Below are 140,677 nucleotides of genomic sequence, written 5' to 3' on the forward strand. Positions count from 1 at the left end.
ACACACTGGAAATAGTTAAGAACAACCAGGAACTGCGTGGCCAGAAAATGTGACATGGGAAAAGCAAATTGGGAAGGACAGAGGGTGCAGAGTGCAGGTAGAAGGCAACTGCCTTTTTGTTGCCTTCTCTGGAAAAAATACATGTTAGGAAGGCATCAGAGCTGAGCACCCACCTTATCCCAATGCCACTATAGTGGCAAGAGTAGAAACTTCCAAGAGTAGAAACTCTTGAAGCTTCGCTGATTTCAAAAGTGCCTAACAAATCAGACAATAATAGTAAGCAATATTACTACCTAAGATACTCCCTTGAGTTGGTGAGTTTAAGGGGAGTAACATCAACACCCAGAAATTCCATTTTAAGAAATAAAACCAGGTGAGGTGACTGTAAAAAGCTGTTCTCTAAGTGAAGAAGATTGAAGTGTCACACAACTCTTCTAGCAGCTTTTCCTAGAGAACAGAACTTGGCAACTACTAAACATCTACTAAACCAAATTGTCTCAAATTCACTCTGGTGGCCATATAAATAGATTTTAAGGTCTCCTCAAAGTCAGAGGATGATGCTAACACAGATTTACCCTGGCTCAGTACCAATATCAGACACTTGGCTTTCAGCATTTCATTATGCTCGGAGCACTGCTAGCAGGAAATGAAGAGTCAGATGTAAAAGTAAAGGCAGTTCTGTTTATTTTCCAGCAACATCCCACGCAAAAGCAGTAGAAACACGAACTGCTCTCAGCAGAAAATCTGTACAGTTGGTAACATTTACAACAGTTTTACATTTAAAACCAGAAAACTGAAAGAATCAAGCACTTTCCCTAGACATTGTTTTCTTGACTGCATTAATAAATGACTGATGACTATTTACAAATTTCAAGTTAAGGCTACTACTTCTAAAAAAACCCCAACATTATTGCATAGACTTTGCCATGTTGACTTTCAATTTCTTGATGGTATTAAACTTCCAATTGTTTCTGAAAAATTTTTGCAAAAAAAGTGGTTTTTTAAGGTAAGGTAGTTAAACTTACAGTGACTGCAGTAGATGGGCTTACTAGTACTAATCAGCCACATGCACAGCACCACGTGCCATACTCCAGGTCAGGTCAGGTGTGTTACAAGAGCCATTTGTAAAAACAAGGAAGCATTAAAAAAAAATCCCCCAAATTGGCTCTTGATCCGCAGGTGGACAACTAAAATCATGTTCAGAGTAGGGGAGGGAGTGGGGGAAATTGGTAAGATCTTGCTGTGCTATTTATAATTACTAGAGGATAGCACTGCCATTGGCTAGTTTTACTATTGAGAAGTTTTATAAAAAAATCTGATATACATAAATTAAAAGTTAACAAGAAGTCACACAACTTAATTGCAATTTTACATAAGTTTGGTCTGGAGAATACCTAGACCAATCACAGCTTTGAGAACAGTCTTCAACTTTGCTTAAGCTTTCTTACTATGAACAGGTTATGGATCAAGCTAACCTCTCAAATTTAAAAGAAACTCTCTCTAAAACAGGTTGCACAGGACTATTTAACTCACAGTATCAAATTCTTTCAGTGGCTCACTCAAACACACTTCCAAGTCAAATTCTCCTTCTGCTTGATAGTCAACATGTCTAACTTTGGTGGGAGTGCCAGAACAGGTATCCTGGAAGGGAAAGGCAATTCATAATTACTAGTTAAGCAGAGGTTATTAGTACAGGTAATTCAATTAGCTTCTGTAATTCATTTAGACCACCCTAAAACAAAGGCTTACAAATGCTTTAAAGGCCACAAAAACTCAATGCTAGTCTTAATATTAAAGAAATGTAGGCTTCTGCCCATCCAACCACATTTGGAGATATCTTGCAAGTGTTCCATACATGCAAACATTAAAACATTATACAGATTTAATATTTGAAAAATAAATCCAGTAAGAAAAGCATTCCTAGATCTTTAATGCTCAGCTGTACCAAGTGCTTTCTGGACATAAAAGAAGCCTACTTCTGTGTGACAAGGAAATTCCACCCTATTTTAATACTAGATATTGCAATCTAAAGTAGTATTTCAATTGTACATTACAGTTCATAACTGATTTGCTTTCAACAAATTAATTTTCTTTTGAAGGCTATGAAACAATGAGATATTTTTAATTTGAGATTATTAAAGTTCTAATTCTCTAAACCCAAGACTACAGACAGATAATGGCTATAGCTGGAAAATACCTGAGTTTCAAAATTGCTCAGCTTTATAAACAGTCCCTAAACAAAGCAGGTGATGGGATCTGTGAGGTATCAGGCTGCTCTGGATTTAATTCTAAGCAATGAACCAATTATTAAGGAATAGTTATGCAAATGACAGATATGCTTACATCATTATCTTGACAGCTCGTTTGAGATTCAGTAGAATTGCTTCCAACAGATTCTGTCTCCATCTCACCAAGGTCAACAGGACAACTGTAAAATCATTTAGAAGAATACAGCATAATTGATTTTTTAGTGTTAAGATGAACTTTGTTGTGCAGTTCTGAAAAAAAAAATGACCAGAGGAGAGCAAAGAGACCTACAGAGATCACAGGGACAGTGGTGGCAAACTGCGAAGACAAACAGAACTGCAGGACAGCTCAGTACTGCCAAAATGGCCAAGGACTGAATTAAGTCTTGAGACTGAATACTGCAACTTGTCAAAGACAAAAACCCAGTGCTCAAGAAATGCCCCAATGCAAATGTTACAGGAGAGGAATGAATTTTTTTTTCAGTTCTGTAAAGATTTAATATCCATTATACACAGCATCTGAAGGTAGCATTTCAACACCAAAGCACACAGCAGGGTTCTGGCTGAAGGACCAATGCCCCTCATGCTGATAGAAAGTAAAAGGAAGCTAAAAGGAAGCTTTTCTTCTAGATCCTGTTGCTCTGCAGTAGTTTTAAAGTCAGCATTCCATTAAGGAAAAACACTACTTTATTAACACAAAGCTGCCTGCTGAGGAATTAAGTTCCATCTTTGTCCCTTGCATTCGCTACTGCCAGTTTTATGTCATGATGCTGATCAGCTGTATTGCTTTCTACAGAGGAAAATAACTGTGGCATCACTCTGCATCTTCTAGAGAGAGCTTGGGCTGTGAACGCTTGTGGCCATGCTTTGAGCTTGGGATGAATTGACAATTCTCCCTCTCTGGAGAAGAAACGTTTTATACCACTGTTCTTGAACTAGCAAGTGAGAAGAGTGAGGCAGGTTCCTGTACACTAGATTTTTCCAAGCTCAATATTCACACCTGCCATTAGTGAGAACTCTCCAGCACTGCCCCTACCAGATCATCTGAAGACTGCTCTGAAAGAATTGGCTCCTGTTGATGGTGTGAGTATTTTACAGAGCAGTGCAGAACTGGCTCTGCTTTCACCATTAAAAATTGAGAGATATATGTATATGCACTGGGCAAGGACCAGAAAGCTGTTGGATATTTTGACTGAGAAGGAACTGAACACCACTAAGTGTGGATAAATAATTAAGAAAAACATTCAGCACTCACTGACTTGTCTCAAAAATAACTATGATGGGAGTGGTGTTTACTTCTTAAACAGGAGACTTCACGTCATAATTTCTATAACAGCATCCTGAACACTCTGTGTACATACATTTCCTGCAGATCACACCCTCCTTCAGTTGGAGGATCCCAGGAATGCAGTGCAACCTTCCACAGTTTGATCTGCTGGTCCCACGACCTACGGCTGTACTTCTTAAATTTGTTTGGAGTTCTGGGATGAACTCCTGGGATACGATGGCATCTGTTCAGATATCAGACATGAAAAATTATCAGTGCTTTATTCACACATACATAACATACCTTTAAATGTTAGCTGATTTATTATTTATGAGAAAAGACCAATGTGCAATTCCAGCACTCAAGCAAAGGTTTGCCAGCTCCATGCAAGCTTCTTAGTTTTTCTGACTCCAAGTCAAATGAAATAATAATAATAAAGAATTATCATTCATAGGTTTGAAAAATTAATTTCAAACTCAACAGCAACTGTAGCCCATTTTGTCTTGTAGTTAACTCATGAGGAAACTGACTGCAAAAAAGCAGTTTCACTTCCTCTCATTGACAAGCACATCCAAAAGAACTTTCATTTCCATTTCAGCAGCATGAGGTATTTCTTATATACCGACTCATTAAAATCAAACCTTAAACCACACCTCAGTTAACTGTTAGTGTGATCTAACAGTTCAAAAATGTCTTAAAAGTTTAATTTGTAGATGCCTTCTATTTAAATGTGTATTGGATACCAAGTTTAGTACATTAATGTGCTTATAAAGAACAGGTATGACTTGCAGGTGGACATTTAGTTTCCAGAAAGTCAAGCAGCTTACCTAGGAACTTCTTTAATGTATCTATCATATGCAATTGTGTTTTTTCCATAGTTTATCTGTTTTTGTCTTCTCATCAAAACCACCTCATCTGTCTCGAGTTCTACTGCCACCATGGACTCCTTTGAATCAGAACTGAAGAAAAAAACATTGCAGGTTTGGGACTGCTAGAAAACCAGTGACACTCAAACAAACCCACTTGTAAAAGATTATAAATAAACATGTTAAAACTTCCCAAACAAATGCTCAGAGTGTTACTAAACCATGGTGTTGGAACAGACTTGGTATGAACTATTTTAAACTGTTTTAAGAAACAACACTGTACAATCAAAATTCTGTTTTCAAGATTTTCCTCAGTGAAGCCAGAAGTTTAACCTACCTTCCTGAGGAGGACTTCCTTTCTCTTGAAAATTCATTTATCAGGAGTTTTCTTCTGTGTCTGTAAGAATTCAAATAATTTAAAAGAAATTATATACACAAAAAGGAACATGAAGGCTGCACTGTCACAGCTCACAGTTGAACTAACTTTTCAGAAAAGCAGCTCTGCAAAGACCTTTCTGTTATGAAATGGATATTTCAGTTTTCCCTTAAAAACCAATAAAAATACAAGGACTTTCTTTTCCTGACTATTTTTCCCTAAAGCAACTTCTTATAGCAATGATACAAAAAACCCCAGTGATTAGTGAGAGGGTATTTGAAGTATTTTAATCTAAGAGATTCAGGAAAAGCTTCCAAAAGGGAGATATTTAGGGATACACATCCAATCTCCAAGAGTATCCCATGACATTCCTGCAGGACTGAACCCAAAGCTGATTTAAAAGCAGCAGACAAGAGGCTAAGGTTGGCCTGATTTTACTACAATGGTGAAGTTAAAAATACAAGCCGAAACAGATTCTACAAGATAACTTCCATTTCTCTTCCTTTTACCACTTCATCTGAGACACCCAGGGGTACCTTGCAATTTCTTTGTGAACATTGGTCCTCATTTCATCTTCTTCCACTGCAGTTCCCCAGTCTAAACACCTGGGAAGGGGTCCAGGACCTTCTGGTGTTGTAAAACTAGAAAGAAAAAAAAAAAATTAAGGCTCTGTGTTAAAAGTTTGGGTTATTGTATTTTCCACTCACAGCTTGATCCCTTAAACAGGATTAATTACAATACTCAAAATGGCTGTGAAAACCTGGTGCTTTATTTAAATTTTACCACTGTAAAATTAAGCATCAGTTCTGACTTCCACCTTGAGGTTGTGTGGTTTGTGTTGGGTTTTCTTCAAATTGATGTAGGTGTCTATAGAAACATATCACTGTAACCTGATAACCCATGCTTTCAGTAACTTCCAGATCGTGCTCTTCAGAAAATGGCACATGAAATACCAACTTTATTCATTTACTCACTTGGTTTCACTCCACTAAATGACTCAGCAATTATTTATACTTTGATGACTGCAGACTCATTAGCTTTATAAGAGATAAAACTGGAGCGCAGAATTAAGTTGCAAAGCTAATTAATTAAAATTACATGATAGCACCAGGAGTTGCTCCATGTAAGTATATGCCTGGTAGAGATGGCAAAGGCACAAAACCATCCTATTTTAGCTAGGAAAGGGAGATTTGCTGAGACTTTGCAAACTTGTTTAACACCTTTATTGCACCATTAGCATCACAAGCAGGTTCAGACTCCTGTGGGGAATAAGCCCATATCCCTTCCCAACCATCTACTGCTGCCTGCACTCAGATTATTCAGTGTTTCCCCTGCCTGTCTTCCTGATGACTAATTTTCCCCAAGTAAAACTCAAAACTGTATCCTACAGAGCAGAGCTTTTTCAGCAGATCTGGAAATGCTCTGGAGATTTTCCAGGGTTTTGTGCAAATGTCCCCTGGAATCAGGGAATCAGATCCATCTGCACTAAAACCAGTTCAAACTCCCTCCTTGCTCCTAAATTGGTTTGCACAACTTTGAGCGGTTTGTTAAATTCAAACTAAAAGTTATTTTTTGATGAAATCCAGTTACCAACTTGGCAAAATTAAAAATCCATAGAAAACAGTACAGGTCCCTCTGCAAAGATCTGTTCAAGCTCCAAAGATTGTTAACTTTTGCTTATATCAATTTCTAGATTTGCAGAGAATACAGACCACGTTCAGTTATTGCTCTCCTGTGGTAGAGAACAAACAGCAGAATCCCAGTTGGTCCCAATTGAGTTTTTTCCTCAACACTGTGCTGTGATACCTTTTTATATTTTTTTGATTCTGTACCTGTGCCGTGATTACCAAGATGACCAAGCCTCCCCCCAATCCTCTTTACTTTTGAGGATTTTAATTTGACATGGTTGGATTGGCATAAACAAAAAGTAGTTTTGGCAGAGAGGAAGAGAACAATTTCAGAGCTCAATCCAAACTGAAACCAGGAAGTTTGTGTGCACAATTCAATACTGAGAGACACGCAGAAGTGTTGCTTATTTACCTTGAAACTGTCTGTAAAGTTTCATCCTTGTACTGCTGTTCAACTATGCTTCCTGGATTTAGTTTAAGGTACTCTGGATAATGTAAGTTGAGCCACTGACCAACGTGTTCCTGCTTATTGTCAGCGAAGGAAAATGGGTGGGCACAACCTACCCCTGTTCAAGAAACCTTGATTCAATCAACTGGGATGAGGGGACAACTCCCATCCACAGATCACAGAGATTAAAGAGACCGTGGCATGAATAGCTCAGACTGAAAATGTAGTATAAAATAAGATACTCAAGTCTGACAAACATGGAAGGCAGAGTTATGGGGTGATCTCAAAACTGGATCCCCCCACAAATGTGCTGAAATAGAACAAAACTTCTCTGTACTCCCTTCAGAAACAGACAATAGATGATTTCTAAAACCAAATTTTTGTCATTTACTTCAATTTTACCACAATTGTTTCTACAGCCTGTATTTACAAACATAATGAGCCTGTACAGTATTAGTCCTCGATAAATAATCAAGGACATATTTCAAGAGATAAGAATGAAAAACGCTGACTCTTAAGAACTGACTCCAAGATAAGAGCACTGCACTCGATCCTTTTCCCTCCTTTAGGACCAGCTATTTGTGGCTGATGAGCAGGCAGGGCTAGGAAAGCTGAGCAGAAGGGTCAGTGTAACAGCTCCGGTCGAACAAAAGAGCAGGAAGCCGCTGCCATTGCCGCCATGCTCACCTGTCCAGCCGGCTGTCCTCAGGCCTGGCCTTGTTCTCCTCAAACACGGAGGACTCGGGCTCGTTCTGCCTCCGCCGCTTCCCATCGGCGCCGCGTTTCCGCGCCTGGGCCCAGCGCGGGGGGTGCTGCGGGCTGGGGACAGACACAGCGACACACGAGAGCCCGGCTGGGCGTCAGGGCTTCAACCTCCTTCGGACACCGCGCTTATTCACCCGTTCCACTCCCACCGAACGCAGGGAGGCGACGCCACTCGCTGCGGGCACCCTGAGGGGGCTCTGCCCCCCCCACCCCCTCAGAGAGCTCCGTCGCGGGACGGCGGGAGCGAGGGCCGGGGAGCGCGGGGGAACGAGGGCCGGGGAGCATAGGGGGAACGAGGGCCGGGGAGCGAGGCCCGGAGAGCACAGGGGGAGCGAAGCCCGGCGCCGCCACACCCGCCTCAGCCCGGCGGCCCTACCTGCTCTTGGTGCTGCCGTGCGGGCTCCTGTGGCGGAAAGACATGGCGCAGGGAATCCCCGGGAGAGAGGGCTGGAGGCAGAGCTGGGCGCGGAGAGCTGAGGAGGCCGGAGGAGGAAGGAGAGCCGGACGGTGAGGCAGAGCCGAGGGAGCGCTGCCGCCTTCCCGCTCAGCCCCTTCACATCTCCCGCCGGCGCTGAGCGACAGGCCCGCTCCGCCTCCCCGCGGGGCGCCTCCACGGGGACAGATGCGGGGGGGGAGAGTAAAAACGGGAAGGCGCAGCGGGCGCCCCGCACCCTCAGATGTTCACACACATCCCCCACCCCCCCGCGAGGGTAATGGCTCAGCCCGCTCCGCCCGGCTCCGCCCCCGGGGCGTGTTGGCGGGAGAATCGAGCGCGGCGCGCGCGGTTTTGGCGCGCTGGTGCGGCGGGACTCCCGTGAAACAACAGGGAAAAACCCAGCCCAAACAAAAAGGAAAATAGAAGTTCCCGCGATTTAAATATGAAGGATGACGGTCCGCGGTGTGAAAAATGCGTATTTTATGACTGGCTTTTCGCAAATATAAAAATGAATATTATGTGTGTGATGTTACAAAGTTATGTTGTACTAATTTTCTTAAGTAGTGTGTTAAATATAGTTTTACGTTATAACATAATGTTAAAATAGAAACTATGCTATGTAAGATACTTTTTTTAAAGAGAGGACTCAGAGATAGCAGGCTCAGGACACCTGAATCTTTCAGAGAAAAAGAATTTATTGCTCACTAATCAGCAAAAACGAACTTCTTCCTGCCTCGCTAAGCTGAAGACGCCGTCAGGATTAAGAGGAAGAAGCTGACACTGACCAGACAGAATCCTTTGTTTGAATTAAATTTATGCAGCATGTATGAGGTGTATGAATATACAACAGGTTATTGTTTTTAAGGGTTAATCCTCTGTTAACGTGGGTTCTTTTTCGGGCTTACTTTGCCCAGGCCGTTTGTAACTCTTTGTTTTTACTGTCTCGTATTGTCCTAAATCCTTATTGTCCAAATTCAGTTATCAATAGTGAAGAAGGTTGGGTAACAACATGAGATGGTTGGTTCGTGGACCTTTCAGGGGTTTTTACTTGCACAGTGAGATCCCATTGGTCCTGCTATTGGGCATACACTCACAGTTTAGAACAGTAATTTAGAAACGACCTGGAGGACTCCAGCAGAACACAAGCAGCTTTACACAATAATACATTTACAGCCTGAAGACTGGTGGGACACTTCAGAGAGATGGTTTTCTTCTGGCCTCACAATGGCATGATTATGAAGGCTGAAAAAGCCTTACAGTAACAGTTTCATAAAGGTTGGAAGAGCCCTCTAAGATGACCAAGTACAACCATTATTAACAAGGCACTGCTAAGTCCGTTGCTAAACCAAGTCCCCAAGTACTACATCTGGTAAAACAGATGGCAGAAGCAGCAAACAAAAATTTGTTTGGTGGGTTTTCTAATCAGCTTAAAACACTAAAGCAACTATCAAAGTGCAGCAATGGTTTTGGAGAAACTTTCTGAGCACACAATAACAGGTGGTGTTTGGTTTTGATTTTGATTTTTTTTAAATAAACTTCAGCCTTGCTATGCATGAAGATATTTACTTTGAAAATTCCATTCCTGTTGCCTGGCCTTACTATAGTAAATTTTGTACAAACTCACAGATCTGTGGGGCATCTTCACTGAACGTCCACATTCCTGCAGAAAAGTCTGCTCTGCTGGCACCCCTCCTTTCCCACAGACTACAATGGAAAACAGAACTGTGTTCTTGCACCAAGGTCATGCTTGAAGTACAGCAGAGGGTCAAAACATGCACAAACAAACTCCCCTCCCTTCAGCCTGGCTCTGACAAAAGCTAGACCAGCAAGTTTACCTGAACACACCCAAGCAAGGCAGACAGAGGACAGCTACAGCCTGGAAGCCACACTGTACTTTTAGCACAACACAATCTACAAATTAAATTCAGTTTATCCAGCAGAACTATCTGCTGGGACACAGCTCTGGGATTACAGCTGCACTGCATCTTTCTGTCCTTGTCAGCAACAAAAATCCTTCAAAAAAGCAGTTTCACACCACGGTGGGAATTTAAGGGGAGGAGATAGCAGGAGATATCCTCAGCTGTGACCTCAAAGGAGTTTTAGATACAAAGTAAAGTACACACAACCCGTGGCATTTCAGAACTGGCAGTGAAGGATGGTTTCCACCGACACAGATAATGTATCATCTATAAGGAGATTCTCCCAGTGGAAGCATGCCAACAGAAGATACTTGTCACTGCTAGGGAGAAATTGAAACCTGTCTGTTGAAGTTCAGAGTATATTTTGGTTCAATTATAAACTGAGCACAGATTTATGCAGGGGAGATTTAATTAAGTTGGGTAAAATTAAAGGAAAAACTGGGGGTGGAGTGCCAGACTTCTGCTTCACTTACCTCAGTTGCAAGCTCTGTGTCAGAGCCTTGGGTAGGTAAACAAGTGCATGGCCAGGCTGCATTCCAGTTTTGAGTGCTCTATTTAAACTAATGAGGTTACTAATTAGAACACAGGATGATTCTACATCCACTGGCAGCACTGCATGAAATGACTTTAGCAGACCTCAAACTTCATCTGCTGTTTCATTCCTTCCCTTGTGCTACCACAGCTTGTTCAAGCACACAGAATCTGGGTGAAGGAATAAATCTGCCCAAAATTTAACTGCCATAGGCAGACTGGTTATGTTATGTCTAGTCTAATATCTTCAACCAAGAAATACAAAAATCTTTTAAGGACTGCTGAATTGCAAAATCCTATGGATGTGTCCCTAAACCCACTGCAGGCCCTGTCCATCACAGGCAAAAGCTTAAGGGCTCTTAATACTCATAAAATACTTCAGATGAGTTTAAGTATTTCTTAACAGCCCATTACTCTCACCTAGCAGTTCCATCTTCTCCAGCACCCCTTTCCATGGCAGAATGGTGCTGGGACTTCAGCTGCTCCCACACACTAAGTTAAACGCCTTAAAACTGAGGGGCTGGACAAAACCAGAATTGTAAACTGCCTTCAAGAGTCTGATTTTAATCTCTGAAAACTCCTCTTTTCCACTTTTAGCAAGGACTAAAAATCCAAAATCACTACCCAAACCAAGTAAACACCCTAAAACAAACAAGAAAGGACTACTGAATCCACATATTCCTTTTATAATCAAACTGACAACACAACTGCAAAAGCAGACTAACAACAATGTTTGAAGTTCAAGTCTTTAATTCTTCTGCATAAAAGCAAATTGCCAAAAATGTAACACATTCCCTTATTTACAATCATCATAAATCACAAGGAAACATGCACACTGGAACAACAAGGTTCTAAGTATTACCTCTTAGAAAAGTGCTGTACAGATGTGTCCCTTGTACACACACATGCTCTGTGGTGTGTGACTGATACACCTTTGTGTTGGGAGAAATGCCTGAGCATGCCTGGAAATTACATTTTGGGAGTGAGAGTAGTTTCTGAGGAAGCAGCTTACTTCCAAATCAGCAGCACAATGGGCTCTTGGCTCTGGGTACTGCCAGCCCCATAGCAAGGGAAAGCAAACCCAAACTCCTGCAGAGAAACAACCCCCAGCTCTAGCAGCCATTGGTGTCCCAGTACATGCTACACAAGGACTGTGGAACTCTTGTAACTCTTGTGGCTTTAGTCCAAACCACTGTAGCCACAGCTCTCACTTCAAACTTCTGCACACAGTGCTAGCAGAATAGAAAAAGGAGAGTCTATCCCAACACCATCACAACCCTTAGCCTGGACAAGAGCAGCTCCACACCTGCAAATACTGCTATTTATCCCCAATAGTTGTGTGAACAACAGGCACTGAATGCATCCTCTCCTACTTTTTAACTGTAGACTGGCTCTTTGGGTCAGGCTGCAACATACATAAAAGCAAAATCCAGGTATTTATGCTGTGCTGCTGTTCTAACAGTCACTCAGCCCCTTCAAGAAACAGATCTGATTTTGATAAACCATCCACCTTTCCTTTCTCTTCTCTCACCTGATTTAGGCAAATGCCACCTTAATACATCTCAGAGAACAATACATAGGCCAAATGGGTGATCACCCAATCCAAAAGTTTTGAACAGCTTGTCTTTAGTGGCTGGAGAAGACTGAAATGATCTACATTCTTTTGAAGCAGTTCTTCAGGCTGGATGTCCAGTGCTGGTCCAGGGGAGCAGAGGAGGTTCCTTGGTTGGAGGGGTTGGATTTCAGTCTGACTTAACACTGGACCAATTCTCTGGTGAAGCATCAGCACACTCTGAGGAACAAGACCTCCAGAGGGAATGGCAGGATCCTTCACCTGAAGCAGCCTTTGAAATCTAATGCACATTATATTATGTGTCACCTGCCAGTGCAGGCACAGCAGGAATGTTCTCACAAAAGCTTTAAGGAACATCCATTGTCATTGCAGCACAGGTTTCATGAAATCTGGAGTTTTACACCTGAGGCACAGCTTGCAGAAAACAATCTATCCTTATAAAGGTCTGGAGAAACCTAAACAAAAAAGCAGGTAACAGCATTTTATAAACATGCTATATCCAGGCATTAAAAACAAAATATTCTCTTCTTTTCCTCGTTTAAGCTGTAGTGTTACAGTGGCAGTAAATGGAAGAGAGCATATGGTTGAGCTTATAGCACAGTATAAAGGAGAAACCCATACTGTCCATACTAAATAAAGTGTTAGAACTAGTATGAACATTTTGAGAACATAAATTACTGAAAAAATACTATACTAGGTTCTCTACATTCCTGAAGTATTTGACAGAGAGAAAAGGAAGCGGCTGAGCCTATTCTTCCCAACCCCCTGCAACATTTTTGTCTAAATGTCATTATTAATTTATAAAACAAACTTTTATCTCAATTCTAATAAACAAATTTCTTTGTTTAAGTGTTTCTTTGTTTAAGTTTGCCATAGTTTAAGTGTCCTATGGACTAAGGTTTCTTCCCTAGAAATCAACCAGATATATTCACATTTATTCCTGTTTAAGACAGAAATTTTCTTTTAGCAAAAGGGAAGGTAGTGTGGAATTCTACCATGTAAACACCACTATCTGGTTTTCAAGCAAGATTAAACTTCCACAGATAAAGTTCCTGACACTTGAGAGTTAGAGCTCATCACAACTTAACCCCAAGGGTAAAGGCAATGCTGCTCTAAATACTGATCTTTCCATCCCAGAACATTAATGTGTTGTTCTACAGAGAAGGCATTCACATTCTACAATAACAGAGCCTTTTTTTCAATTAGAACAAGTGATTACAAACCCACTGCATAGATACACTCCTTAATACAGCCTTATTTACAACAAAAACCACTGTAAAAATGCTAAGTATCAACTATGTGGAAACCAGACAGGCCCTTAACTGTGACCCAGAGATGCTTCTTTTACCTGAATAATTTCACCTTATGTTGATTGCACTTATGCTGACTGCAAATCTCTTCCTCTTTCAGTGCAGATCTTACATGACAGCAGCAGTTTGCCAAGACTTGATCTGCTGATCTCAGACTACATCTCTATTCTTCAAGTCATTCTGTCACAGGAGAAATTCCTTCTTCAATACTTCTATATACAAAGAGAGACTAAATATTTCCAAATATTGAATTAGCACTTTAAAAAAGTGAAAGCATGTTAAATCTTATTAATGTTCAAAGAGTTTAAATTAAAAATCAATAGTCAAAAGAAAAATGTCATCAGCATAATTGTTTAAAAGCTCTAGCTGCCTTTTCCTCACATTGCTATAATCCAAACTCTAAATGTAAAACTAATTTTGGCCATATTCTTAATGAGTTTTATAAGGTAAAATTTTCAAAGATCACTGATTAACAGACATTTATATCCTCGTCCATGTTTCAGAGCCTGCATCAAATGCAGATCAAAGACAATCTAATTACACAAAAGACTTCTTGCTAATAAAATCTGTTTAACCCAGATTACCACCCATCTTACTAATGCACCACAGGAATCTACAGTGCAAGAGAAATTTTTTACTAAAATCTACTGCTGCAAATGCCAAGTTGTTACTTCATCACAAAAATATTAAGAGAGAGAAAAGGTGCTATTGAAATGCTTAAAAACATTGACACTTTTCATTTGAGAGATAAAAACACATTTTCTGGCTGACAGGTAACATTTTCAACTTACCAAGTCTGAAGCATTGGATCTTTTAATGAAAGGTGATGTATTAAGTGCAAGAGGATGGGATAAAACACTAATAAAATGAAATAAACTGATCTGCCTGAACTGAAGAGTTGCATTCTGCAGAATGAAACTGAAACATTCTGCAACTGAAACAGATCAAGTAAGCAGTCAGCACAAACTCACCTTGGTATTTAGATTTTTTTCCTCAGTATTGTATCTTCAACATTTGCACTTTCCCATCCTCTGTCAGGGTATTCTGACTGATGTCTATCCAATAAACTGCTACAAAGTTTAAGCCTACAAATGAAAAAAAAAAGCAAAGACTAAGTGGCATTATCATGGTAACTTCTGAACACTAAATACAGCTACAAACCATTTACATTAAAAAAGACTATAACATGAAAACATAGAGACAGAATTTTACCACACAACATATAAATACTGATCAACATATCCCTAAGACAAATAGTAAAAAATAGCTAAACAAAAATTAAAAATCATATGTTTATAATAAATGCTTGGATTGAATTACAGGAAGAAAGCAATTAAGCTACTAAAATAATAGGCAAAAATACCCCTGAAACCCCAGCTGATGAGCTGCCTTTGATACCTCTCCAGCCTGAAGTTTGCATCTCTGCAAGTCTTGCTGTCAGGCAGAAAGAAGCTGGGTTTCTTCTGTTTAGGATTGCTCCATACCGCAGAACAACTGGCTGGAATCAAGTCACTGCATAAAAATGAACAACTATCATTGCTGTCACTAAAAAACAACTTAATCTTTAGGGAGACAGAGAGGAAACTTCCAGCTCTTAGGCTGAGGAAGTGAGAGGCAAACTTTCCTGTTCACAACACAGAGTTCGAAAGGGGCTCATCATTTTCCAGCATCACTTGGGATGGCAGAGGCAGCAGAAATGAAAAGATGGAGAGTCAGACTGGAAATGCCAAGTAAACTCAAAGAACAGAAATAACAACCAAACATACCACGTGCTGGAGGAAAGGTAGAAAAGAAGGAAAAAAGAAAGATAGATGGAAAAGATGAAAAAGGAAAGGACAGGACACCTTTACAGCATCAGCAACAAAAACAACAAAATCACTGGGGTATTTACCTTGTTATTTCCATACTTTGTTGCACTGCCATGACTTCATCTTTTTCACCAAAGGCTTCCCACTCTGAGCACTTGGAAAAAGCATCCTGATGTCCTGAGGCAGTAAGGCTGGAAAGAAAGTGACAATGTCTGAATCCATGCACTGTGGTAACACAGTTCCTCTTAATTTTTCTGAAGGGGGCTAAGCAGAAAGAAGAAACCATACCTGCAGGAACATTTTCACTAAGGTTAGTATGAAATGACTACTAAACTGCCCAAATCCTTAGTGTTGCCTAAATCTACACACAAAACACAACCTGTGCTGTGTCTACTGACACTTTGCAACAGAGCACTGTAAATGTCTGCTATCACACAGCACAATTACTCTGACATGATCTCCCTTCCTCATTACATTGCACACATTTAGACACAACTAAAGCTATTAACAAAGGGCGGGGGGAAATACCAGCCATGTTCCAAATGTCAGTTCATGGTATCAATGACTTCCCACATGGAGAATCATTTCATACCTTTCCAGTGCAGTGTGGTACATCTGCAGATAATGGTTTTTGCTCTCTGAAACCTCAGAGGACTCAGAATTGTTTCTTCTTCTGCGTTTCCATACTGGAGAAGAATTGGGAGAACAGGAACTACAAAAACAGATTTTACACACGTAACACTTTTGATCTATGTTTAGATGTTTATCACTGTTCTGCTAAGTAACAGCCTATGATGCTGAGGAAGTTTTCTTTTGAGGTAGGATTCCTCAGTCACACAGAGGAACACTGAACACATCTCTCACAGTTTAGATGCAAAACCATTTTGAGCTTCACACACATCCCCCCAGGACAAGATATTTCAGTAAAGAGGGAAATGCATTTCACATTCAGCCTCCCTGCTGTGCTGCAGAAAGGCACAACTGTATGAAGGATGGGGATTCCTGCTCCTGAAAAAGCTCCTCTACTTTCAGAACATACCAGCAATGGTTAAAGAAACCTCAGTACCCGGCTGTATAAACTGAGAAGCTGAAAAAACACTGCATTTCCTCCTGTTAAATCATGTAATTCAGCATTGTTGGTATCTTCTTCATATTTATTCCTCTGTACCTCTGATGGATTGCAAAAGTGTCAAACCCCAAAGCTGAGTATTAACTGCCCTTCCACACTGAACATTTCCTACCACAACCTGACAGCACTGACCTGTACAAGAATTATTTCCCTAAGTGAAGCACAGAAGTTTGCTCTCATACCTCTCAGGTGAGTGGGCAGTCTGTCTGCATTCATCTTCACACTCATTTCTCGCCTGCTTTTCCTCAAATACAAAGGAGCCACGAACATCCTCATCTTTGCAGAACCATTCCTGGGAACTACCTGAAGGTTCTGTACTGCTAAACAGAGCGGGAAGAAATAAAATCTTTTAAAAACTATCCATCTGGCTTACTGCTCCTAACAGAAAACAGTTCAGCAGCACTAAGAACTAACAGTTAATTTCATGACACCCAAATAGTATAAAAACTGCAATTTCTACCCCAGATCAATTCCAACACAGGTAAAACTATTTACACAGTGCAGTAACACAGCTAAGAGAATTCCATTCACTCTTCTCCTCCCAATTTACTAGTCCTAATCTTGAAAGCAGGAGGTGGCATTAAGTAGCAGAACCAGCCTTGATACAGAAATTCAAAGCTGTGAAAAGATAAAACTATTTCCTTCTCGAACACTATTGCCACCGTCCCACAGAGAGCACAGAATTCTCTCTTTCATTTTCTTAAACATCTCAAATCCTCTCACATATTGTCAGCATAGGAGACATGTGTTCCCACAGACTTCAGGAAAAGGAATGATGGAAAGTTATCAAAGTCAAGGAACAGTAATTGCCAAGTTTCTGATCGTGTCTGTTGCTCTCCAGAAAAGTTACAGTACCTTGTGCCCAGCAGTGCAAATACAAAGGGGAAGGGAATGTGCTACTGCAGCACACCAAATGCCTTTCCCTGAATAACACCTGACTGCAGATTAACTCAGACTAAACAACTGCAATATCTTGAAGACTAACAGAATTCTAACGGAAAACAAAGCATTCAAGCAGACTCCCATTGTTGAGTCTGATCTTTTTTCTCCCAGTCAGGAATGCTCTAAAGGAACCACAGAGCCCACCTCACATTCCTTAAGCCCTGACTTGATTCACCCACAGAACATACACGGGCTGCAGATCCCAGGTTTCCTCAGCAGGAGGATCCCAGGCATGCAGTGCTATCTTCCACAGCTTGATCTGCCGGTCCCAGGACCTGCGGCTGTACTTCTTGAACTTGTTGGGAGTTGTAGGGTGAACCCCTGGAAGTCGCTGGCTCCTGCAAACACACAGTGACATTTGTCATTTCAGAGCAGAAGGAGTGCTCTCCTTCAAAAGAATCCTTAGTCCATCAGCTCACACAAGCATCACTGGTCTAATAAATAAAATGTTTGTTTTTTAATCACTTCACTGAAATGTTTATATTATAAGACGTTACCAAAAATAAATCCCAAAACCAACAACAAACCATAATGTGCTGAGTCAGACTGGAGGCTCATCCAGCCCAGCACTCTGACAGCTGCCAGAAGCAGAGCCCCAGTGCCCATGAACAAAGATGAAACAGAAGCATAACATACTGATTCAATATTATCCTAACCTCCAGCTCCTCGTGCTTTACTTTTCCTGAGTCAAGTGCAGCTTCTTTTATTTAGTATTGTACTCAGTCTCTCAAGGATGGAGTTACCTTCCTCCCCAGCAGCCCCGCTAGTGCTGTGTTTTGCATTAATCACTACAACAGTGCTGATAAACACACTGAGTTTTGGGCATGACTGAACAGGGCTTGCACAGCTTCAAGGCCTTCTCCTCTCCCCACCCCACAGACACTAAGGTGAGGGTGAACACCAAGTTGAGAGGGAAGAGTGCTGGGACAGCTGACTCAAATTACCCAGAGATATCACACACCATATAATGTCACACTCAGCAGTAAAAACCACAGGAAGAATTTCAAGAGAACTAAGGCTGTGAGCTATTCTACGCACACAAACACCCACCAGGAACAACTAAGGGTTCATTCGGAAACGAACAACGCTGGGCAACTTACTTTGGAACTTCTTTAATGTATCTGTCATATGCCAGGGTATTCTTGCCAAAATTGATCTGCTTTTGTCTTCTCCTCAGGACCACCTCATCAGTTTCCCTTTCTGCTGGGTTGGCAGAGTTGCTTGAAAGAGAATTTGAAAATAAAAATAAGGTTGAAAAGAATCTTAATAGCATTATAGGAAGTTTAATAAACACATATTCTAGAACTGCCCTGTATTCTTAATGACAGACAGTGAGCACAACCCTTACCTCACTAGGTCACACAAGTGAAAGCTGTGCTAATCAAATCTGAATCTCAAATAATCACAGAAGCAGCTTTTGAGCTAAAACCTCTCAGTGCTACTCCCTCCCTAAGGCATCCTTCAGGCTTGATACGAAACACCCTGTCTGTGGTTTCAGATATTCATCAATGCCTGTGAACAAATCAAAGATCATCAGATGGCTTTTGCTAAAACCAATGTAACAACAAGCAGCAATAGCTCAATACCTACTTTGACAATTTTTTATTTGATGTCCTCATTGTTTTGCCTTCTTCAGGTCTACCTTCCCAGCTGGGGCCACTGGAAAGTGGCCTGGAATTTTCTGATGTCGTAGAGCTAGAAAATAATGGGAATTCAACATGAATGTTTGCTGCTTGTAACACATTCAATCAACAGGAACTTCAGTAATGGACAAAACCAGCCCCACAACTGTAAAACCACGGGCACGTTCCTTCTCTATTTCAGTCCTAAGTCACCTTCAGCCTCTCCTCTTCTGCCAATTTTAAGGCCTCAACATTTAACAAGTCATGTAAGTAATACAGAAGCAGATTTAGCTGACAGTCTTACTTTCCCTAAATGGTTTCACATCAACAGATGAAATTGCCATGCAAGCTGACAATGTCACTTTAACATAGGACAAAGATTCCACACTGAAAAGGAGCAGATCCACTCAGCAAAAGAGAAACACAAAACACTGCTGGCACGTTCACTTCAGGCTCACACTCCTGCCATACTCTCAGTATTTTTTATGAGCACATCAAAGACACACTCCTGAATACAAGGCCTTTCCTAATCTCTTCAAAACATTCATTCCTTAACAAAGCAATATTAAACATGCCATCCAAAATTAAAATCACCTTCATACAGTGGAATACTCAGAAATGTATGAATTACATAAAAAAAACTATTTTCATGTACCCTTAGTAAAACTTTTCCTCTTATAATGTGTTCAGTTTGCTGCACATATCTGAGCACTCACCACTTTGCACCCTTGCTATCACACAATAAGATACCAGTCCCAACCATTTCCTCCACCTTGGGTCTTTAGTCTAGAATATCCAAAAGCCAAGCAAAATATTCATAGAATTACCTATGTATAGAGTTCTATCTCATCTCAAAATGTCCTCTGGAGTAGACTACAGGAAAAAAAAGGTGCTCACTAAAAACTGCAGTACAGCTCAATATACCAAGTGGACTGTGAAGAGACAAAGATGGTTGCCCACTTTTACACAGAAAGATGCATGAGCAAAGTCTAAGAATTACGGCAAACGCCTTCATTGGGAGTTTTATACTAATATTGAAGACATCAGCAATAAAGGGCTTAAACTACTGCTTCAGCTCAGAGCCCTTCTCCCTTTCACTTTGGACACTTGCTAATACTGGGGCATGTATTTCCATGAGACACACTCGATGGTCTGCTTTAGGCATGATGCAGGTATCATCTCCTAACTCTGTGGCACTCCATTACAAGAGAACACTCCACCTAAACATGTCCATGCTTTTCTTGGGAGTCCTAAAAAGAGTGCAGCAAAGTAGAGATTTAGAAAAAATGTACACTTATTCCTTACCTCTCCAGCCAGAGGTCTAAATGGGCACATTGATATTCCTCCAACACCAGAGAATCTGAATCATTGCAGCTTCTATGTTCCTGCTCTTGATGCCAGCAGTGTGGATGTTGCACAGAACTAGAAAAGAAGAATTTTCATCTGAAATCAAGTCACTGAACATGGCCTATAAACATCAAAGATGGACAATTTGATTTGGCATACAGATACGTGATTCATATCCACTTACTCAGGCAACACATACTTAACAACGGTGTTGGTGCAACTGCTCAGAAAATATCTTGGACTAATGCAATTAAGACATCAAAATTTTCAAACAAACACTTCATATTTTGGTAACAGAAAATAGACTCTTTTTACAAACAAATTGGTGGGGAAGAAAAACCTAATTGAGGACTGCAACCAGTGTTTATGGACTTGTGGACATGTCCACCCTCTGTCAGCAGTGCATGACTTGACATTTATTACTGCCCCATCCGGTAGTAAACTCCCACAAAAGACAAGTCCAGAAACTACATTTTAATATAATGGCTAGGGAGAAGTAGGTCAAATGTCTATGCGGAAACACTTTTGCACAGGAAATTCTGGAGCCCTCACAAGGAAGCCAGGGACAGGGAGCAGCCCGTAGTGCTCACAACACACTGGCAGGTCAGCCAGGGATTGCTTAAGGCTTGAGCTCTCTACATTCTTCTCCTTGGTTCTGGAGGCTTTGACACCTTAAATGACAGCTTACTGAACAAAACACAACCGTAGCATCTCTCAACACCAGAGCTGGCTTCTGGGCTAAGGATGGCAGCTGCAGATCCACCCCACACCTGCCCGAGAGAAGGATCTGGCACGGCAGCCTCTGCACTGTAAATCCACCGTGTTTCTGTGTGTGTGTGTTCTAAATAATACATGTAGTTATTGGCTTTCACAGTTATGTGTTAACTTTTGTTTTGCATGTTATCAATGATCAGAAAAATCCTGCTATAGTACAACTTGTTATTACTGCTTTTGATATAGTATAATCTCTCAGTTTATATACGCACTGTATAGCTTTTATAAATAGTAGTGTAATATATAATATTTTAGACCACAGTATAACAGAGACTGTGAAATGTTGAAGTGATTTTTCATGTAACTAATTCAGAAAATGGTGTAAAATGATTAGGTGGTTTCCCACAAGTGGGGACTATCTTATCTAAAAGGCAAGATAACTGAAATAGAAACCAGAGGACCAAAAAAATGAAGAATCTTTTAAATCTCATTATCAGGGAATGAAAATACAGCAGGATGGAACCATGAGAAGAAATAAAACACATTAGTTTAAGCTACAAGATGGCATGAAGATAGGTCAAAAGTTAAAACCAAGCAAAAGAATACCTAAATTCAAAACAATGTTTGAATATGTATAACCTCATGAATATGCATGTACCACCTCTAATGAAACAGAATATAATAAAAAAAGAAAAATTTTTAAATAAATATTTTAATCACTATCATTACTTAGGGTTTTATTCCTGGTGTTTCTTTCCTTAGTTTTTTTGTTTATTAGTTTGTTGTCACAACAAAACAACTTAATCTTTAGGGAGATAGACAGAGGAAGCTTCCAGCTCTTAGGCTGAGGAAGTGAGAGGCAAACTTTCCTGTTCACAACACAGAGTTCGAAAGGGGCTCATCATTTTCCAGCATCACTTGGGATGGCAGAGGCAGCAGAAATGAAAAGATGGAGAGTCAGACTGGAAATGCCAAGTAAACTCAAAGAACAGAAATAACAACCAAACATACCACGTGCTGGAGGAAAGGTAAAAAAGAAGGAAAAAAGAAAGATAGATGGAAAAGATGAAAAAGGAAAGGACAGGACACCTTTACAGCATCAGCAACAAAAACAACAAAATCACTGGGGTATTTACCTTGTTATTTCCATACTTTGTTGCACTGCCATGACTTCATCTTTTTCACCAAAGGCTTCCCACTCTGAGCACTTGGAAAAAGCATCCTGATGTCCTGAGGCAGTAAGGCTGGAAAGAAAGTGACAATGTCTGAATCCATGCACTGTGGTAACACAGTTCCTCTTAATTTTTCTGAAGGGGGCTAAGCAGAAAGAAGAAACCATACCTGCAGGAACATTTTCACTAAGGTTAGTATGAAATGACTACTAAACTGCCCAAATCCTTAGTGTTGCCTAAATCTACACACAAAACACAACCTGTGCTGTGTCTACTGACACTTTGCAACAGAGCACTGTAAATGTCTGCTATCACACAGCACAATTACTCTGACATGATCTCCCTTCCTCATTACATTGCACACATTTAGACACAACTAAAGCTATTAACAAAGGGCGGGGGGAAATACCAGCCATGTTCCAAATGTCAGTTCATGGTATCAATGACTTCCCACATGGAGAATCATTTCATACCTTTCCAGTGCAGTGTGGTACATCTGCAGATAATGGTTTTTGCTCTCTGAAACCTCAGAGGACTCAGAATTGTTTCTTCTTCTGCGTTTCCATACTGGAGAAGAATTGGGAGAACAGGAACTACAAAAACAGATTTTACACACGTAACACTTTTGATCTATGTTTAGATGTTTATCACTGTTCTGCTAAGTAACAGCCTATGATGCTGAGGAAGTTTTCTTTTGAGGTAGGATTCCTCAGTCACACAGAGGAACACTGAACACATCTCTCACAGTTTAGATGCAAAACCATTTTGAGCTTCACACACATCCCCCCAGGACAAGATATTTCAGTAAAGAGGGAAATGCATTTCACATTCAGCCTCCCTGCTGTGCTGCAGAAAGGCACAACTGTATGAAGGATGGGGATTCCTGCTCCTGAAAAAGCTCCTCTACTTTCAGAACATACCAGCAATGGTTAAAGAAACCTCAGTACCCGGCTGTATAAACTGAGAAGCTGAAAAAACACTGCATTTCCTCCTGTTAAATCATGTAATTCAGCATTGTTGGTATCTTCTTCATATTTATTCCTCTGTACCTCTGATGGATTGCAAAAGTGTCAAACCCCAAAGCTGAGTATTAACTGCCCTTCCACACTGAACATTTCCTACCACAACCTGACAGCACTGACCTGTACAAGAATTATTTCCCTAAGTGAAGCACAGAAGTTTGCTCTCATACCTCTCAGGTGAGTGGGCAGTCTGTCTGCATTCATCTTCACACTCATTTCTCGCCTGCTTTTCCTCAAATACAAAGGAGCCACGAACATCCTCATCTTTGCAGAACCATTCCTGGGAACTACCTGAAGGTTCTGTACTGCTAAACAGAGCGGGAAGAAATAAAATCTTTTAAAAACTATCCATCTGGCTTACTGCTCCTAACAGAAAACAGTTCAGCAGCACTAAGAACTAACAGTTAATTTCATGACACCCAAATAGTATAAAAACTGCAATTTCTACCCCAGATCAATTCCAACACAGGTAAAACTATTTACACAGTGCAGTAACACAGCTAAGAGAATTCCATTCACTCTTCTCCTCCCAATTTACTAGTCCTAATCTTGAAAGCAGGAGGTGGCATTAAGTAGCAGAACCAGCCTTGATACAGAAATTCAAAGCTGTGAAAAGATAAAACTATTTCCTTCTCGAACACTATTGCCACCGTCCCACAGAGAGCACAGAATTCTCTCTTTCATTTTCTTAAACATCTCAAATCCTCTCACATATTGTCAGCATAGGAGACATGTGTTCCCACGGACTTCAGGAAAAGGAATGATGGAAAGTTATCAAAGTCAAGGAACAGTAATTGCCAAGTTTCTGATCGTGTCTGTTGCTCTCCAGAAAAGTTACAGTACCTTGTGCCCAGCAGTGCAAATACAAAGGGGAAGGGAATGTGCTACTGCAGCACACCAAATGCCTTTCCCTGAATAACACCTGACTGCAGATTAACTCAGACTAAACAACTGCAATATCTTGAAGACTAACAGAATTCTAACGGAAAACAAAGCATTCAAGCAGACTCCCATTGTTGAGTCTGATCTTTTTTCTCCCAGTCAGGAATGCTCTAAAGGAACCACAGAGCCCACCTCACATTCCTTAAGCCCTGACTTGATTCACCCACAGAACATACACGGGCTGCAGATCCCAGGTTTCCTCAGCAGGAGGATCCCAGGCATGCAGTGCTATCTTCCACAGCTTGATCTGCCGGTCCCAGGACCTGCGGCTGTACTTCTTGAACTTGTTGGGAGTTGTAGGGTGAACCCCTGGAAGTCGCTGGCTCCTGCAAACACACAGTGACATTTGTCATTTCAGAGCAGAAGGAGTGCTCTCCTTCAAAAGAATCCTTAGTCCATCAGCTCACACAAGCATCACTGGTCTAATAAATAAAATGTTTGTTTTTTAATCACTTCACTGAAATGTTTATATTATAAGACGTTACCAAAAATAAATCCCAAAACCAACAACAAACCATAATGTGCTGAGTCAGACTGGAGGCTCATCCAGCCCAGCACTCTGACAGCTGCCAGAAGCAGAGCCCCAGTGCCCATGAACAAAGATGAAACAGAAGCATAACATACTGATTCAATATTATCCTAACCTCCAGCTCCTCGTGCTTTACTTTTCCTGAGTCAAGTGCAGCTTCTTTTATTTAGTATTGTACTCAGTCTCTCAAGGATGGAGTTACCTTCCTCCCCAGCAGCCCCGCTAGTGCTGTGTTTTGCATTAATCACTACAACAGTGCTGATAAACACACTGAGTTTTGGGCATGACTGAACAGGGCTTGCACAGCTTCAAGGCCTTCTCCTCTCCCCACCCCACAGACACTAAGGTGAGGGTGAACACCAAGTTGAGAGGGAAGAGTGCTGGGACAGCTGACTCAAATTACCCAGAGATATCACACACCATATAATGTCACACTCAGCAGTAAAAACCACAGGAAGAATTTCAAGAGAACTAAGGCTGTGAGCTATTCTACGCACACAAACACCCACCAGGAACAACTAAGGGTTCATTCGGAAACGAACAACGCTGGGCAACTTACTTTGGAACTTCTTTAATGTATCTGTCATATGCCAGGGTATTCTTGCCAAAATTGATCTGCTTTTGTCTTCTCCTCAGGACCACCTCATCAGTTTCCCTTTCTGCTGGGTTGGCAGAGTTGCTTGAAAGAGAATTTGAAAATAAAAATAAGGTTGAAAAGAATCTTAATAGCATTATAGGAAGTTTAATAAACACATATTCTAGAACTGCCCTGTATTCTTAATGACAGACAGTGAGCACAACCCTTACCTCACTAGGTCACACAAGTGAAAGCTGTGCTAATCAAATCTGAATCTCAAATAATCACAGAAGCAGCTTTTGAGCTAAAACCTCTCAGTGCTACTCCCTCCCTAAGGCATCCTTCAGGCTTGATACGAAACACCCTGTCTGTGGTTTCAGATATTCATCAATGCCTGTGAACAAATCAAAGATCATCAGATGGCTTTTGCTAAAACCAATGTAACAACAAGCAGCAATAGCTCAATACCTACTTTGACAATTTTTTATTTGATGTCCTCATTGTTTTGCCTTCTTCAGGTCTACCTTCCCAGCTGGGGCCACTGGAAAGTGGCCTGGAATTTTCTGATGTCGTAGAGCTAGAAAATAATGGGAATTCAACATGAATGTTTGCTGCTTGTAACACATTCAATCAACAGGAACTTCAGTAATGGACAAAACCAGCCCCACAACTGTAAAACCACGGGCACGTTCCTTCTCTATTTCAGTCCTAAGTCACCTTCAGCCTCTCCTCTTCTGCCAATTTTAAGGCCTCAACATTTAACAAGTCATGTAAGTAATACAGAAGCAGATTTAGCTGACAGTCTTACTTTCCCTAAATGGTTTCACATCAACAGATGAAATTGCCATGCAAGCTGACAATGTCACTTTAACATAGGACAAAGATTCCACACTGAAAAGGAGCAGATCCACTCAGCAAAAGAGAAACACAAAACACTGCTGGCACGTTCACTTCAGGCTCACACTCCTGCCATACTCTCAGTATTTTTTATGAGCACATCAAAGACACACTCCTGAATACAAGGCCTTTCCTAATCTCTTCAAAACATTCATTCCTTAACAAAGCAATATTAAACATGCCATCCAAAATTAAAATCACCTTCATACAGTGGAATACTCAGAAATGTATGAATTACATAAAAAAAACTATTTTCATGTACCCTTAGTAAAACTTTTCCTCTTATAATGTGTTCAGTTTGCTGCACATATCTGAGCACTCACCACTTTGCACCCTTGCTATCACACAATAAGATACCAGTCCCAACCATTTCCTCCACCTTGGGTCTTTAGTCTAGAATATCCAAAAGCCAAGCAAAATATTCATAGAATTACCTATGTATAGAGTTCTATCTCATCTCAAAATGTCCTCTGGAGTAGACTACAGGAAAAAAAAGGTGCTCACTAAAAACTGCAGTACAGCTCAATATACCAAGTGGACTGTGAAGAGACAAAGATGGTTGCCCACTTTTACACAGAAAGATGCATGAGCAAAGTCTAAGAATTACGGCAAACGCCTTCATTGGGAGTTTTATACTAATATTGAAGACATCAGCAATAAAGGGCTTAAACTACTGCTTCAGCTCAGAGCCCTTCTCCCTTTCACTTTGGACACTTGCTAATACTGGGGCATGTATTTCCATGAGACACACTCGATGGTCTGCTTTAGGCATGATGCAGGTATCATCTCCTAACTCTGTGGCACTCCATTACAAGAGAACACTCCACCTAAACATGTCCATGCTTTTCTTGGGAGTCCTAAAAAGAGTGCAGCAAAGTAGAGATTTAGAAAAAATGTACACTTATTCCTTACCTCTCCAGCCAGAGGTCTAAATGGGCACATTGATATTCCTCCAACACCAGAGAATCTGAATCATTGCAGCTTCTATGTTCCTGCTCTTGATGCCAGCAGTGTGGATGTTGCACAGAACTAGAAAAGAAGAATTTTCATCTGAAATCAAGTCACTGAACATGGCCTATAAACATCAAAGATGGACAATTTGATTTGGCATACAGATACGTGATTCATATCCACTTACTCAGGCAACACATACTTAACAACGGTGTTGGTGCAACTGCTCAGAAAATATCTTGGACTAATGCAATTAAGACATCAAAATTTTCAAACAAACACTTCATATTTTGGTAACAGAAAATAGACTCTTTTTACAAACAAATTGGTGGGGAAGAAAAACCTAATTGAGGACTGCAACCAGTGTTTATGGACTTGTGGGCATGTCCACCCTCTGTCAGCAGTGCATGACTTGACATTTATTACTGCCCCATCCGGTAGTAAACTCCCACAAAAGACAAGTCCAGAAACTACATTTTAATATAATGGCTAGGGAGAAGCAGGTCAAATGTCTATGCGGAAACACTTTTGCACAGGAAATTCTGGAGCCCTCACAAGGAAGCCAGGGACAGGGAGCAGCCCGTAGTGCTCACAACACACTGGCAGGTCAGCCAGGGATTGCTTAAGGCTTGAGCTCTCTACATTCTTCTCCTTGGTTCTGGAGGCTTTGACACCTTAAATGACAGCTTACTGAACAAAACACAACCGTAGCATCTCTCAACACCAGAGCTGGCTTCTGGGCTAAGGATGGCAGCTGCAGATCCACCCCACACCTGCCCGAGAGAAGGATCTGGCACGGCAGCCTGTTCCATGTTTTTGTATGTGTGACTAACATCAAACATACTGTACGGGCCAGGTCTCTGCCCTTAGCTCAGCAAGGGAGAAGAAAGGATTTCTCATGTTTTACTCCCTTGTTAACCACCCATGTTTTCTTTCCCGTGCTCCTCCACCCTGCTGGCTTTGGGAGTTTCCTGCTTCCCAGAGGGCTCAAGTTACTCACCACACGGCACGAACAGCACAATCAGCTTCCCCAAAATCACAGACCAGGCAAAGGGTCCCCTTTCCAACCCACTCCGTTTTCGCCAAGGCAATAAACGATTACAACCCTTCCCTAACCACCTTCAACAACTACTCGCTTTAACGACTTAAAGAAAACAATTTTTAAACCAGCTTAGGTACACTACAACACATGTCGTAAGTACGACACTGTTTAAAAGGGGAAATGATGACCGAAAATTATGTCTTTTAGAAACATTCCCCTATTTGCTTTGCACTGCGCGGCCACTCCAGCCTGACACCAACCCCAGCGCTCCCAGCCGGGCTGGGGCGTCTCGCCGAGCCCACACGCCCTGCCCCGGGCTGCTGGTCCCTCACTCGCCACCGACACGGAGGAGCCCTCGCACGGGGGGCGAGGCCGCAGGAGAAGGGGCCGTGTGCCGGAGGAGCACGGGCTGCACACCGGCACTGGCTCCGGAGCCGCCCCGGACGGGCAGCGCCGCACCCCCGCCCGCCCAGCGCTGCCCGCCCCGCTCCGCTCCCGCTCCCGTTCCCCCGCGGCCGCTCCCACCTGCGCAGCCCGCCCGGCTCCCCTGCTCCCGGGCGGCGCGGCCGGCCGGACATGGCTGGGGCGGGCGGCGGCCCGGCCCGGCCCGGCCCGACCCGACACGGCCCCGGCCCGGCCCGGCCCGGCCCGGCCCAACGGGGCCCCCGGCACGGCCCGGCTGCGGCGGCAGCGCAGGCGCGGCCCGTCCTCCCGCGGGGAGCGCAGGCGCGGCCAGGATAGCCCAGGACGGCGGTGGTGCTGAGGGAACGCTGCTCGGTCGGGAGGAGAGAAAAGCGACCTGCGCCACTGTGAGGGCCCGGGCGCAGCTTCCCTCACACCAGGGACAGCATTGTCCTCACACCCTCTCCCTCCCTCCGGCTGCATCCCCGTCCCACTCTCCCCGCAAATGCCTGGAAAACCCACATCACGGCGTTACCTCACGCAATAGCCAAGGGTTCGTTTTGGGACAAATAATTTTTCTCCTAGACGTCGTGAGGGCTTAGTGGCCATCACAGTGTACACGCTACAGGAATGTGTCCCACATTTCATACCATTAATGGAATCATAGAACAGTTTGGCTTGAAAAGGACTCTAAAGATAACTTGCTCAAATATTTATATCTCAATTCCCTAAATAGCTCAAAGTCAACAAACATTTCTTAAGAAAAGCACTCTGAACTTTAGTCTTACTGAGGTTATCCTGACTGGAATGGTACTTAGCTGCAGGCTAGCTAGTTTCACAAAATCACAGAATGGTTTGGGTTGGAAGGGACACTGAAGACCATATCCCTATAACTCCCCTGCTATGGGCAGGGACACCTTCCCCCGGAGCAGGATGCTCAGAGCCCCATCCAGCCTGGCCATGAACAGGATCCCTTCCAGGGATGGGGCAGCCACAGCTTCTCTGGTCACCTCTGCCAGTGCCTCCTCTCCCTCACAGTAAAGAATTTCTTCCCCTGTGTCTAATCTGAACCTAATACCTTTCAGTTTTAAACCCATTCCCTCTTGTCCTATCTTGCCATGGCCTTGTCAAAGTCCCTCTCCAGCCCTTTATGTAGTGGAAGGTGCTCCAAGGTCTCCCTGGAGCTTTCTCTCCTCCAGGCCTGGTGAAGAGAATGCAGCAGGCTGAATGCCTCCTGCTCTCTCAGCCTGTCTCCATAGCAGAGCTGCTCCGGCCCTCTGAACACCTTCATGGTTCTCCTCTGGATACACTCCAATAGGTCCACTACCACAGGAATGTGATACAGGAATGTGATAGATTCTTTATTGCTGGTGCTTGGTAATAAATCTGAGCAAGGTCACAATGAAATAAGTATTTTATCTAGGACACACCATTGCTGCAATGCCAGCGCTTCCTTGAAAAGACAAATTTTTAGTCACTGCCCCTGCTGATTTCGTGACATCCAGTGTCACCCCTTCCCATCTGGTAGTTGTGAAAAGTATTTGGAGGCTTTTTTCCCCCTGAGGTTCTTATAGAGATTTCATACACACCTTCTTCCATTCATCCAACCCTCTGCATTCAGGCTGTAGTAGGAAAATCCATCCAAGGAGGACTTACCATGAACACCTTCAGGGGAATTTAAGCCCTATTTGTATCTATTCCCATGCTCTCAGGTAAGACACTGCATACAGATAAGCCAGACTGATTTCCACCAATATAAAGTTTAACCTGATAAACATAACTTCTAAATTAAAACCAGAAGTCTTACAAAGAACTGACTGTATTTTTATTGAGCTCTTCAGAGGGTTTTAAGATTAACTGCGTGTATTCATTAAGCATTTTCCCTAAGGGCTATCCAAACAATACTGTTCATTTGAAACAGACAAGCTATCAAGCAAAAAAATCCCACCAACCCCAAAAACCACAAATGAGAAATCCTGCAGGATGTCTTCGGAAGAAAATGTCTTGTAATCCATGTAAGAGCTTGAGTATTTATATCTCAACTCCTTAAACAGCTCAAAGTCCACAAACATTTAAAATTTAAAAATTTAAAAATGGCACTGAGAACCTCAGTCTTACTGAGGTTTGTCCTGACGGGAATGGTGCTTAGCTGCAGTCTAGCAAGTTTTATATTATCAGAGAAAGGTCTGAGTTGGAAGGGACCTTAAAGAAATGCTTTTGTGGCTCTTTGGATGAAGCTATCACACTAACAAATGCCTATTTTTGTACTCGATTATTTTCATCTTCATATGGATTTTTAACAAGTTTTTTCTTTAACACAGCTTTTAAGAAGCTCACAAATGTCAGAGGCATGCCAGATTACTTTGAGAACTTAAACTTAGGGAAAATGACTTGTTTTAAGGAATATAAATCAGGTACTATCATTAACATAAATCATAATTTTGTTTTGGTAATTACTAAGTTTTCTAAGAGGCACTTCTGTGCATTAAAAGATGCAAAGATATGAAACATTTATGACTGTTACTCTGTTGTACTTTTATATTGAGGAAAGAGGTAGGATGAACAAAAGCAAAATTCCACTGAAGTGAAAACTTCGAGTCAACTCAGAATAGATTCCACTATAATAGAAATTAGGCATTTAAAGCTTTTATTACATGAGATACTATTGACAACTGACCTGGCTTTAGTCTATAAAAACATCTGCAACTACCAGCATCTGAGATTCTCAAGGCCTTTTATGATTTTAGCCTCACATTCTTTACAATGAACATTTTTATTCTGAACAGACGAAGTGCTGTGGGAACTGAATGGGGGGTGGCAAAACTACATCTCCAAAATCCTACCCTCTCTTCTGCAACAATTTCAAGGGCCAATCCCTTGTATCAGTGCCACATTATGTAAACTTTTCAGAAGCAAATGTTACAAAATGCTTATTTGTGAAGGCTGCTGTGTAGTGATAGGTGCATGTGAGACAACACCACCCTGCCCTGCAAGACCCTTCCAAAGGTTAAAAAATCCTGCAGAGACCATTTTAAATCTGGAAATAACTTTCCCACAGAAGTACTAAGAAAATATTTTGAATTCAATTGCTAATTGACTCCTACATTTTTTTATTATTTTTCATATTTACCAACAGATCTGTCTGAAACTCTAGAACTCCATTTAATTCTATTCAGATGAAGAGCGACATGCCACTGAAGATCTCTTCGGGAAAGAGAGATAAATCCACACAACCTGTCTCAGTGTCAAATTTTCACTCTGTACATCCATACAATCCAAAACAGCAGGTAATGGAAAACAGAAGCCACTATTATTAACAGGTAATTTACTTAATTGCATAGTAGATGTTGTATATAAAGCAACTGAGATATGCTGAAGCAATGAATGTTCTTTAGCTCAACCAGTTTGGATTTTTACAAATGAATATTATTTAAAAATCCCAAAGTTAAAATCCAACAATTAAATGTTAGTTTTCAAGCAATGCTGTCAGATCTGTCTTCAGTTCTTTACCCCTCTATGAATTCTTGCTTGCAGCCACATCTGTAACCATTTCCTGGCTGGTTGCAAGTGCAGGTAGGTGCATTCACCACCTGTAGCTCAGCTGAGACTCGTGAAATGTTTCATGGTTGTGATTCCAATACTTGTACCATTTTTACATCCTGCCACCTGTTCCTGCTCAAACCGGTTGCCTGTCATGGTAATCAAGAGGTTGTCAGGTAATCACTAGCATGCCACCTCTGCCCATGATTTACTGGTAAGATCCTTGTGATTATTCAGGTAAGAGGTATTAAGAGGTTTTATTCTTGTAGACCAAAGCTTTAAAGTACTCCTTTCTCTGTTTGACCCATCTGTGATAATTATTTACAAATTAGAGCTCAGATGTTTGCTGCACTCCCTTCAAATGTATGTAAAAAAAGTCCCATCACCTAAAGAACACTGAAACCCTAAGCAATGTAGCTCCTGGAAACCAATAGATTTTAACCATGTATTAGCAGTGTAGGTAAATGGGTTGACAAATCCTTTCTGTTTGAAATAAAGTCATCCATCAAAAGGTATGCTAGAGGCAAATTAATGGAATAAAAGGTCCATACAGGACTTGTAAATCTTCAGGGATTACATTTCTCAGCCTACTGCAACCCTTTGTGGTAGATGTAGTGGAAATACCTCCTTCCAGCTGAAGGAACACAACTGGTGCACTTGTTTGAAAAACAACTGCAAAGATTAATAATAATTTTACAACTGGATTAAAGAATAACAAAAGTAGCAATGAAGTCTAACCAAAGCAATTTTCTCAGTTAGCCCTTTATTAAAGAATCAAAACCCAAGTTAAATTTAAAAATATAAAGAATTAAAAAATATAAAGAATTTAACCTACGTTAAAACCTGAAAAAACAACAGTACTGCAAATATAGAAGGATAACCTTATTCCATCCAAAATGTAAGAAAGGAAAACAGGGGTTTAAAGAAAATTAAAATCCAGAAGCTGACGTCACGTGAGTAAAATCCACAGATAAGGTAAAAGTGGAAAGGAACTGAAAAGATTTACATCTGTTTTCAACACTGTAAAAGAAACCTTTAGAGTTTGTACCCTGGTCAAACATGAAGTCTCAGAAACTGATCTAGCAGGCCTTAAACCAAAGCCACTATGAAACACAGTCAAATTAAAAAAGTTAAAACATACTCAGTTCACTACTCATCGTATTAGGCAAACATCTAGGATGCAAAATTTGGCTCGGCAAGTCGGGCAAGGCACTTGGCTGGACAGCCAGGTCTCGGGGTGCTGCTGGTCCTGCCTGCTGGCAAACCACTTGCCCATGCAGGTGAGGCACCACATGGGCCGGCAGTAGCACTGCTGGCATTCCCCCTCGTTGGGCTCCTGGCAGTTCTTGATGAGCTTGATGTTGGCAATAGTCTGCATACAGCCTATGCAGGGCTCCAGCTCCTGAGGGAGGAGAAACACCATCAAAGTTGGGAACTGCACAGAACGGTTCCTGTTACTGCTTTTTCAAAGGCTTTTAGAAAATCATCTGTGGCAGGACTGCCCCATCAGAGAGTATCAAATGGTTTTACTAAAACACTCTCTAACAAATGACAGCAAAACTTTTCTCTGAACAGAAAACCCAGAACTGCTGCATGACACTAATGATTAAGCATAAATGACTGAAAGACAAATGTTCTTTCACACTCTGAAGAGCTTCCAGCAGCCACAGCAAGGTAAGCAAGCAGTCAGCTTTGTCATTCAAACTATTTTTCAAAAAAATGGACCAGTATAAAGTAAGGAAAACAAACACTTAAACAGCAAATGGCTGTTCCTATCTTCCATCTTTCTAATTAAGAGACATAAATGAAGAAACCAGGGCTGTACTGAACACAAGGACATACAACCTGAAGGTCCAGAAATTTACTTAATTTCTCTTGGATAAAATTGGAATAACTGATTTTGCCCACAGTTAATTACGCCACATGAACTTGCAGTTGCACATGGGGACAATATCCTGTTGTGAAGTGTACTACAAATAATAAACAGTAATTAGCATTTCCCACATCTACCTGTCCAAGAACTTGATAGCTCAAAAGACAGCACACTGAATAGGCACAGAGACCTGAATCTGTTCAAAATACTCCTGGTGGAACAAAAATCAGCTCCCTATGTGGTCTCTATTTCCCATCTCCAGTGACTCTTCCCTTGTCAGCTCAAGTGTCTGCTCAGCTGCCCTGTCAGCTGGGCTGTGGAGCAGATCCACATGAACACAAGCTACTGAGCTTTAACTTGTGAAGTTAGGCCTTAGCTTTTAAGCAGGAAAAATTCTAGCATAGAAAGATTAACAAATTTTTTCAACATATTAATGGAGCTTCAGAATAGGGAAAGATTCAATGTAGTATTTTTAACATCCTTATCATCTGTGATGTAATTTATCACCCAATGTCAAACCCAAGTTCAGTAGCTCAGCTGCCACTTAAATGTGTCACAAATTAAATGCTCTGCAAGAAAGCAGCTTTAATATCTTCTCTTTACTGTGACCATCTCTCTTTGCTGGCAGAGCAATCACACACACAACATAATGCGCAGACACACCTGATGCAGTTTTATTTTAGCTAGTTCACAAACCATATAAGCTGCACAACACTGGCAAAGATACCAACCCCTCACTCCATCAGCTGAACCAGTGGGCACAGACTCCCTGCAGGGTCACCAGTACTGGTTTAACTGGTTCCCTCTGATGCACTGGACAGTGCTGCAGTCACACTTCCAGCTGCTGCACAAGTATAATAATGACCAGGTCTCTGTGACTATTACTGGAAGTAGGACTCTGTGCTGTTATAATTAAAACCATATAATAATAGCCATAATAATTATAACCAAAACAAACCCCAGTTAAGAATCATTAGTTGATTTCAGAGTAGATCCAGAAGAACCTGGCTGTCTAGAAAAGCAAGCTGTATTGGAGCAAACTGCCTAAAGAACAGCAACAGCAGCTGTGGCTCTGGCTCCTCATAAATGATGACCCTGCATTTCTGCAAGTGCAAGGTCATCATTTCCAAATGTGTCCATGTAACATTTTAATAGCAATTATTACAGGGGGACTTTATGTCTCAAAACCATCATGCTCACAGTACAGTTTGCTCCCTGTAGAGCAGGAACAGAAGCAGCAGCCAGAGTTAAGGTTTGTGATGAATTTACTGACACAGCAGGTGAGCATTTGTGAAGGAAGCATCACCCTGACTGAGCAAAGAGCACTTGGGCTCCTGGCATCACTGACCAGGAGGCCTGACTGGAGCCAGCCTTGGCTGTGCAGACCCTAAAAAAATTGTGCTTGGCTGTATCTTCTCAGGAAGTTAAGGAATCTAGGCCATGTCTTATCAGGGGCTTATCAGTATCACAAGATGAAACTGTAAGTCCTACAGCTGTACACCCCCACCAAGGGGCACTTTAACCACCAGTCAGACTCTAAGTGAGTGACTGCAGCCCCCAAGCCCACGGAGCTCTCCTGTAGAGCGGCCTCAGGTAGGTAGGAGACCTCTCAAGGGATCAAGAGATCCCTTACTTGGTATCTGTTATCTACAGAAAGGTAAGTAACAGTTTATATTAGATCTCAAACATATTGTATGCAAGCTAGATGAATTATTAGAAATGAGGAGAGTAGCATGGTGTTCAACTGCTGTTCAATTACCATTTAATTACTGGCTGAATATTGCTTGATTATTAAATGAGGATTATTAAGCGGTAATCACATGATAAATATAATTTAATCATAATTTGTCATTTAATCCATATTTTAAAAAAACCTTTTTGTTAACCTCACAACAATGAATTCTCTTAATAATTCACTGGAGATAGCCCTAGGTAAACATTTATCATTTACACAGTAATCACAGGCTCATCCATATTGAAAGTATAATTGTTAGTCTCACATGAATAGAAAGTTTCACCTGAGTGCTTGGAACGTGGTATGTCTGGTTTATTTCCACCAGAGATGTAAAGGTTTCTAAAAATAAATCACTAAGGCTTTGATGGATGACAACATTAGCTGCATTGATGATAGGAGCACGGAGCTTCTCCCGGAGCTCCCCATACTCTGTGGAGTTCAACCTGAAGAAGAGAAGATGGAGCAAAATGTTACCATGATTATCCACCCAAATACCTTGCAGAGGTTAACATCTGAAGTGAATCCACAGAAAAGCTGGCATTTATTCATCAGAATAAGTACACAGAATTGTGTATTCTTGTTTTCTTCTGCTATTTAGTTATTGGTTTTGGCACAACTTGGTCAACAGAACATGCTGTCCTCATTCATACCTATGTAAGATTGCCAGCAGGGTATGTCAGAGATCAGCTAAAACATCATACAAAAATAAAGGATTTTGAAGTAATCAGCATGAAGAAAAGCCATGTAGGTATGTAAATCATGCATTAACTGCAAAGTGCTGTTTGCACCATTTCTGCCACCTTTTTAATGCCTCTTTACTTAGACAATTTCTAAATTCTCAATTATAAACTCCTGGAGAAATTAATTAGGAGAAATTAGTTGTATCATGCAGCAGACATCACAAGGTGATACAGTTCTACACAAGCAGCAGAGGAAAGTCAATCTATCAGGTTCTGTGATTTTATGATACAATCTAAATCACAGAAATTTCACAAAGGTCACAAACCACTGCTGATTTAAGGCTGCAGCAAGCTGTGTTTCACACCAGCTGCTTCTGTAAATTAAAGTGATGTCCACAGCACTCAAGTGGCACCTGAGACCTCACACAGGATCCTACAGTGATATATTCCTGTTGTCATCCCTTTTTAAGAATTCTGAACTATAGTGTCAAAACTCTCCAACTGAATGCTTCCACTCATTAAACAGCTTTCATGGAGAAGTCCCTGGAAGACTGCCCTCATTTTCCTACCACTCTCTGAATTCCCAGAGCCCAGCACAATGCAAGGCTGGCTTAGTTTTTACTGCTACAGGATAATGTCATTTAACAGATGCTGTCCATGCAAACCAGAGACATTTATAACCAGAGGAACAGTTCACACCGAACATGCAGAGAAATGTGGCCCACCTGCACAAAAGCATTGTTCTTCCAGAAACATCTCACTGTATTTGATTCTGGATATATACAATGACCCTGTATGATTCTGCTACATTCTAGCAGAGATTTACTATCACTGACATCTTATTAGAACAGCTTTTAAACACTGTTCTTGATGCTATTCTGTTTAGTCACAAAATACAGTTTGGGCTTAGGACTTTTTTTCCATAAAAGGAATTGTCAAACAAGTCATGTTTTTCTCAGCTGTGGTGTACTCTGGCACTGAAGTGCTTGCAGAAGAAAATCATTAGTTGTTTAATACTAATTTGGTCATCACTGTCACAGGTCTATAAAAGTCTCTTTTCTTTGCATTGTCATGCTTACCTTAACCACCCTCTTGTCCTGAGTTCTGTTCACCTAGATCTCTACCATAATCACCTCTTTGCCTTCCTTGTGCTTGCCCCATTTGCACACCTACAAGTCTGGTGATCTGCATGCTTTTAATTACCTAATAAATGCTCCTGACATACAAATTTACAGCAAAAAGATACCTTTTCAAATATAATTTTAGGAGAACTAAGATGGTTTTTAACAACACAACAACAAAGACTTTAGCACGCAGAGGTTTCTGCTGAACTTGTACTTTAGCCTGGTTACACAGAGACCAATGAGATAAACAGCATGGGCCCTTGCAAAACAAGCCCTAACAGTTCACAATTATTATGATTTACTCCTATGAGAACACATAAGTCAGAAAGGGAACCAAAGTTTCTTCCTTGTTTTAGGGGCAGTTGGTTTGCAATAGCTCAGTGAGAGCTCTTCTGAGCAGTGATGAAATTGTGTGCCTTAAACACAAAGAAAAATCCAAAGTCGTGGATGAACAACAGACAGTTTTAGACAAAATAGCTATTTCTCCTCACCCAAAATTTAAAAGACTAAAAATTCTACCTTTCATTCCTGCTGTCCATCTCTCACCTAATTTTATCCAGTTACTTTTTTCTGCATCCAGCACAATCCTCTCCCTAAGAATGGATCAAAGAGGCCAATCCCTTTGTTTATCCGTTGTGTATTCAGTGTTGCACTAAACAACCTTCCCTACACTGCACAGCAGAAGTGCACACAGAGCAGCACTGAACACCAGGCAGGGACCAGAAAGGAAGGGATGAGTCTCCAGATTGGTCACAGAAGTGCTCCCTCAGCACCATCAAACAGCACACACGTAAGAGAACGGGTTCAGCAGTTGTTTTACCGGATATCGAACGCCTTGACGTAGGGATTAACGCTGGCAACGCGGATGGTCAGGAACTGCACGGGCACGTTGGAGTCTGGGGTGAGCTCGTGCTGTCTGGAGTCTGTCACCGTCAAGTGAATGTCCTGCTGCTGGGCAACATGTAAACAGTAGGTGGTCACTTTAATCACCCACGTGTCCGTGACAATCACCCTGGCTCCTGGCGCTCCCGTAGCGAATTTGTCGATTCTCCTGAATTCTGTGTTGATGGAAGAAGCCACTGCCCTCCAGCCTGACTGTGGGAGGGCATGAACAGCGAGTGTCCGGGCTAGTGGATGATTATTCCAACCTTTCCGTGACCAGTAATATGCCAGGGCACTGGTGATTGCTGGCAGGAGAACGGCAAAGAAGAAGAAAGTTTTCCACTCTTTTGAAGCCAGGTAGAAAAAACAAAGATGTTTTTCAGGTGCAGCAATGCACATACCAAGGTAATAACCTGAAAAGGAAAAAAAACCCCTTACTTTCAGAAAACAATTAAGCACCTGCAAAAGCAGATACCCCATAACCATATGGCTATCTAACCAGTGAGCTCACCTCCAAGAGAGGTATTGTATTTCTGGATGACTTCAAATTCAAGCCTCTTGTCTCAAGCAAGCTGAGATAAATTCTTAGGCATCAGTGATTTTTATCAGAATTACATACCTAAAGGAAAGTGATCTGAATTCGGTTGTTGAATAAAATTACCTGCAAGATGCTACTGAGTTTTAGGAGAATTATATGGCTAAAGGAAGCCAATTTGTATTCCTTGGTTAATCACAGAATCACAGAAGATGATGCACTGGAAGGAACTCACAAGGGCCATCAAGTCCAACACTGAGCCCTGCACAGGACACCCCAGAGTCACCCCCTGTGCCCCAGAGCATTGTCCAAACCCCCTGAGCTCTGCCAGGCTGGTGCTGTGCCCACGGCCCTGGGGAGCCTGGGCAGGGCCCAGCCACCCTCTGGGGCAGAACCTTTTCCTGATATCGCACACAAACCTCCCCTGGCACGGCTTCAGGCCGTTCCCTCAGTGCTGGCACTGTCACCACAGAGCAGGGATCAGCGTCTGTCCCTCCCGTTCCCCTCAGGAGGAATTTGTGACTGCACTGAGGTCTCCTCTCTGTCCCTCCAGGCTGAACAGCCCCAGTGCCCTCAGCCTCTCCTCACACGGCTTCCCCTCAGGGCCCTGCACCCTCCCCGTGCCCTCCTTTGGGCACTCTCTGACAGTTTGATGTTTTTGTTACCTTGTGGCACCCAGAGCTGCCCCAGCACTGGAGGTGAGGCCGCCCCAGCCCCAGCAGAGCGGGACAATCCCTGCCTTGCCCGGCCGGCCATGCTGGGCCTGATGTCCCCAGCACAGGGATGTCCCTCCTGGCTGCAAGGGCCCTGCTGGCTCACCTTCAGCTTTCCCCTGCCCAGAGCCCCAGGTCCCTTTCCCTGGCACTGCCCTCCAGCCCCGCACTCCCCAGTCCGTACTCAAACCCCAATTCCTTTGTGAATGCATGTGCAGCGGTGCAGCCCGCTGGTTACAAAGCTCGGACCGCTCACTCCAGGGGAGCCGGGGCACACTCACCGAGGGGCAGCAGGGAGTGCGCCAGCAGCGTGCCGGTGCTGCGCCGCAGGTGGTACTGCACGAAGGCCGCGTCCTCGCTGCCCAGCCAGGCGGACAGCAGGCTCTGCACCGTCAGCCCCGCCGAGCGCACCTCGTCGGGCGGGAACACGAAGCACACGGCGAACACCAGGTAGGCCAGCGTGAAGGTCACCGCGGGGCTCTCCATGCTGCGCCCCGTGGGGCGCCGGGGTCCCCGGGAGCGGTGGTTCCCGCCGCAGCCCCGGATGCTCCAGCGGGGAGCGGTGCTTCCCGCCGCTGCAGCGGCAGCTCCCCCCGCAACCCCGGATGCTCCAGCGGTGGTTCCCCGGCAGCCCCGGATGCTCCAGCGGTGGTTCCCCCGCAGCCCCGGATGCTCCAGCGTCAGCTCCCCCCGCTCCAGCGGCAGTTCCCGCCGCACCCCCGGATGCGCGGCGCGGGCGCTGCCGGGCCGGCAGGGCCGCCGGGGCGGGACCCGCCTCTCCTCGCACGGATGGTCCCCGCCCCTCCCTCCGTCTCCTCCCGCCCCTCCGCGCCTGCCCGGCCGCCAGCCCCGAGCCACGTCCCCGTTCCGGCCGGGGCCGGGCTGAGCCCGCACCCCGCGCCCGCCCAGCCCAGCACGGCCCGGCCCGGCCGGGACGCGCAGCCCCTGCCCGTGGCCCCAAGCACTGTCCGTGCTCGAGGTCATGCTCCACAGGCCTGGCAGAGGGAACTGATTCCAGTTCTTTATTAATGTAAAAGAGCTCTGCTGGATGAGGGCAGCGTCTTTCTGAAGCAGGGAAACGACCTGTTTTATTTAAGCGTCGGGAAAAGCTTCTCTTTGCTTTTCCTTGTGTATTTTATGTAATGTTTTCTAATATTTTCTAATAAGACAGGGATGTAGCATCTTAAAATGCCTTAAAGGGAGGTGTGTTTCAAGGTATCTTCGTACACCCCCACACAGTAAAGGGAGAAGCCTGACAGGAATCTCTTGTTACTATTGCAATAAAAACAATAGCCAATAACCACAAGATTTGCTGTTTCTTACAGAATGTAGGAAGCGCCCTGCACACACCCTGTTATAACCACAAACTTCCATATTTCTCTCTTTTAGAGAAAGAGGAGATTGTATAACTGGAAAAGCACAGCACTGAAAACAGCATGTGATGTTACATGCTACTAATGATGGAAAACCAAGTCAATAGTAAATGCCACCCATGGAGTGTGACATTCTAATGCTGGCAGATGGCTGATGTGCTACTGCTGTGATGGAGATCGGGAATTCATGGTGGTTTAGTGACTCTTGAGGATGGTTACATCAGTAAAATCATGCTTGGATCCTGTGCATCTTACTTCATTCTAAAAGACATCCTTGTTAACAACTTTATTGTTCTAACAATCACTTAGTTGTTGCTGTCTGATGACTCAACAGTAAGGACTGTTTTAATGTGCTAAATAGACTGTAAAGTCCAGTAATAAAAAACGGCTTGTTGAAGCAGCAAGCTTTCTTTCTGTGATTTCATGCAAAAGAATGAAGCACAACAGCTGAGACTGCAGAATCATAGAAACGTTTGTGTTGGAAGGAACCTTAAAACTTATCTCATTCCTACCCCCCATCATGGGCAGGGACACTTTCAACTAGCCCAAGTTGCTCAGCGCCCCATCCAGCGCGGCCCTGAACGCTGCCGGGGGTAGGGCAGCCTCCGGTGCGGGTCTGTCCGTGGGGACACGGGGACGACACGGTTCAGCCAGCGGGACTTATCCCGGGCGGAGCCGCTCTGCCCGCACCGCCTCGCTCTGCCCCGCGCGGGGGCGGGCTCGGACTCGGGGGGACGCAACGGTCTCGCGTGGCGCTGGCCCCGCCCCCTCCCACAGGACGCTCTTCTGATTGGCGGGCGCGCCCCCAACGCCGCTCCCTCATTGGCGGGCCGGGGCTTCCGTTGGGTTTGAAATCGTGAGGCGGCGGCGGAGGGGCTGCAGTTGGTGTTGCTTGCTCTCTCAGCTGGGCGTCCTCAGGGCTCGTCCCGGGATCTGCTGGCAGGTACGGGGGGCTTGAGGACCCCGCTGTGAGGTGGTGTGAGGCTGGGGCGAAGTGTTGAGTTTCCCTTTGTGAGATTGGGCGCTGCAATGTCGGTGAGCCCTCTGTGAGGGAGGGGGAGGGACAGGCCCGGGGAAGTTCGGGCTCTGTAAGCGCTTTGGAGCTGGGAGGGGCTGTGTCGGGACTTCTTTGTGAGATTGGAGGGCTCGGGGACCGCTCTGGGAGCTTGGGGTGTTATAGGGGTGAGCTGTGGGGCCCCTTTGGGAGCTTGGGGTTGGGGGAGGGTTCAGGGGCCTTTCTGTGACCCTGCAGTGCCGGGGTTGTTCTGTGAGTTTGGAGGAAGGCTTGGTGACCCCTCTGATGTTGGGATGGTTTGAATTTTTGGGGGGGCTGGTTGAGGGCCCCTCAGTGAGCTTGAGGTGTTTGGGGAGTTTAGCGACTCCTTTGTGAAATTCACGCTTGAGTGCTGTGGGACCGGGGCTATCCCCTTTTCTAGGGGTGTCTGGGGCAGCTCTGAGAGCTTCAGATTAAGATATTTGAGGGTTATTTCTGTCAATTTAAGGATGAAGTCAGGAACTTGGGGGTAATGGGTGGAGCTCAGGTGCTCTGCCCCACTGAAGTGAGGGGCGAGGTGAGGATTTTGGGAGCATCTCTGTGTGTTTGCAGGATTGATGGGGAGCCCGGGTTGAGTCAGGAATAAAGAGGGACCGAGGCAGGGTTGGGTTTGGGTTTTTTTTTTTGAGTTTGTTGTTTTGATTTAAAACATGTCTTGGTGCCATGATGGGCAGGGATGGACTTGCTGCTCCTCCCCTGCAGTCAGGAGAAGGTGATTATGAGAGAGTTGCTTCTCAGGAGAGTGTTTATTTGTTCTGAAGTGAGATATTTGCACTGAAATAAATACATATATATATAGCAGTCAGCTATGTGTCAGTTTGTGTGGAAATGTTCACAGCACGTACCAATTTGCATTGCCTTCAGCGAGTGCTTTGCACATCGGCTGCTGGAGGAGTTCAGAAGGATAATTAAGTAGAAAAATTCCATCTCTGCCCTGCATGTTCAGTGGCTTTTCAGGCATTTGAGACCACGTTGGTGTTTTGGATATTGTGTCCTGGAATTTGTTAAACAACAGGTTAGGCTGAAGCACTTTACAAATGATGGTTAACTGAGGATTAATTACCTGATGTCATGTCACTAAGTTCATGTCAATTCTTAACTGTAGAATGGCAGGTTCCTGCATGTGCCCACAACAATATCCTTCTAAAATAAGGAGCATTTCCATTTTTGTGAACTTTGATAGATCCATGGAAAAGTTTGGGTTGAAAGGGACCTTGAATATCATCTAGGTCCAACCTCCCTCACAGGGACATGGATGCTTTCCAATAGGCCAGGCTGCTCCCAGCCCCATGCAGCCTGGCCTTGAGCTCTGTTTTGCAATAGTGGGAAAACTTTCTGCTTTTCATAATACTTCTGTGCCTTGGACGCTGATTACTTCAGACAAAGATATCAGTAAGGCCACCCTTTCACTTTATCACAGCTGCTAGCTAATGAACTTGTGAAATATTATTTGGATCAAAATTTGACTGCAAACTTTTAAAGTAAAATTATTAATTACTTTTTAGTCTTTTAATTCTAGAAAGAAATTTGATTTTTAGACTTAATATTTAAAGTGGTATATGTATATGGTGTCAATTTATTTGTTTTAGCAATGGTGCACAAGTAGCTCAATGACAAAGCTGAAAAAGTCTCCAAACAAACCTCCCCTGTTTATGGAGCTTGTTTTAGAAGGTGTTGACAACTTTACCACATCCTAGGCTTGCTTCTAAAGTAATTACAGTAAAAAATACAGTTTGTAAAGATTTACTTCATCTGTTGTCTCAATTTTAGGTTGGAATAACGAAAGCAATGACGTTCACTTCAAGTTCTACAAGTGGTTAATGTAAAAATACTTAATCCAAAAACCAAACGGAACTGAAGCATCAATATGATGAATAAAGGAATGAAGGAATAGCTAATACTGGCGTGCTTTGCATGCCTTTGCTTCTGCAGCTATTGTTTGCATTCCATTGCTCATTGAAAGTGCTGCTGTCAGGCTTGCAGACAAAGCAGCTGAGTTCTGTGGAGAGTAGGAAGCAATTTTTCCCATAAGGATTAATGCCTACATTAATGTGCAGAAATCTTTGGAGGCTTCTGTACAGAAATTTAAATGCAGAGGGGTACGGAGATTGAAAACATGACTTAAAATTTTCAGTCCAAGTGTTCTTGTTACCACTTTGACACTAAAAACAAATGTACGTATAGATTAATCCTAAATATATGATGGAAAAAGGGGCTAAGGATGACATGTTTGGTCAAATCAAGCATTTGAGATCCCTTAGAATGGTTACACATTGCAGAAACCCAGGGTCTCTTCCACTTGATACTGGCTATCTTGCACAGGTGACAAAAGATAATACATCAGCTCATATGAAATAAATTGCTTTGATAGCAGTTTTCCAGATGAATAACTGCACTTCTCAGGTGTCATCCTTCATGGACAGTGCTTATGTTTAGATCTTCCTTGCCTTCTGTCTAGCTCTTTTTTCAAAAGCAGCTGTGCATCCCTGAGTGTTATTGTTAAACCTTTAAAACAGCAATGGCTCCAATGGGAATAAAAAGCAGGTAGAGTTCAAGTGTCTTGAACTACATAGTGTCTTGCCTGGTGTGTTTTAAATGTGCTTTTTCTCTATTTCTAAGTTATTTTCATCCTTACTCTTGGTAGCAGCCCAGGCTTTAGTGTCAAGTCCTTCACACTAATACAGGTAGATCAGTATTTAGCAATCTACTAAAGCTTGTGCATGTCCAGTGTAAGAAGAATATTTCAGAAATACCTTTCTAATGTTGACTTTTATCATTTGCATACCAATAATGTCTCTTCTGCAAAGGATTCCTAAGTACTCTGTGCTTTACAAGAGCAGCATATGCTTAGACAGTGCAGGAAAAGGCTGGTTTGATCCAGGACTCTGATCCCAAACACACCCTAACTAACCACACTCGTTTCTGCTGTTAGCTGGTGTGCAATGTAGTCATGAGGCCATGGGAGTGAACAGGTGACTGTCATCTGTCTCATGTGGCCCTTGCAGGAGCAGTTGTGTTGCTCAGCCGGGTGCCCTGTTCCGGGAGACACGGCTGAACGCCACTGCTGAAGGGGCTGGGAGGGAGGAAACGCTGCAGGTGACAGAGCTGCCTTTAGAGGACAGGCAGGCTAGAGTGTGAGCTGGGGAAGGCACAATTCGCTTCTCAAGCCCCTACCAAAAGCAGAGGGGCTGTGCACTGCTGCTTTCAGATCCTTCAGAGTCTCCTGAGATAGACCTTTCCCTGCTTTCAGATCCTTCAGAGTCTCCTGAGATAGACCTTTCCCTGTGAAGCCTTTCCATGCTTCCAACTTTCCCTTTGAAGCTGTTAGTCCTGGCTAGCCAGTGCCAGGCTGCCAACTTCTTCCATTATCTCAAAGTGCATCTGGCTGACCACACCCTCTCATTCATGCTGCGCTGCTGTGTGTGTTGATGTTCTAGAATGAGTCTGCAGATTTTAAATGCAGAAAATGGAGAAAATGGAGGAAGCCTTAAGGACGATTTAACAGCGGAAGACTGCGACTTTTTCTTTGCGCCGCCGGAACCCACAGGGAGACCTTCTATTCTCCGCCTGTCCCAGAAAGAAAACTTGCCGCCAAAAAGTGGGGGAAAAGCGATGAAGGTAAACTTCTGGTTCTGTATTATTTCTATTCTTTCTCTTTCTATGATAGTTGCCACTGAATGCATGTGCTATTTGGTGCTTGAGAAGTAATGCGCTCATGTTTTTCCTTTTTCTTTCCCCCCCACCCCTTTCTTAAAGGTAACCTTTCAAACTCCTCAAAGAGATCCTCACACTAGAAAAATCCTGAGTCCTGCTATGACAGACAAACTTCAGACTGCTTTTGCACTTGACGACTGCCGTGAAGATGTGGCAGATGATGTTTTATTTGCACCCTCAGATGCTGAGTGAGTAGTGTGTTACCCTTATGGGGCATGCTCGAGTTAACTTTCCCTAATGTAATCCTGTATAGTTAAAGTATAATATTCTATAACAAGATGTAAACTATTCAAGAGGAGCAAAATTAATATTGGCAAATGGATGAACTTTTCCAAAGATAACTGTCATTACTTTTAAGAAAATTTTATCTTGAGTGTAATATTAATTATTGAACTTTATTCCTAACTCCTCTGTAACTGATTTCATTAAGGTAACTAATGGTATGGATAAATAGCTTGAGAAGAGATACTGTATGAAACAGTTTTGTATTCTCAACTTGATGTAAGGTTTCTGTGTGAGAATAGAACTATTCTGAAGCTAAGCCTTAAAATATCTTATCTTGTATGTGAAGTACTGTTGTATCTTGAGGACTAAAATCTAAAGAGATAAATCTTCTGAAGGGTTAGATTGATTTGACACCTTGAGCCAGGGAATATTAAGATTTTCTTTAATCTAGCAGCACAAAGTGAATATACCATCAGTCACAAGTGTAAACATGTTTATGTGCCTTTATAGTCTAGCAGCCTGAGTCTCAAAGTGGCTCATAGTAGCTGTTTGTAGAAGAGCATAAAATCTGTAAATGTTTCAATTTGGGGGTGTCATGACAATATTAAATGCAAATTTTGTTACTGCCTTTTAGCCTCCCTTTAAACTAGTATACACATGTGTAATTCTCACCAGCAAGAAGTTTCAGGTCTTAATTTTGCCTTCTCCAAGCAAATACACCTTTTTATTTGTTTTTAACTACCCAGCACTTTTGTTTGATCCCTGTTTTTGTTGTTGGAAGGGGGAGAAAGGCAAAAAGGTGGCAACACTTAAATGTTTAAGTGTGTTTGCTTCAACTGTTTATTTCCATGTACAGTCTAGTTCAGAAGGCTATTTCTGAACTAATCACCACAACTAAATAATGCTATGGTATTTATGCCCCAAATTCATTGCTTGCACAAATAAGCAAAGACTTAGTACTTATGAAGTTCAAGTGAGTTTAAAAGATCAGCACTGAATTGTTTTAGTTGGGGCACGATTGTATGAATGCACTGCTTGTGCTGAACGTGTCCTCTCTAGTTTTAAAATGTGGGGATTTGTTTGTAACAAATCGGTGAAAAGGCTCCGTGTTGCTGAACGGGGGTCACTTTGGACTGGTCACAAGCGACTGACGTTCCGAGCAGGTGTCTCGCTCCTGCCTGGCATTTATTAGGTTAAACGCTGAAGGAAAGTGGGAGGGACCTGAGTAGTCGCAGCCTGGGGCTGAGCTATTGCCGGGAAGAGGTGCTCAAACCGGGTGAGAACAACTTCTTCAGCTCTTATCTCCCGCCTCTGCTTTCGAGTTTAGCAAAGTGGAGTTTCTAGTAAGTGCCTTTTAATCATGTTCTGTTCTGCAGCAGATAAGGATGACATATAGAAATAATAACTTTATGGAGGGACAAAACAATGGGAGGAAATCCTCTTTCAGGAAGTAATGGCTTAACTCTCTGTAGTCTGAGGCTAAGCTTTCAGAAGTTGTGTGGAGTTTGGGGAAATAAAGTGGGCAGCAGTAACTGGTAGAATATTCAGCAATAGTGAGTACATAAACACTGTAACCTGTATCTTGCACTAGAAAATCTTGCACGGTCTCTTACCGGAGAAGTGTTTTCTTGTGTATTGCTCTGCTCTTCACATCTGCTGTTGTACAGAATTTAGAGTGCCTGAAGTTCAGGGTCTGGTTTTGTATGTAGGTCCTCCAAAATCAAATGGTGGTGCATGTTTTCGGGGGGGGAAATAGTTCCCAGAATGTCCAGACAGAGTAATGACTAGTGTGGGAGGACCTGAATCATGACTTTGTTTGGTCCCAGACTTGAGTCTGTCATGACTCAGATGAATCTGCATGAAGATGGTACCACAAGTTGTGTTTGAGCTGCTGACTGTCAATAACTCCTCCTAAGCAGTGAGTATTTCACTGCCTAGTGAAAGGGCAGTGTCCAAATGGCAATGTCCAAATGCTGTGCTGAGTACAGCAGTGTCCAGGGATGACTGGCATAAGGTATCAAGGCTGTGTAGAGCAGGTAGCTTAAGAGCACTGGTTAACTTCAGGGGTTGATCTCCCTATGTTTCATAAGTACCAGAGCTCTTAAGCCTTGGATGTTAAGGTGACAACTGAATTTTTGCTGTTTTATTTTGCTGTCAGCTGTCATATTGCAAAAAAAAAAGAAGAAGAAAAAACAAAACTGATTACTCTGACCATGCAAATCTACTTGTGTAAATTTTTCTAATTTCAAACTATGCCTGCAAAGTAACTGTCTTTTTTTTTTTTTTTAATGCAGCACATGTCAACAAAAGCCTGAAGCTGAAACAAGCAATACACAAATGCCAGAGAAGGTCAGCGTAGTTGCTTACCCAGATGATGAGATGCCAGTGAAGAGTCGAGGTTCCTACAATCTTGATTTTGATAACTTAAACGACATCAATCCTTTTCAAAGTTCAGTACAGTTGCCTCATTCTCCTGGAAATCTGCAAAAGTCTCCTGTAAAAGTATCCAACAGCCCTGAGAAAACCATTGAAAAAAGTAATGATTCTCTTCTGCGGGATGATGCAGCTCCTTTTGCTTCAACCACGGCAAGTACAGAGTGTTTAAGTGAAGACAAAGCTCTCATCTCTGAAAAAGAATCTGCACTGAGTGAGCTGGAGTCTAACAAATGCAAGGTGTCACCTAAGCAAGCAGTTGGTGACTCTGAGCAGGGTGTGAAGTCTGCTTCCACAGATGCAAGCCAAGCTGATAATTCAGTGGTATTAGCAGAGGTACCTACACCTCCTGTGCAGTCACCTGGCAGCTTAGGGCCCAGTAGTTCTGATGTGAGCAACTCTCTTAAAACTGGGGAATCAAAACTTCAGAATGTTTCAGTAGCAGAACAAGCCTCTGCACAAGAGTCAAAGCCTGATGAAGAGCTGAGTGTCTCCAAAGAGAAACCTGCAGAAAAGCCTGATGTCACAAAGGCTGGACCAGTAAAACTGGAATTTGACTTTGATAATGCCACTGCTAGAAAACCACCTCCTAAGAAACTAGGTAAAAGACCTGGAATTAAGCCACCTTCCAAAAAAATTCCTATTACCAAAACAAAACCAGAGAATATTGAAGAGCAAAATAAAAGTAGTGTGGAGGATGAAATCCCTATTCCTAAAGCATCTTATCAGTTTGACTGGGACAAGCTTGATGATCCAAACTTTAATCCATTTGGAGGAGGCTCTAAAATTTCCACCTCACCCAAGCGTTCTAAACCCAGCCCTCAGAAAGTTCACCTGCTGGAGGAACAGGAGAGTGCCTCACCAAGAAGGGAACCTCTTCCAGTGGAGCAGGATAACAGGCCAAGTACCTGTGAGACTCCTGAGAAAGAAGAACCCAAAAATCTGTAAGTGAATCTGTGGCTGAATGCAGGAGCACCTTGAATTCATGTGAGCAAAGTTAGATAGTATCTAAAATGAGTCCATTCCTGCTTCTTAGACAGTATCCCTCCCAGGCTGGCACAGTCTGTTGTAATCTGTAACACAATTAATGTTGCAACAGGAAAGATCATAACTGGGGAAGGGAACTCCTGAGATGACTATCTTTAGGCAAAAGGTGTTCTTAAGTCTGGAGAATGGGAGAGAACAGGCTTAGGTGGAAAGAGCATTGTTCAAGAAGTGCTTTCCCCACTTCTCCAAGATTAAAGTGTGGAGAATCAGACTGCTACTGTCCTTAAAACAGGGAAGTAAGCAGCAGTGCTGTGCATGGTGCAGCATGGGAAGGGATCAGGCAGTTTTGTTCTCTGCTGAACTCTGCTGTTTCTTCCCTGCATGTTCTTTGTATCTAAATACTATCTCTAGTAAAAAGACTTGGCTCTGAAGCTGCATTTTTCTTGGCAGCACAGACTTTTTACTTGGTGATGGAATATGTTGTTACCTTTCCTAGAAAGTCTAGTTATTAATGTTGCTATAGACGGTCAGGTGCTTGCCAAAACTAGACTGGCACAAATTGTTCATTTGACAGAAGTGTTTGCACTCTTGCTCCCTGTGTAACGTGGTCAGTTAGTGTTTACCAAGGTGAAAAGTGTACTTACTGCTGACAGCACAAGTGGAGCATTGGACTTCCCTAATGAAGTTCAAACCAATAATCACACCTTTGCCATGGAGAGGGGAGAAGGCTGCTTGTAATTCTGTTCTTAATTAAACAAAGAGCCTATCTTTAACTTAAAAAAAGCAATGAGCCTAACAAATGAAAATAAGAGAGCAGTGTTAAGTGAATAGAAATAAATGATGGTGCTGTGACTTTCTGCTTCCCAGGAGACATTACTTCTCATGGTGGGAGAGCTTTCTGTCACCTAAGTTGTCACCAGGCAAGACACTAAATTTACATCCCCACCATCTTTAAAGTTTCCTGTGCTGTTGCAGTAGAATCTCTCAAAGAAGCTGCCTTTGTTCAGTTCATCTGATAATACAGAATTTGAACTGTGTGATGTAAATATTGATATTTTTATTTTGTTTGTTTGTTTTCTTTAGGGAAATTGTTGAGCGGGGTGTGGTAGAAGATGTGCCAAAAGTTCAAGAAGAGAAGCCAGGAGGTCAAGCAGAAACTGAATTTCCAGGAAAAAGAGAAGTGGTAAGGTATAGGAAAGACAGACAGATCTTACAAAGTTGTTCCATGAAACAGAGTTCTCTGGCTTAAAACAATCTTGTGAAACCTATTTCTGATATTTTGTCTAAGAATTAGTGGGTTTTTGCATCTTTAGCAGCTCTAGAAGGAATGTCAGCTGTGCAGACCTGTGTTTTGAAGGTAACATCAGAGACAGCCAAATTGGTGCCTTGGTGTTTAGTATCTTTTTTGATCAGCAATTGCATGTAAGGAAAACATAAAGGTGTGGCTTCTAGAAAAGTGGCTTCTGAGCTGTGCTCACTGTTGGTAGTTTAATTTTTATGCCTGTGAATTCTTGTTTTATTATACTGGCTACCCAGTTAGTTTATGACAAACCAATTTGATCATTAAAATGATTCTCATTGCATTTAAAAATAATTATTTTAACAATTAAAAGGATTTTGTTTTTCTTACCAGGAGAAGCAAATGAGCCCATCTAAAAGATCTCCAGCTAAGGTTGCTTCCTCTCAAGATAATTTGGTCTCTACTGACAGTGGAAAAAAGTCAATGTCTGCAGAAGAAATTAAACCTAGTTCCCCTGGAATTGAAGGCACAGCAGATGAGACAGATGGTGCTGTACCTGAAGAGCTCTTCAGACCATCATCAGAAGGTAAGGGCGTTTCTTTTAGACAGACTGAAAATGTGTTGTTTGAGTGTATAGATAATTTTCTACCTAAGTTCTATTATGGATAGTTTTTTCTCTCATTTTGCCCTTCTGAAAGGACTCCAGACCCCACAAAGACTAGCAGTGCTGGGAAATGTATCTAAGCCTAAGTTGAGAAAGCTGGCTATTAGAATTCAGTGGTCTGTGGGGATTGATTTTAGGCTGGTACAAAAGCTGTCTTTTTATCAGTGGCAGTTTCTGGGCTGAAAAATGGCTCCCTTAAAATAATTTCTGGTGTTAAGGGCTTTGTAAACTGAGAGCTTGAGAGCTGTACACCTGTGTTTGTTAGACTTGTAGGTTACTGCAGGCCTTACACCATAATATGAAACCAGTAGTGCTGAGTGATCTTCCTGACAAGGATGCTTGTCTTGAGAGCTTCCTTACATGGCTGTGATTTAACTATTTGGAAGGGCTATTCCTGGTAGGAGTGTTGTGTGGAAGGATGAGCAAATGGTTTGGCTGCAGTGCAGTCTGTCATTTAACCTTCACACTGGAGTGGAATCACTGTTTTGGGAAATGGTTATAATTTATCCTTCAAATACGAGCTGTGTGCTAATTTTAGTGGTGAGATTCACAATCTTGCTCTTTCACGGGGTCTTGTGTGTAACAGAATATCGGAGTTGTTGCTTTAGCCATAGAACAACAGTCCTTCAACTGTGTGTTAAACCCTATGTGTTCCTACAAGTACTTGGGAACAAATGGAAGTTATAAGTTTGCATAGCTTAGAGATCTTTGCTTTTTTCAGGTCTGGATAGAAAGACATTTTAACCAATGAAGAGCTAGAAGTTGAGACTGAGAGCAGGGATTTATTTGTTTTATGCACATGTGTTTGTTTCTGTCTGTGGTAGAACAATTTGGCAGTATTGCATTTTCATTGTATTGTTTCTTCATTTTCCAGTTTTTGGAATGGGCATAGACTATCTGGAACAGTTTGGGTCTTCATCAGTAAGTATGATGTTAAATATTTTGCTTACCTTCCTGTCAGTGTGGTGAGGAAAGCAAAGATGAAAGTGTCAAGCCTTAAATGTTTTAATGAATTAACTTCTCTTTGAATTGTCCACAGAAATTGTCAGGTATTCCAAAGGAATGTGATGACAAGGCTGGGGAAGGGGTGATGGTGCAAGGAAATGTAGTTATAAGCAATTTAACTAAAAATCAAAGGTCTCTGGCTGTCAGTGTGCTGAGGTGTTATTTTTCTTTAATAGCACTGAAACTGAGGTGAATGATGTTTCACTTCTGGCCCAAACTGCTAGAAGATGATGCTTTAAAAGTGCAGGATCATTGTTTTAGAGAGTTTTTCTAAGCTCTTTTGCTTTACAGCCAGTTTGAGAAAATCTGTCTCTAAGTGAGGCTTGTCATGTTTTAATTAGTTTAGTTATTCTTACTATTATTCTGGATCCAAGCAGGAGAATATCTGAGCAGTGAATGCACTGAATTGAAATTGTTTTAGTCATGCTGTGTTTGTCCATATGATTTTATAAGTGAAGAGAAAATGGCATACACTGTTTTTTCAGCTTATAATACTATTTCCCTGTGTCTTCTGGTTGGGAATAGTTCATTAATGTTTGCTCTTTTGATTCAGTCTGTGAGCAGATTGAGCTCTCTTCATATTACATAAGGACTTAAGCATGTGGGCATGGAGTTCTCTTATGTAATTTTCCTCCTGAGAACAGTGCTCTGGCCACTGAAGAATAGGCTCACCCACTCTTCAGAGGATTATTTGTGTGTGGGTGGGATGTGTGTGTTGAGCTCTGAAGCAGATCTGTCAGTTTATGCCTCTTTCCCCCCTTCAGTTCAAAGAATCAGCCTTGAGGAAACAGTCGCTGTATTTGAAGTTTGACCCTCTGTTGAGAGACAGTCCAAGAAAACCAGTTTATGGTACTATTGAATTAAGTGAGAGTATCATCACAGCTCCATCTCAGCCTGGGTAGGTATTGACTTTACATAAAATCAGAGTTGTTTAGCTTGGAAAAGATTTTTCAGATTGTCAAGTCCAACAGTTAACCCAGCATTGTGAAGTTCCCCACTGAGCCATGTCCCTAAGTGCAACATACACACATCTTTTAAATAACTGCAGGTCTGGTGACTTGCCTGTTCCAATGCTTGATCACCCTTTCAGTGAAGAATTTCCCCTAATATCCCATCTAAACCTCCCCTGGTGCAATTTGAGGCTGTTTGTTTCATCCAGACTTGTTCCTTGGGAGACTGACCCTCATGTCACTACAAACTCCCCTCAGGTTGTAGAGAGTGAGAAAGTTCCCCTGAGCCTCCTTTTCTCCAGGCTGAGCCCTGTCAGTTGCCCCTCATCAGATTTTGCTCCAGACCCTTCCCCAGCTCTGTGCCCTCCTCTAGACATGCTCCAGCACCTCTTGACCTTATAGTGAGAGGCCTGAAAGTGAACACAGGATTCAAGGTGTGGCTTCACCAGTGCTGGGTACAGGGAGACAATCACTGGCCAGCCTCTGGACTGACTGCTGCTGGTACAGGAGCTTTGCAAAGAAAGACAGCACTTGAATTTAATGGTGTTATGTTTGTTCATTTTTAGGCCTGTTGTTGATTTAAGTACAGTGCCTGAGGAAGCTGGAAAGCCTCTAGTGAGTCTTGAGAGTGAAGAAAAACCAAAAGGACTAGATCTTCTGGGGACTTTTACAACTTCTGTAAGGGTATCTGGAATGCTATCAGGCTTCATGTTGATAGTTTAGGAAGGGGATAGACTAGGTTCTGAATTTAAGACTTAGGCAGGTATTTTAGGGATTGCAGAATCTGATAAATGTTTACTTAAATGGTTGTTTTAAATCAGGTTGGATACTCATTTATATTGAAGTTGAACTTTGTGATGAACATTTTCTTAAGTATTAAAAGTATTTTTTGTGGAAGCTGATGCCTTTTACACGGTCTAAGGGAATTTGAGCTGTTTTTAAGAATGCTCTAGTCAAGCAATCTTTTTAAATGCAAGTCAAGCTTCAAAAGGCAAGCTATATTTTGTAATTTCATTGGTGGTATGAAAAGCACTTAGGTTAAGCTGGATGCTCTTGCAGCTATGGTTTACAGTTTGAACAGATCTGCCTGTAGCAGCTCATCCTGAAATGATCTCTTGCTTGTGAGGAACTGCATGACGTCATCTGCTTTGCTTCTGATAGATGTAATTGGTGGATAGCGGTTTTGGTTCTACCTCTTAGGTATTTCTTAGAGCTAAGTGGTCAGCTTCAAGGTAAGAAAGTTTTATGCTAACAAAGTTGTGCAGGTATCTGGTGTGTTTAAGTGAGATACACTGACTTCAAATAACATGCATGCACCTTATCAGTAGTATGACAGTAAGAATCTGTTTAAACTTTGCATTTTTCTTTTCTTTACAGGCTGATCCCCTAATTCCAGACTCCCTGAGTAGTGATGTTCCTCCAGTCCCTTTTGCTACTTCTACAAACACTGCGGTGGATGCTATTATAGATGTGCTAAAATATAGCCAAAAAGACATGGATGCAGCTGTTGAACTGGTGAAGAGAGAGGTATGGTGGCGCTTCCAAAGGAGAACTTGGCATAGCCTTGGAAGGTTCTTTTGTTTGGATTATCTGGGATAAGTTTTTCTCATCATACTTGACATAAGTATGTCCTTCTGAAAAGCTTGCTGTGGACTTGATGGGTGCTGTAGGTATAGAACTTTTTAGAGCTAACACTTAGGGACATAGGACAAACTTCATTGTTAGTCAGGTTCTGCCTTGTATCTGGTCACTATTAGAAGGCACCTGTTATCAGATGGGATAGTTAGGCTTAATATCAGTGATCTGGGTACTTTTTACTCAAGAAGCAGGAATACATTTTCATGCCAATGGAAGAGAGTGACTTAAGTAACTTCCCTAAGAAAAGATAAAGCTGTAGTGCCAGTTCAGTGCTATGATCAGTTCTTTTCTTGTGGGACCTGAATGCATAAGAGCATGTCCAGTTGAGAAAGTGAAGGTGAGGTCTGGAGCTCACTCCAGAGGATAAAAACATTAGTGAAGGAGGGAAGAAGTAGTTGGTAAGATTTTAAGCCTGTTCTGTAATTGCAGAAATTGCCTTTAAAAGCCCATCTTCTGACTGATGCAAGAAGACTCATATATCCACTTACTTCAACAACTGGAGTACTTGATTCATTATGACTTCTGAGATATGTTACCTTACAAACACTAAATAATGTAAGAGGAGCATTTAAGTATAAATATCCTTAAAGCTACTTGTATCACTTCAGCAAAAGATGGACCTTCCAAAATTCCTGACTGCTGTACTGTAGGCAGTGGCATTAGGGGCACCAAACAAAGATGACCTGTGATTATTTGCTGCTTAAGTTCTTCTTTTGTTTTAGAGTGCAGAAATAGTGGCTTTTTTAGGAATAACTTTTACTTTGTGTCATTTAGGAGGTGACTTTCACTCAACATATTGTCTAGTACAAGAAAATAAATGTAGCTTTGACAGGGGACAGCTTTTATTGCATTGATCTAAAACTAAGAACCTATATAATAGTGGGGGGTTAAACTTGTAATATCATTAAAATGCTGCTCTTTCATGTTGGAAAGAGCTACTTTAAACCTGCAAACACTGTTGTAGGTGTGACTGGATGACTCCAGCTGTGTCACTTAAATAAAAATGCTTGGAATTACAATATCAACCTGAAAGGAAGACAGGCTAAATTTTTTTTTTTTTTCTATCTGTGAAACAATTCAGGAATAGGAGGAAAGTGAAAACCTGTTTTCCTTCTCAGCAAATACAGCACTTATGGAAGCCTGCTTTTTTGGGTTCTACTGAACCCGTTTTGAGCTTGCAAGTGCCAGTTTCCAATTTGTTTCCACTTTCACTTTGCTTTTGTAATATTTTTTCCTAGCTTAGCTATCACTACTTGTCTTAAAAGTACATTCTATTTTTGCTAGTATCCTGCTTCCTGTCACCTGAAATATTGCAATATATTTAAAATTAGATTCCTCTAAAATACTGAAAAATCAGTGTACTACAGTTTACTGTGTAGTTTTGTGACAAAACCAGCAAACTAGCAATAATCATGTGCTTCTACTTTCTCTTTTATTTTTTTTAAATTCCAGGTTATTTTATGTATTTTGAGCCTCTTGTCATTGAAGGCCTCCCACAGTGCAGTCAGCTCTGTGGTTACAGCTCTTAACTTGTTATGGAGCTTGCACAAAGTGTTTAGCAAAGAGTATTTGTGCTGCTTAATTCTGTTACTGTGAGCTCTGCTTTAGTTTAGCTATCATTGTTCTCAAATGAATTGAGGCATCTTTTAATCCTCCCCCTTTCCACTTCCCCTAATTTAGTGTTGAGTAAAAGTTACTGCAAACAGTATTTTGATCTTGAACAGCCTTCTGGTATTTGTTCTCTCATATGTTAATATTAGCAGGTTTGTGAAGTGCTTTTTTTTGTCTGCCCTGTAAATAAGAAGGAAATGTGTGTCACTTGCCAGAATGTTCCTTGGTCCATTGTGTTCTCTCAGAGGTTATAGCTGAGTTGACTCTGATCTTGCCATTTAACAAGATACTAGCAATGTGCTGGGAATCATATATGCAAAATCTACGTATTAATCTAAATTTTATTTGAGTCAAGTTTGTAATTAAACAATTTTGATTCTGTTAAGAAATTAAAACTTATTTCTCTCTCTGTATTAATTTCAAGTTGCCCTTCAGACTGTTTTTAGTATCAAATCTTTTATCTCTTGTTGTGCAAAAAGTAAAGGCTTACCTTTTCACCCTCAAAGGTTCAAGAGAAAGAGCTGGAGATTGAGAAATGGAATCAGAAGTATAATAAGCTTCATACGGAGTACAAAGAAATGGGGTATGAATCTGTCCTGACTTTTATATCTACTTAGTTATTCCAGATGCTTTTTCTAATGTATGTTCAACTTTTCTTTTTCATGGTTTTTAGAAAAATAGTTGCTGAATTTGAACAGACAATAACACAAATTATGGGTAAGTTCCATATTTACACTTGGAGTGTGTCGGGGGCTGGGATGTAAGGTTTAAGACAAGATAGACTCACAATTTTATGCATATCCATAGACATGATATCACTCGATAGGTAATGATGACCTTTTGAATCAGGCATAAACACAACTTTTTCTTATTCTTTACTGGAGCTGTTGGTCTTTTAAAACTGGCAGATCCAGTTGTCAGCACTCTGTGTTTAATTGTTCATTCTCTGGCATCATTTAAGTGGCAAGGTATCACTAGAAGTTGTTGCTGGAGGATTTGGCCTTTTGCTTTAGTCAAGTTTGTGGCTTCAAAACTAGGAAAGACATCCAGTGAAGCTCTTGTATAGTTCACTTTCTTACCTCAAAGCTGAATTAGGCACATCTGAGCCAGCTTTTCTGTGCTCCTCTAAGGTCATGGGAAACATAGCTTGGGTGTACTAACCCAAACCTCTTCTGAAAGTCTGCTGTGCTAGTCTGACTTGTTATCCCAGTCTCCTCCAGATCTTCCAGCTGTTGTGTATGTTTAATGAAAAATACTTTTGGATCCTTGCTTCTATCACAACATTCAAGGTTCCTGTAACAGTGAACTGTAGTGGAGCAGGAAAAAAAATGCTTTTGGCAAGCACATGGTCATGGTGTTGAATGGCTTTAAGTTTGGTGTGAGGTAATGTGTAACAAAGATACAAAGACTTCTTAAGCGCACAGATGGGGTGTCCTTACAGGTGAGAGGCTATTTTATGAAAACCTTCCTAAGGGGAAGAATTGAAGGTGTGGCGGTTACTGTCTGTACTATGGAACTGGTTTTATGCTAAAGCAATAACTATCATGGGTTAACTCCACTCTAGAGGATGCTCAGAAGCAGAAGGAAGCCTCAAGGAAAGAAATACAGAAGCTGATGGAAGAAAAGCAGCAAGCTATTTCAGATCTGAACTCTATGGAGAAGTCCTTCTCTGAAATCTTCAAACGACTTGAGAAACAGAAAGAGGTGTTAGAGGGTTACCACAAAGTAAGATGATTTAATGCAAATAATACCCTTCACTAAATCTCATTTATTTTGGGAGAGGAAATGGTGTAATTTCTAGAGCAGCCATTAATTAGGTAGTGTAAGGACTACCTGTAAAACCAGGTGCTAAGTTGTTTATTTAAAGATGATTAAAACACTAATTTGTTGTATTTAGTGACTGACTTAAAGTAAGATAATATCTTAGAAGGCGAAGTTTCTTCAAACAGAAGTGAGCTGTTTTCTTGCTGCAGCACATCTCTTTTGCTAATCATAAAGACTCTCATGTGGCAGCTGCTGCATAAGAGCAGCTTGTTTTCCCTACACCATATTGAATGGATGCTGGAGAGGATGTGCAATTACAAGTCAGAATAATAGGTTATTAGGTGCTCCCTACTAAGATGCCTGTGGCTTTTTTCTAAAGCTAAAGTCAAGGCTTTGTTCTGCAGCTTCGTCAGAGGCTGGAGGAAAGAAGGTAAGGAGTGTAAGCTATGGTTTCTTACTCCATGAAATGCATGAAAATTGATTCAGTTGGTGCTTTAAAAAGTGCCTTCAGATTTTTTTTGTTCAATTATCTTAATGTCCCTGTTTACTAAAAAACTCAGAAACTAGTACCTTAGGAGTTTCATGCTAGTCTAGGTTTTCGAAACAGGTATAGTGTCTGTTAAAACTTCAGTTTCTTCTTTGCTAACATGTCAGGCTTCCTTCATCTTGTGTCCCTTCCCTCTCCACTCTAAGTTCAGAAGCCCTTTCCTTAGCACAGAGATAAACATTGCTTGGAAACACAATTATTAAATTCAAGACCTGCAATTAGTAGAGTCTTAGCAATTGTTTCAAACAGTTCCAGCTTCCTACAATGGCTAATAAAATATGCTCATAGTGGGAGCTATGGAGTTACCAGGGTAATGTTCTTGCTGTTAGTGTTGGATTTCTTTACATCATGGTCCAAAGCCTGAATCTTTCTGTGGGTTCTTTGGTGAAGTTGGATTTCTAGCTATTCTTGTGGCAATTGTAACTTAATACAAAGCTGATTTTAAAAAAATTGGAGTAAACCAAACAAAACCAATCAGTGGCTGTTGTTTTAGTGGCCTTCTTTACTAGAGTTTGCTACTGAATAATTTGTTGGGGGCAAATATGATGAATAAATGTTTGCAAGGTTAAGATAGTTGAAAGGAAGCAGTTTAGTCCATATAGGCATGTGGGATTTCATAGTTGTTTCTGGAACTGCAGTGAGCAAATACTGCCCCTCAGGTGTAGTCAAATAACCCCATTGTCAAGTGGGGAAACCCCTCCCTCTACTAGCTTAAACAACTAACTGAACTTCTTTGGGTTTTGGGTCAGAATGAAGAAGTTCTGAAGAAATGTGCAGAAGATTACTTGGCTAGAATTAAAAAAGAGGAGCAGAGATACCAGGCACTGAAAGCCCATGCTGAAGAAAAGCTGCAGCAGTAAGTACCATGTAAAAAAGCCAGGTACCAGGAATGGCACACACAGTTTTCACAGTAGCTGCAGAATGTGGTTCAATAGTGCCAAAACCAGGCTTAAATATACTTCATCTAGTAATTAATCTCAAGTACAAGCGCTGTCCGAGGGGAATGTAAGCACCATGTTGTGCCTGTTTCAGAGCCAATGAGGAAATTGCCCAGGTCCGCAGCAAAGCCAAGTCAGAGACTGCAGCACTGCAAGCCACTCTGCGCAAGGAGCAGATGAGGATCCAGTCTCTAGAGAGGAGCCTTGAACAAAAGGTCAGTCACAGCACCATGGGTGAGTCTGCTCAAGCTATTGCCTTGGCCTAAGAACTCCCTGGTATCAGGGCTAGGAGGAGCCTTGCTGGCTGTGCTGGTTTGGATGGCTGCTCTCCTGGCAGGCTTTGGGAACTTACCATTGAGACCTGATGTAAGTGTTGTGTCAGGACTTGTCTGTATGTTTAGATTTTTTTTTTTGGAGCACAAGGTTCATTTCCAAACCAGTCTGGGCTCCTGTGTCAGGAGGTTACTGAAGGAGGTGGCGATTACAGTTACATATGGTGCAGAGCAGAATCTGGGAGTAAATTTGAATAACTGTCTGGCTCAGCTTGTTCGTGAGCATGACTTGTAAGCTGTTAGCACATATTTAACTGTATGTGACTCAAGTTTTCAGTGTTGTTCAGGCCATTAGTCCTTGTACTTTATATTGTTTCATATTGAATAGGTGAAGTCTCAGAATGTTTTGTGAAGGCATATCCTTTGTTGGAAGCCTTCAAAGGAATAAGCTTTCTGAAGTTTAAAAGTCACTGCTGGAAGTGCATGCTCTTAGTTTTACTGTGTTTTTGTTGCTGCCAGTATTGAAGACTCAAAAGTTGATAACGCTGACAGATTCCTGTTATGGAAAAAACCCATATTTGTGAGTCTTCAGGTTTATGGCTGAAGTTTGCATAGCAGAGGAAACAGTAGGCCTGTAACTGGAGAGATGAGACAAACCATTTAACACAGAACTAGGTTTGGTCTTGTCATAAATACAGTAACACTATAAGAGTTCTTATTGAAATGGTTTAATTGTTCCATAAGGAATGGAAATTTCTACAAACTGGAAATTTTCACATGTCAGTAAAAGTATCAAGGCATCATTTTACAGAGTCCTTCTTGTGAAGATTAAAATCTAGATTGTCCATGTCCTGAGTTTTGGTGTATCTAACAGAGGCTGAGCCCCAAAAGCCTTGTTTCCCTGGATCAGTTGGTCTCCATGTGTTATGGGAATGTCTCTGGAAGAAGCAGAAACAGTATACTGGATTTCATTTCTCATTTCCTGAGGCTCCTAAGGATGCCATGTGATCTTTGGCATAGTAGACTCTCCTTTACATTAAATTTGCATGAGCCACTATCATGTATCACTATTGCATGTACTGGCAAACAGGACTTACTGCAATCAGCTCACTACAAGGTTCTAACATAGTTTGGACATACCTGAAACTCACTCTTTTCTTTCTTCCACAGACTAAAGAAAATGATGAATTAACAAAAATCTGTGATGACTTGATCTTGAAGATTGAAAAAAATTGATATCTTAACTGTTTTGTAAATATGTTTATTTTCTTTGACTTGCTGTCTTGTGTGTTCATTCACTTTTTTAATGTATGTGGGGAAAAAATAAAATTCTTGATTCACACTTCCATATTGTTGGCTGTATCTTTTGTAGGAAACATCTATTAACTTATGTTAAATTGCTGCTTCCAATGAACAATGTCTTTCATAGCATTTTCACACATTGCTCAAAGGAAAAACTCTTAATCAGTGTACCTTCAGTCTGTGCCCTGTGTAATAACTTCAGAGTTCTATACTCCTGACCTGGCTTTGCTGGGGAGAGTTGCCATGGGCACTATCTCCATTTTGCTCTTGCTGTTCTCTCACTTAAGTCATTCCAGAGTTACCAGATTGAAGTAAAACTGAACCTGCACAAATGCTGTCAAGTGTTTAGTAATGTAAAAAGATTTGGAATTTAACTTTGGCTTTGGTTTGTGTGTTTGGGTTTTTATAATTAGGAGGAGCTGGAGTGATTTTGTTTTTGCAGATCGCCTAAGCAGAGGGTTTAATGGCAGGACTGATGGCTGCTCTCCTTCTCTGGGGTTTTCCATGTCATTAGTCTGTCTGACACTATTGGCTATAAAATGGTCAGTCAGTCTCCCTGGCCCTGCCCATAGTGGAGAACCTTGAGAGCCTTGGGCTGCAGGTCACAGGCCATGATGAAGTCAGCCCTAGGCAATAGCAGACACTTGGATAAGATCAGTCCTGCTGTCTGTCTGTTATTACCTGAAATTACTTGGGAGGTTATTCCCTCACTTCCCTGACTTGTAGGTGCATCTCCCTCAGAAGGGCTGTTGCTGATGAGTGTGCTGAGCTGCACTTGGAGCCCTTCCCTTAAATCTGACCTTGTGCTATGCCTGGGCAGGTGGGAAATTAGCAGCAACGCCTTCAAGTCCAGAATCCACTCCTCTGTGAGGCAGCTCCTGCTCAGTGTAGGTAGCAGGAACTCCCTATAGATCAAAGTTAATTAATAAACATGCTTCAGGTTTGTGCTTTGTGGGGTTTTCTTTGTGATTCCTGCACTAATGTGAGAGGGGGACAGCAGTGGCAATGATATTAAATGCCTGGCTCTTGTGGAAGTTGTGCTGTACTTTCTAACTTACAGCTTAGGAAAGTGGCAGGTGGAAGAGGAGAAGAAATAGCCATAGAAGAGTACACAAAACCAAAGTTCACTATCCCCTACCTCAACTTCAGCTTGTAAGATGCCCTTGGGCTGTTCCTTTGTAAATAACCATATTGATGAGATGACCCAGAGGTGTTAGAAAGTCTCTTTTTCCCGGACTCAAGACCAAAGAAGTTGTTGAAATTCCTTGGCTCTCATTCCCAAGGTTGTTTATTTGCTCTTATCTAAGACATTGTCTTTCTGACCTGCTGAGGTCTGTCTGGTGGGTTGGGTTGAAGCACACTGAACGCCCTCAGGGCAGTGTTATCATTTTATATGAAAAACTATGTGTACTTTATTTACAACCATTTTCTAATACCTATCACCTATGTTAGACAGTCTGTCTCTACTCTAAACCAATCCAAAAGTGCTACCATCACAGCAGAAGATGGAGGACCAGAAGGAGAAAGACAGGACTTGCTCAGATTCCTCCATCTTTGCCTCTTGGACCCCCACTCTAAAAGCCCCAAAATTCTACTTTTCCACCCTGTGATAAATTCACTAGCATTCTACTCAAACCCTTGTGGCTTGTAACTCCTCACACAAAGTTGGTAATTTTTTCCATGGGCTAAAATCAAAGGCAGAGGTGTCTTTGACTCCATGCCAGGGTCTCAAATCCTCCAGGGCAGCCAAAAGAATGTCCTGGGTTGCAACAATGGGAAATATTGTACTTGGTCTAATTTGGGAAATGTCTTAGTTATGGAAACAAATTTTCACTAGATTTGCAATAAAATGGTTTAAAAGGGACATCAAGATCATCTCATTCCAACCCCTGGTCATGGCCTTCCATGAGACCAGGGTGCTTGGAGCCCCATCCAGCCTGGCCTTGACCACTTCCAGCGTGAATTATCCACAGATTCCCTGGGCAGCACACGAGGCTGGCGTTGAAGCTGCTGCTGCTATTAGGCTACAATTAGCAAGGGCTCAGCGTTCAGTCCCAGAGGCCAGGCCTGAGCTTTGCTCCCTGGTGTTGGATCGTGGCTGTGGTGTGATGAGCCAGACTGCTCTGGGGGATTGATTGATTGATTGATTGATTGATTGATTGGCTGAAGCTGCTGTTCTACAATAGACCAATGTGTGGTGCAGGCTCACTTTGTACATTGTGCATAAAAAGAGGGCAGCAAAGGGCTGAGCATTTCAGGAAAAAATGGATATTTATTAGGGATAAAGCCTGCAATCATAAATATTTCCACAAGATGTAGCTGCTGCTCTTTGAAATAGGGGCTTTATGGGATAGTGCTTCAGCACTTCTAGAGCTGGAGGGTGTCCCTCTTCTTGAGTTGTGCTTAATGCTACTAAGACAATTGTTTTTATGGATTTGTGTTGGAATGGATAAAGAGCTGCACAGGGATGTATGATAAATAGTAAACTGTAAGTAGTGACAATTCTCTGGAGTTTTTGTGCTACAGGTGCCAAAGCATTCCACAACTTTTGTGTACCTTTAGGAAACTGATGCATCAGGGAGCACTGGGCTCTTTCTTATCTTCCTGTATTCTTTCAGGGTAAAATGACTTTCTACTCTTCTCCCTGGTTTTCTGTTATTTATGCAGCATATCTCTGGTCCAGTTTGCTGGGTGAAGAGAGGGGAGACTTAAAATGTATTTGTTGTTTCTTGAATATGGCAGCTGTACAGACACCACCACCCCCAGTGTGTTGATGGAGGGGAATACAGAAGGCCAGTAGACCAGGATGCCAGATACAGGTGCAAGTGTTGTTTTTGTGCCTGAAAATTCTTGTCTGATATCAAAAGTTTTATTAAGAGTTACACCTAGTGTGTCCAGTGACTGCCTGTTGATAATAAAAACTGGAAATTGCCATATTTCTACTGTAATCTGTGACCCCACCTGGGAAATCTGCCTGAGGCTCTCTTGTTTGCTGCTTGTGTCAGTACCTACAAGAAAATTGACAGTACATGGAAAGCAATGCTTGAATGGAGATGGCTGTAAAATGCCAGGGCACTGAGCAGGGCGAGTGAGCAGCTTTTGTATGTATGAGCCCCTGAGGTTTGACTTCAATGCACTGCCTTGGACAATTCTTTTCCTTGCCAAAGGCTGTGGGGCAGGCAAGGCCTCTGCATTTTAAACTGCTCAGAAAGGATGGTTGATTTTTCCCTGCAATGTGTACCACCAACTTAACACTCCCACCATCTGTAAGAGTTTAGTGTTTTGTAATTCCTACCTGAAAGCATCATTTAAGTGTTGCCTTCCTTATTTAAAGAATTGCTCTTGTTACTATCCTAATGCTGGACAGTCCTCTCGGAACTCACCTTTCTGGTGTACAATGGAGGTGCCTAATACACGTTAGTCACTTTGTGTGAACAGTTGTATAGAAAATACTAATGGGTTTCAGTAGGATTAGTGTTTTTGTACTAAGATAAGAACTGAGCTGTCTTGTTTTTTGCATTATTGCCATTTGCTTACTGATGAACTGCCTGCTCTGCAAGCAGTTACAGGACAGAAAAGTGATACTACTTGGTGCTTCTGCCCACTTAGTTTTATTTATTACTTACATGAAAAACTGTCAGGTGCTGTACAAACAGAGGAGCTGTTCCTGCTCCAGACAGCCTGTTTCCAGCTGAAATACTTGAGAGGACGTATTTTATCTCACAGCTGATTCAGGCAGAGCAAAGGCACTGGACCTTCTTCCCAGCCATTTCTATTCCTGTTCCACCAAAACCAAATTTCAGCAGAACATGCATCATGGTCCAAGCACAGACTTTAGTTTCTTGCACAGTTAAAGACTTCTGTTCAGAAATTGTGGCTTAAATCTCTTTGGAGTCAGGGAATCTCTCCAGGTTGATTCTAGAGTCAGTGGGTTATATGGTGACCAATTTTCCAGTCCTGTTGTGCAGCTTTGACAGCACAGAGTATGTAAAGAAACACCACAGTTTGACATGAGGGAGTTTCAGGAGTCATCTTGGTGTGAAATTAAAACCAGGCAAGGGCTGAATCAAACTGACTTCAGCTGGACTTGTAAACATACAACTGTACTTTTTACATTGCAAGTTAAACCTCCAAATCAAGTATTTTTCTCCTCTCTGGTGTAAAAATTAAAACACAGAAGAAAATCAGAGAAATAATGAACAGTGTCCTTTTTAAACTCAGTTTGGAGGATGAATTTATTACCTGAACAAAAACCAACAGAATATCTTAAAACAGAAAAGGGGGATAAGTGCTACTTTTCCATTAGAAAACAAATGGTAAAAGCATTTAATTTCAGCATGTTATCTTTGGCTGTATGAGGACTCTCCATCTCTTTAAAAGTCATTAGATCATGACATGAATAATCTTTTTATGGTTTTGAAAGAATCTGTGTGGTTTGACTTTGACAAATTGATCAGTCACAGCACCTACTTTCTTACAGATTTCTTTTCCTCTCCAGCACATCTAATACAGACAAACTAAATCCTCTGTATTGGTCATGGGGAAGGAAGTTCCTTGTGAATTTTGTCCTATTTTTTATGATTGTGCATGTAAAATTACCAGCAATTTACACCAGCTATTTGCTTTTCAGCTCCTGCTAACCAGATTTTTGCTGGTGATTTCTTTGCTGTTACAAAGTCTCTCTTGTAGTTTGCAGACAGAACCTGCGTCAAACCCTGACATTTTTTTTCCTCCTTGTTGTGAGAGGGTTTCACAATGAAGTTCTGCTGTCCTCAAGAGGTTTGTGGTGTAACTTTATTCATCTCTGCTGGTCTGGGTGTGTAAGGGGACAGTCCCTTGGGTGTGCTCCCTGTCACCCACTGCAGGAGCTGCTGGGGCTGGGAGCAGCTTGGCTGTGTGAGTGATGGGTCAGTGGCCCGGGAGCTGCTGGGGCTCTTCAGTGGGCTGACACAGGATGTGGGGTGCTCACTGGTGCTGTATGGCTTGTTTGGCTTGAGGCAAGAGCCACTGGGGACACAAATGTGGTGAATCTTCCTCCCTCCTTCTCTTTAAATCCATTTGGACTTGCAGCACAAGACTGCGGGGAGATCAAACCCTTCCAGTACTGACTTCTGTATCACCTCAGCACCAAACTTGGTGACTTTTGTACAATGCCAGGGTCAATTTCAGATTCTTCTGGAGGAAATGGTGCAGGATGGAACTGAATTAGTTAATGAGTAATTTAATTTTTTCTTTTATCTCTCTTTTCCAAGCTTGCTAAGCAACATTGCATCCTGGAGCCCAGTTAACTACGGTACCTTTTACTTCTTCATTCCTTCTAATACCTTCTCTCCAGTGCCATATAATTTTTTTCTCTAAATCAAGAGCCTAAATCACCCCCTCCCAATACAACTAATGTGTGTGTCAAATTCAATGAACCATTTCCTTTAGAATAAGTTCTTCAAACCAGTTATCCATTATCTCCTCTGGGGAATGCACCAGCTAAGAAGAGAACAAAGCTAACTGAAAGCTTTGGGGATCAAGCAGCCCACATTAGTCAGTGTGAACAGGCTATGCTTCCTGGAGCTCAGGAAGGTGCCAGTCAAGGTGGAGACGAAAACCAAATGTTTCCCATGAATTTAATGTCTGGGATTTGTCTCCAATTTAATGGACAGGTAGCAATAAAGAAACAAACATGGAACAAACCAGCAATGAATGGTAGATCCAGGAATTGAACATTTTTGGGAGAGTTAGTTGTGCAACATTTTAATATGCAGGAAGTTCCATTGGTTGTCTGTCTCTTGGCATTTTCAACACCATTCCCTGCCTCTCTTTCCATTGGCAAAGCCAACTGGCCTGGAAGGCAAGTGACAAGAGCTCCCCTGGCTTACACTGAGGAGTTTTGTGAGAGCTTGTGCCTGACAGATGATAATTATATTTATGATCATGGCACCACGCTCCACTGTTCTGTTTGAAGGCGTTGTTGGTGTTACATAGAGCTATGTTTGGGTTGGAAGAGAGGTAAATGTTGGTCTAAAAATACATCCAGCCTGGCTCCTAAACTGAGGAGACTCAGATGCAATGACTGCTTTGTTTTCCCAATCACTGCATCATCTGCTGCTACTCTGATCTTTTTCCATGGTATTCACCCTGGCCCCCAGAGTTTAGATGCAGAAAGTCACCAGATATAATCCATAATATCAGTAAATAATACTGTTTATTGGATGTTGCAGTGAAGATGGGGTTTAGTTCATTTCAGGGTGTCATGACCTAGGTGATAGGAGGTGAATTGGAGCACAGGGACCTGAGTAGTAACATGCTCTGGGAGAAATCACTTTGGTGCTCTGCCCCTCTCTTTTCCATGGAGGTGTCTGGACATTAACAGTGTCTGCTGCTTGTACACCACACACTTGATGTTTTCAGTTCCAAAAGCTGAGTGTGTTGCTCATATTTTCCATCTGAGGGGCAGCCTGGAGTTAGCACTTCAAATTTGAGCTTCCCAGATCTCATGATAGGAAAGCTGTTGTTCCAATAGATGAACTAATTAACAATGAAGCATCACATCTGGTTGAAAAATCTCTGCTGTAGTTTCTAAGGAGATTTCTGTAAATAAATAAAATCCTTTCCAAAGAGTGTTTTCACTAGCAGTTGGTTTCCAAACAATAGAACTCAAATCTGAGTCCCAAATCTGAAGTCTCCAGACCAGATCTAGTATGACTGGAATCTAGGACACCAGGGCTGGTAGATTTGCTGTGGATTTAACTCTTTAAGACAGTTGATGCCCAGAACTCCCCCTTCCAAAGGGAAACCTGATCTTAATTTTTTGGGTGCTTTGTGCATTACCTGCGACAAGCCATGGAGGAGCTCTGTCTGTTCTTAGAGCATGTGGTAAAATATCACATATTTATAATGTGCAAAATGTGATGTTTCAAAATTAAAGTGGAAACAGCTCCATGTTTTCTGTAAAATGAGTGCTTTTAAGAGATTGTAAGGTGTGGCTGCTGTTAGGGCCCTGAGTAAGGCAGAAGCTCCTCATGGGCATCCCTTTGCAGAGCCCAGAGCAGCTGGTACTGACAAATCCGTGACTCCAGCTCAGGATATTCCAGTGCTTGGAGTGGCTCTTCACAAGCAGTGAGAGTTGTTATTAACCTCCTTCTGCAGCCTGAGGCCCCTGCAGTGGCAATTATGCAAAGTGCAGCCTGGAGTCTGTTTGTCCAGCCGGGATGTGTAATTCATTCTTCCGAGTGCTGCTGTCCTGTTGTAGCATAAAACCCATTTGAGGAGCCCTGGGAAAGCACTTGGATAATGACAGAGCTCAGACGAAGGAGGAGGATGCTGGTGACACCAGCTGGTGATGTGGAATGAGGTGACGGAGAAATGTGTGTGTGATAAATATCTGTACCAGGTGTGAACGTGCCATGAGCTGTCCTTGGTCTGGACTGAGAAGATTATGTCCATTCAGACCACATATACAAAAAAATAAATTAAGAAGTATCTGTGTACACTTGAGAGTAAACATTGATATTTTTTTGGCTGGCTCCTGAGAGAGGAAGAATCCCATCTGGAAGGAAATGAGTCTCCCAGAGACCTTTGGGGTTAGCAGTACCTAATCCTAATTTCCAGGATTAGATATGGTCTGAGCATCTATGATAACTTGGTCAGGAAAAGAACTGCAGCTGGAAATATTGGCAGTACGTTTGCCTTTTTTCTGCTCATCTATGTGTACATATAGATGTACAGGTGTCCATATGTATATGCACATATCTGTAGGTTTCACTTCTTGCTGTTTTACCAAAGCTTCCTAGGACATCAGAAGCAGATGAAGTGTGCATCTGTCTGCTAGGAAGTTAAGCATACTTTTTAAATCCATTTATTCATTTTTATCCCAGAACTGGCTGGGCAAGATGCCACTCGTGGCAAGTGCAATCAGAGCTGGAGCTGCTGGTCTCTGGTGTTGTTTTTGGGGGATCTCTGAGCATGAGCCTGGCTGCAGAGAATTGACTATTCCCCTTTGCACAAGAAGAGAGTTTCAAAAAGCCCTCTGTGAAAAATAGGTGTGCAACTTCTAGTCAGGGTCCAACTGAGTCTCAGGGTCTCCTGAGTACAAGTAGCCAAGGTTCTTACAAGTGATATCCCAAAATCTTTGTGTGCTGTGGAGGAGACAGGTTCACAGGCAGGTGATGATAAGTTTATCTCGGAGGCAGCCTGCTCTCAGCCCCCCACGCCCTGCACTGCCAGGGATGTGAAGTGCCCTCACAGCCCCACTGGGGCTCACCAGCTCCCAGAAATCCTGCTGTGAAGAGTTTTATTAATAATTGGTTATCTGAGAAAGGTTATACTGACATAATGCCGCTGGTCAAGCTGAGAGAGGGAAGTCAGCAGTCAGTAAGCTGAAAGGAGAAGTCAGCAGTCGGTGACCAATGACAGGCAAGGACAGAATGCCCTTGCCGCAACATGAGGATAGGGAAGAGAGATTCTACCTAAGAATATGTAGAAAGTATCAAAAGTATAACCATAAGAATGCAGAAGTAGGCGTAGTTGCTGATATGTAACTAACCAATCCTGAGCTCAACTTTTGCAATATGTATGAAGCTCATTATGAACTGTATTTAACCTGCTGTACTGATCAATAAAATTAAGCCTGTGATAATCTAATTGATGTCCTGGTCTCCTTCCGTCGACATCCTGCTGTGGTGTTCAACCCCAGCTGGCTACTCAGCCCTAGGCAGCTGCTCCCTCACCCCTCCAGCGGGTTTGGGAGAAGAATCAGAAGAGTGAAAGTGTAGGGGGATACAGTGTGGGTAAATAAAGGTGATATAGAAAGTAATCTTACCCCCTAAAGAGTTGCAGCTGAGCCAATTGTTAAGGATTAGGAGCAGACCTGACTTTAACAAGCCACACCTGTAGCCAATCAGAAGAGTGTTATAAAAGAGTGGATTGGTGGGAACTGGGGTCAGTTGGCTGCTGTGAGGACAAGGAAGAGTCAGTGGCTAGAGAAGCTGCCTACAAGAAACACCAAGGAGGTATGAAACTTTAGTAATGTGGAACCTTTGCAATGTAATGACAATTGAACACTTGCACTATGACGACAACAAAAGTGAGACAATTCATAGGCAGGGATACTGCAAGTGTAATGGGTAAAGCAAAAGCAGTGCATGCAACAAAGCAGAACAAGGAACAAACTCAGCACTTCCCCAGACAGGTGTTCAGCCATGCCCAGGGTAGCCGGGCTCCATCATGTGTAATGCTGACTTGTGAAGACAAATGCCACCACTCCAAACCCCCCATCCTCCTCCATATATCCTGAGCCTGATGCCATCTATGTGGTGGGGAATAGCCTTGGGCCAATTGGGGTCAAAATTTAATTTCCTTTCGGAAAAGGAAAAGGAATATTGCGATTTCAATGAGGACCAATAGAGGAATCTTTGGTGCATGTCCCTGCACTTGATGGCATGCCATGCCTTTTGATGACTTTGACTTAGGGAAATTTTTCTTTTTTTTTTTTTTATAATATCCATGCAATGTCCCTTATATCTTTCCCTTCAAGGTTTGTCTTCCTCCTTGACTTTTTCCCCTGCTTTTGCAACATCTCTGAGCTTATATCGAGCTTGTTTTGGTCCATTGCAATGCAGCCCATATTATCACAACCGATTTCTTTTGACTTTGTGAATTGTTTTTTTAGGTATCCAAGCCATGTCCCTCATATCTTCTCCTCCAGGTTTCATCTTCCTCATTGACTTTTTCCCCTGCTTTTGCAACATCTCTGAGCTTAGTTTTATCATGTTTTGGTCCTTTGCAATGCAGCTCATTTTAAAACAGCCAATAAATTGGGATTTTGTGAAAGATTTTATTTTTAGGTTTTTTTTAAGTATCCATGCCATGTCCCTTATGCCTTCGCCTCCAAGTTTTGTCTTCCTCTTTGACTTTTTCCCCTGCTTTTGCAACATCTGTGAGCTTAGTTTTATCATGTTTTGGTCCTTTGCAATGCACCTGATATAATCCCGGGCCATTTTCTTAGAGTCACTAAATTTCCCAAATTTTCTTTTTTTCTCCTTCAATTGCAATTCCTTTAATGGTATTTCCATTCCAGCATGTTTGTAAGTCCTTCTTTTCTGTTTTGGCCTTCAGTGGGGAACAATTTTTGGCAAGCTTTGCTGCATGTGCCTGCAGTTGCTGGCGTATGGCCTGCCTGCATTTTGATGGCTTTGACTTTGCTAAAGATTTTTTTCTATTTGTTTTTTTGTTTTGTTTTAAGTATCTATTCCATTTCCCCCATATCTTCCCCTCCAAGTTTTCTCTTCCTCCTTGACTTTTTCCCCTGCTTTTGCAACATCTGAGAGCTTAGTTTTGGCATGTTTTGGTCTTTTGCGATGCATCTGATTTCCTCACAGCCTATTTTTTGAAGACACTAAAATTCCCAATTTTCTGCTTTTTTCAATTGCATTTCATTTGAACCTATCTCCTTTCCAGAGTCTTTGTAAGCCTTTCTTTTGGGATTCGAAAGATTCCTTTTCCCTTCCCGAAAGGAAATTCCATTTCCTTTCGGGAAGGGAAAAGGAATCTTGCGATTTCAATGGGGACCAATAGAGGAATCTTTGGTGCATGTTCCTGCCCTTGATGGCATGCCGTGCCTTTTGATGGCTTTGACTTTGGGAAAGATTTTTTTTCTTTTTTTGGTTGTTTTCTGAAGTGTCTATGCCAAGTCCCTCATATCTTGCCCCCTAAGTTGTGTCTTCCTCCTTGACTTTTTCCCCTGCTTTTGCCACATCTGTGAGCATAATTTTGGCGTGTTTTGGTCCTTTGCAATGCGTCCCATTTTCTAGCAGCATGTTTTTTGAATACACTAAAACTGAAGATATGAGGGAAGATAGAATTTCAAATATTGTGTAAATTAACGGGTGTCTTTGGTTTTTATTTGGTTAGAGGCAGGGTTTTTTTTTAATATATTTTAAGTAATATAAAAATGTTAATGTTAATATAGAAATGTGTAATAGATATATAAAGACAATTTACTAAACTAAAAATATAAATTTAAATAGAAATATATGTGAGTAAAATTTAGAGTTGTAATATGGACTATAAAAGACATTGTATGGCAATATGAATTATAAATGGGAATATAAATATAAAAATATGTAAATATATTTTAAAGGAAAGGGAATTTTTTGGCTTTTATTTTAGTAGAGGCAGGGGTTTTATTTTAAATAATACAATTGTTACAGAAGTAAAAATCTTAACACAGAAATATATAATCAATATATATAAGTATGTATAAAAAGATATAAATAACTGCTTGGAGTAGATGTAATGTAGAATATAAATTTCTTTATAACTTGAAATTGATAAAGATAATTGTATAAGTAAGCAATATACATTAATATACATTTTAAATATAAATGTGAATATAAAAATGAAACCATAAGGATATATATTTAAATATTGTTTAAAAGAAAGAGTTGGTTCATGTTGGGTTAGAGGCAGTTTTTTTTTTTTAATAATATGAATATGGATAATTTTGTTGTATATTTCTAAATAGTGAGATATATAATCAAGATATGAATATACAGGTAAATATAAAATATAACTAAATATAAATAGTAGGAAGAGATGTAATATGGAATACAAGTAACAGTATACATTAGTATACGTTTTAAATGTAAATGTGAATGTGAACTTGAAAAATACAATTAAAAAAAATTTTAAATACAGTTGAAAAAAAAGGGGTTCTTTTTGGCTTTAATTTGGGTGGAGGCAGGGTTTTTTTTTTTAATAATTGTTACAGAAGTAAAAATCCTAACACAGAAATAAATAATAAATATATAAAGATATTAATAAAAATATATAAATAAATATAAGGAATATGAACAGATGTAAAATAGAATATAAATTTATAAATTAATCGGACATTAAAAATGTAAAATTAAACATTATATACCAATATACATTTTAAATATAAATATGGATGTAAATATTGAAAATATAATTTTTAAAAAATTTAAATACATGTAAATTAAAGAGGTTCTTTTTGGCTTTTTTACGTGTAGAGGCGGAGGAATTCTTTTAAATCTTGTAAGTTTTACAGAAGTAAAAATCCTAACAGAAATATATACTTACTGTGTAAAAATATGTATAAAATATACAAATAAATTTAAGTATTAAGGACAGATGTAATATAGAATATAAATTTGTTTATAAATAAAATTTATAAATAGACAGTATACATCAATATATATTATTTTAAAAAAGGTGAGTATTAATATGAAAAAATATTTTAAAAAATATTTAAACATTTTTTTAAAGAAATTACTTGGGTTTGGTTTTTTGTTTTTCTTTTTTATCCTATTAAGTTAGAGGCAGGAGGGGTTTTTTTCTTCTTCCCGGTTGTTTTGGGGCATTTATTTCAGAGCAGTTTTCGGCGGGGGTCGCCCCTGTTGTTTTTTGCCGCCTTCGCTGCCCGCAGCCCCGAGGCGCGCTGCGCCCCCGGCTGGGGCGGGCGGCAGTGCTGCCGCCTTGTGGGCAGAGCGCGGTACTGCAGCCCTGCGCCGAGAGGCAGCCGAGAGGCCGCCATCTTGGGAATGGCTTTTTGTGGATGTCGCGGACTTTTCTTTGACCTTCTCAAAATGGCGGCGAAAAGGGCGGGGAAGTGGAGGACCTGGATCGAACTAATTGGCTGCCTGCATGGAATACCGACGCCGGCAAAGCCCCGGTGGAATTTTCTGTGGCGTTTCAAGTGTATCCGACACATGCTGTGGTCTCAGCAGCGCCGCGGGCAGCCGTATTTTGGCGGGTTTATGACAGGCATTTGGGTAAACGCCTCTCTGTGCCGGGGTCCTCTCATGGCCCGCTTTCCCGCCCTCAGCGAGCCAAGCCGGGCCGAATTGTTCCTAAGAGCCGTAGAGCCGAGTGTGTCCGAAAATAGCCGAGTTTCAGCGAAGAGCCCCGTGGAGTCGAAAATAGCCGAGTTGAGCCGAGTGAAGCCAAAAATAGCCGAGTAGAGCCGAAGATACGAGTTTAGCCGAAAACAGCCGACTTAGGACGAAGAGCCGAGTGTAACCGAAACCGCCGATTTTGGACGAAGAACCGTTGATATCCGAGTGTAACCGATAGCCGAGTGTAGCTGACATTAGCCTCGTTTATACAAAGAGCCGAATATGACCGAGTTTAGCCCAACCGGGCCAAGTTCAGCCGAAGAGCCAGAAAAGCCGAATTTAGACGAAGAGCCGAAAAAACCGAATTTAGATGAAAAGCCGAACGGAAACGATTTTAGACCTAAGCCAAACCAAGCCGAATTTAGCCGAGTTTAATTAAACAGAACCGAACGACGCCGCAGGACTCTGCTTGCAGAGCGCCGGTGCAGACGGCAGGGAGCGCTCTGCCTGAAGTGCGCTGGTGCAGAGGGCAGGGGGTGGTGTATAAAGAAAATATAACAACTATATATACGAAGGAATAAAAGCTCTATGTCACGTGCCGCAGTAGAAAATTTCAGGCTCCCAGGGAATAAATAGTTTTCTTTCAATCATTATAGTTTTGGGGGTTTTTTTACTCCCAGGTAGCCTGAAAGCTACTACTGCTGCTTTTTTATTCTAAAGCAACAAAGGAAAACCAGGATTAGAAATAAAAGGGAAGGGAAAGGGAAAGAAAAGGAAAGGAAAGAAAGCAGGAGAGCAAGGGGGAAGGGAAAGGAAAAGAAGGGAAAGGGGTGAAAAACAGAGTGGGAAAAAAGAAAAGAGTTGGAGTGAAAAAGAGAGGGCATCCGGGAGGAGCGGTGCTGCTTCAGGTCCTTCCCCGCCCACGAGCGAAGGACCCGTTTGACGCCCGGGAGGGACTGCAGCTCCCGGTGGCGGGGCACGGAGCCGTGGCTGTCAGCCCGAGACTACAACTCCCGGCAGGCCGTGCTGCCGGCGCGGCGTGTGACGCAACGGCCGACGTGGCACATGAGTGGCTGGCGGGCCGAGGGGGCCGGGCGCCGGGGGAGCGGGCTGTGCGCGGGCAGATCCCAGCGCCTCTCCCGCGCGGGACGGAGCCGCGGCAGCGGCGCTGGAGGGGCGAAGCCTCCGTGTGGGCGCCCGCGTGGAGCTGAGGAGCGCGGAAGGAGCGTCCGCCCGGTTCGTCGGCCTCACTCAGCGGTGCCGGGGGCGGGGGCGCTGCCGCCCGCCGATGGCGGAGGGCGAGGCGGTGCTTTGCTGCCGCGGGCCGGGAGCTGCAGGAGCCGCCCCGGGTGAGCGGCGCCGGGCGCTGCCGCGGTCCCGGTGGGGCGGCCGCCCTCGGGCTGGCGGAGGCGCCGGAGGAGCCCCCGAGCCGCAGCCGTCTCCCTCGGGCTGCTGCCGGTGCTGCGGGCGGAGGCGGCTCCGCCGCGTGTCGGGCGTTGCGAGCAGGGAGCGCTGCGACATCGGCGGCGTGACGGGGCTGCTGCCCGCGTTAGTGCTCGTGGCTCTTTCCGCCGTGGAAACGGACGGAGCGGCGCTGAGCGGTAAAGCCCGAGATGGCCGGGAGAATGCCCAGCGCGGGGAGCCGGCGGGCTGTACCCTTCGGATGGCCCAGGTGCGAGCTGCAAACTCACCCCCGCTTCCGCCCCTGCCCTCCCGAGCCCCAGGGAAAATGCTTTCCAGCATTGTCGAGCTTCTGAAAGACAAAACTTGTGATTTGACACTAGCATCCAGAGAAGGTTTCTGTCTAGATTAGCAAATGCCTAAATTGTACTTGGTTACATCCCATGACCGGTTTTAGGCAGTGACTTTATACTGCTTTTAGGATTTTCTTGTACAATGGTGAGAAAATAGGCAGGTCTGATAGTGGTTTCACTTTTTTTCTACTTCACGTTCCATGAGATTCTTTTATCCAAGCACTTGTTTTAAAATTCTACTGTAGGCATTTATGGTTCACTGTTTTTTTCTTTGCAGCACCCATGACTTTTTTTTTTTCTCTAAATCGGCAGTAAATATAGCTGAGTAAAATTACCTCAGTCTTCTTCCTTCTTTTTAACTGAATTGTTTTTATTAAAAATCCTATTTGAATATGTAGAAAAAGTGGGGATGTCCTGTAATATATCATAGCTTTTCTTGTTTACAGGGTATTCAGAAAATGTGTCTCCCTTAGAGTCCCACAGAAACGTTCTCAGTGCGATCTCTATCAAGGTATGTATTTATAAATAAGTGATTCGTTTAGATATTTGCCTGTGTACCTTTTCCTGTAATTCAGAGCTTGCGTTCTGTGGGTTTTATGATAAACCTGTAAAACATGTAAGAATGGTTTTGCTAGTCTTAATCGTTGAAAGCAGCAATAAGTGGATTTAGAGCCTGTTCTTGACCAGACAAAGGGAAAAAGTGACTTTGATGCTGAACTTGTTTTTTTCATTTTTCATTTGACTTGCCTGGAATGATTTAGGAATAGAGAGAGCTAGAAAAAGAGAGAAATAGAATTGGTTATTGAGCACTCCTCAAATGCTCACCACGATTCAGTGTAGAGCCGAAGGGAAGGGTGATGGAACAGAGCTCTGTGCTTTAGAAGGAAATAAATTTAAACCTGACCTCCACACAGAGTCTCACTAACTACTGTTGTTTTAAAACACAAAATACGTTTAGGAAGTGTTGGAAGTTAGTATTTTGGGAAAGAAATGGCAGTTCCACAGAACATTCCATTGAACAGAGGCTCTGGGAACGATTCGTGTTGTAACTGCTGTCACTGCAATCAGTTGGTGGCTCAGCCTTGAAATGTGCACTTGCCCTTCTATAAAGCACTGTTTTGTTTGCCTTTCAGTGCTGTGAGTCTTGATAAATTGGAGAAGAGCCCAAGAGAAATTTTTCATCCCTTGATATAAAAGGTAGGAAGTGACTTTTTTTGGTTTGGTTCTTTTTCTTTATTATTTTCTGGAAATAAAAGTAATTAAGTATAGGTACTACTGGTTTGTTTCTTCCAGTAGCAGGTGATAATAATAGTAGTAGTAATAGTAAAAATAATAATAGACATAATAATAATAGTAATGTAATACTACTTAAACTGTCTTTATCCATTGACCTGGCCATTTCAAATCAAAACTTCTAAACACAAATCAAACCATCATCCTTGTAGAATCTTTCACAGCAGTGGGCTAAAGATCCTGGTTTTGTTGACAGGATTTATTGGTTCTGGAAGAACAAGAGGGAAGTAGAAGCCTAACTACTTCTAGCTCACAGAGCCGCCCAGTGAACAGAGCTTTGTGTTTTGGTGGGCTTGTGATGACTTTGAAATCAATTGCTCATTACAGTAAAAAAAATTCATGTGTTTTTGAACGTGACAGCAGAAATAACTTTAGGCACCAACTGAATAATAATAGATCACCAATTTAAGTTAAAAATTCATGCTATACTATCAAAATTTAAAGGTAAATTATTATGTATTAGGTGATGGTATGAAGTGTATGTTCTAATGTGTAATGCAAAGATACATACGTACCTGAAAGTCCTTAGAGGAAACAAATTTTTATGTCTGCTGTTTGACTGTTTATCATACGATATTTGGTTTTATTTCCCAGGGATCGGTGAATTTTAACTTTGGAGTCCTCTATGCTAAGGATGCTCAGCTTACAGGTGATGAAATGTTCAGTAATGGTGAGTTTTTCACCTTCTCTTTAATTGCTGTGCTGATCTGAATAAGAAAAAAACAAAAGCAAGAGAAAAAAGAAGGATGGTTTAATATTTTTTATGCTGTTATGTTTGTTTCCTCAGTATTTGCTGCAGCTCTGCTTACCCAAGCTTTGGGTTCCTTCTGTCCCACTGGGAGTTGCCCAATTTGGTTGCATCTGGTGAAATTCCCCCTGAGACCTTACAGAACTAGCTCAAACTGCGTGAGAGCCATTTGCAGTTCTCTCCAGACACCTGGAGAATGGGCGACGTTTCTGAGGATCCGGCGAGCGCGCTTCTGTCAAAACTCAGTCTGTGAAATTCCTGGGGAAAACCCTTCTGTGTCCCGAAGGGCTCAAACTCTGGTGAGGATCCAGTTATCAGGTGCTCACCTGGATGGTTCCAGCTCTTAAAGTGAATACTTGTACTCTTACCCTGTAGTTTACATCTATTGTATTTTTGTTATTTTGCAAGATTTTTTGTCTTTGCAAAATATTGTGCATTTCACTCTTTGGAACCTCTCAGATGGTTCTTTGGTGCAGCACCACCCCATGGGACACTTGGCTGCTGTCCTGAAGGGGTTGGTCGCTAGAATTGTAAATCCTGGAGAGTTCATAAGTCTTCTGTCCCCAGGGAGGTACCATGCTTTGTTTACTTTTGTTCTGTTTGTTAGGCGCTGCTTCTCGTTGCAAGTATGAATTTCAAACTGCCCTGTTCTTATTTTAACTGTTTTCCTGGTTCTCTCCGCACGGCAGGGAAAGACTCTCGTCTCCTTGTCGTCGGGCTCGGTGCTGTCCAAGAAGATCCAGAGAATACAAAAATCATAAGAAGCAAAATATGACTGCAGGGAAAAGAAGCTGGAGAGAACAGAAGGTGATATTGTTATCCTTACCCTGTATTAGAAACATCCGCTGTGCTTTGATGCTGGCAGCTGCCAGGGGCTTGTTAGCTCTTTGTAGGCAGGTGTAGGTGTTCACTTGTAGGTTTTTTCTCTGGACAAGGCAATTCAAACTTTGCTAAGCTTGTATTTGCAGATTACTCTGTAGCACAGTCCAGCATGACATTTTTGAATGTTGTAAAAATACCATGTTACTTGGAAATTGCTAATGAAGAGAAGCTTTAGGGGAAAATAAGATTTCAGGGTTGGAAGATGTGAGAAGAATTTTGTGGGGATGTTAGACTGAAGTAAAGCACACTTGAAGCTGGACTGGCACGCTGGCAGGTCCCCTATTAAACAGTAGTGCTGAGATTAGCCTGGGGGTTGCCCACTGTTTCTGTAGAAATCAGTGTTTGCTGGTCTTCAGAGGTAAGCTGCTTTGAAAAGCTGGAAGGTGCAGCATGCTGACAAGCCCCGTGCTTTGGATTAAAAGTAGATTTCAGAAGGGTCCTAAGCTTTTGTCTTTTCCTAGAAGTCGATGTAATCCTATCGAGGGGTTTTTAATTCTGTGTTGCCACGTCATCCATCAGGGGTAGTAATCATCATACAAGTACAGAACAGAAAATCAGACCCTGTCCCAACCACTTAGAGCCCAGAAGACGATTTCCTCGGGCTGCCATTTGCGTGCCATCGGTACTCACCACGAATTGACCCCTGTGGCTGTGACACAGCACCGGGACGCTGACGGAAGGAGGCTGGTGGCAGAGCCTGGAGGTCCCTGTCCCACGGGGAGGGAGAGGACGAGGCAGCGTCGCCTGCAGGGAGGGTCTCGTCCCCAGAGAGCAGCCGGCGACTCCGTCCCTGCCCGGGGCTCCGGGTGCACCCTCGGGGAGGACGCCTGCCCTCAGGTTTCTCCCTGGGCACCCGGGGAGGGAACCAGGTCCATCCGTGTGGCAGCTGCAGGGCCTGCAGGCTCTGGGGCTCTGCAGCCGTGTGCCTTGTCACAGGGTGGCAGGGACGTGGCACTGCCCGGCCGCGCCGCTGGCCTCGGATCCTTGCTGCTTTCCTCCTGATCCCACTTGGATGTACCAGCAGTCTTCTGTCTTTTCTTTAAAAGTGTCCTTGGGAGACTTCAAAGAGAGGGTAATCAGTGATGTCAAAGCCGACATATTTGACCCGTTGGCACTCAAGAGAAAAGACAAAAAGCTGCTTTGCATCCTTGTGCCTGCAAGTCATGAAGGGGCTGGGCGAGGTCACTGAGGCTCTGAGATGGAGGTGAGTTTGCATTCCAGTTTATTGGAACGGAGGCTCATCAGAAGTTTCCTCGGGTATCCAAGGCACCGAGCCCCGGAGCCGAGCGAGCCTGAGCTGCTGCGTGCTTGCTGTGAGCTTTGGGGTGAGCGGGCATCGTTGCAGGCCTGGGATGGATTGAAATGCGCTGAGGAAAGCAGAGGCAGGGAGGGAGGGAAATGCTCTGTTAACTTGTGCCAATTCTTCTGTCAGACTCATCACGGCGGGACAGCGTGAGGACTGAAAGTGTAAGAAGATGTGGAGGGAAACAGAGAATCTGACAGGAGCAGCGAACGCACGAGTGCACGAATTTTGCTTTTTGCTTGGATGTAAACTCAGGAGATGAAAGGAATTTGGGAGTGAGAAGGGACATTTCAGAAGGAGAAGAAGAAAAAGAAGTTGTTGTTGTTGTTGCAGTCCTGGCAAAATCTTTTCTTCTAGCTAATAAAAGAAGTTAGCTTAAAAAACAAAAAGAAAAAAATGTAGCGTTTTTTTTTTTTCCTTCACTATTATATTCATTGGTGGTATATGGTGTGTTGTTTTATTTCTTGGTATTATTAACTCTGTGTAAATTGTTTTTTGAGTGAAGCTGACTTTCTGGATGGGTTGGTTTGTATTTGAGGCAGGATTAATTTCAATAGGATTCTTTCATAGATTTCTGATGGGTATTACCGGGATTTTGGTTTTGTTTACTGTATGTATAAACATAGAGCTTTGGTAGGGCCAGCTGGGCTGCTGGAGTTTTGGGTGTGAATTTATTAGATGGCTTTTGTTAGATGCAGTTTTTAATTTTTGAAATGTTTTTCAATGTAGTGGTCTTAAGGTGGTTTTTAAGAATTCATTGTATTGTTTTCTGTTGTTTGTAGTTGGTGTATGATAAGGGATGTGGTGTGACTTCTTGAACGCTCTGGTTTTGGTGTTCCCAAGTTCTGATTTCTTTCTGGTTCGATAGTTTTTTTTTTTAGTTTTTGGGACGGGGCATTTATATGGTGGATTTTTATAGGCAATACGTTTTTTAATTTAGGCAGTGATATTTTTTAGTATTTTAATAGTTTAGATTTTTTATTTTCATGGTTTTAATTATTTTTTTTAATTTTTTCAAATAACTTGTATAGATGATAGGTTGTTATTTGTGCATTAGCATAAAGGTAGAGCTTTGGGGACTTTTTTTAGTAATGTTCAGGGTCAGTTGTACAGTTTTGAGTCTAGTGAGTTGGTTTGATTTAATTTTTAATGGGTGTTTGTTGTTATTAGCAGTTGTGTCATTTTCAAGGTGTATTTGAGTTTTTTTGGGGTTTTTGAGATACTGGTTTAGGAGGAAGTTTATGATGAGCATGTGCAGAGGTTTTGGGCTACTTTATAGTGGGATTTAAAATTGATTTACAGTTAGGTTTATTTGAGTTTTTATTGGGGTTCAATGACGTTGTGGGATGTTTGTTCCGTTAGTGATAGAAATAGGTTTTGTTCTGATGTGCTGCGACGGGACGGGCGTGTGCTGCGTGCCAGCGCTGACAAAGGTACGGTATCGTTGTGGCTCCGGTGTGTCGGGTTAGTGAACTTCTATGGTTTAATATAGAGATGAAAATAGCAATAAATATGAATTTAAAAATAAATCTAAAATTAGAGTGGTAAACATAAATATAGATAACAGATACATACAGAAAACTATAATACATGGTATATAATTGGAACATATATCGGTAAATGATAGTCTATTTTATATATATATATATATATATATATATACAAAGATATATAAATATAGATTGTAAATATAAAAATATTTAAATAGAGTAAAAGTAAATTGGGGGGTTTTATTAGGTTATAGGCTGGGGTTTTTAAATAAATGATAGAAATGAAATATAAATTCAGATATGCAAATATATATAGAAATACAAATATCAATACATATTTAATTTAAATAAATATAAGTAAAAATATATACAATACAGAAACTTTATGATTCTATTAGAAGGTATTCTCTCTAATATATATAATATCTATGAATAAAATAAATAAAAATATCTATATAAATATCATTATAATTTTGAAAAATAAATTTACTTCCTGCATTTTAAATCTGGTTCAAATAAAGGGGTGTCCTTGGTTTTTATTTGGTTAGAGGCAGGAGTTTTATTTTAAATAATATAAGTAATATAGAAATGTGGATCTTAAGATAGAAATATATAATAAATATATAAAGAGAAATTGCTAAACTATGACTATAAATTTAAATATAAATATATGTAAGTAATATGAGGAGGTGTAGTATAGAATATAAATAACATTATGTGGCAATATAAATTATAAATGGGAATATAAATATGAAAATATGTAAATATAGTTTAAGAGAAAGGGAATGTTTTGGCTTTCATTTAAGTAGAGGCAGGGTTTTTAGTTTGAATATTATAAGTGTTCCAGAAGTAAAAATGTTGACGCAGAAATATTTAATCAATATAAAAAATATGAATAAAAATATATAAAAAATATAAATACCTACTCGCATCGGATGTAATATAGAATATAAACTTACTTATAGATTGACATTGGTAAAGATAAATGTATAAGTAAGCAATATACATTAATATACATTATAAATGCAAATATGAATATAAAAATTGAACATGAGGATAAAATCTATTTAAATATTGTTTAAAACAAAGGGTGGGGGTTTTTTTATTCTTATTGTGTTAGAGGCAGGGTTTTTTTTAAATAATATGAATGTAGATATTACTGTTATATATTTCTAAATATTGAGATATACAATCAAGATATAAATATATATATAAACACAAAATATAAATAAATACAAATAATAGGAAGAGATGTAATGAAGAATTCAAATAACAGTATACATAAGTATACATTTTAAATGTAAATGTGAATATGAACCTGAAAAATAGAATTTTAAAAAATATTTAAGTACAGTTTTGAAGAAAGGGGTTCTTTTTGGCTTTAATGTGGATGGAGGCAAAGGTTTGATTTTAAATAATCCAAGTGTTACAGAAGTAAAAATTGTAACAGAAATATATACTTACTATGTAAAAATATTTATAAAAATATACAAATAAATTTAAGTTGTAGGGATATATGCAATATGGAATAGAAATGTATTTATAAAAAGAAATGTATAAATGGACAGTGTATATCAATATACATTGTAAATAGAAATGTGACTATTAATATGAAAAAATATTTAAAAAAATATTTAAATATTTCTTAAAAGAAATTGGTTTGGTTTTGTTTTTTGTTTTCTGTTTTTTCTTTTTGTGTTTTGTTTTGTTTTGTTTTGTCTTTTATCCTATTAGATTAGAGGCAGACGGGTTTTTTTCCCTCTTCCCGGTTGTTTTGGGGCATTTATTTCCGAGCAGTGTTTGTCGGGGGTCGCCCCTGTTGTTTTTTGCCGCCTTCGCTGCCCGCAGCCCCGAGGCGCGCTGCGCCCCCGGCTGGGGCGGGCGGCAGTGCTGCCGCCTTGTGGGCAGAGCGCGGTGCTGCAGCCCTGCACCGAGAGGCCGCCACCTTGGGAGTGGCGAGTCGCGGGTGTCGCGGACTTTTAATTGACCTTCTCAACAGGGCGGCGAAAAGGGCGGGGAAGTGGAGGACCGGGGTGGGTGTCACTGGACTGCCTGCATGGAATACCGACGCCGGCAAAGCCCCGGTGGTATTTTCTGTGGCGTTTCATGTGTACCCGACACATGCTGTGGTCTCAGCGGCGCCGCGGGCGGGCGTATTTCGGCGGGTTTGTGACAGGCATGTGGGTAAACGCCTCGCTGTGCCGGGGTCCTGTCACGGCCGCCTTCCCGCCCTGAGGGAGCCGAGTCGGGCCGAATTGTTCCGAAGAGCCGAAGAGCCGAGTGTGGGCGAAAACAGCCGAGTTTCACCGAAGAGTCGAGTGTGGGCGAAAACAGCCGACTTGAGCCGAAGAGCCGAGCCGGGCCGACAACAGCCGAGTTTCACCGAAGAGCCGAGTGTGGGCGAAAACAGCCGAGTTTCACCGAAGAGCCGAGTGTGGCCGACAACAGCCGAGTTTAACCGAAGAGCCCAGTGTGGCCGAAAACAGCCGAGTTGAGCCGAAGAGACGAGTGTGGCCGAGTGAAACCGATAGCCGAGTGTAGCCGAGTGTAACCGATAGCCGAGTGTAGCCGGCATTGGCCGCATTTAGACAAAGAGCCGAATATGACCGACTTTAGCCCAACCGGGCCGAGTTCAGCCGAAGAGCCGGAAAAGCCGAATTTAGACGAAAAGCCGAACCGAAACGATTTTAGACCTAAGCCGAACCAAGCCTAATTTAGCCGAGTTTAATTAAACAGAACCGAACGACGCCGCAGCGCTCTGCCTGCAGAGCAACGGTGCAGACGGCAGCGGGCGGTGTATAAAGTGAGTATCAAATATCAACTATATATGCGAAGGAATAAAAAGCTCTGTGTCATGTGCAGCAGTAGAAAATTTCAGGCTCCCAGGGAATAAATAGTTTTCTTTAAATCTTTTTAGTTTTGGGGTTTTTTTACTCCCAGGTAGCCTGAAAGTTACTACTGCTGCTTTTTTATTCTAGAGCTAGAAAGGCAAACCAAGATTAGAAATACAAGAAAAGGAAAGGGAAAGAAAAAAAAGGAAAAAAATGGAAAAAAGGAGAGGAGAGGAAAGGAAAGGAAAGGGAAAAGGAAAAGAGTGAAAAACAGAGTTAAAAAAAGAAAAAGAGTTGGAGGGACAAAAGAGAGGGCATCCGGGAGGAGCGGTGCTGCCTCGGGTCCTTCCCCGCCCTGGGGCGAAGGAGCCGTTTGATGCCCGGGAGGGACTGCAGCTCCCAGTGGCGGGGCACGGAGCCGTGGCTGTCAGCCCGAGACTACAACTCCCGGCAGGCCCTGCTGCCGGCGCGGCGTGTGACGCAGCGGCTATCGCGGCACATGAGTGGCTGGCGGGCCGAGACTCCAACTCCCGGCAGGCCCTGCTGCCGGCGCGGCCTGTGACGCAGCGGCCGACGCGGCCCGGCATTTTTCTCTAAATCGGCAGTAAATACAGCTGAGTAAAATTAGCTTGGTTTTCTTCCTTCTTTTGTAACTGAATAGTTTTTATTAAAAATCCTATTTGAATATGTAGAAAAAGTGGGGATGTCCTGTAATATATCCTAGCTTTTCTTGTTTCCAGGGTGCTCAGAAAACATGCGTCCCTTAGAGTCCCACAGAAACGTTCTCAGTGCGATCTCTATCAAGGTATGTATTTACTAATAAGTGATCCCTTTAGATATTTGCCTGTGTACCTTTTCCTGTAATTCAGAGCTTGCGTTCTGTGGGTTTTATGATAAAGCTGTAAAACATGTAAAAATGGTTTTGCAAGTCCTAATCGTTGAAGGCAGCAATAAGTGGATTTAGAGCCTGTTGTTGACCAGACAAAGGGAAAAAGTGTGACTTTGATGCTGAACTTGTCGTTTTTCATTGGACTTGTCTGGAATTATTTAGGAATAGAGAGAAGTAGAAAAAGAGAGAAATAGAATTGGTTATTGAGCCCTTCTCAAATGCTCACCACGATTCAGTGTAGAGCCGAAGTGAAGGGTGATGGAACAGAGCTCTGTGCTTTAGAAGGAAATAAATTTAAACCTGACCTCCACACAGAGTCTCACTAACTTCTGTTGTTGTAAAATACCAAATACGTTTAGGAAGTGTTGGAAGTTGGTGTTTTGGGAAAGAAATGGCAGTTCCACTGAACGTTCCATTGAACAGAGGCTCTGGGAACGATTCGTGTTGTAACTGCTGTCACTGCAATCAGTTGGTGGCTCAGCCTTGAAACGTGCACTTGCCCTTCTATAAAGCACTGTTTTGTTTGCCTTTCAGTGCTGTGAGTCTTGATAAATTGGAGAAGAGCCCAAGAGAAATTTTTCATCCCTTGATATAAAAGGTAGGAAGTGACTTTTTTTGGTTTGGTTCTTTTTCTTTATTATTTTCTGGAAATAAAAGTAATTAAGTATAGGTACTACTGGTTTGTTTCTTCCAGTAGCAGATGATAACAATAGCAGTAGTAATAGTAAAAATAATAATAGAAATAATAATAATAGCAATGTAATACTACCTAAACTGTCTTTATCCATTGAACTGGCCATTTCAAATGAAAACTTCTAAACACAAATCCAATCATCATCCTTGTAGAATCTTTCACAGCAGTGGGCTAAAGATCCTGGTTTTGTTGACAGGATTTATTGGTTCTGGAAGAACAAGAGGGAAGTAGAAGCCTAACTACTTCTAGCTCACAGAGCCGCCCAGTGAACAGAGCTTTGTGTTTTGGTGGGCTTGTGATGACTTTGAAATCAATTGCTCATTACAGTTAAAAAAAATTGATGTTTTTTTGAACGTGACAGCAGAAATAACTTTAGGCACCAACTGAATAATAATAGATCACCAATTTAAGTTAAAAATTCATGCTATACTATCAAAATTTAAAGGTAAATTATTATGTATTAGGTGATGGTATGAAGTGTATGTTCTAATGTGTAATGCAAAGATACATACGTACCTGAAAGTCCTTAGAGGAAACAAATTTTTATGTCTGCTGTTTGACTGTTTATCATACGATATTTGGTTTTATTTCCCAGGGATCGGTGAATTTTAACTTTGGAGTCCTCTATGCTAAGGATGCTCAGCTTACAGGTGATGAAATGTTCAGTAATGGTGAGTTTTTCGCCTTCTCTTTAATTGCTGTGCTGATATGAATAAGAAAAAAACAAAAGCAAGAGAAAAAAGAAGGATGGTTTATTATTTTTGATGCTGTTTTGTTTGTTTCCTCAGTATTTGCTGCGGCTCTGCTCACCCAAGCTTTGGGTTCCTTCTGTCCCACTGGGAGTTGCCCAATTTGGTTGCATCTGGTGAAATTCCCCCGAGACCTTACAGAACTAGCTCAAACTACGTGAGAGCCATTTGCAGTTCTCTCCAGACACCTGGAGAATGGGCGACGTTTCTGAGGATCCGGCGAGCGCGCTTCTATCCAAACTCAGTCTGTGAAATTCCTGGGGAAAACCCTTCTGTGTCCTGAAGGGTTCAAAGTCTGGTGAGGATCCAGTTATCAGGTGCTCACCTGGACGGTTCCAGCTCCCAAAGGTAACACTTGTACTCTTGCCCTGTAGTTTACATCTATTGCATTTTTGTTATTTTGCAAGATTTTTTGTCTTTGCAAAATATTGTGCATTTCACTCTTTGGAACCTCTCAGATGGTTCTTTGGTGCAGCACCACCCCATGGGACACTTGGCTGCTGTCCTGAAGGGGTTGGTCGCTGGAATTGTAAATCCTGGAGAGTTCATAAGTCTTCTGTCCCCAGGGAGGTATCATGCTTTGTTTACCTTTGTTCTGTTGGTTAGGCGCTGCTTCTCGTTGCAAGTATGAATTTCAAACTGCCCTGTTCTTATTTTAACTGTTTTCCTGGTTCTCTCCGTCCGGCAGGGAAAGACTCTCGTATCCTTGTCGTCGGGCTCGGTGCTGTCCAAGAAGATGCAGAGACTAAAAACATCATAAGAAGCAAAATACGACTGCAGGGAAAAGAAGCTGGAGAGAACAGAAGGTGATATTGTTATCCTTACCCTGTATTAGAAACATCCGCTGTGCTTTGATGCTGGCAGCTGCCAGGGGCTTGTTAGCTCTTTGTAGGCAGGTGTAGGTGTTCACTTGTAGGTTTTTTCTCTGGACAAGGCAATTCAAACTTTGCTAAGCTTGTATTTGCAGATTACTCTGTAGCACAGTCCAGCATGACATTTTTGAATGTTGTAAAAATACCATGTTACTTGGAAATTGCTAATGGAGAGAAGCTTTAGGGGAAAATAAGATTTCAGGGTTGGAAGATGTGAGAAGAATTTTGTGGGGATGTTAGACTGAAGTAAAGCACACTTGAAGCTGGACTGGCACGCTGGCAGGTCCCCTATTAAACAGTGGTGCTGAGGTTAGCCTGGGGGTTGCCCACTGTTTCTGTAGAAATCAATGTTTCCTGGTCTTCAGAGGTAAGCTGCTTTGAAAAGCTGGAAGGTGCAGCATGCTGACAAGCCCCGTGCTTTGGATTAAAAGTAGATTTCAGAAGGGTCCTAAGCTTTTGTCTTTTCCTAGAAGTCGATGTAATCCTATCGAGGGGTTTTTAATTCTGTGTTGCCGTGTCATCCATCAGAGCCCTGTTGTACTGATCATCATACAATTACAAAACAAAACATCAGACCCTGTCCCGACCACTTAGAGCCCAGAACACGATTTCCTCGGGCTGCCATTTGCGTGCCATCGGTACTCACCACGGAAGCGAGCTGGGGATTGTCGCAGCTGTTGGGAACAAACCGCTTCTCGTCACACAGAAATGGAATTGGGACGACGCCTCGGCCAGCCCCTCTCTGCCATCAGCTCCTGAATCTGCAGCAGAGCAGTTCCAGTCCATGCGGGCACGTGTAATCCAGCTCCTGATGATCTGAGCGCACGGAGCAGCGCTCAGCTGCTGTGGGGGGCTCAGGGAGGGCAGAGTGTGCATTGTCATCTTCCTGAACCTACAGACGAATCCAAGTCAGAATCCACAGCGTGGAAATCAGTCGCATATATGCTAAATAAAACTTGCAGATTTATTTAAGAATTGTTTCTGCTTGTTCTTTGTTGTGCTTCTGTGCTTAGAAAACCTCCCTTTAAAATCAGTTCAGTCCATCAGTTGAACCTTTGTTTGCAGACCCTCAGTGAGCAGAATTTGTTGCAGACTCAGTGCACGCTGTGCAGGCCTCCTGGGAGTGTGAGGAGCTCATGTGTGCTACTTTTTGCTTTAGGACGCTCTAAGGTATTTATTCCTTTTGGGATACATGATGAGAATTCCCAAGAGAGGTAGTTATAAGGTATGACATCGGGAAAAAGCCTGTGTGGTTGGAATGTTGTTGCTGTCAAAAGTTAATTTTTCCTTCTTTCTTAGCCAGTAGTTAGCTTTTTGCTTAATTTTTGTGGTATCAGTATTTTATTGTCTAAAAAATTGCTTCAAAATAACTTCGGTGGTTGGTGTTGGCCACCAGTACCTTGTTCAGATTTGCCTATTTGCTTGTAGCTGAAATGTTCACATCTTGTTTATCATTCTATTTAAGAAACTGCTGCCCAGCCAACTAATAACTGAATATCCATCTGTCTAGGACATGGGGAGAGGATTAGGTAATGTCTTTATTTCCAGAAAAAAGTTCCAGTGTAGTTTCTAAATAGAGGAGAAGGGGGTGAAGACTCGGGGCTCTGATGCCGTTGGGGCACCCCAAGGTCCCCAGGAGAAGGAGCCCCACTGCGGTGCAGGAGCAGGTGTGTTCTCATCTAATATTGAACAAATTATAAATATAAATATGAAAATTATAAACATGAAAATATTTTTAAAATACTTAAATAAAGTGGGTTTTCTTTATTGGTCAATATGAAGGGTTTTGATTGTAAAAATTATAAATACAAATAATATAAAGGTAGAAATCTAAGTTTAGAAATATATAATAAATACATACAGATAAATATAAAAATTAAAAATATAAGAAAAAATTAGTTGTAGCAGTAGATATTATACATAATTTAAATAATAATTTAAATATATTTTAAAATTTTATATATATAATATATCATTACTAATGTAATACATCCAAAGAAACGATAAATTAAAATATGAATGTAAAATTATACAAAGTATAAATAAAAAACATTTCAATATCCTTTAAAAGAAGGGGTTTTTTTATTTATTTGGTTAGAGACGGGGTTTTTATTTGGAATAATGAAAGTATTATAGAAGTATAAAACTAAATATAGAAATATACAGTCAATATAGAAAGATATTTGTAAAAACACGAACGACGCCTCCTTCGGCCGAATGGAACGAGCTCAGCCGAACCAAGGCGAGACCGGCGGAACCTGACGGCCTCGAGCGAACCGAGGCCAGGCTTGCGAGGCTGCCTGAACGGAGCCGAGCTCAGCCGAACCGAGCCCGCTGTTCTCGTGCGCGCTAATTAGCGCGAGTGCGGTCACAGCCCAATGAGCTCCTGTGCCACCCCGCGCTCCCGGTCGTGTCCGTGCGATGGCCGGGCCGCCCGCGGGACGCGGCAGCAGGAGAGCCCCGAGCCGGGCGAGTTTAACGTGAGGCGGCGCCGCTTGCCCGCCCTCAGGGAGCCGAGCCGCGCCGAGTGCAGAGACCGGCTCCGAGTTCGGCCGAAGCGAGCCGAGCCGCGCCGAGCGCAGAGACCGGCTCCGAGTTGGGCCGAAGCGAGCCGAGCCGCGCCGAGCGCACAGAGCGGCTCCGAGTTGGGCCGAAGCGAGCCGAGCCGCGCCGAGCGCACAGAGCGGCTCCGAGTTGGGCCGAAGCGAGCCGGGCCGCGCCGAGCGCAGAGAGCGGCTCCGAGTTCGGCCGAAGCGAGCCGGGCCGCGCCGAGCGCAGAGAGCGGCTCCGAGTTCGGCCGAAGCGAGCCGAGCCGCGCCGAGTTGGGCCGAAGCGAGCCGAGCCGCGCCGAGCGCAGAGAGCGGCTCCGAGTTCGGCCGAAGCGAGCCGAGCCGTGCCGAAGGGTCGAGTCCAGCCGAATGCAGATGACAATGGCCGAGTTTAGCCGATTACAGCCGCATTTAGCCGAGCAGCTGTGAGCCTTGCACGCTTGAGGTGAGCGTGCATCATTGCCGGCTTGGGATTGAGTGAAATGCACTAAGGAAACCAGCTCTGGGGAGGGAGGCAGGGAAATCCTCTCTTAACGTTAGCAATTCGTCCGTCAAACTCGTCACGGCAGGACAGAGTGAAGACTGAAAGTGTAAGAAGATGTGGAGGGAAACAGAGAATCTGGCAGGAGCATCGAACGCACAAGTGCACGAATTTTGCTTTTTGCTTGGATGTAAACTCAGAAGTTGTAAGGAATTTGGGAAGGAGAAGGGACATTTCAGGAGGAGAAGAAGTTGTTGCAGTCCTGGCAAAAGCTTTTGTTCTAGCTAATAAAAGAAGTTAGTTTAAATTAAAAAAAAAAAAAAAAAGTGGTTTCTTTTTTCTTCACTATTATATTCTTTGGTGGTATATGGTGTGTTGTTTTATTTCTTGGTGTTATTAGCTCTGTGTAAATTGTTTTTGAGTCAAGCTAACTTTGCATGGGTTGTTTTGTATTTGAGGTAGGATCAATTTCAAGAGGTTTCTTTCACAGACTTCTGATAGGTATTACTGGGATTTTGGTTTTGTTTACTGTATGCATAAACATAGAGATTTGGTAGGGCCAGCTGGGCTGCTGGAGTTTTGGGTGTGAATTTATTAGATGGCTTTTATTAAACACAGAATAATTATGTAAGGTAACAGCAAATTACCCAATTACCCAATTGATCTAGCTATGTAACCTTACCACAAAGTTTTATATCTTGCCAGTTTTCTGTTCTTCTGCTCCAAGTAGTTGTTGCAAAAAAGAAAGCACTGTTACTTTTCTGAAGAGTTTTCTTCTACAACAAGCCCTTTACTGCCCTTGAATGTGAGTCAGAGGAGCCAAACAGCTGTAGCTGCTCTGAGGGCTTGGTGGGATTCGCCCCCTCCCTTTTCCTGGGTGCCATGGGAACGAGAGGCGGGCACAATCAGGGGTATATTAACCCCAGCCGTTGCTGAGGGGCTTCATTCCCTCTCTGGGATGTGCTGGGGTAAGAGCTCTCCTCTCATTTCAGTGAAGAGGCTTTTTCAGCCCGTCTCAGCATCTTTTCAGCAGGTGTTTCTGGGCATCTAAAGCACAGAGGCTCGGAAGATTCTGTGAAGAAAACAGCACGGAATACAGAGAGTATTTAGGTTTGTGATTTTGGGTTTTGTGTTTAGGAGTGGTAAGGTGCTTTTGTAATTTTTAGTTTTGCTCTGGTTGTTTTTTTGGTTGGATTTCTTTTGGTAGAATTTTTGGGGTTTTTTTGGGGGTTTTTTGGTTGGTTTTCGTGGGTTTTTTGGATTTTTTGATGTTTTCTGTGGGTTTTTTTTGTTTCTGTGGGGAGTTAGGTGTTTAGGGTTTTATTGTTTTTGTGGGGTTTTGTTTGTTTATTTTTTTTTCATTGTTTGTTTTTGGGATTTTTTTTTTTTTAATTGAGGAGTACAACACCCTGAAATTCCAAGCTGTGTCAAGCACAATATTTCCCTCAGCAGATTTATCATATCAAAAGAGGGATCTGCCCAGTGTCCAAGATGATGTTTGAGATTGAGGCTTCAGGTGAGTTGAGGATGGTGACTGGGAGAGGGAGGGTGATCAGGTATCCAGTTAGGAGTTCTTGGGAGGGGGTTTGCAGGCAGCAGGGTGAGAAAGGGTGTTTATTTGTTTATTTGAGGGCCCCCCCCCCCAAGGCTGTTCAGAAGCCTAGCAGAGGCATTGCCATGTCTTAGAGCACACAAGGTGATCCACTGCACTCACAGGAATGCCATTTAACTTTGCCTTTCTCTAAGCCAGGTGCCACTCCTAATGAAGGCCACAGCCTTGGAATCAGGATGAAGCTGGAGCCTGAAGGAGCCAGGCACACTCAGGAGAGGGCAAGTAGCTGCCTTGCAGGGATTTGGCCCACATAACTCTGGACTCACACTTTGGTTTTGGTTTTCTTTATTGCAGCTGACCGAGAGGCTCACAGGCCATCACGAGGCCCTCCGAGGCAGACTCATTTCAGGTGCAGCGTGGATTCTCCTCACTGATCATCCAAAAGATAAGTCAGGGGCCTTGGCCTGGAGATGAGAGAATAGTGGGTTGGGAGTTCTTGGGGTAGATTTGAAAATTGGCAGCAGGAAAAGCAATCTTCTCCAAGGGCCTCTTAGGACAGCTAAAGGGAGAGGCTCTACTTTTGATGGCAGCTTTGAGGCGGGCAGTGCAGAACAGCTCCGGTCTGTGTCCTGTTGTCCAGTGTTCTGTGTTCCCTAGTGTGTCTTTGGGGTCCCTTTTGCCTTCTCCCCTCGAGGCCCTCACCACAAGCATGATGTGTCGTGTTTCATGTCCCCTCTGTTTGTCACGTTCTGTGTCACGGGTGTGTGCACACGTTTGTGCTGGAGCTATTCTGCCCTGCTGCATGGCCTGCTGCAATAGGACAAGCCTTGGGGAGGGGAAATTTGTAATGTGGGCTGTACTTGGGCTCTAGATGCTGTTCCTAGATTGACATAAGGTGTTTGCAGCTTGTGAGTTACCCTGGTGGTGTTTGGCATATGTTCTAACTTTCTTTCAGGTGCAGATGCATTCCACGTGTGGCAGAGGGTCAGGGTTAGGAGGTGCCGGGCCTTCTTAGGAGTGCGGTGAGTAGCAGAGTGATGGGGTTTTGGCCGATGCGGTGCCAAGATCAGGCACTGATGTTTGGTTCTCTTTACTCTAGCTGTCTGAGAGACACCAGCCCGGTGCCAGCAGGACCTTCCCAGCTGACGAGGGGCCTTTCTCTGCACCTGACACAGACTGGCATCCCCAGATGTCTGAGAGATAAGTAGAGGGCTGTGACCCACAGTGGGAATGAAGGCATGGTGCTGGTTTGGGAATTACTGGGAGGGGGTTTTGAGTCCAGTTTGGAGGGGGGGGTGTTCATTAAATGGCTCATTAGGCCCCATGAAAGCCAAGTCTCACATTTGATCACAGTGCTGAGATGTGCAGCAGGGCAGAGCAGTCCCGGTGTGTCTCGTGTCACTTGTCTGTTGTGCATTGTGTGTTGTTTGTGTATCTCCTGTCTTTTACCTTAGGACTTTGAGGGCCCTGTCAGTACCCCTGGCATCATTGTTAGCATCTGTAATCTCTGCATTCCTTGGCCTGGCACCCGGGCCACAGAACTTTAGACTGGGGAGCTCAGACAGGCATCAGACTCTCTTCTCTCTTTGGAAGCATCCAGTCAGGTGTCTTGTCAGGTCTTGTTCTGAGCTGTATGGACAGCTGTGCCCCACCTGGATCCATTATGGTGGATTAGGACTTGTATTAATATGAGGTTAGGTGCAGCATTCTGACCGTAGGATTCCTAGGCATCCATCATTGCTGTCCTTGGAATTAATCATTCAGTTATCATCTTCTTCCTCCAGGGTTCTCTGAGCCTCATCAGCTCACCATCGGTCTCAGCTCGGTCATCTCCTTTTGCATTCTCTCAGTCCTTGCAGCCATTTTCCTTGCCAAGAGATTTGTGTCTGTGTCTTGTCCCCATTGTTTGTCACGTCCTGTCCTGTGTCACGGGTGTCAGCACACATTTGGGACGGGGCTGCTCTGCCCTGCCGCATAGCCTGGTGCGATAGGAGAAGTCTTGGAGCCTTGGAATTTGTAATGTGGGGTGTAGATGGACTCTAGATGGGATTTGTAGATGGACACGAGATATCTGGAGCTCTTCAGTTATCCTGCAACAGTGTGACTGTTGTCCGAACTTTTTTTTTCAGATTGAGATGGATTAAATCTGTGCCAGAGGGCCCCATCCCGGGTGAGGGGATTCCCCCGAGCAGGTGAGGCCCCATTTGTCTCTGCAGCAGAAGTGTGTATGGTGACTGTGTTACAGCTCTGGTCTTTGTCTTTCTTTTAGGAAGTCAATCTGGATACCAGCAGCCAAGGTGAGCAGTGGAGAGAAGTGGTTGTTATTGCTCGGCTCTCAAGCACAACAATTTTTCAGCAGATTGATCATGTCGCAAGAGAGATCTGCCCAGTGTCAAGGATGATGTTTGAGATTGAGGCTTCAGGTGAGTTGAGGATGGTGACTGGGGGAGGGAGGGTGAGCAGGTATCCAGTTAGGAGTTCTTGGGAGGGGGGGTTTGCAGGCAGCAGGGTGAGAAAGGGTCTTTATTTGTTTATTTGAGGCCCCCCCCCAAGGCCGTTCAGAAGCCTAGCAGAGGCATTGCCATGTCTTAGAGCACACAAGGTCATCCACTGCACTCACAGGAATGCCATTTAACTTTTCCTTTCTCTAATCCAGGTGCCACTCCTAATGAAGGCCACAGCCTTGGAATCAGGATGAAGCTGGAGCCTGAAGGAGCCAGGCACACTCAGGAGAGGGCAAGTAGCTGACTTGCAGGGGTTTGGCCCACATAACTCTGGACTCACACTTTGGTTTTGGTTTTCTTTATTGCAGCTGACCGAGAGGCTCACAGGCCATCACGGAGCCCTCCGAGGCAGACTCATTTCAGGTGCAACATGGATTCCCCTCACCGATCATCTAAAAGATAAGTCGGGGGCCACAGCCTGGAGATAGGGGAGTATCAGGTTGGGAGTTCTTGGGACAGATTAAAAAATGAGCAGTGGGAAAAGCCATCTTCTGCAAGGGCCTCTTAGGACAGCTAAAGGGAGAGGCTCTACTTTTGATGGCAGCTTTCAGGCGGGCAGTGCAGAACGGCTCTGGTCTGTGTCCTGTTGTCCAGTGTGCCGTGCTCCCTGGTGTGTCTTTGGGGTCCCTTTTGCCTTCTCCCCTCGAGGCCCTCACCACAAGCATGATGTGTCGTGTTTCATGTCCCCCCTGTTTGTCACGTTCTGTGTCACGGGTGTGTGCACACATTTTTTGCCGGAGCTGTTCTGCCCTGCCGCATGGCCTGCTGCAGTAGGACAAACCATGGGGAGTTGGAATTTGTAATGTGGGCTGTACTTGGGCTCTAGATGCTATTCCTAGATTGACATAAGGTGTTTGCAGCTTGTGAGTTACCCTGGTGGTGTTTGATATATGATCTAACTTTCTTTCAGGTGCAGATGCATTCCCTGTGTGGCAGAGGGTCAAGGTTAGGAGGTGCCGGGCCTTCTTAGGAGCGTGGTGAGTAGCAGAGTGGTGGGGTTTTGGCCGATGCGGTGCCAAGATCAGGCACTGATGTTTGGTTTTCTTTAATATATGCTTTCTGAGAGACACCAGCCTGGTGCCAGCAGGACCTTCCCAGCTGACGAGGTGGCCTTTCTTTGCACCTGACAGGGACCAGCATCGCCAGATGTATGAGAGATAAGTAGAGGGCTGTGACCAACAGTGGGGATGAAGGCATGGTGCTGGTTTGGGAATTACTGGGAGGGGTTTTTTAGTCCAATTTGGAGGTGGGATGTGTTCATGAAGTGGCCCCTTAGGCCCCATAAAAGCCAAGTCTCACTTTTGATCACAGTGCTGAGGTGTGCAGCAGGGCAGAGCAGTCCCGGTGTGTCTGGTGTCACTTGTCTGTTGTGCATTATGTGTTGTTTGTGTATCCCATGTCTTTTACCTTAGGGGGGGCCTGTCAGAAACCTTGGCATCATTGGTAGCATCTGTGATCTCTGCATTCTCTGGCCTGGCACCCAGGCCATAGATGCAATTCTGATACTTGTCTGAGCTCCCCAGTCAAAAGTTCTCTCTTTGGAAGCATCCAGTCAGATTTCTTGTCAGGTCTTCTTCCTAGCTGTACCAACAGCTATGCCCCACCTGGATCCATTATGGTGGATTAGGACTTGTATTAATATGAGGTTAGGTGCAGCATTCTGACAGTAGGATTCCTAGGCATCCATCTTTGCTGTCCTTGGAATTAATCCTTCAGTTATCATCTTCTTCCTCCAGGGTTCTCTGAGCCTCATCAGCTCACCATCGGTCTCAGCTCGGTCATCTCCTTTTGCATTCTCTCAGTCCTTGCAGCCATTTTCCTTGCCAAGAGATTTCTGTCTGTGTCTTGTGCCCATTGTTTGTCACGTCCTGTCCTGTGTCACGGGTGTCAGCACACATTTGGGACGGGGCTGCTCTGCCCTGCCGCACAGCCTGGTGCGATAGGAGAAGTCTTGGAGCCTTGGAATTTGTAATGTGGGGTGTAGTTGGACTCTAGATGGGATTTGTAGATGGACACAGGATATCTGGAGCTCTTCAGTTATCCTGCAACAGTGTGACTGTTGTCCGAACTTTTTTTTTCAGATTGAGATGGATTAAATCTGTGCCAGAGGGCCCCATCCTGGGTGAGGGTATTCCCCCGAGCAGGTGAGGCCCCATTTGTCTCTGCAGCAGAAGCGTGTATGGTGACTGTGTTACAGCTCTGGTCTTTGTCTTTCTTTTAGAAAGTAAATCTGGATGCCAGCAGTCAAGGTGAGCAGCGGGGAGAAGTGGTTGTTATTGCTCAGCTCTCAAGCACAACAATTTTTCAGCAGATTCATCGTGTCACAAGAGGGATCTGCCCAGTGTCAAGGATGATGTTTGAGATTGAGGCTTCAGGTGAGTTGAGGATTGTGACTGGGAGAGGGAGGGTGAGCAGGTATCCAGTTAGGAGTTCTTAGGAGGGGGTTTGCAGGCAGCAGGGTGAGTAAGGGTGTTTATTTGAGGGCCCCCCCCCCCCCCAAGGCTGTTCAGAAGCCTAGCAGAGGCATTGCCATGTCTTAGAGCACACAAGGTGATCCTCTGCACTCACAGGAATGCCATTTAACTTTGCCTTTCTCTAAGCCAGGTGCCACTCCTAATGAAGGCCACAGCCTTGGAATCAGGATGAAGCTGGAGCCTGAAGGAGCCAGGCACACTCAGGAGAGGGCAAGTAGCTGCCTTGCAGGGATTTGGCCCACATAACTCTGGACTCACACTTTGGTTTTGGTTTTCTTTATTGCAGCTGACCGAGAGGCTCCCAGGCCATCACGAGGCCCTCTGAGGCAGACTCATTTCAGGTGCAATGTGGATTCCTCTCACCAATCATCCAAAAGATAAGTCGGGGGCCCTTGGCCTGGAGATGGTGGAGTATCAGGTTGGGCGTTCTTGCGCCAGGTGTAAAAATTGGCAGTGGGAAAAGCCATCTTCTGCAAGGGCCTCTTAGGACAGCTAAAGGGAGAGGCTCTACTTTTGATGGCAGCTTTGAGGCGGGCAGTGCAGAACAGCTCCGGTCTGTCTGGTGTTGTCTCGTGTGCCATGTTACCTGGTGTGTCTTTGGGGTCCCTTTTCCCTTCTCCCCTCGAGACCCTCACCACAAGCATGCTGTGTCGTGTTTCATGTCCCCCTGTTTGCCACGTTCTGTGTCACGGGTGTGTGCACACATTTTTTGCCGCAGCTGTTCTGCCCTGCTGCATGGCCTGCTGCAATAGGACAAACCTTGGGGAGTTGAAATTTGTAATGTGGGCTGTACTTGGGCTCTAGATGCTGTTCCTAGATTGACATAAGGTGTTTGCAGCTTGTGAGTTACCCTGGTGGTGTTTGGCATATGTTCTAACTTTCTTTCAGGTGCAGATGCATTGCATTTGTGGCAGAGGGTCAGGGTTAGGAGGTGCCGGGCCTTCTTAGGAGCGCGGTGAGTAGCAGAGTGATGGGGTTTTGGCCGATGCGGTGCCAAGATCAGGCACTGATGTTTGGTTCTCTTTACTCTAGCTGTCTGAGAGACACCAGCCCGGTGCCAGCAGGACCTTCCCAGCTGACGAGGGGCCTTTCTTTGCACCTGACAGGGACCAGCATCCCCAGATGTCTGCGAGATAAGTAGAGGGCTGTGACCCACAGTGGGGATGAAGGCATGGTGCTGGTTTGGGAATTACTGGGAAGGGTTTTTGAGTCTAGTTTGGAGGTGGGGGTGTGTTCATGAAGTGGCCCCTTAGGCCCCACAAAAGCCAAGTCTCACTTTTCCTCACAGTGCTGAGGTGTGCAGCAGGGCAGAGCAGTCCCGGTGTGTCTTGTGTCACTTGTCTGTTGTGCATTATGTGTTGTTTGTGTTTCTCCTGTCTTTTACCTTAGGACTTTGAGGGCCCTGTCAGTACCCCTGGCATCATCGTTAGCATCAGTGATCTCTGCATTCCCTGGTCTGGCACACGGGCCACAGAATTTTTGACTCGGGAGCTCAGACAGGCATCAGACTCTCTTCTCTCTTTGGAAGCATCCAGTCAGGTGTCTTGTCAGGTCTTGTTCTGAGCTGTATGGACAGCTGTGCCCCACCTGGATCCATTATGGTGGATTAGGACTTGCAATAATATGAGGTTAGGTGCAGCATTCTGACAGTAGGATTCCTAGGCATCCATCTTTGCTGTCCTTGGAATAAATCATTCAGTTATCATCTTCTTCTTCCAGGGTTCTCTGAGCCTCATCAGCTCACCATCGGTCTCAGCTCGGTCATCTCCTTTTGCATTCTCTCAGTCCTTGCAGCCATTTTCCTTGCCAAGAGATTTCTGTCTGTGTCTTGTGCCCATTGTTTGTCACGTCCTGTCCTGTGTCACGGGTGTCTGCACACATTTGGGACGGGGCTGCTCTGCCCTGCCGCACAGCCTGGTGCGTCAGGAGAAGTCTTGGAGACTTGGAATTTGTAATGTGGGGTGTAGTTGGACTCTACATGGGATTTGTAGATGGACACGAGATATCTGGAGCTCTTCAGTTATCCTGCAACAGTGTGACTCTTGTCCTCACTTTTTTTTCAGATTGAGATGGATTAAATCTGTGCCAGAGGGCCCCATCCTGGGTGAGGGTATTCCCCCGAGCAGGTGAGGCCCCATTTGTCTCTGCAGCAGAAGTGTGTATGGTGACTGTGTTACAGCTCTGTTCTTTGTCTCTCTTTTAGAAAGTCAATCTGGATGCCAGCAGTCAAGGTGAGCAGCGGGGAGAAGTGGTTGTTATTGCTCAGCCCTCAAGCACAACAATTTTTCAGCAGATTCATCATGTCACAAGAGGGATCTGCCCATTGTCCAAGATGATGTTTGAGATTGAGGCTTCAGGTGAGTTGAGGGTTGTGACTGGGAGAGGGAGGGTGATCAGGTATCCAGTTAGGAGTTCTTGGGAGGGGGTTTGCAGGCAGCAGGGTGAGTAAGGGTGTTTATTTGAGGGCTCCCCCCCAAGGCTGTTCAGAAGCCTAGCAGAGGCATTGCCATGTCTTACAGCACACAAGGTCATCCACTGCACTCAGAGGAGTGCCATTTAACTTTGTCTTTCTCTAACCCAGGTGTCACCCCTAATGTAGGCCACAGCCTTGGAATCAGGATGAAGCTGGAGCCTGAAGGGGCCAGGCACACTCAGGAGAGGGCAAGTAGCTGCCTTGGTGGGATTTGGCCCACATAACTCTGGACTCACACTTTGGTTTTCGTTTTCTTTATTGTAGCTGACCGAGAGGCTCACAGGCCATCACAAGGCCCTCCGAGGCAGACTCATTTCAGGTGCAATATGGATTCCCCTCACCGATCATCTAAAAGATAAGTCGGGGGCCGCAGCCTGGAGATGGGGTGATGGGAGAGATGTGGGTTGGGAGTTCTTGGGGCAGATTTAAAAATGAGCAGAGGGAAAAGCATTCTTCTGCAAGGGCCTCTTAGGACAGCTAAAGGGAGAGGCTCTACTTTTGATGGCAGCTTTCAGGCGGGCAGTGCAGAACAGCTCCGGTCTGTCTGGTGTTGTCTCGTGTGCCGTGTTCCCTGGTGTGTCTTTGGGGTCCCTTTTGCCTTCTCCCCTCGAGGCCCTCACCACAAGCATGCTGTGTCGTGTTTCATGTCCCCCCTGTTTGTCACGTTCTGTGTCACGGGTGTGTGCACACGTTTGTGCTGGAGCTGTTCTGCCCTGCCCATGGCCTGCTGCAGTAGGACAAACCATGGGGAGTTGGAATTTGTAATCAGGGCTGTACTTGGGCTCTAGATGCTATTCCTAGATTGACATAAGGTGTTTGCAGCTTGTGAGTTACCCTGGTGGTGTTTGACATATGTTCTAACTTTCTTTCAGGTGCAGATGCATTCCACGTGTGGCAGAGGGTCGGGGTTAGGAGGTGCCGGGCCTTCTTAGGAGCGCGGTGAGTAGCAGAGTGGTGGGGTTTTGGCCGATGCGGTGCCAAGATCAGGCACTGATGTTTGGTTCTCTTTACTCTAGCTGTCTGAGAGACACCAGCGCGGTGACAGGAGGACCTTCCCAGCTGACGAGGTGGCCTTTCTTTGCACCTGAGACCAGCATCCCCAGATGTCTGAGAGATAAGTAGAGGGCCATGACCCACAGAGGGGATGAAAGCAGAGTGCTGGTTTGGGAATTACTGGGAGGGGTTTTGGAGTCCCCTTGGAGCTGGGGGTGTCCATGAAGTGGCCCCTTAGGCCCCATGAAAGCCAAGTGTCACTTTTGATCACAGTGCTGATGTATGCAGCAGGGCAGAGCAGTCCGGTGTGTCTCGTGTCACTTGTCTATTGTGCCTTATGTGTTGCTTGTGTATCTCATGTCTTTTTCCTTAGCCCTTTGAGGGTCCTGTCAGAAACCCTGGCATCATTGGTAGCATCTGTCATCTCTGCATTCCTTGGCCTGGCACCCGGGCCATAGATGCAATTCTGATACCTGTGTGAGCTCCCCAGTCAAAAGTTCTCTGTTTAGAGGCATCCAGTCAGTTGTCTTTTCAGGTCTTGTTCTCAGTTGTATGGACAGCTATGCCCCACCAGGATCCATTATGGTGGATTAGGACTTTGTAATAATACGAAGTTAGGTAGAGGCTTCTGATTGTAGGATTCCTAGGCATCCATCTTTGCAGTTCTTGGAAGAAAGAATTCAGTTTAGCATCCTCTTCCTCCAGGGTTCTCTGAGCCTCATCAGCTCACCATCGGTTTCAGCTCCGTCATCTTGTTTTGCATTCTCTCAGTCCTTGCAGCTGTTTTCCTTGCCAAGAGATTTCTGTCTGTGTCTTGTGTCCTTTGTTTGTCACGTCTGGTCTGTCCTGTGTCACGGGTGTCTGCACATATTTGGGATGGGGCTGCTCTGCCCTGCTACATAGCCAGCTGCAATAGGAGAATCCCAGGGACTTGAAGTTTGTAATGTGGGGTGTACCTGGACTCTAGATGGGATTTGTAGATGGACATAGGATGTCTGGAGCTCTTCAGTTATCATGCAACTTTTTGACTCTTGTCCTAATTTTTTTTTTTAGGTTCAGATGGCTTAAATCTGTGCCAGAGGGCCCCATCCCAGGTGATTCCCCCAAGGAGGTAAGGCCCCATTTGTCTCTGCAGCAGAAGTGTGTATGGTGACTCTGTTACAGCTCTGTTCTTTGTCTTTCTTTTTAGGAAGTCAATCCAGATACTAGCAGCCAAGGTGAGCAGCGGAGAGAAGTAGTTGTTATTGCTCAGCTCTTAGGCATAACGATTTTTCAGCAGATTCATGGTGTCACAAGAGGGATCTGCCCAGTGTCAAGGATGACGTTTGCGACTGAGGCTTCAGGTGAGTTGAGGATTGTGACTGGGAGAGGGAGGGTGAGCAGGTATCCAGTTTAGGAGTTCTTGGGAGGGGGTTTGCAGGCAGCAGAGTGAGAAAGGGTGTTTATTGGAGGGCCCCCCCACACAAGGCTTCTCAGAAGCCAAATAGAGGCGTTCCCATGTCTTACAGCATACAAGGTCCTCCACTGCACTCACAGGAATGCCATTTAACTTTGCCTTTCTCTAACCCAGGTGCCACCACTAATGAAGGCCACCGCCTGGGAATCGGGATGAAGCTGGAGCCTGAGGGAGCCAGGCACACTCAGGAGAGGGCAAGTAGCTGCCTTGGTGGGATTTGGCCCACATAACTCTGAACTCACACTTTGGTTTTGGTTTTCTTTATTGTAGCTGACCAGAGGCTAACAGGTGATCATGGGGCCCTCCGAGGCAGACTCATTGCAGGTGCAACATGGATTCCCATCACCTATCATCCAAAAGATAAGTCGGGGGCCACGGCCTGGAGATGGGAGAGTAGCAGGTTGGGAATCCCTGGGACAGATTTAAAAATTGGCATGTATGTAAGCATGTCGCCTTATATTGTGTGTACTTACACTCTATGTGGACTTGCACTGTATGCATCAGCTTATATTGTGTGTACTTACACTGTACCACTTATGATCGCAGCTGCCCTGCCCTGGCACGTAGTCACAGTTAGGTAGAACAGTTATAACAACTTTACTGTTCATCTGTCTTTCGTGGGATTTTGGGTAGAAAATTTATCAGTCCAGAGTGGGGACAAGTCCTAGCTGTCAGCCACCTGTTGACCCTTCCTGTTGTCTCACAGGTCCTCATGGCTGCTGTTTTCCCCAGGATCTGCCATTTTCCTCAAGGAGCGGCAGCCAGAAGATGTGTCAAAGCACCTTCTTCAGCATCTCAGGTAAGGGCCACAGTGAGCATGTAAGTGGAAGGAGTATGTGTGAGAGCACGTGGCTGTGTCTGTCTGCTCGTCTCTGTGTGTGTGAGCGCATGCTGACTGGATTTAACCTTGTGTGTGTGACTTTTGCTTTCCAGGTTTTGCAACTCCTTGTTAAATTTAGAATAAAAAATCCCCAGCTGCCTTCCACCCTGGCTGATTTTTTTTTTTGGTCCCGGCCAAGTAAAAACCCAGAAAAATACCACAAGATAGGCTAGAAAAGAACCAAAAAACCAAGAAAAAAAACCCAATATGGGTGAGAATACCGAGAAAAAAACCCCCAAGATGGGCAAGAAAAAAATGCAGAAAACACCCACAGAAAACCAAGAAAAAAACCCCAGGATGGGCAAGAAGAATCCCAGAAAAACAATGCTACATGGACTAGAAAAAACCCAGGAAAAACCAGAAAAAAATCCGGAAAAAAAAGGGAAAAAAATCCCAAGATGGGCAAGGAAAAAAACCCCCCCAAAAAAAACCACAAGATGGGCAAGGAGAAGATCCACAAAAAAGCCAGAAAAATCACAGAAAAACCCCCAAGAAGGGCAAGAAAAAACCCAGAAAACACCCACAGAAAACAAGGAAAAAACCCCAAGATGGGTGAGAAAACTCCCAGGAAAAAAAACCAAGATGGACCAGAAAAAACCCTTAAAAAACCAAGGAAAAAAAAAAAAAAAAACCGGAAAAAAACCCAAGGATGGGCAAGAATACTCCAGAAAAAACCTCAGAAAAAATCCGCAAGCTGGGCAAGAAAAAACCCAGAAAAAAACACAAAAAAAACCCCCAAGATGGGCAAGAAGAAATCTGGAACAAACACCCCAAGACTGGCAAGAAAAAACGCCAAGATGGGCAAGAAAAAACTGACGTAAAACCGGCCGTAAAGCGCGACTGTCGTAAAACCGGCCGTAAAGCGCGACTGTCGTAAAAGGTGCCGTAAAGCGCGACTGTCGTAAAAGGTGCCGTAAAGCGCGACTGTCGTAAAACCGGCCGTAAAGCGCGACTGTCGTAAAAGGTGCCGTAAAGCGCGACTGTCGTAAAATCGGCCGTAAAGCGCGACTGTCGTAAAAGGTGCCGTAAAGCGCGACTGTCGTAAAATCGGCCGTAAAGCGCGACTGTCGTAAAATTGGCCGTAAAGCGCGACTGTCGTAAAATTGGCCGTAAAGCGCGACTGTCGTAAAAGTTGCCGTAAAGCGCGACTGTCATAAAAGGTGCCGTAAAGCGCGACTGTCGTAAAGCCGGACGTAAAGCGCGACTGTCGTAAAGCCGGCCGTAAAGCGCGACTGTCGTAAAAGTTGCCGTAAAGCGCGACTGTCGTAAAAGGTGCCGTAAAGCGCGACTGTCGTAAAACCGGACGTAAAGCGCGACTGTCGTAAAGCCGGCCGTAAAGCGCGACTGTCGTAAAAGGTGCCGTAAAGCGCGACTGTCGTAAAACCGGCCGTAAAGCGCGACTGTCGTAAAAGGTGCCGTAAAGCGCGACTGTCATAAAAGGTGCCGTAAAGCGCGACTGTCGTAAAAGGTGCCGTAAAGCGCGACTGTCGTAAAACCGGCCGTAAAGCGCTACTGTCGTAAAAGGTGCCGTAAAGCGCGACTGTCGTAAAAGGTGCCGTAAAGCGCGACTGTCGTAAAAGGTGCCGTAAAGCGCGACTGTCGTAAAACCGGCCGTAAAGCGCGACTGTCGTAAAAGGTGCCCTAAAGCACGACTGTCGTAAAACCGGTCGTAAAGCGCGACTGTCGTAAAATCGGCCGTAAAGCGCGACTGTCGTAAAGTCGACCGTAAAGCGCGACTGTCGTAAAAGGTGCCGTAAAGCGCGACTGTCGTAAAACCGGCCGTAAAGCGCGACTGTCGTAAAATCGGCCGTAAAGCGCGACTGTCGTAAAAGGTGCTGTAAAGCGCGACTGTCGTAAAACCGGCCGTAAAGCGCGACTGTCGTAAAAGGTGCCCTAAAGCAGGACTGTCGTAAAACCGGTCGTAAAGCGCGACTGTCGTAAAAGGTGCCGTAAAGCGCGACTGTCGTAAAATCGGCCGTAAAGCGCGACTGTCGTAAAGTCGACCGTAAAGCGCGACTGTCGTAAAAGGTGCCGTAAAGCGCGACTGTCGTAAAAGGTGCCGTAAAGCGCGACTGTCGTAAAATCGGCCGTAAAGCGCGACTGTCGTAAAAGGTGCCGTAAAGCGCGACTGTCGTAAAAGGTGCCGTAAAGCGCGACTGTCGTAAAATCGGCCGTAAAGCGCGACTGTCGTAAAAGGTGCCGTAAAGCGCGACTGTCGTAAAACCGGCCGTAAAGCGCGACTGTCGTAAAACCGGCCGTAAAGCGCGACTGTCCTAAAACCGGCCGTAAAGCGCGACTGTCGTAAAATCGGCCGTAAAGCGCGACTGTCGTAAAAGGTGCCGTAAAGCGCGACTGTCGTAAAAGGCGCCGTAAAGCGCGACTGTCGTAAAATCGGCCGTAAAGCGCGACTGTCGTAAAAGGTGCCGTAAAGCGCGACTGTCGTAAAAGGTGCCGTAAAGCGCGACTGTCGTAAAAGGTGCCGTAAAGCGCGACTGTCGTAAAACCGGCCGTAAAGCGCGACTGTCGTAAAAGGTGCCGTAAAGCGCGACTGTCGTAAAAGGTGCCGTAAAGCGCGACTGTCGTAAAAGGTGCCGTAAAGCGCGACTGTCGTAAAATCGGCCGTAAAGCGCGACTGTCGTAAAACCGGCCGTAAAGCGCGACTGTCGTAAAACCGGCCGTAAAGCGCGACTGTCGTAAAATCGGCCGTAAAGCGCGACTGTCGTAAAAGGTGCCGTAAAGCGCGACTGTCGTAAAATCGGCCGTAAAGCGCGACTGTCGTAAAATCGGCCGTAAAGCGCGACTGTCGTAAAACCGGCCGTAAAGCGCGACTGTCGTAAAACCGGCCGTAAAGCGCGACTGTCGTAAAATCGGCCGTAAAGCGCGACTGTCGTAAAACCGGCCGTAAAGCGCGACTGTCGTAAAAGGTGCCGTAAAGCGCGACTGTCGTAAAAGGTGCCGTAAAGCGCGACTGTCGTAAAATTGGCCGTAAAGCGCGACTGTCGTAAAACCGGCCGTAAAGCGCGACTGTCGTAAAATCGGCCGTAAAGCGCGACTGTCGTAAAAGGTGCCGTAAAGCGCGACTGTTGTAAAATCGGCCGTAAAGCGCGACTGTCGTAAAAGGCGCCGTAAAGCGCGACTGTCGTAAAACCGGCCGTAAAGCGCGACTGTCGTAAAAGGTGCCGTAAAGCGCGACTGTCGTAAAAGGTGCCGTAAAGCGCGACTGTCGTAAAAGGTGCCGTAAAGCGCGACTGTCGTAAAAGGCGCCGTAAAGCGCGACTGTCGTAAAACCGGCCGTAAAGCGCGACTGTCGTAAAATCGGCCGTAAAGCGCGACTGTCGTAAAAGGTGCCGTAAAGCGCGACTGTCGTAAAAGGTGCCGTAAAGCGCGACTGTCGTAAAACCGGCCGTAAAGCGCGACTGTCGTAAAAGTTGCCGTAAAGCGCGACTGTCGTAAAATCGGCCGTAAAGCGCGACTGTCGTAAAAGGTGCCGTAAAGCGCGACTGTCGTAAAATCGGCCGTAAAGCGCGACTGTCGTAAAATCGGCCGTAAAGCGCGACTGTCGTAAATGGTGCCGTAAAGCGCGACTGTCGTAAAAGGTGTCGTAAAGCGCGACTGTCGTAAAATCGGCCGTAAAGCGCGACTGTCGTAAAAGGTGCCGTAAAGCGCGACTGTCGTAAAAGGTGCCGTAAAGCGCGACTGTCGTAAAACCGGCCGTAAAGCGCGACTGTCGTAAAAGGTGCCGTAAAGCGCGACTGTCGGAAAACCGGCCGTAAAGCGCGACTGTCGTAAAAGGCCCTTGGTAGGTTCTAGATACAGTTCTAGGTCTAGTTCTAGGTGCGTTCTAGGTATGTTCTAGATGTAGTTCCGTACACTGAATATGGTCTGGGTGTGGTCTAGATTACGTTATAGGTGCGTTCTAGACTGCGTTCTAGACTGCGTTCTAGGCATGTTCTGGGTTACGCTCTAAGTTTGTCCTAGAGCGCGTTCTAGGTATGTTCTAGATTGTGTTCTAGGCGCGTTCTAGAGCGCGTTCTAGGTTTGTTCTAGATTATGTTCTAGGTATGTTCTAGATTGCGTTCTAGGTATGTTCTAGATTGCGGTCTAGGTATGTTCTAGAGCGCGTTATGGAGCGCGTTATAGCTATGTTCTAGATTCCATTCTAGGTGGGCGCTAGATTGTGTTCTAGGCACGTTCTAGACTCTAAATTGTGTTCTAGATTGCTTTGTATTGTGCTCTAGATTTGCGTTCTAGGTGCGTTCTAGACATGTTCTAGACTCTACGAATCGTTGTAGATTGTGTTCTAGGTATGTTCTGGGTTCCGTTCTAGATACAGTTCTAGGTACGTTCCAGAATGTTATGTTCTGTATATGTACTAGATATGTATTAAGTATGCTTCCGGATACGGTTCTAGGTATGGCTCTATGTTATATAGAATTATGTATAATATATATTCATAATATATAATACATACAATATATAATTCTATATAATCTATATAATACTATATATAAAGTATATATTCTATTTACAAATATTAATTAGTTTCACTCCAAGTATGAATTGAATTTGGCTGCTCAGTCATGCAACAAGCCGGTCCTTCATCTGAATGGATGTGCTTGCTTGAATGCTTGCCAGTGCCTGATGGCTGGAAGGCAAATGAAACTTTCCCTCACAAAACTGTGCAGTGGTATCATGGGTTGACTGGCAAAAAATAATGTATTTTCCTATGCCCGTTTGAGTTACTGATGATTATTTTCAGATTCAGAATAGAAGCATAAATTGTCAAAGCAAAATACCAGGTGAGAATTCTCTGAGGAAGAAGGAAAAGCCAGGCGTTTTTATAATCCCTAAAAGTTTGTGTTTTGAAGAATCCAAACATAAACTTAACTCTTGAGCATTTATGTTTATACAATTCATTGTACTCACAGGAAATAACATTAGGAATTGATTACTGCTGGTATCACCCCCTTCATAGCTGTGTGGACTAAGTTGATTCCAGTCATGTACAGAACTTGTGGCATTTTACTTCTTCAATTGTAATTGTTGTCCCAACCTCAATTTGAACCTGAAATGTCACCAGACTATCCTTTTTAGGTTAAAATAGAAAATAAAATATTGGAGCCTTTTGACTTCAGTAGTCTAACTCTGCTGAGTTTTCAGGATCCATCTGTAAATTAGTTTGGCTTTCAGCTTCCACTGTCCATAACATGTTCACTGTTCATAATTTTAACTTCAGACAGGGAACTGATGTTCAGGCAAAAATGGATGGTTTAACACATAGCTCTAGATATAGCTCTAGATATAGCTCTAGATATATAGAATTAGATATAATATATATTAATAATATATAATATATAAAATATATAATTATATATAACAATAGATATAATATTATCTATAAATTATATATTCTATATAAGATATATTTCTATGAATACTATATATTTATATACATATTTTCAACTGCTTCTCAGATGAAAATGATTCAAGAACACTCCTCTTTCCAGACCAGTGACAAAATTGGATTTTCAGCAGAACAAAACACATGTGAGCTCTCAGGTGGGGAGCTCCTGAGTCCTGAGCCCCCAGCTGATTCCAGTGCTGCCTTCTGTCTAATCCCAGCCTGTGTTGGCAACCTGCCCTCCCATTTCAGCAGAAATTCAGAGAGGTGAGCTGGAATCACTGGGCACAGCACAGTGGCTGGAGCTCATCAGCCTGTTCCATACAGAAACCAGCTCTAGCAGAGTTATTCTGCTCCTGTGGTGTGCTCAGCTGGGCTGAGGTGAATCAGTCTGTTTGAATGGATTGCCTGGGAGCATCATGCAGTAATAGTCTCAAAGTGCATTGTCACCATATCCTTACCTGCTCAAGGAAAATTCCCTGGAGCTTTGAGTGCTAAGAACATGGAGTGCATGGAGGAATGGTTTCCTTCAGGCTCTCTGGTTTCCCAATATGTTTTTGGTGGCGACTGGTTCATGGAGAGGATGAGAAACAAGTATGATGTTCTATAGAAGAAGGTTTATTAGTTCTGTTGGTCTCTGACTATATTTCTGTTATTAATCTGTTTTAGTTAGTAATTGGACAGGTCACCTGTGCATAGGACTGGGAGTTGTTATAACTCCTCTAGGTGAGGCTGTAGCATGTTTCTTCAATCCTTGGCATAGAGAGGAGTCAATACCATGTTATTTAATGGAGGCTGAAGAGCGTTTGTGCTCCTAAAGTATTTGAGACAAGGAAGATCCTGTCCATAGTGATTTGATAAAGGACAGGGATCCTACCCTTTCTGTCTGTCAGTGCTGACTCACATGTGTTTGTTATTTGCACCATACCACTGCCTGTGTAGCTCTTAAGACCCCCTTAGGCATCCAGACACAGTCTGTATCTCAAACAGCCTAAAAATTCAATGATGGGATGAATTCTTTTGGAGACTATTTTTCTCTTATTAGGTTCCTATCTCAAGTGAACAAACTGCTTGATTTACAGCACTGTTGTTTGAGAGGTTCCCTTGTGTAGCTGAAGATTCGTGTAATTGCTACTTTGCAGCAAATAAAAAACATTTCTCTGGTTCAAACTGCAATTTGACTATTTCTGCTGTGTAGAGCCCATTATCAGAGCCTTGATGAGGCGCAGAACAGATTTGGATGAAAATGATGAGATTTGGATGAAATGGCCCTCCATCAGGGCAGGCTACAAAGATCCTCCTCTTTGAGGTATTGGCCCTTTTGATGCATAAAATGCATGAAAATTTGCTTGAAAAGTGCAAGTTGATGAGTAAAAGAGAATTCACAGTAATTGTAGTGAAATGAAAAAAGAAAACAAGGCAAAAGCATTGGAAAGAATATGTTTAATTGCATGTAATTACTTGATGTGGGTTTCAGTCAGGGAAAAAAGGAGAAAGGAACATGCTAAATAGCGCTGGTGTGGCAATTACTCTTTGATGATTTTCTCAAATGACTGAACTTTGTGTATTATTAAAAAAAATAAAGATACAGCAACAACAAAAACAAAAAAAAAAAAAAAAACCCAACCAGGAAAACCGCACACACTACTTTATGTTGTAAGAACTTTGCTGTATCAGTCAAAATGCTCTGCCACGTCTTTCACCTCATGATTTTTGCATGTATAGACAAAATGAACTTTGTTTCCTGGTAATGCTGTGTCAACATGCTAGGTGGGATGCAAGTTTAATAGTTTTAACTATCAGGGTGTGAGTAAAACATTGCCTGGGTTATCTGATAGCCTAAGCACTTTGAGATGGAGCTTCTCAGTTGAACAATTTTTTGACATGCCAGGTTTGCTGACAAACAAATCTGAACAAGTTGCAGTCTGGTGAAATAAAAATACAAGAGAAGCAGAAATAGAGGTCCAATAGAGGTGGGACAAGGTTCCTAGCACTAATTCAAATGGTTTTGTCTCTAAACAAGTAATCAGACTGTGGTGGTGTTTGAGGGTCCCCAGGACAAGGGAAGAAATGACATCTGATAATACCTCATCTTCCCTGAGGAGGCTTCCAGTAAGGAAAGGACAAATGCGGGAGTCTGGGGCTTCCCTTCTGGGAAATTGAAAATCGAGGAAGAAAACTAGATAGGAACAAAGAAAACTGATGCTATCCTTCTGATAACAGAACTGAAGTCATAAATGAATTTAGGACTGGTTCTCAGCATCTTTTAGGATTCTGTCAATGCACCTGTGACTGAGACTGGCAGTGATTTTCCCAGGTACAAAAGTACAACTTCATTTCAATGTGAAGGATCAGTCAAGGTCCAGCTGTATTTTGCTTGGGAAAAAATTCTGCCTGCTATATCTGCACCAGAACAGGCTTATTGGTGGAATTCTTTTCTGCAGATGTGGCAATTTTTGGGGGGGCTGTTTTTGGTCCTAATCTGGATTATTTCTTCTGGTTTTTGTGATAACTTTCACAGATAGGCAGGTAACTGGTAGTATTCTCCCAGTCTAAGTAGGTTTCTAGGAAAATGGAGTAGTAATAAAAAAGTAGGCATAGCAAGCTAAGGAAAGAAAAGACCTGTAGCCTTTTTTTTTATTTCACTGTGATGGAACATCACTCAGCTGAGTAGGGAAATATTGTCCAGTTCAGACTGTAATTGAGTAGAATCTGGCTTATTTGGGGCTGAACACAAAAGTGAGGATAAATCAAGGAATTAACAAGACCGAGAGAACAGACTCTACTTTCCAAATCCCAGAGTGCCAGTGCTGGAAAGTTTATTGTAATGGAATTTCAAGCCAGGATTTCCAGGCTCAGGAGGTTTAGTTATTTTGGATGCATTTCAGATCAGCAGTGCCTGCTTGGCATGCTGTCTGCTCCTGTTGCAGCATTTAGTTTTGTGACAGGTTCTGTGTGAGAAACAAGAATGGCCCATATCAGCACACCTTGGCAGCTTTATTTCAGCTGTAGCATTTTCAAGGAGAAGTTCCACAGCTGTTATTCCTTGTAACCCTGGGCCGGTGTCTTTGCTTGAAATGGTTGAAAAGGACGTGCAAACTGAAGGCTCTTCCCCATAGAAAGGTGTCAGCTCAGCTGCTCTCGCTCCCAACGTGTGCAGAGTTACAAACACAGAGCCCTGGGGCAGCAATGCCATCAGCTGGCAGTTCAGCAGTTATAATTTACCACAGGGGATGGAATGGTTTTTTTGTGAGGGTTATCTTAGCAAGGCACTCACTGGGGGACCCATCTGTTTCTGCTCATGTGCTTCCAAGGGTGACGTTTGCTAGCAGGGCCAAAAACCCCCCGGGAAACTGCATGTGAGCACAGTTCTCAGGCGTAACCCATTGTAACTACATTTCCTCCTGTCTGTGATCTGCAGAACTCATCTGAATGGGAGTTTCTTTCCCAGTACTTTGGGTGAGTAGACTCACTAAATCCTGCTTCCTCTGTTTCTGCACTAGGGTTCATCCAGCACTGAGTACTGTGGGAATGTGTAAAATCAGAGGGGTTTGGGAAAGCTGCAAAAGGCAGGCCTCAGAGACAGCAGAACTGTGATCAGAGCTGAGCAGCAGCCATGAGATTGGTCAGCAGAAAAACTATTTAAACTGTGGAAAAGCAAGGACAAATAGAACAATGGTCTGTGTATTAACACTTGCCTAGAATAACTCCCTAAGCTACAGAAAGTTTATCTAGCAAGATATTAGGAAGTTCTAGGCTTAATACTGGAGCTCTGTGCATTGTGTTTTAGGCTCACAAGCAGGTATTGTATTTGAAATAAGCAAGCATTGTTTAACCAAAGGTACCTGTGCTTACAGTGGTTGGATAGAGCTACTGTCAATGTGCTTTTGCTTTGTGTGATTGGGCAAAAAACTGATAAAGTGAGTTGTGACATTGAGTTCTTGGTCTGCTGCCTGGGATGTGAGCTGGTGGCATCTTCCCATTGCCGTAACCATGGAATGAGGCTGATGCTGGAAAATCAAACGGCTCAAGGCAGTTCCCAGCAGCCCTGCCCTGTTTGTGATTTGTGCACAGACCCCTGCCAGTGTCAAGTACTTGGCACAGAGCTATGGTGAGAGGCACTGTGAAACTCCTGATCTCCTGCCTTCCTGCTTCCTCCCCATTTCCCTGATCCCTGAAAGCGTTTAGCCATGACAGCACTTCTCTTCACTTTAGCCATGACAGCACTGCACTTCATGTCCTAACAAGTGTTGGTTGCACAGAGGTAGTGCTGAAACTGTTGATGGTGCTGTTATTAGATGACCCCTGACACCAACTAACTGAGAAACTGGACACCATGAATTTCCCATTTCTCCTGAAATCACTTTCTTTCAGAAACCGCTGCACAGTCTTCCACACAACGCATTACTTAAAGGCAGAGATGAGAATTCAGGGAGTGGGGTCTGACTTCCAGCTGAGGTAATTGTGCAAGGCTACTGCCAGGGAAGAAGCGAGGCAATCCTCACTGGATTGAAAGCTGCCTCACAGTGAGCAACCCCTGAACCTGGAGAGAACATCTGAGTGCTTGTTAGGCTGCTGAGAGTTGGGTCTGACAGCTGCTCCTTGTGTGCATAAAGACACAGAAAGCACACAGTCCTGAGGAAGGGAAAGTTGGATGTTAATTGGCTCCGAGTGACTTCTGGTGCCAGGAATGCTCAGTATGGGATGATGCTGGGGATGTAAATGGCAGGAGAGAATTAATTGCATATTGTGAGTGAGGAAGGACTATGGTGCTCAGAAATGAGTTTAGCTTGTTTTGTTGGTTTTCTGGTAATTTTTCTACTTTGGGTTAATTTTGTGGTAGTGATTACGCCTAAATGTTTTTCTAAGTCTGAAATTAGTACTGTGGTTATCTGTTGAAAAAGTTCTTAGTCTCTTATCAGGTTGTTTTTGTATATATATATTTGTATATATTTATTTAAATTAAATAAATATAAGTAAAAAAATATGATACAGAAAATATATATCTATTATTATATTAGAAGGTATTCTCTCTAATATATATAATATCTATGAATAAAATAAATAAAAATATCCATATAAATATCATTAAATTTTGAAAAATAAATTTACTTCCTAAATTTTAAATCTGGTTCAAATAAAGGGGTGTCCTTGGTTTTTATTTGGTTAGAGGCAGGAGTTTTATTTTAAATAATATAAGTAATATAGAAATGTGGATCTTAAGATAGAAATATATAATAAATATATAAAGAGAAATTGCTAAAGTATGAATATAAATTTATATATAAATATATGTAAGTAATATGAAGAGTTGTAGTATAGAATATAAATAACATTATATGGGAATATAAATATAAAAATATGTAAATATAGTTTAAAAGAAAGGGAATGTTTTGGCTTTTATTGAAGTAGAGGCAGGGGTTTGATTTTGAATATTATAAGTGTTAGAGAAGTAAAAATCTTGACGCAGAAATATTTAATCAGTGCATAAAAATATGTATAAAAATATATAAGTAACTACTAGCATCAGATGTAATATAGAATATAAATTTATTTATAACTTGACATTGGTAAAGATAAATGTATAAGTAAGCAATAGACATTAATATACATTATAAATACAAATATGAATATAAAAATCAGACATAAGGATAAAACCTATTTAAATATTTTTTAAAAGAAAGGGTTGGGGTCTTTTTTATTATTTGTTTAGAGGCAGGGTTTTTATTTTAAATAATATTAATGTAGATATTATTGTTATATATTTCTAAATATTGAGATATAAAATCAAGATATAAATATATATATAAACACAAAATTTAAGTAAATATAAATAATAGGAAGAGATGTAATGGAGAATACAAATAAGAGTATACATTAGTATACATTTTAAATGTAAAAGTGAATATGAACCTGAAAAACAGAATTTTAAAAAATATTTAAATACAGTTGAGAAGACTGAGGTTCTTTTTGGCTTTAATGTGGGTAGAGGCAGGGGTTTTATTTTAAATAATGTAAGTGTTACAGATGTAAAAATCCTAACACAGAAAGATACAATAAATATATAAAGATATGAATAAAAGTATATAAAAATATAAGTAATAGGAACACATGTAACATAGAATATAAATTTATAAATAAATCGCTAAATATAAATACAAAATCGATCATACATCAGTAAACATTTTAAATATAAATTTGAAAAATGTTTTTTTAAAAAATTTAAATACAGTTGAGATGAAAGGGGGTTTTATTTGCCATGTATGGGGTAGAGGCAGGGGTTTTATTTTGAGTACTGTGAGTGTTACAGAAGTAAAAATCCTAACAGAAATATATACTTACTATGTAAAAATATGTATAAACATATAAAAATAAATTGAAGTTTTAGGGATATATGCAATATGGAATAGAAATGTATTCATAAAAACAAATGTATAAATGGACAGTGTACATCAATATACATTGTAAATAGAAATGTGAATATTAATATGAAAAAAATATTTTTTTAAATATTTAATTTTTTTTTTAAGAAATTGTTGAGGTTTTGTTTTGTTTTGTTCTATTAGATTAGAGGCAGAAGTTTTTTTTTTCCTCTTCCCGGTTGTTTTGGGGCATTTATTTCAGAGCAGTTTTCGGCGGGGGTCGCCCCTGTTGTTTTTTGCCGCCTTCGCTGCCCGCAGCCCCGAGGCGCGCTGCGCCCCCGGCTGGGGCGGGCGGCAGTGCTGCCGCCTTGTGGGCAGAGCGCGGTACTGCAGCCCTGCACCGAGAGGCCGCCACCTTGAGAGTGGCGCGTCGCGAGTGTCGCGGACTTTTAATTGACCTTCTCAACAGGGCGGCGAAAAGGGCGGGGAAGTGGAGGACCGGGGTGGGTGTCACTGGACTGCCTGCATGGAATACCGACCCCGGGGCGGCCCCGGTGGTATTTTCTGTGACGTTTCAAGTGTACCCGACACATGCTGTGGTCTCAGCGGCGCCGCGGGCGGGCGTATTTCGGCGGGTTTGTGACAGGCATGTAGGTAAACGCCTCGCTGTGCCGGGGTCCTCTGACAGCCGCTTTCCCGCCCTGAGGGAGCCGAGCCGGGCCGAATTGTTCCGAAGAGCCGAAGAGCCGAGTGTGGGCGAAAACAGCCGAGTTTCCCCGAAGAGCCGAGTGTAGCCGACAACAGCCGAGTTTCACCGAAGAGCCGAGTGTGGCCGACAACAGCCGAGTTTCACCGAAGAGCCGAGTGTGGCCGAAAATAGCCGAGTTTCACCAAAGAGCCGAGTGTGGCCGAACACAGCCGACTTGAGACGAAGAGCCGAGTGTGGCCGAACACAGCCGACTTGAGACGAAGAGCCGAGTGTAGCTGAACACAGCCGACTTGAGACGAAGAGCCGATGATAGCCGAGTGTAACCGATAGCCGACTGTAGCCGACATTGGCCGCATTTAGACAAAGAGCCGAATATGACCGACTTTAGCCCAACCGAGCCGAGTTCAGCCGAAGAGCCGGAAAAGCCGAATTTAGACGAAAAGCCGAACCGAAACGATTTTAGACCTAAGCCGAACCAAGCCTAATTTAGCCGAGTTTATTTAAACAGAACCGAACGATGCCGCATCGCTCTGCGCGCAGAGCGCCGGTGCAGACGGCAGGGGGCGGTGTATAAAGCGAGTATAAAATATCAACTGTATATAAGAAGGAATAAAAAGCTCTGTGTCATGTGCAGCAGTAGAAAATTTCAGGCTCCCAGGGAATAAATAGTTTTCTTTCAATCATTATAGTTTTGGGGTTTTTTTTACTCCCAGGTAGCCTGAAAGTTACTACTGCTGCTTTTTGATTCTAAAGCTAGGAAGGAAAACCAAGATTACAAATACAAGAAAAAGAAAGGGAAAGGGAAAGGGAAGGGGAAAAAAAGGAAAGGAAAGGAAAGAAAGCAGGAGAGCAGAAGGGAAGGGAAGGGAAGGGAAGGGAAAGGGGTGAAAAACAGCGTTAAAAAAAGAAAAAGAGTTGGAGGGGAAAAGAGAGGGCATTCGGGAGGAGCGGTCCTGCCTCAGGTCCTTCCCCGCCCTGGGGCGAAGGACCCGTTTGATGCCCGGGAGGGACTGCAGCTCCCGGTGGCGGGGGACGGAGCCGTGGCTGTCAGCCCGAGACTACAACTCCCGGCAGGCCCTGCTGCCGGCGCGGCGTGTGACGCAACGGCTATCGCGGCACATGAGTGGCTACCAGCCCGAGACTCCAACTCCCGGCAGGCCCTGCTGCCGGCGCGACGTGTGCCGCAATGGCCGACGCTGCCCGGCATTTTTCTCTAAATCGGCAGTAAATACAGCTGAGTAAAATTAGCTTGGTTTTCTTCCTTCTTTTTAAACTGAATTGTTTTTATTAAAAATACTATTTGAATATGTAGAAAAAGTGGGGATGTCCTGTAATATATCCTAGCTTTTCTTGTTTATAGGGTGCTCAGAAAACATGCGTCCCTTAGAGTCCCTCAGAAAGGTTCTCAGTGCGATCTGTACCAAGGTATGTATTTACTAATAAGTGATCCCTTTAGATATTTGCCTGTGTACCTTTTCCTGTAATTCAGAGCTTGCGTTCTGTGGGTTTTATGATAAACCTGTAAAATATGTAAGAATGCTTTTGCAAGTCTGAATCGTTGAAGGCAGCAGTAAGTGGATTTAGAGCCTGTTCTTGACCAGACAACGGGGAAAAGTGTGACTTTGATGCTGAACTTGTTTTTTTCATTTTTCATTTGACTTGTCTGGAATGATTTAGGAATAGAGAGAGCTAGAAAAAGAGAGAAATAGAATTGGTTATTGAGCACTCCTCAAATGCTCACCACGATTCAGTGTAGAGCCGAAGTGAAGGGTGATGGAACAGAGCTCTGTGCTTTAGAAGGAAATAAATTTAAACCTGACCTCCGCACAGAGTCTCACTAACTTCTTTTGTTTTAAAATACAAAATATGATTAGGAAGTGTTGGAAGTTAGTGTTTTGGGAAAGAAACGGCAGTTCCACAGAACATTCCATTTAACAGAGGCTCTAGGAAGGATTCATGTTTTAACTGCTGTCACTGCAATCAGTTGGTGGTTCAGCCTTGAAATGTGCACTTGCCCTTCTATAAAGCACTGTTTTGTTTGCCTTTCAGTGCTATGAGTCTTGATAAATTGGAGAAGAGCCCAAGAGAAATTTTTCATCCCTTGATATAAAAGGTAGGAAGTGACTTTTTTTGGTTTGGTTCTTTTTCTTTATTATTTCCTGGAAATAAAAGTAATTAAGTATAGGTACTACTGGTTTGTTTCTTCCAGTAGCAGATGATAACAATAGCAGTAGTAATAGTAAAAATAATAATAGAAATAATAATAATAGCAATGTAATACTACCTAAACTGTCTTTATCCATTGAACTGGCCATTTCAAATCAAAACTTCTAAACACAAATCAAACCATCATCCTCGTAGAATCTTTCACAGCAGTGGGCTATAGATCCTGGTTTTGTTGACAGGATTTATTGGTTCTGGAAGAGCAAGAGGGAAGTACAAGCCTAACTACTTCTAGCTCACAGACCCATCCAGTGAATACTGCTTTGTGTTTTGGTGGGCTTGTGATGACTTTGAAATCAATTGCTCATTCCAGTAAAAAAAATTAATGTTTTTTTGAACCTGACAGCAGAAATAACTTTAGGCACCAACTTAATAATAACAGATCACCAATTTAAGTTCATAATTTTATGCTGTACTATCAAAGTTTAAAGGTAAATTTTTACTTATTAGGAGATGGTATAAAGTGTATGTTCCAATGTGTTGGATGTATGCAAAGGTACATACGTACCCGAAAGTCCTTAGAGGAAACAAATTTTTACGTCTGCTGTTTGATTGTTTATCATACAATATTTGGTTTTATTTCCCAGGGATCGGTGAATTTTAACTTTGGAGTCCTCTGTGCTAAGGATGCTCAGCCTACAGATGATGAAATGTTCAGTAATGGTGAGTTTTTCACCTTCTCTTTAATTGCTATGCTGATCTGAATAAGAAAAAAACAAAAGCAAGAGAAAAAAAAAGGATGGTTTATTATTTTTTACGCTGTTATGTTTGTTTCCTCAGTATTTGCTGCAGCTCTGCGAACCCAAGCTTTGGGTTCCTTCTGTCCCACTGGGAGTTGCCCAGTTTGGTTGCATCTGGTGAAATTCACCCTGAGACCCTTACAGAACTAGCTCAAACTACGTGAGAGCCATTTGCAGTTCTCTCCAGACACCTGGAGAATGGGTGATGTTTCTGAGGGTCTGGCAAGTATACTTGTATCAAAACTCAGTCTGTGAAATTTCTGGGGAAAACCCTTCTGTGTCCTGAAGGGTTCAAACTCTGGTGAGGATCCAGTTATCAGGTGCTCACCTGGATGGTTCCAGCTCTTAAAGTGAACACTTGTACTCTTACCCTGTAGTTTACATCTATTGTATTTTTGTTATTTTGCAAGATTTTTTGTCTTTGCAAAATATTGTGCATTTCACTCTTTGGAACCTCTCAGATCGTTCTTTGGTGCAGCACCACCTCATGGGACACTTGGCTGCCGTCCTGAAGGGGTTGGTCGCTAGAATTGTAAATCCTGGAGAGTTTGTAAGTCTTCTGTCCCCAGGGAGGTACCATGCTTTGTTTACTTTTGTTCTGTTTGTTAGGCGCTGCTTCTCATTGGAAGTATGAATTTCAAACTACCCTGTTCTTATTTTAACTGTTTTCCTGGTTCTCTCCCTACGGCAGGGAAAGACTCTCGTATCCTTGTCGTCGGGCTCGGTGCTGTCCAAGAAGATGCAGAGACTAAAAAAATCATAAGAAGCAAAATATGACTGCAGGGAAAACAAGCTGGAGAGAACAAAAGGTGATATTGTTATCCTTACCCTGTATTAGAAACATCCGCTGTGCTTTGATGCTGGCAGCTGCCAGGGGCTTGTTAGCTCTTTGTAGGCAGGTGTAGGTGTTCACTTGTAGGTTTTTTCTCTGGACAAGTCAATTCAAACTTTGCTAAGCTTATATTTGCAAATTACTCTCTAGCACAGTCCAGCATGACATTTTTGAATGTTGTAAAAATACCATGTTACTTGGAAATTGCTAATGATGAGAAGCTTTATGGAAAAATAAGATGTCAGGGTTGGGAGATGTGAGAAGAATTTTGAGGGGATGTTAGACTGAAATAAAGCACACTTGAAGCTGGACTGGCACGCTGGCAGATCCCCTATTAAACAGTAGTGCTGAGATTAGCCTGGGGGTTCCCCATTGTTTCTGTAGAAATAAATGTTTTCTGGTCTTCAGAGGTAAGCTGCTTTGAAAAGCTGGAAGGCACAGCATAGTGACAATCCGTGTGCTTCGCATTAAAAATAGATTTCAGAAGGGTCCTAGGCTTTTGTCTTTTCCTAGAAGTCGATGTAATCCTATTGAGGAGTTTTTAATTCTGTGCTGCCATGTCATCGATCAGGGCCCTGTCGTACTAATCATCATACAGATGCAAAACAAAAAATCAGACCCTGTCCCGACCACTTAGAGCCCAGAACACGATTTCCTCAGGCTGCCATTTGTGTGCCATCGGTACTCACCATGGAAGCGAGCTGGGGATTGTTGCACCCGTTGGGAACAAACCGCTTCTTGTCACACAGTAATGGAATTGGGACGACGCCTCAGCCAGCCCCTCTCTCCTGAATCTGCAGCAGAGCAGTTCCAGTCCATGCGGGCAATCCAGTTCCTGACGATCTGAGCGCACGGAGCAGCGCTCAGCTGCTGTGGGGGGCTCAGGGAAGGCAGAGTGTGCATTGTCATCTTCCTGAACCTACAGACGCGAATCAAAGTGAGAAGCCACAGGGTGGAAATCAGTCGCATATATGCTAAATAAAACTTGCAGGTTTTTTTTAAGAATTGTTTTTGCTTGTTCTTTGTTGTGCTTCTGTGCTTAGAAAACCTCCCTTTACAATCAGTTCAGTTCATCAGTTGAACCTTTGTTTGCAGACTCTCACTGAGCAGAATTTGTTGCAGACTCAGTGCACGCTGTGCAGGCCTCCCGGGAGTGTGAGGAGCTCATGTGTGCTACTTTTTGCTTTAGGACGCTCTGAGGTATTTATTCCTTTTGGGATACATGATGAGAATTCCCAAGAGAGGTAGTTATAAGGTATGACATCGGGAAAAAGCCTGTGTGGTTGGAATGTTGTTGCTGTCAAAAGTTAATTTTTTCTTAGCCAGTAGTTAGCTTTTTGCTTTATTTTTGTGGTATCAATATTTTATTGTTTAAAAAATTCCTTCAAAATAACTTCAGTGGTCGCCCACCAGTACCTTGTTCAGATTTGCCTATTTGCTTGTAGCTGAAATGTTCACATCTTGTTTATCATTCTATTTAAGAAACTGCTGCCCAGCCAACTAATAACTGAATATCCATCTGTCTAGGACACGGGGAGAGGATTTAGGTAATGTCTTTATTTCCAGAAAAAAGTTCCAGTGTAGTTTCTAAATAGAGGAGAAGGGGGTGAAGACTCGGGGCTCTGATGCCGTTGGGGCACCCCAAGGTCCCCAGGAGAGGGGGCCCCACTGCGGTGCAGGAGCAGGTGTGTTCTCATGTAATATTGAACAAATTATAAATATAAATATGAAAATTATAAACATGAAAATATTTTTAAAATACTTAAATAAAGCGGGTTTTCTTTATTGGTCAATAGGCAGTGTTTTGATTGTAAAAATTATAAATGCAAATAATATAAAGGTAGAAATCTAAGTTTAGAAATATATAATAAATACATACAGATAAATATAAAAATTTAAAATATCAGAAAAAATTAGTTGTAGCAGTAGATATTATACATAATTTAAATAATAATTTAAATCTATTTTAAAATTTTATATATATAATATATCATTATTAATGTAATACATCCAAAGAAACGATAAATTAAAATATGAATGTACAATTATACAAAGTATAAATAAAAAATATTTCAGTATCCTTTAAAAGAAGGGGTTTTTTATTTATTTGGTTAGAGACGGGGTTTTTATTTGGAATAATGGAAGTATTATAGAAGTATAAAATTAAATATAGAAATATACAGTCAATATAGAAAGATATTTGTAAAAACACGAGCGAACGACGCCTCCTTCGGCCGAACCAAGGCGAGACCGGCGGAACCTGACGGCCTCGAGCGAACCGAGGCCAGGCTTGCGAGGCTGCCTGAACGGAGCCGAGCTCAGCCGAACCGAGCCCGCTGCTCTCGTGCGCGCTAATTAGCGCGAGTGCGGTCACAGCCCAATGAGCTCCTGTGGCACCCCGCGCTCCCGGTCGTATCCGTGCGATGGCCGGGCCGCCCGCGGGACGCGGCAGGAGGAGAGCCCCGAGCCGGGCGAGTTTAACGTGAGGCGGCGCCGCTTGCCCGCCGTCAGGGAGCCGAGCCGAGGCGAGCTCAGCCGAACGCGGAGAGAGCGGCTCCGAGTTGGGCCGAAGCGAGCCGAGCCGCGCCGAGGGCAGAGAGCGGCTCCGAGTTCGGCCGAAGCGAGCCGAGCCGCGCCGAGCGCAGAGAGCGGCTCCGAGTTGGGCCGAAGCGAGCCGAGCCGCGCCGAGCGCACAGAGCGGCTCCGAGTTCGGCCGAAGAGAGCCGAGGCGCGCCGAGCGCAGTGAGCGGCTCCGAGTTCGGCCGAAGCGAGCCGGGCCGAGCGCAGAGAGCGGCTCCGAGTTCGGCCGAAGCGAGCCGAGCCGCGCCGAGCGCACAGAGCGGCTCCGAGTTCGGCCGAAGCGAGCCGAGCCGCGCCGGGCGCACTGATCGGCTCCGAGTTCGGCCGAAGCGAGCCGAGGCGCGCCGGGCGCACTGATCGGCTCCGAGTTCGGCCGAAGCGAGCCGAGCCGCGCCGGGCGCACAGAGAGGCTCCGAGTTCGGCCGAAGCGAGCCGAGGCGCGCCGAGCGCACTGATCGGCTCCGAGTTCGGCCGAAGCGAGCCGAGCCGCGCCGAGCGCACAGAGCGGCTCCGAGTTCGGCCGAAGCGAGCCGAGCCGCGCCGAGCGCAGAGAGCGGCTCCGAGTTGGGCCGAAGCGAGCCGAGCCGCGCCGAGCGCACAGAGCGGCTCCGAGTTCGGCCGAAGAGAGCCGAGGCGCGCCGAGCGCAGTGAGCGGCTCCGAGTTCGGCCGAAGCGAGCCGGGCCGAGCGCAGAGAGCGGCTCCGAGTTCGGCCGAAGCGAGCCGAGCCGCGCCGAGCGCAGAGAGCGGCTCCGAGTTCGGCCGAAGCGAGCCGAGCCGCGCCGGGCGCACTGATCGGCTCCGAGTTCGGCCGAAGCGAGCCGAGCCGCGCCGGGCGCACTGATCGGCTCCGAGTTCGGCCGAAGCGAGCCGAGCCGCGCCGGGCGCAGAGAGCGGCTCCGAGTTCGGCCGAAGCGAGCCGAGCCGCGCCGGGCGCACAGAGAGGCTCCGAGTTCGGCCGAAGCGAGCCGAGGCGCGCCGAGCGCACTGATCGGCTCCGAGTTCGGCCGAAGCGAGCCGAGCCGCGCCGAGCGCACAGAGCGGCTCCGAGTTCGGCCGAAGCGAGCCGAGCCGCGCCGAGCGCAGAGAGCGGCTCCGAGTTCGGCCGAAGCGAGCCGAGCCGCGCCGGGCGCACTGATCGGCTCCGAGTTCGGCCGAAGCGAGCCGAGCCGCGCCGGGCGCAGAGAGCGGCTCCGAGTTCGGCCGAAGCGAGCCGAGCCGCGCCGGGCGCACAGAGAGGCTCCGAGTTCGGCCGAAGCGAGCCGAGGCGCGCCGAGCGCACTGATCGGCTCCGAGTTCGGCCGAAGCGAGCCGAGCCGCGCCGAGCGCACAGAGCGGCTCCGAGTTCGGCCGAAGCGAGCCGAGCCACGCCGGGCGCAGTGAGCGGCTCCGAGTTCGGCCGAAGCGAGCCGAGGCGCGCCGGGCGCACAGAGCGGCTCCGAGTTCGGCCGAAGCGAGCCGAACCGCGCCGGGCGCACAGAGAGGCTCCGAGTTCGGCCGAAGCGAGCCGAGCCGCGCCGAGCGCAGAGAGCGGCTCCGAGTTCGGCCGAAGCGAGGCGATCCGTGCCGAAGGGTCGAGTCCAGCCGAATGCAGATGACAATGGCCGAGTTTAGCCGATTACAGCCGCATTTAGCCGAGCAGCTGTGAGCCTTGCACGCTTGAGGTGAGCGTGCATCGTTGCCGGCCTGGGATTGAGTGAAATGCACTAAGGAAACCAGCTCTGGGGAGGCAGGCGGGGAAATCCTCTCTTAACGTTTACCAATTCGTCCGTCAAACTCATCACGGCAGGACAGAGTGAAGACTGAAAGTGTAAGAAGATGTGGAGGGAAACAGAGAATCTGGCAGGAGCATCGAACGCACAAGTGCACGAATTTTGCTTTTTGCTTGGATGTAAACTCAGAAGTTGTAAGGAATTTGGGAAGGAGAAGGGACGTTTCAGAAGGAGAAGAAGTTGTTGTTGGAGTCCTGGCAAAAGCTTTAAAAAAAAAAAAAAAGTGGTTTCTTTTTTCTTCACTATTATATTCTTTGGTGGTATATGGTGTGCTGTTTTATTTCTTGGTGTTATTAGCTCTGTGTAAATTGTTTTTTGAGTCAAGCTAACTTTGCATGGGTTGTTTTGTATTTGAAGTAGGATCAATTTCAAGAGGTTTCTTTCACAGACTTCTGATAGGTATTACTGGGATTTTGGTTTTGTTTACTGTATGCATAAACATAGAGATTTGGTAGGGCCAGCTGGGCTGCTGGAGTTTTGGGTGTGAATTTATTAGATGGCTTTTGTTAAACACAGAATAATTATGTAAGGTAACAGCAAATTACCCAATTACCCAATTGATCTAGCTATGTAACCTTACCACAGAGTTTTATATCTTGCCAGTTTTCTGTTCTTCTGCTCCAAGTAGTTGTTGCAAAAAAAGAAAGCACTGTTACTTTTCTGAAATGTTTTCTTCTACAACAAGCCCTTTACTGCCCTTGAATGTGAGTCAGAGGAGCCAAACAGCTGCAGCTGCTCTGAGGGGTTGGTGGGATTTGCCCCCTCCCTTTTCCTGGGTGCCATGGGAACGAGAGGCGGGCACAATCAGGGGTATATTAACCCCAGCCGTGGCTGAGGGGCTTCATTCCCTCTCTGGGATGTGCTGGGTTAAGAGCTCTCCTCATTTCAGTGAAGAGGCTTTTTCAGCCCGTCTCAGCATCTTTTCAGCAGGTGTTTCTGGGCATCTAAAGCACAGAGGCTCGGAAGATTCTGTGAAGAAAACAGCATGGAATACAGGGAGTATTTAGGTTTGTGATTTTGGGTTTTGTGTTTAGGAGTGGTAAGGTGCTTTTGTAATTTTTAGTTTTGCTCTGCTTGTTTTTTTGGTTGGATTTCTTTTGGTGGAATTTTTGGTTTTTTTTTGTTTTCATTTTGGGGTTTTTAGTTGGTTTTTGTGGGGGTTTTGGATTTTTTGATGTTTTCTGTGGTTTTTTTGTTTCTGTGGGGAGTTAGGTGTTTTGGGATTTATTGTTTGTGTGGGTTTTGTTTGTTTGGTTTTTTTTCTTTGTTTGTTTTTGGGATTGGTTTTGTTGGGTTTTTTTTTGTTTTGTTTTGTTTTTTTTAATTGAGGAGTGCAACTCCCTGAAATTCCAAGCTGTGTCAAGTACAACATTTTATTCAGCAGATTGATCATGTCACAAGAGGGATCCGCCCAAGGTCCAAGATGATGTTTGAGATTGAGGCTTCAGGTGAGTTGAGGATTGTGATTGGGAGAGGGAGGGTGAGCAGTTAGGAGTTCTTGGGAGGGGGTTTGCAGGCAGCAGGGTGAGAAAGGGTCTTTATTTGTTTATTTGAGGCCTCCCCCACACAAGGCTTCTCAGAAGCCTAGCAGAGGCATTCCCATGTCTTACAGCACACAAGGTCATCCACTGCACTCACAGCAATGCCATTTAACTTTGCCTTTCTCTAAGCCAGGTGCCACTCCTAATGAAGGCCTTGGAATCATGATGAAGCTGGAGCCTGAAGGAGCCAGGCACACTCAGGAGAGGGCAAGTAGCTGCCTTGGTGGGATTTGGCCCACATAACTCTGGACTCATACTTTGGTTTTGGTTTTCTTTAATGTAGCTCACCGAGAGGCTCACAGGCCATCACGAGGCCCTCCAAGGCAGACTCATTTCAGGTGCAACGTGGATTCCCATCACCGATCATCCAAAAGATAAGTCGAGGGCCTTGGCCTGGAGATGACAGAATAGCGGGTTGGGAGTTCTTGGGGCAGATTTAAAAATTGGCAGCTGGAAAAGCAATCTTCTCCAAGGGCCTCTTAGGACAGCTAAAGGGAGAGGCTCTACTTTTGATGGCAGCTTTCAGGCGGGCAGTGCAGAACAGCTCCGGTCTGTGTTGTGTTGTCCAGTGTTCTGTGTTCCCTAGTGTGTCTTTGGGGTCCCTTTTGCCTTCTCCCCTCGAGACCCTCACCACAAGCATGATGTGTCGTGTTTCATGTCCCCCCTGTTTGCCACGTTCTGTGTCACGGGTGTGTGCAGGTATTTGTGCTGGAGCTGTTCTGCCCTGCTGCATGGCCTGCTGCAGTAGGAGAAACCGTGGGGCGTTGGAATTTGTAATGCTGGCTGTACTCGGGCTCTAGATGTTATTCCTAGATTGACATAAGATGTTTGCACCTTTTGAGTTATCCTGGTGGTGTTTGGCATATGTTCTAACTTTCTTTCAGGTGCAGACGCATTCCATGTGTGGCAGGGGGTCAGAGTTAGGAGGTGTCGGGCCTTCTTAGGAGTGCGGTGAGTAGCTGAGTGGTGGGGTTTTGGCCGATGCGGTGCCAAGATCAGGGACTGATGTTTGGTTCTCTTTAATCTAGCTGTCTGAGAGACACCAGCCCGGTGCCAGCAGGACCTTCCCAGCTGACGAGGTGGCCTTTCTTTGCACCTGACAGGGACCAGCATCCCCAGATGTCTGAGAGATAAGTAGAGGGCTGTGACCCACAGAGGGGATGAAAGCAGGGTGCTGGTTTGGGAATTCCTGGGAGGGGGTTTTGAGTCCAGTTTTGGGGGGGGGGTGTGGTGTGTTCATGAAGTGGCCCCTTAGGCCCCGTAAAAGCCAAGTCTCACTTTTGATTGCAGTGCTGAGGTGTGCAGCAGCGCAGAGCAGTCCCGGTGTGTCTCGTGTCACTTATCTATTGTGCATTATCTGTTGTTTGTGTATGCCATATCTTTCACTTAGGGGGGCCTGTGAGAAACCCTGGCATCATTGTTAGCCTCTGTGATCTCTGCACTCCTTGGCCTGGCGCCCAGGCCACAGAACTTTTGACTAGGGAGCTCAGACAAGCATCAGACTCTCTTCTCTCTTTGGAAGCATCCAGTCAGACGTCTTTTCAGGTCTTGTTCTGAGCTGTATGGACAGCTGTGCCCCACCTGGATCCATTATGGTGGATTAGGACTTGTAATATTACGAGGTTAGGTAGAGGATTTTGACTGTAGGATTCCTAGGCATCCGTCTTTGCTGTTCTTGGAATAAATCATTCAGTAATCATCTTCTTCCTCCAGGGTTCTCTGAGCCTCATCAGCTCACCATTGGTCTCAGCTGTAGTGGACAGGGCCGGGCGTTCGGAAGGTCTCGTGATGTTACGGAAAGCAGCAGAGCTCCTCTCCCCCTAGTGCCTAGTGATAAGGGATCACCCAAGAATGTAGTCCCCCCTAACATTAGTAACTTTCTACTCCTTACTAACCAATTACAGTAAAGTAAGACCCCCTGACGTAGGGAAAAAACTTTCCCAGTATAAAACCCGATGAGGCGGGACAATGAAGGTCTTGAACCGTCCACCATACTGGTGTCTGCGTGTGTTCTTGGCCCGAGTGACCCGGGAGAGTTTGGGTCGCCGTGCCGTTTCCTCAGAACCAGGTCACCTCGCCTTGCATCAGAAGGCGACACTCAGCTCACTCATCTCCTTTTGCATTCTCTCAGTCCTTGCAGCCGTTTTCCTTGCCAAGAGATTTCTTTTCCTGTTGTGTCCCCGTTGTCTGTCCTGTCTGTCCTGTGTCACGGGTGTCTGCACACATTTGGGATGGGGCTGCTCTGCCGTGCTGCACAGCCTGGTGCGATAGGAGAAGTCTTGGAGACTTGGAGTTTGTAATGTGGGATGTAGTTGGACTCTAGATGGGATTTGTAGATGGGCACATCATATCTGGAGCTCATCAGTTATCCTGCCACAGTGTGACTCTTGTCCTAACTTTTTTCTCAGATTCAGATGGATTAAATGTGTGCCAGAGGGCCCCATGCCAGGTGTGGGGATTCTCCTGAGTAGGTGAGGCCCCATTTGCCTCTGCAGCAGACTCTGTTACACCTCTCAACTGACTCTGTTACACTGCTGTTCTTTGTCTTTCTTTTAGGAAGTAAATCTGGATACCAGCAGTCAACGTGAGCAGCGGAGAGAAGTGGTTGTTATTGCTCAGCTCTCAAGCACAACAATTTCGCAGCAGATTCATCGTGTCACAAGAGGGATCTGCCCAGTGTCAAGGATGATGTTTGAGATTGAGGCTTCAGGTGAGTTGAGGATGGTTACTGGGAGAGGGAGGGTGATCAGGTATCCAGTTAGGAGTTCTTGAGAGGGGGTTTGCAGGCAGCAGGGTGAGAAAGGGTCTTTATTTGTTTATTTGAGAGCCCCTCCCAAGGTGTCTCAGAAGCCTAGCAGAGGCATTCCCATGGCTTACAGCATACAAGGTGATCCACTGCACTCAGAGGAATGCCATTTAACTTTGTCTTTCTGTAACCCAGCTGCCACTCCTAATAAAGGCCACAGCCTTGGAATCAGGATGAAGCTGGAGCCTGAAGGAGCCAGGCACACTCAGGAGAGGGCAAGTAGCTGCCTTGGTGGGATCTGGCCCACATAACTCTGGACTCACTCTTTGATTTTGGTTTTCTTTATTGCAGCTGACCGAGAGGCTCACAGGCCATCACAGAGCCCTCCAAGGCAGACTCATTTCAGGTGCAATGTGGATTCCATTCACCGATCATCCAAAAGATAAGTCGGGGGCCACGGCCTGGAGATGGTGGAGTAGCAGGTTGGGAGTTTTTGGGACAGATTCAAAAATGAGCAGAGAGGAAAGCAATCTTCTCCAAAGGCCTTTTAGGACAGCTAAAGGGAGAGGCTCTACTTTTGATGGCAGCTTTCAGGCGGGCAGTGCAGAACAGCTCCGGTCTGTCGTGTTGTCCGGTTTGCCGTGCTCCCTGGTGTGTCTTTGGGGTCCCTTTTGCCTTTTCCCCTCGAGGCCCTCACCACAAGCATGATGTGTCGTGTTTCATGTCCCCCCTGTTTGTCACTTTCTGTGTCACGGGTGTGTGCACACATTTTTTGCTGGAGCTGTTCTGCCCTGCTGCATGGCCTCCTGCAGTAGGACGAACCATAGGGAGGGGGAATTTGTAATGTGGGCTGTACTTGGGCTCTAGATGTTGTTCCTAGATTGACATAAGATGTTTGCAGCTTGTGAGTAACCCTGGTGATGTTTGACATATGTTCTAACTTTCTTTCAGGTGCAGATGCATTCCACGTGTGGCAGAGGGTCAGGGTTAGGAGGTGCCGGGCCTTCTTAGGAGCGCAGTGAGTAGCAGAGCGGTGGGGTTTTGGCCAATGCGGTGCCAAGATCAGGCCCTGATGTTTGGTTCTCTTTAATCTAGCTGTCTGAGAGACACCAGCCCGGTGCCAGCAGGACCTTCCCAGCTGATGAGGTGGCCTTTCTTTGCACCTGACAGGGACCAGCATCCCCAGATGTCTGAGAGATAAGTAGAGGGCTGTAACCCACAGTGGGGATGAAGGCATGGTGCTGGTTTGGGAATTACTGGGAGGGGTTTTTGAGTCCAGTTTGGAGCGGGGGGTGTTGATTAAACGGCTCATTAGGCCCCATGAAAGCCAAGTCTCACTTTTGATCACAGTGCTGAGGTGTGCAGGGCAGAGCAGTCCCCGTGTGCATCGTGTCACTTGTCTGTTGTGCCTTGTGTGTTGTTTGTGTATCTCCTGTCTTCTACCTTAGGCCTTTGAGGGCCCTGTCAGTACCCCTGGCATCATTGTTAGCATCTGTAATCTCTGCATTCCCTGGTCTGGCACCCGGGCCACAGAGCTTTTGACTCGCGAGCTCAGACAGGCATCAGACTCTCTTCTCTCTTTGGAAGCATCCAGTCAGACGTCTTTTCAGGTCTTGTTCTGAGCTGTATGGACAGCTGTGCCCCACCTGGATCCATTATGGTGGATTAGGCTTGCAATAATATGAGGTTAGGTAGAGGATTCTGACTGTAGGATTCCTAGGCATCCGTCTTTGCTGTTCTTGGAATTAATCATTCAGTTATCATCTTCTTCCTTCAGAGTTCTCTGAGCCTCATCAGCTCACCGTCGGTCTCAGCTCGGTCATCTCCTTTTGCATTCTCTCAGTCCTTGCAGCCATTTTCCTTGCCAAGAGATTTCTGTCTGTGTCTTGTGCCCATTGTTTGTCACGTCCTGTCCTGTGTCACGGGTGTCTGCACACATTTGGGATGGGGCTGCTCTGCCGTGCTGCACAGCCTGGTGCGATAGGAGAAGTCTTGGAGACTTGGAGTTTGTAATGTGGGGTGTAGTTGGACACTAGATGGGATTTGTAGATGGACACAGGACATCTGGAGCTCATCAGTTATCCTGCCACAGTGTGACTCTTGTCCTAACTTTTTTTTCAGATTCAGATGGATTAAATGTGTGCCAGAGGGCCCCATCCCGGGTGAGGGGATTGCCCCGAGCAGGTGAGGCCCCATTTGTCTCTGCAGCAGAAGTGTGTATGGTGACTGTGTTACAGCTCTGTTCTTTGTCTTTCTTTTCAGGATGTCAATCTGGATGCCAGCAGTCAAGGTGAGCAGTGGACAGAACTGGCTGTTATTGCTCAGCTCTCAAGCACAACAATTTTTCAGCAGATTCATGATGTCACAAGAGGGATCTGCCCAGTGTCAAGGATGATGTTTGAGATTGAGGCTTCAGGTGAGTTGAGGATGGTGCCTGGGAGAGGGAGGGTGATCAGGTATCCAGTTTAGGAGTTCTTAGGAGGGGGTTTGCAAGCAGCAGGGTGAGAAAGGGTGTTTATTTGAGGGCACCCCACACAAGGCTGAGAAGCCTAGCAGAGGCATTGCCATGTCTTAGAGCACACAAGGTGATCCACTGCACTCAGAGGAATGCCATTTAACTTTGTCTTTCTGTAACCCAGCTGCCACTCCTAATGAAGTCCACAGCCTTGGAATCAGGATGAAGCTGGAGCCTGAAGGAGCCAGGCACACTCAGGAGAGGGCAAGTAGCTGCCTTGGTGGGATTTGGCCCACATAACTCTGGACTCATACTTTGGTTTTGGTTTTCTTTATTGCAGCTGACCGAGAGGCTCACAGGCCATCACAGAGCCCTCCGAGGCAGACTCATTTCAGGTGCAGCGTGGATTCCCCTCACCGATCATCTAAAAGATAAGTCGGGGGACGCGGTCTGGAGATGGGACGATGGGAGAGTATCAGGTTGGCAGTTCTTTGGCCAGATTTAAAAATTGGCAGAGGGGAAAGCAATCTTCTCCAAAGGCCTCTTAGGACAGCTAAAGGGAGAGGCTCTACTTTTGATGGCAGCTTTCAGGCGGGCAGTGCAGAACAGCTCCGGTCTGTCTGGTGTTGTCCAGTGTGCTGTGTTCCCTAGTGTGTCTTTGGGGTCCCTTTTGCCTTCTCCCCTCGAGACCCTCACCACAAGCATGATGTGTCGTGTTTCATGTCCCCCTGTTTGTCACTTTCTGTGTCACGGGTGTGTGCACAGATTTGTGCCAGAGCTGTTCTTCCCTGCCGCATGGCCTGCTGCAATAAGACGAACCATAGGGAGGGGGAATTTGTAATGTTGGCTGTACTCGGGCTCTAGATGCTATTCCTAGATTGACATAAGGTGTTTGCAGCTTGTGAGTTACCCTGGTGGTGTTTGACATATGTTCTAACTTTCTTTCAGGTGCAGATGCGTTCCACGTGTGGCAGAGGGTCAGGGTTAGGAGGTGCCGGGCCTTCTTAGGAGCGCGGTGAGTAGCAGAGTGGTGGGGTTTTGGCCAATGCGGTGCCAAGATCAGGCACTGATGTTTGGTTCTCTTTACTCTAGCTGTCTGAGAGACACCAGCCCGGTGCCAGCAGGACCTTCCCGTTTGACAAGGTGGCCTTTCTTTGCACCCGAGACCTGCATCCCCAGCTGTATGAGAGATAAGTAGAGGGCTAGGACCCACAGTGGGGATGAAGTCATGGTGCTGTTTCGGGAAATACTGGGTGGAGTTTTTGATTCAGCTTTGGAGGTGGGGGATGTTCATGAGGTGGCCCCTTAGGCCTCATAAAAGCAAAGTCTCACTTTTGATCACAGTGTTGAGGTGTGCAGGGCAGAGCAGTCCCGGTGTGTCTCGTGTCACTTGTCTGTTGTGCATTATGTGTTGTTTGTGTATCCCATGTCTTTTACCTTTGGAGGGCCCTGTCAGTACCCCTGGCATCATTGTTAGCATCTCTGATCTCTGCATTCCCTGGCCTGGCACCCAGGCCATATATGAGTTTCTGATACCTGTCTGAGCTCCCCAGTCAAAAGTTACCTCTTTGGAAGCATCCAGTCAGGTGCCTTGTCAGGTCTTGTTCTGAGCTGTAGGGACAGCTATGCCCCACCTGGATCCATTGTGGTGGATTAGGACTTGTAATAATATGAGGTTAGGTACAGCATTCTGACAGTAGGATTCCTAGGCATCCATCTTTGCTGTTCTTGGAATTAATCATTCAGTTATCATCTTCTTCCTCCAGGGTTCTCTGAGCCTCATCAGCTCACCATCGGTCTCAGCTCACTCATCTCCTTTTGCATTCTCTCAGTCCTTGCAGCCATTTTCCTTGCCAAGAGATTTCTTTTCCTGTTGTGTCCCCGTTGTCTGTCCTGTCTGTCCTGTGTCACGGGTGTCTGCACACATTTGGGATGGGGCTGCTCTGCCGTGCTGCACAGCCTGGTGCGATAGGAGAAGTCTTGGAGACTTGGAATGTGTAATGTGGGGTGTAGTTGGACACTAGATGGGATCTGTGGATGGGCACAGGGCATCTGGAGCTCATCAGTTATCCTACAAGAGTGTGACTCTTGCCCTAACTTTTTTTTCAGATTCAGATGGATTAAATGTGTGCCAGAGGGCCCCATCCCGGGTGAGGGGATTGCCCCGAGCAGGTGAGGCCCCATTTGTCTCTGCAGCAGAAGTGTGTATGGTGACTGTGTTACAGCTCTGTTCTTTGTCTTTCTTTTCAGGATGTCAATCTGGATGCCAGCAGTCAAGGTGAGCAGTGGACAGAACTGGCTGTTATTGCTCAGCTCTCAAGCACAACAATTTTTCAGCAGATTCGTCGTGTCACAAGAGGGATCTGCCCAGTGTCCAAGATGATGTTTGAGATTGAGGCTTCAAGTGAGTTGAGGATGGTGCCTGGGAGAGGGAGGGTGATCAGGTATCCAGTTTAGGATTTCTTGGGAGCGGGTTTGCAAGCAGCAGGGTGAGAAAGGGTGTTTATTTGAGGGCCCCCCCACACAAGGCTGTTCAGAAGCCTAGCAGAGGCATTGCCATGTCTTAGAGCATACAAGGTGATCCACTGCACTCAGAGGAATGCCATTTAACTTTGTCTTTCTGTAACCCAGCTGCCACTCCTAATAAAGGCCACAGCCTTGGAATCAGGATGAAGCTGGAGCCTGAAGGAGCCAGGCACACTCAGGAGAGGGCAAGTAGCTGCCTTGGTGGGATTTGGCCCACATAACTCTGGACTCATACTTTGGTTTTGGTTTTCTTTATTGCAGCTGACCGAGAGGCTCACAGGCCATCACAGAGCCCTCCAAGGCAGACTCATTTCAGGTGCAGCGTGGATTCCCCTCACCGATCATCCAAAAGATAAGTTGGGGCCATGGCCTGGAGATGGCGGAGTAGCAGATTGGGAGTTCTTGGGACAGATTCAAAAATGAGCAGAGGGGAAAGCAATCTTCTCCAAAGGCCTTTTAGGACAGCTAAAGGGAGAGGCTCTACTTTTGATGGCAGCTTTCAGGCGGGCAGTGCAGAACAGCTCTGGTCTGTGTCGTGTTGTCCGGTTTGCCGTGCTCCCTGGTGTGTCTTTGGGGTCCCTTTTGCCTTTTCCCCTCGAGGCCCTCCCCACAAGCATGATGTGTCGTGTTTCATGTCCCCCTGTTTGCCACGTTCTGTGTCACGGGTGTGTGCACACATTTTTTGCCGGAGCTGTTCTGCCCTGCCGCATGGCCTGCTGCAATAGGACAAGCCTTGGGGAGTTGGAATTTGTAATGTGGGCTGTACTTGGGCTCTAGATGCTGTTCCTAGATTGACATATGGTGTTTGCAGCTTGTGAGTTATCCTGGTGATGTTTGACATGTGTTCTAACTTTCTTTCAGGTGCAGATGCATTCCACGTGTGGCAGAGGGTCAGGGTTAGGAGGTGCCGGGCCTTCTTAGGAGCGCGGTGAGTAGCAGAGTGATGGGGTTTTGGCCAATGCGGTGCCAAGATCAGGGACTGATGTTTGGTTCTCTTTAATCTAGCTGTCTGAGAGACACCAGCCCGGTGCCAGCAGGACCTTCCCATCTGATGAGGTGGCCTTTCTTTGCACCTGACAGGGACCAGCATCCCCAGATGTATGAGAGATAAGTAGAGGGCCGTGACCCACAGAGGGGCTGAAAGCACGGTGCTGGTTTGGGGATTACAGGGAGGGGGTTTTGAGTCCAGTTTGGAGGTGGGGGGGTGTTAATGAAGTGGCCCCTTAGGCCCCATAGAAGCCAAGTCTCACTTTTGATCACAGTGCTGAGGTGTGCAGCAGGGCAGAGCAGTCCCGGTGTGTCTCGTGTCACTTGTCTGTTGTGAATTGTGTGTTGTTTGTGTATCCCATGTCTTTTACCTTAGGGGTGCCTGTCATTAATCTTGGCATCATTGTTAGCATCTGTGATCTCTGCATTCCCTGGCCTGGCACCCAGGCCACAGAACTTTTGACTGGGGAGCTCAGACAGGCGTCAGACTCTCTTCTCTCTTTGGAAGCATCGCATCTGATGTCTTGTCAGGTCTTGGTCTGGGCTGTATGGACAGCTATGCCCCCACCTGGATCCATTTTGGTGGATTAGGACTTGGCGTAATATGAGGTTAGGTAGAGGATTCTGACCGTAGGATTCCTAGGCATCCATCTTTGCAGTTCTTAGAAGAAATCATTCAGTTATCATCTTCTTCCTTCGGGGTTCTCTGAGCCTCATCAGCTCACCATCAGTTTGAACTCGGTCATCTCCTTTTGCATTCTCTCAGTCCTTGCAGCCATTTTCCTTGCCTAGAATTTTCTGTCTGTGTTGTGTCCCCGTTGTCTGTCCTGTCCTGTCCATCCTGTGTCACGGCTGTCAGCACACATTTGTGCCCGAGCTGCTCTGCCCTGCCGCATAGCCTGGTGCAATAGGAGAGGGCCCGGGGATTTGTAATGTGCAGTGTGGGGTGTAGTTGGACTCTAGATGGGATTTGTAGATGGACACAGGATATCTGGAGCTCTTCAGTTATCATTGAACCGTCTGACTGTTGTCCTAACTTTTTTTTCAGATGCACCTCCTGAGATGACTGCAGTAGTTGTGTAGGTTCCTTCTTCTGAAAGGGAATAGGGCGCAAGAATTCATCTTCCAGAGAATTTTTGCGAGTCCTGGCTTGTATTGTATCTGCCTATGGTGGCTTATGTTCTATATACCTATACATCTGTCTTCTATTGGATTTTGGGTAGAAAATTTATCAGTCCAGAGAGGAGACAAGTCCTAGCTGTCAGATAACCACTCGTTGACCCTTCCTGTCGTCTCACAGGTCCCCGAGGCTGCTGATTTCCCCAGGATCTGCCATTTTACCTCAGGGAGCGGCAGCCAGAAGATGTGTCACAGCACGTTCTTCAGCATCTCGAGTAAGGGCCGCAGTGAGCATTTAAGTGGAAAGATTGTGTGAGCGTGTGTGAGAGCACGTGGCTGTGTCTGTCTGTGTCTGCTCGTCTCTGCGTGTGTGAGTGCATGCTGACTGGATTTAACCTTGTGTGTGTGACTTTTGCTTTCCAGGTTTTGCGACTCCTTGTTAAATTTAGAATAAAAAATCCCCAGCCGGGTTGTATTGCATGAACTGACATGATATGTACCGATTTTGGCTTAAAACCCAGAAAACCAGACGAAGATGAGCAGGAAAAAAACAGAAAAAAACCACATGATGGACAAGAAAAAAACCCAGAAAAAGCCCAGGATGTGCAAGAAAGCAACGAGAAAAAAAACCCAGAAAATAATCCCAGATGGGCAAGAAAAAAATGTAGAAAAACCCCAGAAAATCACCCAAGATGGGCAAGAAAAAAACCCAGAAAAAACCCCAAAAAAAACCCTCTGAGATGGGCAAGAAAAAAAACAGAAAAAAGTCTGAAGATGGGCAAGAAAAAACCCCCCAAGATGGACAAGAAATAACCCAGAAAAAAATTCGAAGAAGGGCAAGAAAAGACCCAGAAAACACCCAGAAAAAAATCGCAGCCCAAGTATAAATATAGAAATGTTTGTCAAGTATATGCAAATATATAAAGAAATGTTAAATTATTTGAAATATAAAATAACATAAATATAACATTTATACAGTATTACTTGTGTTATGGATTGTATTGATTTTTATTTATTTCCTATAATACACTACAATATTTATATCAATTTTACATCTATCATATCTATCATTTGTTATATGTTATACCAGATTGATATACTCTAGGTTTTTTTAAGTAGTTTAAAATAAAGGGGATTTTTTTTTTTATTTGGCAAAAGCAGGTGTTTTAGTATAAACATTATAAATACAAATAATATAAAGGTAGAAATCTAAGAATAGAAATAGATCATAAATAGCTGAAGGTTAATATAAAAATTAAAAATGTAAGGAAAAATAAGTTGTAGCAGTAGATATGGTACATAATTAGGAAAATAATTTATCTCTTATTTGAATAGGATACATGTTATACATAATGATTAATATAATACTTAAGTATAAACTACAAATATAAATGTGAATATAGTCATGAGCGCTATAAATATAAAAATATTTCAATGTAGTTTAAAAGAATAGAGCTTTTTTGTATTTATTTAGTTAGGATGGGATTTGTATTTTAAATAGTGAAAGCATGATAGAAATGTAATTTTAGACATAGAAATATACAATCAATGTGGAAAGATATTTATGAAAGCACAAAATATAAGTAAATATAAATAATAGAAATAGAATAATGTTATATAAATTACATGCTACATCAATGTCCACTATAGCTATGCATGTGAATATAAATACGAAAAATGGAAATAAAAAATTTATTTAAACATGGCTTTAAAGCAAGGGGCCTTGTTTGATTCTGGTGGGGTAAGAGGCAGGTTTTTGGCATTTATTTCAGAGCAGTTTTTGGCGGGGGTCGCCCCTGTTCTTTTTTGCCACCTTGCCTGCCCGCAGCCCCGAGGCGCGCTGCGCCCCCGGCTGGGGCGGGCGGCAGTGCTGCCGCCTTGTGGGCAGAGCGCGGTACTGCAGCTCTGTCGCTACCGGCAGCTGCGAGGGCGCCATCTTGGGAGTGGCGAGTCGCGGGTGTCACGGACTTTTCTTTGACCTTCTTAACATGGCAGCGAGAAGGGCGGGGAAGTCGAGGGCCCGCGTCGGTCTAATCGGCTGCCTGCATGAAACACCGACGCCATGGCGGCCCCGATGGATTTTTATGTGGCATTTTAAGTGTATAAGACACGGCCTATGTGGTCAGCGGCGCCGTGGGCGAGCATATTTAGGCGGGTTGCTGAGAGGCATCTGGGTAAAACCCTATTTCTTCCGAGGGTCCTCCTCGGCCGCCATTTTGGGAGGGGCGCGTCGCAAATGTCGCGGGCATTCTTTGACCTTCTCAAGATGGCGGCGAAATGGGCGGGGGAAATCGCACGCCCCCATAAATCTCCTCCCCCTGTGGCCACAGAGCGGGATCGCACCCCCCCGAGCCAGCGCCCTGCCCCTCGCCGCTGAGTGCCGGGGGCGGGGCAAGGACGCGGCTGCCGAGCGAGGGAAGGGCGCTGGAGCCAGCGGCGGTCGGGCCAGGGTCTGTAAATGGCGGGGGCGGGTGAAGGACATTCGGTCATGCAAAGGGATGCGATGGCCGAGGAGAACGGCCGCGGCGGGGGCGGCCGGGCGGCGCCGGTTTCGGCGGGCGGCGGAGGTGCGGTCGCAGCGCTCCGCGGGCCGGGGCAGCGGGCGGGGGCGGGCGAGCGGCGGCGGAACAGGGCGGCAGCTCCCGAGCCCGCGCCCGCCCCGCTCCAGGCGCTGGGAGCGACCGCGGGCCGGACAATCCCGGCGGGGCGGCCCCGGGGCGGCGGGCAGGCGGCGGAGCGGGGCCGTGGCGCTCCCCGCCCTCGCTGCCGCCAGCTTTGGAAGGTCGGGCCGGGCGCCCGCCCCGTCCCGCTGCCTCCCGGTCTCTGTAAACTCCTCTCTGGCTTCGTAGGTCCATGCTGGAGAGTGGGACAAAGGGCCCCGCTGGTTGCCGTGTCCTCGGGGGGCAGAGAGTTCTGACCTTGGCCGCATGGGCTGCCGAGTGTTGGAACAATGGGGATGCGCTTTTATGTATTTAGTGACATTTATGTATTTTTATTTGTGTACATTTTATGTATTTAGTGACATTTAGAGATTTATTCCCCTGCTTCAGGTGAGCGTGCATCATTGCCGGTTTGGGATTGAGTGAAATGGCTGAGGAAACCAGCTCTGGGGGGGAGGCAGGGAAATCCTCTCTTTACCCATTCTTCCGACAAACTCATCACGGCAGGACAGCCTGAAGACTGAAAGTGTAAGAAGATGTGGAGGGAAACAGAGAATCTGGCGGGAGCATCGAACGCACAAGTGCACGAATTTTGCTTTTGGCTTGGATTTAAACTCAGAAGTTGTGAGGAATTTGGGAGTGAGAAGGGATATTTCAGAAGGAGAAGAAGAAAAAGAAGTTGTTGTTACAGTCTTGGCAAAAGCTTCTGTTCTAGCTAATAAAATAAGTTAGTTTAAATTAAAAAAAAAAAAAAAAAAAAAGTGGAGTATTTTTTTTCCTACACTATTATATTCATTGGTGGTATATGGTGTGTTGTTTTATTTCTTGGTATTATTAACTGTGTGTAAGTTGTTTTTTGGGTGAAGCTGACTTTCTGGATGGGTTGGTTTGTATTTGAGCTAGGATTAATTTCAAGAGGTTTCTTTCATAGACTTCTGATAGGTATTACTGGCATTTTGGTTTTGTTTAATTTATGTATAAACATACAGCTTTGGTAGGGCCAGCTGGGCTGCTGGAGTTTTGGGTGTGAATTTATTAGATGGCTTTTGTTAAATGCAGTTTTTCATTTTTGAAATGTTTTTCAATGTAGTGGTTTTAAGGTGGTTTTTAAGAATTCACTGTATTGTTTTATGTTGTTTGTAGTTGGTGTATGATAAGGGATGTGGTGTGACTTCTTGAACGCTATGGTTTTAGTGTTCCTAAGTTCCGATTTCTTTCTGGTTCGTTAGGTGTTTTTAGTTTTATTGTTGGGGAGAGGGGCATTTATATGGTGGGTTTTTATAGGCAATATTTTTTAAATTTAGTTAGTGATATTTTGTAGTATTTTAATAATTTAGATTTTTTTATTTTCATGCTTTTAGTTAATTTGTAAAATTTTTTCAAATAACTTTTCCAGATTATTGGTTATTATTTGTGCATAAACGTAGAGCTTTTTTTTCTTAGTACTGTTTTGGGTCAGTTGTACAGTTTTGAGTCTAGTGAGTTGGTTAGATTTAATTTTTAATGGGTGTTTGTTTTTATTAGTAGTTGTGTCATTTTCAAGGTGTATTTGAGTTTGTGGGTGTTTGAGATATTGGTTTAGGAGGAAGTTTATGATGAGAATGTGTGGAGGCTTTGGGCTGCTTATAGTGGGATTTAAAATTTATTTACAGTTAGGTTTATTTGAGTTTTTATTAGGGTTCAATGTTGTGGGATGTTTGTTCCTTTAGTAATAGAAATAGGTTTTGTTTTGATGTGCTGCAATGGGATGAGCGCGGGCTGCGTACAGGTGCTGACAAAGGTACGGTATTGTTGTGGTTCTGATGTGTCGGGTTAATGAACTTACATGGTCTAACATATACATGAAAATAGAAATAAATATAAATTTAAAAATAAATATGAAATTAGAGTGGTAGACATAGATAACAGATACATACATAAAAGTATAATATATGGTATATAATTGTAACATTATATATAGAGTGGAGTATAATTTATATATATTAAGAAAGATATATAAACATAGAATGTAAATATAAAAAGGTTAAAATAAATTGGAGATTTTTTCGGTTTTTTTAGGTTGTAGGCTGTTTTTTTAAATAAATAATATAAATAGAAATAATATAAAAGTAGAAATCCAGATATACAAATATATAATTTATATACCAATATCTATAAATATCTAATATGAATAAATATAAGTAAAAGAAATACATAATATAAAAATAATACATCTATTATTATAATAAAAGGTATTCTCTCTAATATATATCTATAAATATAATAAATAAAAATTTTAAAGGTAGATGTGAATAGAATTTTAACTATTGTTTAAATCAAGGGATGTCCTCTGTTTTTATAGAGGCAGGAGTTTTATTTTAAATACTATAAGTCTTATTATAATGTGAATCGTAAGTTAGAAATATATAATAATTATATAAAGAGAAATTGCTAAACTATGAATTTAAATTTAAATATAAACATAAGTAAGTAAAATGCAGATTTGTAATATAGAATATAAATAACATTATAGGGCACTATAAATTATAAATAGGAATAACAATATAAAAATATGTAAATATATTCCAAAGGAAAGGAATTTTTTTGGCTTTTATTTAAGTAGAGGCAGATGTTATTTAAAATAAAACATAAGTGTTACAGAAGTAAAAATCTTGACAGGGGAATATATAATCAATATGTAAAAATAGGTATAAAATAGATAAATAAGTGCTTGGAATAGATATAGAATAAAAATTTATTTATAAATTGACATTGATAAAGATATATGTATAAGTAAGCAATATACATTTATATTTATAATGCATATTGTGAATGTAAATATGAAAACATAAGGATATATATATTTGAATATTTTTTAGAAGAAAGGGTTGGGGTTTTTTTTGGTTCTTACTGGGTTAGAGGATGCCTCCCAGACCCAAGCTGCCACCTCAGCCGACTCAAGCAATCTGCAACAAGGAATCTGGGGGGCTGAGTTTTGCTTACCTGGGGAAAGCGTCAGCACTAGTGTTCAGGAGCCTCTGGCCAAGAGGGGCCGGCCATCTGCCTGCTGAA

General features: G+C 43.8%; 4 protein-coding genes and 3 long non-coding RNA genes across 19 annotated transcripts; 4 read left to right on the forward strand and 3 right to left on the reverse strand.

The window, feature by feature from the left end:
• Positions 1–661: 661 nt before the first annotated feature.
• Positions 662–8,142, reverse strand: SLBP (stem-loop histone mRNA binding protein). The gene is made up of 8 exons (XM_058803957.1): positions 7,973–8,142; positions 7,519–7,650; positions 5,292–5,396; positions 4,717–4,776; positions 4,341–4,472; positions 3,608–3,757; positions 2,344–2,428; positions 662–1,641 (listed from the first exon to the last, which is right to left on the reverse strand). The coding sequence occupies exons 1-8, from the start codon at positions 8,014–8,016 to the stop codon at positions 1,525–1,527; spliced, it is 825 nt and encodes a 274-aa protein (XP_058659940.1). The 5' UTR covers positions 8,017–8,142; the 3' UTR covers positions 662–1,524.
• Positions 8,143–11,214: 3,072 nt separating this feature from the next.
• On the reverse strand, positions 11,215–28,698 carry LOC131556640 (uncharacterized). 8 transcript variants are annotated; one of them, XM_058803394.1, is made up of 19 exons: positions 28,585–28,698; positions 26,979–27,095; positions 25,642–25,746; positions 25,152–25,271; positions 24,240–24,389; positions 23,292–23,426; positions 22,573–22,692; positions 22,064–22,171; positions 20,172–20,288; positions 18,835–18,939; positions 18,345–18,464; positions 17,433–17,582; positions 16,485–16,622; positions 15,766–15,885; positions 15,257–15,364; positions 14,764–14,877; positions 14,337–14,450; positions 13,404–13,594; positions 11,215–12,510 (listed from the first exon to the last, which is right to left on the reverse strand). In XM_058803394.1, exons 1-17 carry the CDS (start codon positions 28,635–28,637, stop codon positions 14,345–14,347), a joined length of 1,986 nt encoding a protein of 661 aa, XP_058659377.1. In that variant the 5' UTR covers positions 28,638–28,698; the 3' UTR covers positions 11,215–12,510; positions 13,404–13,594; positions 14,337–14,344. The 8 variants fall into 8 exon arrangements, with proteins under 8 accessions (XP_058659377.1, XP_058659376.1, XP_058659375.1 ...); XM_058803393.1 differs by having other exon boundaries at positions 16,485–16,619; positions 23,292–23,429; XM_058803392.1 differs by having other exon boundaries at positions 13,404–13,545; positions 23,292–23,429.
• Positions 28,699–30,264: 1,566 nt separating this feature from the next.
• Positions 30,265–40,166, reverse strand: TMEM129 (transmembrane protein 129, E3 ubiquitin ligase). The gene is made up of 4 exons (XM_058803850.1): positions 39,825–40,166; positions 38,234–38,708; positions 35,893–36,052; positions 30,265–33,403 (listed from the first exon to the last, which is right to left on the reverse strand). The coding sequence occupies exons 1-4, from the start codon at positions 40,027–40,029 to the stop codon at positions 33,155–33,157; spliced, it is 1,089 nt and encodes a 362-aa protein (XP_058659833.1). The 5' UTR covers positions 40,030–40,166; the 3' UTR covers positions 30,265–33,154.
• A 1,609-nt stretch (positions 40,167–41,775) lies between these two features.
• Positions 41,776–61,300, forward strand: TACC3 (transforming acidic coiled-coil containing protein 3). Of its 2 annotated transcripts, none has more exons than XM_058803056.1 (16): positions 41,776–41,859; positions 45,408–45,588; positions 45,727–45,872; positions 48,204–49,286; positions 50,413–50,512; positions 50,963–51,155; positions 52,108–52,154; positions 53,003–53,136; positions 53,755–53,872; positions 54,566–54,715; positions 56,944–57,020; positions 57,111–57,154; positions 58,002–58,162; positions 59,498–59,604; positions 59,781–59,901; positions 61,129–61,300. In XM_058803056.1, exons 2-16 carry the CDS (start codon positions 45,409–45,411, stop codon positions 61,192–61,194), a joined length of 2,727 nt encoding a protein of 908 aa, XP_058659039.1. In that variant the 5' UTR covers positions 41,776–41,859; position 45,408; the 3' UTR covers positions 61,195–61,300. The 2 variants fall into 2 exon arrangements, with proteins under 2 accessions (XP_058659039.1, XP_058659037.1); XM_058803054.1 differs by lacking the exon at positions 41,776–41,859 and adding an exon at positions 44,474–44,514 and having other exon boundaries at positions 53,755–53,866.
• Positions 61,301–76,314: 15,014 nt separating this feature from the next.
• On the forward strand, positions 76,315–80,438 carry LOC131557095 (uncharacterized). 3 transcript variants are annotated; one of them, XR_009274682.1, is made up of 7 exons: positions 76,315–76,373; positions 76,996–77,059; positions 77,750–77,825; positions 77,943–78,202; positions 78,593–78,710; positions 79,305–79,989; positions 80,218–80,388. It is a non-coding gene; the product is annotated as an uncharacterized LOC131557095 (long non-coding RNA). The 3 variants fall into 3 exon arrangements; XR_009274680.1 differs by lacking the exon at positions 79,305–79,989 and having other exon boundaries at positions 80,218–80,438; XR_009274681.1 differs by having other exon boundaries at positions 79,305–80,420.
• Positions 80,439–83,678: 3,240 nt separating this feature from the next.
• On the forward strand, positions 83,679–89,287 carry LOC131557057 (uncharacterized). Its single transcript, XR_009274678.1, has 7 exons — positions 83,679–84,381; positions 85,150–85,214; positions 85,833–85,896; positions 86,588–86,663; positions 86,781–87,089; positions 87,430–87,547; positions 88,142–89,287. It is a non-coding gene; the product is annotated as an uncharacterized LOC131557057 (long non-coding RNA).
• Positions 89,288–116,671: 27,384 nt separating this feature from the next.
• LOC131557166 (uncharacterized) lies at positions 116,672–120,426 on the forward strand. Of its 3 annotated transcripts, none has more exons than XR_009274695.1 (5): positions 116,672–116,872; positions 117,497–117,560; positions 118,258–118,333; positions 119,102–119,219; positions 119,992–120,426. It is a non-coding gene; the product is annotated as an uncharacterized LOC131557166 (long non-coding RNA). The 3 variants fall into 3 exon arrangements; XR_009274696.1 differs by having other exon boundaries at positions 119,903–120,082; XR_009274697.1 differs by lacking the exon at positions 119,992–120,426 and adding an exon at positions 119,814–119,977.
• Positions 120,427–140,677: the final 20,251 nt, after the last annotated feature.

Source organism: Ammospiza caudacuta, chromosome 4 (genome assembly GCF_027887145.1).
Source record: "Ammospiza caudacuta isolate bAmmCau1 chromosome 4, bAmmCau1.pri, whole genome shotgun sequence".
Taxonomy (NCBI): Eukaryota; Metazoa; Chordata; class Aves; order Passeriformes; family Passerellidae; genus Ammospiza; species Ammospiza caudacuta.

Bases quoted from the DNA above. Each gene is read 5' to 3' on its own strand.
- TMEM129 (XM_058803850.1), bottom strand. From the start codon at position 40,029: ATGGAGAGCCCCGCGGTGACCTTCACGCTGGCCTACCTGGTGTTCGCC. The intron at 38,709-39,824 runs GTGAGTGTGCCC...TTTCCTTTTCAG, and splicing joins GCACTCCCTGCTGCCCCTCG to GTTATTACCTTGGTATGTGC. The intron at 36,053-38,233 runs GTAAAACAACTG...TCTCTTCTTCAG, and splicing joins GTCAAGGCGTTCGATATCCG to GTTGAACTCCACAGAGTATG.
- SLBP (XM_058803957.1), bottom strand. From the start codon at position 8,016: ATGTCTTTCCGCCACAGGAGCCCGCACGGCAGCACCAAGAGCAG. The intron at 5,397-7,518 runs GTGAGCATGGCG...TTTTCTTTCTAG, and splicing joins GAGGACAGCCGGCTGGACAG to TTTTACAACACCAGAAGGTC. The intron at 2,429-3,607 runs GTATGTACACAG...ATGATTTTACAG, and splicing joins GGGTGTGATCTGCAGGAAAT to TTGTCCTGTTGACCTTGGTG.
- LOC131556640 (XM_058803392.1), bottom strand. From the start codon at position 28,637: ATGTCCGGCCGGCCGCGCCGCCCGGGAGCAGGGGAGCCGGGCGGGCTG. The intron at 18,940-20,171 runs GTAAGGAATAAG...ATTATTTTCTAG, and splicing joins TTAGACCTCTGGCTGGAGAG to CTCTACGACATCAGAAAATT. The intron at 14,451-14,763 runs GTATCAAAGGCA...TTTCATTTGTAG, and splicing joins GCAAACTTCAGGCTGGAGAG to GCTTAAACTTTGTAGCAGTT.
- TACC3 (XM_058803054.1), top strand. From the start codon at position 44,489: ATGGCTCCAATGGGAATAAAAAGCAG. The intron at 49,287-50,412 runs GTAAGTGAATCT...TGTTTTCTTTAG, and splicing joins AAAGAAGAACCCAAAAATCT to GGAAATTGTTGAGCGGGGTG. The intron at 53,137-53,754 runs GTAGGTATTGAC...GTTCATTTTTAG, and splicing joins ACAGCTCCATCTCAGCCTGG to GCCTGTTGTTGATTTAAGTA.